Genomic DNA, 144,179 nt, shown 5'->3' on the forward strand with positions numbered 1-144,179 from the left:
TAGCTTTGACTAGATGGACCTTTGTTGGCAAAGTAATGTCTCTGCTTATTAATATGCTGTCTAGGTTGGTCATAGGTTTTCTTCCAAGGAGCAAGTGTTTTTCAATTTCATAGCTGCAATCATCATCTGCAGTGATTCTGGAACCCCCAAAACTAAAGTCTGTCACTGTGTCCACTGTTTCCCCATCTATTTGCAACAAAGTGATGGGACCTGATGCCAAGACCTTAGTTTTCTGAATGTTGAGTTTTAATCCAATTTTTACTCTCCTCTTTCACTTTAATCAAGAGGCTCTTTTGTTCTTCTTCACTTCTTCACATACGGGTGGTGTCATCTGCATACCTGAGGTTACTGATATTTCGCCCGGCAATCTTGATTTCAGCTTGTGTTTCTCATGATGTATTCTGCATAGAAGTTAAATAAGCAGGGTGACAATATACAGCCTTGATGTACTCTTTCCCAATTTGGAACCAGTCTGTTGTTCCATGTCTAGTTCTAACTGTTGCTTCTTGACCTGCAAACAGATTTCTCAGGATGCAGGTCAGGTGGTCTGGTATTCCCTTGTCTTTCAGAATTTTCCACAGTTTGTTGTAATCCACACAGTCAAAGGATTTGGCAGTCAATAAAGCAGAAATAGATGTTTTTCTGGAACTCTCTTACTTTTTTGATGATCCAACGGATGTTGGCAATTTGATCTCTGGTCCTATGCCTTTTCTAAATCCATCTTGAACATCTAGAAGTTCACAATTCACATACTGTTGAAGCCTGGTTTGGAGAGTTTTGAGCATTACTTTGCTAGCATGTGAGAAGAGTGCAATTGTGCAGTAGTATGAGCATTCTTTGGCATTGACTTTCTTTGGGATTGGGATGAAAACTGACCTTTTCCAGTCCTGTGGCTACTGCTGAGTTTTCCAAATTTGCTGGCATATTGGGTGCAGCACTTTCACAGCATCATCTTTTAGGATTTGAAATAGCTCACCTGGAATTCCATCATCTCCACTAGCTTTGTTCATAGTGATGCTTCCTAAGGTCCACTTGACTTTGCATTCCATGGTGTCTGCTCTAGATGAGTGATCACACCATCATGATTATCTGGGTCATGAAGATCTTTTTTGTATACTTCTGTGTATTCTTGCCTCCTCTTCTTAATATCTTCTGCTTCTGTTAGGTCCATACCATTTCTGTCCTTTGTTTGGCCCATCTTTGCATGAAATGTTCCCTTGGTATCTCTAATTTTCTTGAAGAGATCTCTAGTCTTTCCCATTCTATTGTTTGCTTCTATTTCTTTGCATTGATCACTGAGGAAGGCTTTCTTATCTCTCCTTGCTATTCTTTAGAACCCTGCATTCAGATGTTTATATCTTTCCTTTTCTCCTTTGCCTTTAGTTTCTCTTCTTTTCTCAACTATTTGTAAGGCCTCCTTAGACAACCATTTTGCCTTTTTGCATTTCTTTTTCTTGAGGATGATCTTGATCTCTGTCTCCTATACAATGTCACGAATCTCCATCCATAGAACTTCAGGCACTCTATCTGATCTAATCCCTTGAATCTACTTGTCACTTCCACTGTATCATCATAAGGGATTTGATTTAGGTCATATCTGAATGGTCCAGTGCTTTTGCCTACTTTCTTCAATTTAAGTCTGAATTTGGCAATAAGGAGTTCATGATCTGAGCCACAGTCAGCTCCCAGTCTTGTTTTTGCTGACCATATAGAGCTTCTCCATCTCTGGCTGCAAAGAATATAATCAATCTGATTTTCAGTATTGACCATCTGGTGATGTCCATGTGTAGAGTCTTCTCTTGTATTGTTGGTAGAGTACGCTATGACCAGTGTGTTCTCTTGGCAAAATTCTATTAGCCTTTGCCCTGCTTCATTCTGTACTCCAAGGCCAAATTTGCCTGTTACTCCAGATATTTCTTGACTTACTTCTTTTACATTCCAGTCCCCTATAATGAAAAGGACATCTTTTTGTGGTGTTAGTTCTAGAAAGTCTTGTAGATTTTCATAGAACCATTCAACTTCAGCTTCTTCAGCATTTTTGGTTGAGGCATAGACTTGGATTACTGTGATATTGAATGGCTTGCCTTGGAAATGAACAGAAATCATTCTGTCACTTTTGAGATTTCATCCAAGTACTCCATTTCGGACTCTTTTGTTGACCATGATGGCTACTCCATTTCTTCTGAGGGATTCCTGCCCACAGTAGTAGATATACAGTGTCAGACTTTATTTTGGGGGGCTCCAAAATCATTGCAGCCATGAAATTAAAAAACGCTTACTCCTTGGAAGAAAAGTTATGACCAACCTAGACAGCATATTCAAAAGCAGAGACATTACTATGCCAACAAAGGTCCATCTAGTCAAGGCTATGGTTTTTCCTGTGGTCATGTATGGATGTGAGAGTTGGACTGTGAAGAAAGCACAGTGCCGAAGAATTGATGCTTTTGAACTGTGGTGTTGGGGAAGACTCTTGAGAGTCCCTTGGACTGCAAGGAGATCCAACCAGTGTATTCTGAAGGAGATCAGCCCTGGGATTTCTTTGGAAGGAATGATGCTGAAGCTGAAACTCCAGTACCCTGGCCACCTCATGTGAAGAGATGCCTCATTGGAAAAGGCTCTAATGCTGGGAGGGATTGGGGGCAGGAGGACAAGGGGACAACCGAGGATGACATGGCTGGATGTCATCACCGACTTGATGGACATGAGTTTGACTGAACTCCAGGAGCTGGTGATGGACAGGGAGGCCTGGTGTGCTGTGATTCATGGGGTCACAAAGAGTCGGACACGACTGAGTGACTGAACTGACTGACTGAACTGACCCACTCCAGTATTCTGGTCTGGAGAATTCCATGGTCTGTATAGGCCATGGGGATCGCAAAGAGTCGGACATGACTGAGAAACTTTCACTTCATTTCACTACCGATGACTACCAAGGCTGCAAGACACACAAAAGCACTTTCCATCCAATTTCTCAGCTCACCCCACTCCCCACCTTTGCCATTATTTGAGCAGGATATGACCAGCCTGGCTGGTCTTTAGTGATTAAGGGACTCGAGTTGTCCCCACTGTTAGGAAGAAATTAAAAGAATATTTAGCAACATTTCTCCCTAAGGGTTTGGGACCCAGAGGCCTCTCGTGAGTTTCTAAAGCCATTCTACTTCCACCAAAGAGATTTTGTATTTTTTAAATGATCTCAGAAGAACAACGTAGCTCTTATATTTTCATGAAAGGGAAAAGGCAGAGCAAATCTATGCAATTGGTCCTTCCAAGGGTCCTCCTTGATAGCAAGACAGAGCATTTCTGTGGACAGCATAAAGTAACACACAATACAGAGAATCATCTTCCCGTGGCAATCTAAATAAAACCTGGGATAATTTCATAATTTCCTCATTATGCTCAATTCATGGAGCTTGGGTAAGATTTACATGCCATTTTCAAAACAAAAGCTCTAAGCTATCTAAGTAAATATTCCAGACAGCAAACATGTCTGTTTTAAAGCAAAAATAAATCTGTAGGACCTTTCCCATTTGAAAATAAAATATGTTCATTATGTATATTCAAAAATTTGATATTTCTAAAAAAGAAAGTAAATAAAACTCAAAATTTCAACGCCCAAAAGTATCAGTGCTATTTTTTGAAGAAACTGCAAGCCAAGCTGAGTTTTATTGTTTCTCCAATCATGAATTCTCTTAAGCCTTCCCACATGCAGAACTTTTTGTCCGAAAGACTCTTCTCATCCCTTCAAATCCTTGCCTTTAGCCTCCTTCCCCTATCCTAGGCTAGACATTATTACTGACTACAATTAATTATTAAGTAATGATGTCATTGATAATGTGATACCATGCAATAAAATTCAGTAAAGCACACTGCAGCACAATACAATATAATAACTATTGGACATAATTTCCACCAGAACCCCCCCCTCCCCCGCACACACACCCGACTCCCCAGGGCCAGGGTGGTTGGTCTTGCCTTGTACTCTCAAAGCACCAATCACAGAACTGTTCATCCTGTCATAAGGCGATTACTGCTGATTCCTCTCTTTCTCCCACCAGCCTGTAAGCGTCGTGAGAGTGGGGGTCAGTTCCATATGGTTCACTGCTGTCATAAGTACCCAGCATCATCCATTGTCTCTGTAGGTGAAGGGTAACTCTGCATATTGTTCTATAAACTGCCTTGTTGCTCAATGATAGATGGTGAACAGACTTCTGTGTCAATCAAGATAGAGCTATATTGTTACTCTAAATGACACGTACCATTGCATGGAAAGCATAATTTCTTCAACCAAGCTTGTACTGACTGCTCCTGTAACATTCAATGAGACCGGAGGATCATTTCTTATAGAACTGGGGGGTTCAACAGGGATCACTGGGCTGTGAGTAAGAATCTAGGGATTCTGATACAATGAAATTTGACACAAGAGTATTCTTACACCTTCCACCTGACCCAAAGTTCTTTTGCTGCTTACTTCCTGTGCATAGCTGCATTTGATGGTTGGTTGTCTCCAGGTTCATGACCTTCAGCTAAATGACGCAACAATGTTTTAAAATGTGCAGCATTTTCTAAGTATCTGTAAACTGCTATTTAGTAATGTCAGCCTAGGGAAAAGATGCCATTCTGAGAAAAATACTTTACCTAGAAGAGACCATGAGATAGATAACCCACAATGACAAAGTAAAACTGATCTTTTTTGTACATTACCTTAAAAACTTCTAAGAATTGAGCATATTCCAGCCCTAGAGATGAAACAGTCCACCTACTCCCTATTAAGTTGGACTCACAGAGCTCCTGTTATAAACCCAGGACCATGCTAGGTACTATGGAAAGGATAAGTCAGATCTTTTTGCTCTGGAAAAGCTTAGAGTCTTTTTAAAGGATAAGATGTTTACATCAAAAGCTTTGGACCCCCAACATTCAATTCAGAGCCCCACAAATGTACAAACACACTTGCATTCATGAACAAACGTAACCCACCTTCTCCTGGAAAAGCAGGTGAGTCAAAAAGGCTTTCAAAATAATTCAAGGACTTAGGGGGAAATGACTCATTCACATTAAGAAAGGAGTCTTTAGTGCGCTGCTGAACCAAGGCAAGAGGAAGCTGAGCAAGGCTGTAGGGCATCATTTTTCTATCTAAACATAAATATTATCACTTTTTGCCATGTGAAGATGTAGACACACAGCTGAGTAATGACCGGAGCTTCTTGCATCAATGCCATCATACATCATGGGAATGACACCAAACATTTACATATTTCCTGCCCTCAAGGTGTTGGAGGCTCTTTACAAACTTTTTAAATTTTATTTTTAATTGGAGGATAATTGCTTTATAATATTGTGTGGGTTTCTGCCATACTACAACATGAATCAACCATAAGTTTACATATGTCCATCCCTCCTGAACCTCCCTCCCACCCCCACCCCATCCCACCCCTCTAGGTTGTCACAGAGCATCGGGTTGAGCTCACTATGTACTGACAAATTTTTTTAAGATAAAACAATCTTATAGATACCAGAGAAGACATCTCCTTCTGCTGGACCTGAAGCGAGGCATGCCTGGGGACACTGGGCAGGAATTTCTGCCTATGGGAGTGGCCAACAGAGGAAGATAATGGATAAAATGGAAGATGATGGATAAAGATTGGGATTGACGTATATACTCTATTACATTGGAGAAGGGCATGGCAACCCACTCCAGTATTCTTTCCTGGAGGATCCCGTGGACAGAGGAGCTTGGCTGGCTACAGTCCATGGGGTGGCAAAAAGTTGAACACGACTGAGCAACAAGCGCACACACATAGACTGGTGATTAAATTCACGGAGGTCTATATACAAGTTAATGGACTACTCTTTACATTAACAAATGGATGCAACGCAAATTCCTTGTACTGCAGGCAGATTCTTTACCACTGAGCCACCAAGGAAGCCCTCTTTAGTCCAGCAAGACTGGAAGCAGAAGCTGGTCACGCAATCAACACACGTGATTGGGTCCAGCACTCTTTTCTTCCTCTGAATTATCTCTCTACTTCTGATCCAGTTGCCTGCTATGGGAAAGACTGTTATTAATCGTTCTCATCAAATTCTCCAAATGCCCCCCAGTACTTCCCAGACGCCCTTAGAGTTAGATCAGGGCCTGCTGACTAGTTCTGGTCAACAGACAATGAACGGAAGTGAAGTGTGTCACTTCCGGTTTGGGAGTTAAAATCAATGCCTTTGCTTGTCACTCTCCCCTGCTGCAGCAACTTGGGAGGCTACATGGTGAGAAGGTGGCCTCACAAGATGAAGGCCTCACGAGACGGAGGATTGTGGGAGCAAGGAACCAACTCGCCAGATGGAGAACTCCATCTAAGCTGAGCCCAACTGTGGTTGTGAAGGAAACTTTCATTGGACTAAACTGGGGAGACACCAGGTTTACCTGTCACACAGCACAGCCTACCCTCTCTTGCCCCAGTTCCCAGTGGGCAGGGGGGTATATTGTTTCACTCTGATTGACCACAGGCTCAGAGCAAGTGATGCCTCTCCAGCCTAAGGGGTCATGAAAGGATCTCAGCCAATAGCAATGGTTTTATTTGCCTTGCCAGAGCTTGATTAACACTTGCACCTGTGATTCTACTCTGGACAAGGGATTAAAAGGGAAACCTCCTGGGGAAATTCTGGGAATAACTTTATTTACTTTTAAAAAGAAATTGGAGAAGTCGTCTCTGTTATGTCTCAAGATGCAACTCATGCAGAAGTGATGCTTGGCACCACTGCGGCCATCTTACAACCATGAGGTTGAGGCAAAAGCCAACATGAGAAAAACAACAGAGGGAAAAAAAATGTGAACGTAGCCTGAATTCTTGGAATAATTGAGCCATAAATTAACCAACTCTGTAGCCACTCTGATCTTTTTATTATTTGAGATGTGAAAAATACTGGCCATTCAAGTTAGCAAATCTCAACCCTTGCTGCACATTAGGAAAAGCTGGGGAACATCTGAATGCCAGTGCTCCGGTTCCCCTCACCAGAGGTTCTGGTTTATCAGACAGCAGTGCAGCCCAGACACAGCTCTCTTAAGCTCTCAGCTAATTCTAATACACAGTCAGAATGACAGATCACCACAGGAATTCAAGCTTCCTGAGGATACAAACTACATCCTTCGATATTTGATGCCTCTGTGAGCACCGAACTTAGAGCCTAGTGTGTAGACAGTCTCCTCCATAATTGAAAAACAATAACTTACAATGCAGGTAATCTGGGCTCATCTCTCTGGAGGTATATTTTCTTGCACAGGAACCAAGCTGTGTCTTAGAAGGAGATTAGTCGTGACTGGTACCAGGGTCCCAGGAAGCAGGATGAGAAGCACCTCTCTGCTAGATGCGTGAGGTCTTGGGCACACAGGGTGCCCTTCACTGCCTGACGCCCGACTTGCTTCTCTGTGCCTTCAGTACTCAACCGCTCATGTTTCTCAGGCCTGTAGGATTTTCTGGTCATGTCTGGGAAGATCTTTCTCACTGCATCTGCTGAAACCTGGAAGAGTGAGGTTCACCAATATTGCCACAAACTAACAGAATAAACATCAATCTGGTGTTCCTTTACTTTGAAGCATCCAAGTCCATAAAAATAAATGATTTCTCTACTTTCTGCTCAAATTCTGCACAGCCAGTGAAGCATAGCCGGGGTCTCAGAGAGCAAACAGCGTGGACCCGGAAATAGCCCCCATCCCCACTCCCCTGCCCACCGGGAACTGGGGCAGACTTCCTTTCAAAGATAAGAGCTACCTCTCTCTCTCCTCCTCCTGTTTTTCTAGAACCAGAAGAAAAGGCCCTGAAAACCCTCCACCCACCTATTCACATTTCCTCTCCTTCCCAGAGGAACAAAGAGACTGAAGTTCTCTACAGCTCTTCCAAAACAACCTGAGCCTGACTGTAAATCCTCCATATGAATAATGACTGATCTCTGTTACCACTTACTCTGCACAAGGCACTGGGCTGGGAGCTTCAAGCATTGCTACAAGGGAACAATTTTATACCCATTTTTCAGTCAAAGGAACAGGGACCAAAAAACCAAGCAACATGTCTGTGATTACTTCCCTAACATATCGGTTAGATATTGCAGAGTCACAAAACTTCCTGAAAATTCAAGCCTGGCTCAGGTATGCATTTTCCCCCTTCTTGGCTACGAGCCTTCTGCTTTTGAGTAGGTGCATGCTCAGTCACTCAGTCATGCCTGACTGTTTGTGACCCCATGACCTGTAGACTGCCGGGCTCCTCTGTCCATGGGATTTTCCAGGCAAGAATACTGGAGTGGGTTGCCATTTATTTCTCCAGGGGAGCTTACCAGGTCAGGGATCAAACCCGTGTCTCCTGAGTCTCCTGCATTGCCAGGCCAATTCTTTACCACTGAACCACCTGGAAAACCTCTCTTCTTTTGTCCTCACCTGCAGACTGATGTTTTTCCATGTTTCTGGGATTCCTGATTCTGGCTGCTGACTAAGGCACCCCTGTTGTCTGCCACGTGGCCCTTCCTGCTCTAGCAGGTTAGCTCTGGCCTGTGCACGGGGCCGCAGCAGTGTTCCAAGTAAAAGTGAAGTATGTAACAACTCTTAACCTAAGGCATAGCCTTGGAGTTGAGCCAGTATCATTTTCCCTGCGTTCCGTTCACTGGAGCTGGTCACAAGGCTACCTGAGATTTACAGAATAGGCAAACAGAATCTATCCATTAATGGGAGGAGCAAAGAGACTGCAAAGGGCATGGATTTGAGGAAGCTATTAATCTTCCACAGTTAAAACTGATGAAACTAGATTGGTACCTGAGCAGCATGGATTCAGGTCCTAAACTCACTCGCTACACGCTCTAGTAACTGCTCACGCTCCCAGATACCCAGATACCCTAGTTATGGTTTGAGCTCCCACGTGTACTCCTTCCAAGTTGAACTTCCTGGATGTTATGCAAACATAAGTTCAGTGCCAGCTCCATAAGCAATAATTTATACCTTAGTCAGCCGTTCCAAAAACTGGAGTTAACAGAAGGCGGAAATATGTAAATCTTTTTAAAGCCAATCTCAATTCTACCCAACTAAACATTGCCACTGTTGAAACCTCAGGCACCAACGACATCATAAACAACATCCACAGGATTATGTGCTATGATAAAACTAAGTGCTCAGAAATAGAGAGTCCATTTACATAGAACTGCAAGAGAAGTCATCAACTAGTGAAGGGTTTTCAGAATAGCAGCTTCCCTCTCATTGAGAGTAGAGAGTTCACCTGAAATGAAGAACTCAGTCCCTGGATGGACAGCTCAGGACCCAGACTGCAATTTCCAAGTGAGCTATTACCCAAAACTCCATCATGTAAGGACAGTTTGATGTCCTTGAACTCCCAGTCCAAGCACACTTCATTTTTCTTCAAATTACCTCCAAACAATTACATTTGTATTGCACTCATGTCCTGTAATCCAAACTCTTATTCCTCCAAATTGTCTGCAATAGGAAACATGACTAACTCCTTCCCAGCGAGAATTTTTTTTTAACAGGGGGGCAGGGGGATGTGTGTGTTGACATCTTTTAAGCGAAGTCTTAGGAACTGAACTTGTTACACAGTCTGTCAGTCTACTTGGAATGTGTGAGGAAAGCTTACTGCCTGGGGCTCACTGAGGAGCCCTGCACCCACCCTCATGGCCCCAGGAGGTCCAGATGGGGGTGATGCTCTTTGCTGAGTGGCTCCGAGACTTATCCACATCTTCAAGGTAGAGGGAAATTGTGCCTGGAGCGAAAACATCAGGATCATCTTTCTCATATCTTCCTTCTCTTTCTCCCAAATAAAAATATTGAGAAGATACCAGGAGATTTGTCTCATCGAGAGAGAGACTGAAAATGAGAACCCCTCTTGGCAACCAAAAGAATTCAAATGGATTTCGGTAATAAGGGATTTGAGCTTTCTGGTGCCACAGGCATTGTGCCTGATCTAAATACTCTCTCCAGAGAGTAAAGACAAATATTGTATATTAATGCATATGTACAGAGTCTAGAAAGATAGTGCTGACGATCCTACTTGCAGGGCAGCAGAGGACACAGGCATTTTGGGCACAGTGAGGGAAGGAGAGGGTAGGATAATATGATGGAATAGCATTAAAACATATATGTTACCATATATAAAATAGATTGCCAGTGGGCATTCGATGTATGATGCAGGGAGCCCAAAGCCAGTGCTCTGGGACCACCTAGAGGGGTGGGATGAGAGGAAGGTGGAAGAAGGGTTTAAGAGGGAGGGGACATGTGTGTACCTAATGCCAATTCATGCTGATGCATGGCAAAAGCCATCACAATATTATAAAGTAACTATTCTCTAATTTAAAAAAAAGAGAGAAAAAAATGATTGATTAAATTATAAAACAGTAACAAAAGCAATGACATTAAAGGAAAATAAATAAATAAATGCTCTCTTCATTCCTTCTCTGTTTCAGGCCGGTGTGCGTTCCCTGTTCCACAGACCCGCCTCGCCTTTTTGCAGACTGCTGGCCCACCCCATTTAGACTGCCCCACACATCTACCCCCCTGACCCTTCAATATTTGACACTCCCCGAGGTTTGCTGGGTGAGCTGCCCCGAGGACCAGCTGAGGGCTCCACGCTCACCTATGGCTCAGGTGAGTGCCTCCCAAATGCAGAGCATCATCACCAGTCCCGAGGGAGCCCCTCTCAAGTTTCACATTCCGGTCCTGACCCGTCAGATTCCCCATGGGAGAGAGCTGGGCATGTCTACTTCGAGAAGGTTCTTCTCAGGACTTCCCAGTTGGTCCAGGGGTTAAGACTCTGAGCTTCCACTGCAGAGGGCATGGGTTCAATTCAACTGGGGAACAAAGATCCCACATGCTGTGCAGTGTGACCAAAAAACAAACAGAAGGCTCTCCTCATCATTTTGATGATCAGCCAGGTTTAGAAACAACCAGAAATTCTTTGAGGAACCAGATATTGCTAAAAGGACACAAAATAGAGACTCTGATTTGGAAGGGCTCTGGGGGCCACGTCACGTACCCAGACTTCATCAGGAGGATCCTGTGTGTGTGTATGTGTGCATGTGTGTGTTGTGGGCAGGGGGGATATCAGGAGAAGCCTCCCTAAGGAAATGATGGTTGGGCTGAGATATGCAGGATGCATAGGAGTTCACTGGAGCAAGAGAAGTGAAAAGTATATTCATGGCAAAGGAAAGAAGGCAAAGGTCATGGAAGCAGGAGATGATACATACAAGGGGCTGAGATGTGGACAGAGGAAATAAGGATGGCATCAGAAGAGGCTGCAGAGGGACTTTCCTCATGTCAGTGCCTAAGACTCTGAGCTCCCAATGCAGGGGGCCCAGGTTCAATACTTGGTCAGGAAACTAATCCCTACATGTAGCAACAAAAGATCCCACATACGGCAGTCAAATAAATGAATATTTTTTAAAAAAAGAAGAAGAGGCTGGAGAGGAGATGTATTGGCTTAGGGAATGTTCACAGGGTGAATCCTTCTCTTAACAACAATGGGAAATCATTCAAGTCTTTTAAACTGGAGCTGGGGATGATTGAGACCTCTCCTTGTCCAATGGCTCCCAACCTGGTTCACACATAAGGAAAACACTGGGGGAGACCTTTAAAGATAAACATCTTCAGGCCCCACCCCAGATCAAATGAATCAGAATTTCTAGGGGTGTTTCCCAGAGATCAGTCATTTTTTATAAGGTTGAGGAACAGTGCTTTAAACTGTCACAAACCCCACATTCCTGTATAGCTCTATAATCCATCGCTTAGTTTATTAATATATGCCTGAGGATGACTAAAGATGAAGTTACCCAGAGGCATCTAGTACCTTCCGTGGATGGAGAAGCAATTCCAGGCTAAGTTTTAGGGTCAGGAAGATGGCTTCATTAGCAGAGGACCTTGCTGTAGTTTACCAGCCTATGGTAGGTACAATTCTAATTCTTGTCTTTACAAAACCGCTAACAGCATTACAGCCTCTAGAATAGAGTTAATCCCATGAGTTTGGAAATCTGCAAATGCCAAGGAGCTGCTGTATTTAGAAGATGCAAATATTGAGGTAGAAATCAGATTCACATGATGCAGGAAAGCAATGGTTAAAGTGGGAAAAAGGAAAGTTGAAGTGAACAGCAGACTTGCTGATTATGCGGAGAGACGTTAGGTTCTTAAGTAATTTCAATGGGAGTAGGGATGGAAATCGTTTCTGAAGCTTGGACTTTCAATGTTGCCTGGAATTACAAATAATTTATGAAGTTACGAGAGATCCTTTAATTGAGTGCGCCCAGGCAAAGGGAGTGGTCTTTCCGCTGACTTACCCCCTTAGGGTACAAAGTAGGCACTAAACCACAGTGAACGTGACAGAGATCATTTCACATCACAGTAAAACCTATTCTGAGCACCAACAATAAATAGGCTGTATTTTGAGCTAATAAAGGCAAGCAGAGACATGGGAAGGTTTTCAGCACAACGTATTAGACCCAAGAGTACAGCTAACTCAATTAAACAAAACTCCTTCCATGAGGTCAGCTTTATCCCAGCAGATCATTCATTTGCTTCAGTTCACCAGGCACACAGAACACGGAGTATTAGAGACACCTGGGACTACAGCACGTCCCGGTGGAGTTCATGACCTTGAGCCCTGGTCAAGGCCACTGGCTAAATGAGTAGGAGGTGACCTATAATTCCTTTTTGTTGTTGTTCAGTCACTCAGTCGTGTCTGACTCTTCGTGACCCCATGGACTGTAGCACACCAGGCTTCCCTGTCCTTCATCATCTCCCAGAGCTTGTTCAAATTCACGTCCATTGAGTTGGTGATGCCACCCAATCATCTCGTCCTTTGTGGTCCCCTTGTCCTCCTGCCCGCAGTCTTCCCCAGCATCAGGGTCCAAATTGCTTTGTTGTGGCTTATATAAGGATGGTGGGAGAGGGGCAAAAGCAATCAATGCATCTAGCTTCTTGGGTCAAACTCAGGCCCAAGTACCTCCAGCTTGTAACACAAGAGTCCACAATAGACTGAGAATCTTCTCAGAAGCTTCCAACTGGGGATGCTTTCAAAGTATGATGCTTAGCTAATAGTCTATGATTCTACGACAACAAATATCTGAGATTAAGGGAAATCTTAAAGCAGTTTGCAGAGACACAGACATAGACAACAGGCTTGTGGACACAGCAGAGGAAGGAGAGGGTGGGACGAACTGAGAGAGTATCATTGACATGTATACACTTTCCATGTGTAAAACAGATGGCCAGTGGGAAGCTGCCCGCTAGGATAGGAAGCTCAGCCCAGGGCTCTACGGTGACCTAGAGGGGTGGGAGGGGGTCAGGGTGGGCAGGTGGCTCGAGAGGAAGGGGATATATGTGTACATATGGCTGGTTCATGTCGTTGTACATCAGAAACTAACACAACATTGTAAAGCAGTTATTCTCCAATTAAAAATAAAACGGTAACAGAGCAAAGGAGAGAACACAGGCAACAAAGATACTAAGAAACTGGAACATTTTGACCAAAAGAGAGGCTGATTCTTGGTTTTTCATTCCGATTGTTTGCAAAATAAAACAGTGGGAACCCTGGGAGCCCTTTAGTAACCCACTGATCTATACCCTTACAAGCCAGATTCCTCTCATGATATAAATTTCACTACCCATCACAACCCATCTTTTTTTTTTCCCAACAACACACATGAAAGTTAAAAAGGGTCAAATCACGATCAGGATCACAAACTATGATATCACATATTAAACAGAATTTTCTCCAGACAAGGGAAAAATAATACGTATTTCACAAGAATTGCTTTTTTATTATCTTTTTATCAATCAATTGATTAATCAAGTGAGCCATACATAAGGGGCTTCTCTGGTGGCTCAAACAGTTAAGAATCTGCCTGCAATGCCGGAAACCAGGATTCAATCCCTGAGTCGGGAAGATGTCCTGGCGGAGGGCATGGCAACCCACTTCAGTATTCTTGCCTGGAGAATCCCCATAGACTGTAGCCTGTCAGGCTCCAGAGTTGTAAAGAATCACACGTGAGAGCAACTAACACTTCCACACTTTCACGCTTCTCATACACAAGGAAGTTTGGATTTATAAGATGAATTGTGACTTCAAGCATTAATGAAAACTCCATTTAATTATGGATTTCTGTAGGATGTATATTTGTACTTTTGCTTTACCTTTAATACATGCTCCTCTCAAGTGAAGGATAAATGCAGATGACATTTACAGAAGGCACACACTATAATTTCCAGACAATGAAGCATTTTGCCTTTTTTGATTAAATTTATAGCTCCATCAGAAAATGACTAGGTGCTAGGGTCTTTTTGTTTACATTTTGTTTACCAGCTGAATGAATCAGGTAACAGGTGATGTTCCTGGAAGGAACCCCATTTCCAACCAAAAAGGCCAATATCCCTTGTATTTGGGCAAGTTTTTACTTTGGATGAGAAACAATTACCCCAAACAAACAGCAAATCAAGTGGATAAACTTCAAGCCCATATACTCTGTATGTATTTCTTAACCAAGCAACTTAACTTTTTAAAGGTTTGGTTCTTTGTATATATACAGTTTCATTATTTGAGAAATGTCCTAATACATCAGAAAGAAAGCGAAGTGAATGCCTGACATGCCAGGCTGAGGAGTGGAGAATCAGAGAGCACCCGGGACCGGCTGTACTTTCATCTTCCTCTTCGTCTGGAGGCCCAGATCTACTGTCAATCACACCATCGACAAACTGCAACTAACTGATTTCCTAAGACCCACTGAGAAATGACAGGAAGCTATGAGATTATTCCCACCTTACCTTACAACTGTATTTCCATGCACTCCTTAAACAGTGACTAAAACTCTACTGTTTAAGGTCTGTTCTTTCCCTGGCACCATTCTAGGAACTAAGGAAACAAAATCAACTCATCTTCATCAGATCTGGTCTAATTGTGGGTTTGCAGACATAAATAAGGACACGCAAAGGCATTTCCTTCCTAGGGTGGGGTTTGCTCAGGATATCTTAGGGCTTCATAGTAGAGGAAACATTTATTGATGGCTTTCCAGGTGCCAGGAACTTTACATGGATTATTTCATTTAACCCAGAAATGAGCAGGGCATGTATAATCTCCACATTTTAAAGAGGGAGAAACTGAGATCTAGAGAGTTTCAGAAAGCTACTCTTGGTTACACAGAGAATAAACGATGACCCCAACGTGCGGACTGGAATTATCTGCCTCCAAACCCTCTTCTCTTGATTTCCCTGCAACAGAATCCTGCAAAGCGGAAGTGGTAAGTCTCATCTTGAATAGGGTCTGAAAGAAGGAAGCAGGAAAGTCTTCATGGAGGAGGTGACTCTTGAGCCAAGTCTAAAAGATGAGGGTGTACACTGGTAAGTGGACCCAGGAGGGGGCAGCATGAATAAGACAGAGGTGCAAACATCTTAGCCCTCAGGGAAGTTTCAGGGCAAGGACTGGAGAGGTGGCAAGCACTGGAGACACCCACAGGGCCCAACACGGGGTGGAGAACATTAAATCCCTGCTAAGGAGCACAGACTTGGCCCACAAGCAGTGGGAAGCCATCCAGGGGTTTTAGGCAGGTACATTAACGTGGTCATATCAGCATTTTAGAATTATCTGGTGACACAGTGGAAGATGCATTAGAGGGATATCAGATGGAAGGCAAGAAGATCAGGGAAGAAATCATCACAGTAGCATGGGATAAAATCACTAATACAGCAGCCCTGGGGATAGAGAAGAGAGGATAAATTCAATAAATAAGAGTTGCTGTGAAGAGGCATGTGATTGACTAGCCCTAGGAAGAGAGAGAGGGAGGTGGTTTGGAAGCCACTCAGATTTCCAACCCAGGGAACTGAATGATGCCATTTACCAGGTCAGAAACAGTAAGAGACTCAGCTGGTGATGTAGAGCGCGAGGTAATGAGCTCATTTGGGGATATTTTAAATTCCAGACTTCCATGGACCTTCTAAGCAGAGACATATCCAGTAGACTGATGGATATGGGGTCAGAATGCCTTACAACAAGCACACATCAAAACAATAAGGGTAATACGCACTGGAAAAGGACCCTGTGGGTTCCCTAGAGGACCAGTATGGATGGTGGGGTGCCCTACAGAACTCTGATAGCTCAGAGGGAGCGTTCTCTGTCTTCACCACAGGAGGGCAGCACTGAGTCCCCACCTCCCTGGAGACCAGTCGCTCTTGTGCCTCTTGACTGCATTCAGGCCCTAACAGTTGACCCAGGACACCAGTGTTCCACCTAAATAAAGATGGCTCCCAAGGAAGCCCTGTCCATTTGCCCTTCCCACCTTGAGCAGGGAGGCAGGCTGGACAAGCAGTTTTCCTTTCAATATGTTAGTCCTGACCTCCTGAGCCCTGATGACAGGCAGGCAAGGTGAACGAACTCCTCCTCTGTCCAAACACACCACCTAAAGTGTTCCAGAGGTGAAGTTTATGGAGGTTTCCTGTGGGTGTTCGGCCATCAATAACTGCACACGCCCCTGTCATCAATAATTCCACATGCCCCTGAAGAGTTTTCCCTTAAAGCACTTTACAGTTTGTGGTTGCATCTGAATGTGGTCATTTGATTAACATCTAGCTACCATTTCTGCCAGGGTCTCCCTTACTATTTATGTCACCCGCTGTGTCCTCCTAGTTAACATTTACCCTTCAAGAAAGATTAAATCCTACCGTGTACCAAGGGATTAGTTGCTGAGACGCAGTTCCTAACATAAAGTTGTTTAGTCACTCAATTTGCATATTAAAAAGCAGAGACATTCCTTTGCCAACAAAGGTCTGTCTAGTCAAAGCTATGGTTTTTCCAGTGGTCATGTATGGATGTGGGAGTTGGACTGTGAAGAAAGCTGAGCGCCAAAGAACTGATGCTTTTGAACTGTGGTGTTGAAGAAGACTCTTGAGAGTCCCTTGGACTGCAAGGAGATCCAACCAGTCCATCCTAAAGGAGATCAGTCCTTAATATTCATTGGAAGGACTGATGATGAAGCTGAAACTCCAATCCTTTGGCCACCTGATGCGAAGAACTAACTCACTGGAAAAGACCCTGATGCTGGGAAGGATTGAAGGCAGGAGGAGAAGGGGATGACAGAGGATGAGATGGCTGGATAGCATCACCGACTCAGTGGACATGAGTTTGGGTGATCTCCGGGAGCTGGTGATGGACAGGGAAGCCTGGCGTGCTGCAGTCCATGGGGTCGCAAAGAGTCGGACATGACTGAGTGACTGATCTGAACTGTATCCAACTCTTCACGACCCTGTGGCCTGTAGCCTGCCAGCCTCCTCTGTCTGTGGGATTTCCCAGACAGGAATACTGGAGTGGGTTGCCATTTCCTTCTCCCTGCCAACCGTGGCTCCAGCATTGTCCTTTTGGTCAGCTAAGCACATTGACTCTGACTCTGTTGAAGAGAAGCCCCCTCTGGTGCCCTGGCACTAGCCTCCAAAGTGCCCCTCTAGGTCCGATCCTGACACTAAAACCACGCCAGCAGAGCCCAGGGAGAAAGGCGCCCCCATAAGTCATCACACTAGAGATTAATAAAACACTTTGAATTTCTCTTATAAATGATAACATTGTTGATGCTTAAGTGGGAGATAAATTGGCCTTTAAGAGTCTCATTTGTCCTCTTTCATTCTGAGCTGTGATATGCCTCCCCAGTTCTTCATAAACAAAAGGCTCTGTCTGTTTCTCACAGCAGACACAGCCTCATGGACCGACCCATCAAAGTTAAGATTTACATATTTGTTCTTGAAACTGAGGATTTTAATCTTGCTGCTCAATGACAAGAATTGTCATGAATTAATATAAAGAATTACAGACCTAACACATGATCAGACGTGATTAGCTTGAGAGAAACAAAAGGACATTGTACCATTATCATTTATGAAGTAACTTAACACTGAATTTTTTTCTTCAGCTAACTTCTACAGTCATTTCTCTATATAGATAAATAGACACACGCGTGCTAAGTCACTTGAGTCATGTCCAACTCTTTGTGACCCTATGGACCACAGCCCTCCAGGCTCCTCTGTCCATGGGATTCTCCAGGCAAGAATACTGGAGTGTGTAGCCATTCCCTTCTCCAGGAGATCTTTCTAACCCAGGGATGGAACCTGCATCACTTATATCTCCTGCATTGGCAGGTGAGTTCTTTACCACTAGCACCACCTGGGGAGACCAGAGTGAGAGATGCATGCCCTTTTATATAAAGAGAGATACAGATCCATTTTGTTGAGATATAATTTACATACCATACAGTTCACTCATTTAAAATATGCAATTCAACCATCACCACTAACTAATTTCAGAATGTTTCCATCACCCTCAAAGAAACCCCATCTATAAAGCAGTCACTCCCCATTCCCCCCAGCCACTGGAAACCACTAATCTACTTTTTGTCCCTGAGGATTTGCTTATTCTGGAAATTTTATAGAAATAAAATTATGATGTGTGGTCTTTTTGACTAGCTTCTTTCACTTAGCATATTTTTAAGGTTCATCCCTGTTGTACCATCTATCAGTACTTTGGTCCTTTTTAATGCTAAGTAATATTCTGTTGTATGGATAGACCATTCATAGCTGATGGACACGTGGATCGTTTTCACTTCTTTATGGTTACGAGTAAGTTGCTGTGAACATTCATGGTCGAGTATTAATATCTGCATGGATATGTCTTCATTTCTCTTTAATGTACACCTAGGAGTGGAATTTCTTGGCCACATAGTAACTCTGTGTTTAACATACTGAGGAACAAAAGGCTATTTTCCAAATCACTGCACCATTTTAAATTCCCACCAGAAGTCTGAGAGATCTACTTTCTCCACCTCTTTGCCCACACTTATTACCATCATCTTTCAGATTATGACCATCCTAGTGAGTGTCAAGTGTGATTCCACGGTTTTGATTTGCGTTTTCCAAATGACTAATGACAGACTTTCCAGGTTGATCAGCTGTAAAGAATCCGCCTGCAATGCAAGAGACCTGGGTTTGATCCCTGGGTCGGGAAGATCCCCTGGAGGAAGGCATGGCAACCCACTCCAGTATTCTTGCGTGGAGAATCCCCATGGACAGAGGAGTCTGGGGGGCTACAGTCATGGGGTCACAAAGAGTCGGACACAACTGAAGCAACTGAGCACACACACACGCAATGACTAATGATGTCTGTAATAATTCTGGAATATGAATTAGACCTTTTCCCTCCACATTGACATGAAAAGCTATCTTCTGAAAACATAAGCAGCCATATAAGGCCCTGGGCTCTATAACACCCTTAGAACATCAGTAGAAGCAGGGAGTGCCATCAATGATTTTGGGGAGCAGAGGGAAGATGCAGTGAAGTTGCAGGTAGACAGTGTTCCTGTTCCTGGGCTTCCAGAGAGAGGAGACGAAGAATCCACCAGCCTCCAACCACCAGAGGGGGTGAGGCTCCATCTGAGGCTGCACTGAGCAACATCACCTCTATCTGCTACAACCGTGTCCTCCGTGCATGATCGAATGAGGCAAAAGTCAGACCCCGGTAAGAGGAGTGGGGATTGGGGGCAGAACAGCATGTGGTCTTGCTGACTGGCTTCAGGGAAGACCTGGCTTGGAGTTTGGGAGAGGTTTGTACAAAACTCTTCAGGACCTAGTTTCGATCCTGTAGACCAATGACAGGATCATAAGATAGTCCAGGGTTGTAAAATCCGAAGTGGGGGTGGACTGAACCTTTCAGTCAGAAACTTCTTAAACTGGCAAACCAGCTGTCACCACAGCTGTGATCAAGGCCAGCATGAAACAAACTAGACGTGCGCCCACCCACCTCCCCACCCCTCTCCTGTCTGGTGTCCGTGCCACAGGCTGGCAAGGCTCCTCTGTCCCTGAGCTTTGTGTGAATCAGCTTGTGTTACAGGAAACTGTGAGAGCCACTGGACTGGGCATCAGAAGACTTAGAAGAGATGCAAAGAACTGGACTCCCTTTAAGAAGCTCACACATCAAAAACAAAAGGAAAGTGGGGGAGGGAGAGAGAGGGAAAGAAAAGAAAGGAAGGGGGAGGGAAGGATGGAGAAGGGAGGAAGAGAAGAAGGAAAAGAAAGATGCTTTATGCTCACCTCTGTGATTTCGTGTGGCATTTAGCAGTAATCTATAACTATTTTTTTTAATCAAAAGTCACCAGTTAGGATGTGACTCTCAAAGAAATCAAATGCTAGCCCAAGTTTATGACAGAAAGGGAAATTTGGGGGCAGGAATTGTTTGTGTGGAGCCCACATGACCAGCAAGCTTGTGGTTGTAGATCACTGTTCAACATGGAGCAGAAAAGACCAAGTTGCCCACGTGAATCCATCAGACCCCCATGAGGCTTCTCTCCTCTTCCTGCCATGTGGGACAGATGAGCCTGATCTAAACCCCCAGTAAAGGGAAAGCATAGAACCTAGGACTGGCCAGTGAGAGAACAACTGGGGGCCTTAGCTGGAACCAGTGACAAAGAGAAGGCATCTCTTTCTACTGGACTTGAAGCGAGACACCCTTGGGGACCATTCTCTGGGAAAATCTGCCTATGAGAGTGGCCAACAGAAGACAGTGATGTCAAAAGACAAAGAGACACAAAGCACTACTGACATTTGAACTTTTGGTTACCCCCGTGCCGGAAATGAATTACCTCTGGAATTTTCCATTAAGGGAATGAATGACCCTCCCCATCCACATATATACACACGTTTGTTTGGTTTCTGTTTTTATTTTTCAATTAAATCAGTTTAAATTGAGTTTCTGTTACTTGCCAACAAAGGTCCCAATGAACACCCAACTCAGAATTGTTTTTATGTTCAGCAGTCACCATGTAGACCTTCTTTAGCACCAGGGCCTCTGTTTGGACCCACCTGCTTGTCCCTGGACCACACTCTCTTTCCATACAGACTAGGCAAATCCCTGTCTTCACCACCAGCTTGCCCGTAGTGACGCCCCCTCCCCTGTCCTGTGACAGTCTGTAAGCTGACCCACCCACAGCAAGGACCCACTCCACTCACCCCCGTGCAGCTCTGACACCATCTGCTCAAATGCATCCTCAGCTCCGAGACAACAAGCCTGACACATGGTTCATGCCTTGGCAGCATCTCAAAGGCTTTCCCAGCTAAGCAGTGCCCTGGGGTCGGGCTCATCCCTTGCACCGCTCCTCCTTGCTTTTCCTCTTTCCAGTCCACATGTAAATGAAGGGATCTTTAACTGCAATCTGCTCATTATCAGATGCAATAAGCATTCTAAATGATGCTGTCACTTGTTGCCTACTTGCTAATCTGTAGGGAATAAAGCCAGGCACAGTGAGAATCCTCACACCACCATCCAACCCAAGTCCCTGTGATCCCACTGGAGTTTTCTGTAAAACTTCACAGAGAACTTTACCTAAACCCTCGCAGTGGAGAAGACATATGTATACAGATGTCCCGAATCCCACTCGGTGTCCTCTTGCATGTCACCTCCCCCTCCCCCGCTGCTTCTATTCACTCCCCAACATTCCAAAACCTTTCAAACAGGCAGGAACATGGACAAAAGGAAGTGGCTGATCACGCACCCTGGATGGCTCTTTATCCCTATGCTGGCGTATCTTGGTTCCCAGTCAGAACGGCATTGTTCCAAAAGCATCCTTTAATTTTTATTATACTGTGATTTCACCTAAAAATCCTATCTCCCTGGTTTTTGAGCAAGCTGTCATTTAGTCTCTAAATCATGTCCAACTCTTTTGTAACTCCATGGACTGTGGCCCACCAGGCCCCTCTGTCCATGGGATTCTCCCAGCAAGAATACTGGAGTGGGTCGTCATTTCCTTCTCCAGGGGATCTTCCCAACCCAGGGCGTCAGCCGGCGGATTCTTTACCACTGAGCCACCTGGGAAGTGTTTGGATAGACTGAGGCCTGCTGTTCAGGAAATGGAGAGACACGTGCACACAGATCCAGCACAGTGGTTAACAGTGTGGTCTCTGGAATCGGGTTGTCTGAGTTTAAATCCCAGGTCAACCATTTGGACACACTACCCAACTTTCTTCTTTAATGGAGATAATGATAGAAGCCACGCCATTAGGTTGCTGGGAAGGTCAACAGTGATAATGCACACAAAGAATGCAGCACAGCACGCAGCCTAGAGAAAGCGTCGGAAGGACATTCACTACGGAGGTGCTGACCCTCCAGTTGATGAAGGAGCTTGGGGGGTCCTAGAGCTCACAATGTCCAATGCTCTCCATGTCCAGTTGTCTCCACATGTGTGCCTGTAGCTCTCAAGCAGAAGTACTGTCTAGAGCGGTAGTTCTCAATCCCAGTCAATTTCACCACCACAGGTCAACTGACAGTATCTGGAGACATTTTAAATTTTACCAGTTGGGAGAGGTGTTTCCACCAGCATCTAGTGGTAGATGCCAAAGATGAAGTTGACTACAGGACAGACCTCCCCCAACTAAGAATCACCAGCCTGAATGTCAACAGTACCAAGATTACATAACTCTGGTCTATGGTTACATTTCTTGAAGTTTGGTTCTCTGGTGACCTGCATCAGAATTAGCTTCTACAGGCCAGAAATGCATATTTTAGAGACTTCCTTGGTGGTTCAGTGGCTAAGACTCTGTGCTCCCAATGCAGGGGGCCCAGGCCCCATCACTGGTTGGGAAACTAGATCCCACATGCTGCAACTAAGAGCTAAGAGTTCACATTAAGTGTTAAGAGCTAAGAGTTCACGTGAAGATTTTGGGCTCCAAAGTCACTGCAGATGATGACTGCAGCCATGAAATCAAAAGACACTTGCTCCTTGGAAGAAAAGCTATGACCAACCTAAACAGCATATTAAAAAGCAGAGACATGACTTTGCCAACAAAGGTCCTTCTAGTCAAAGCTATGGTTTTTCCAGTAGTCATGTATGGTTGTGAGAGTTGGACTATAAAGAAAGCTAAGAACCAGAGAATTGATGCCTTTGAACTGTGGTGTTGGAGAAGACTCTTGAGAGTCCCTTGGACTGCAAGGAGATCAAACCAGTCAGTCCAGCAGAAATCAGTCTTGAATATTCATTGGAAGGACTAATGCTAAAGCTGAAATTCCAATCCTTTGGCCACTTGATGCAAAGAACTGACTCATTGGAAAAGACCCTGATGCTGGGAAAGATTGAAGGTGGGAGGAGAAAGGGACAACAGAGGATGAGATGGTTGGATGCCATCACCAAATCAAAGGACATGAGTTTGAGCAAGCTCCAGGAGTTGGTGATGGACGGGGAAGCCTGGCGTGCTGCAGTCCATGGGGTCTCTAGGAGATGGACACGACTCAGTGACTGAACTGAAGAGTTCATGTGCTGCAACTAAAGATGCCGCATGCACAGCAAAGGCCGAGGCTCACACGTGCCGCAGCCAAGGCCCAGCGCAGCCAAATAAGTAAGTATTGTTTTAAAAGAATGAAAGAAAGAAATGCACGTTTTGAAGCTGACCCCCAGACCTACTTGGTTAGACCCTCTGGGGCTCCCTGCCGATTCCCAGGAGGACCACAGTTTCATGGGACTCCTTCCATGCATCATGCCAGCCTTCACAGACACCCCCAGACCCATAAGCCTGCTTCTGTCCTGCTGTTCCCTGACTAATTGAGGACGACTGCAGAGGATCAACACTGGGGGCTGCTGTAGGTACTGACTGTAGGTACTGACACATCGCTCTTCCGGGTTCCAAAACACACTGGGGTTGGTGAGTCAGGGAAGGAGACTATGAAAGCCGGAAAGCATGAGTGAGATCACCAAAAAACCCCTTCTTTTTGCAAAGAAGGAAACTGACATCATTAAGAGAAAAAAAAAAAAGAAAAATCCATACTTGGTCAAATTCCAGAGTAGGTCACTGTTGGGTTTTTTCCTATTTTTTCCCATCTTAATCAAAATTGTATAAAAAGGAAGTGGAGGAGGAAAAGCCTCCTGGCAGGAGGTAGAAAGAGAAGGGCTTGGTAGTTGGAAAGGTGAGAATAATGTGTTCTTGCAGTAACGGAAGAGGAGGCAGCAGGGGCAGAGACAGTCGGCCCAAACTCCCAGCTAATAACCGTTGAGTCCTCCACCCTTCCCCTATCATCTCAGAGTAGCTCTGGCCCCTGCAGGGTCTGTGGGCCTGAGGCAACTCCGGCTGACAAGGCCGTCAGCTATGAACAATCAGGGAAACATCACTGGCCATAGTTTCCTATCTTTCCTTTTGGAAAGGAAAAGCAGGAGTATTATCAGTCTTGGATTATAACATAAAAAGGCAGACATCTTTCACATGCTTTTTATTCAGCAAGATCACCATTCAGGGGAAAACTTTATGTTCTACACACAAGCACACACACACATACACACACATGCATAACAGTGACATATATACACAGACAGATAAATATACACCTGCACATATATATACATATATGCACAGAGATACACATATGTATACACCCATGCACACACATATACAACATACACAGAGATACAATCACACACATACACATGCATGCACTGAGAGTCACAAATACATACACACAGACACACAGCACACACAGACACAACAGTTATACATACACACATACATATACATACATATACAGCGATACACATACACCCAAATACACACGAATACACATATACACGTAAGGTACACGCGGAGACACATGCTGTCACAAACACACACACACACACACACACACAGAGTCTTGGGAAAGACAGCACATGGATGCCACACCTACATTTCCCATCCTTCAAGCCTGTCTGTTCAAGCTTCTGTCTACTTTCAGAAATGGCATCTCTAAAGCTCTCCAAAAGGCTTGGAGAAGTAGAAACCACACTTCCTGCCCTCAAGGGATTTTAATCTGGGAAGAGGACACACCCCCTCATGAACACAGACAAAGCCGCAGGAAGCAAAGTCAGCTACGATGTTAGTGAGGTCAGGTGTGTGCGTTAGAGGGACCACCTACATCTGTGCCCACCCCTCCCTGCCTGTAGCAGCCTCCCTGCCCCCAGTCTGAACTTTAGGCCAGTCCCTGAGCCTCCTACCCCAAGGACAGTAAGGAGACACTGACCTGTTATAAATCTCGAGGCCTTAAGGATTCCCACATCCTTGACCTCCGCTCCCCACATTCTCCGCCCCAAATCATTCCAACGGGATCCTTCTTTCCATGCCATGGCTGGAGTCAGGATTACCCTGGGATCCTCCCCATGGAAGGGAACATTTGGTTCCCCTGCGGAGGAAGAAGGTCCATCTCACTCCATAGGAGCACCCTGCCCAAGTGCAACGGGCTGAGGGGGAAGGGATTTCCCCATCTCTGAAGGTTGACTGTGTAGCAGGAGGGCCTATGATGGAAGTGTTCACCCAGTACTCAGACTGCAAGGGGAAAAACATAGGCACTGGGGTCAGGTAGAATCTAGTTCCAATCCTCTCTCTGCCACTTCAGAACTGTAAAAGAAACTATGCCCATTGCTGAAATGTACTGAAGCAGGTGCCCGCTTTCTTGATTCCTTGGTTGACCTATACATGGGCTCTTTCTTTTGCTCCAGGTAATAGAACCATGATTTTCCTCTATGGAGAAGGTATCTGACTACCCCATCCCTAGCTCCAGAGCTGGGCACTGTAGCCCAAGAGGTCAGTCAGTATATTCCAACCCCTCAGTCACATGGATCAATTAATCAGCATAAACCATGACCCAAGTTGACCAAGGAGATGCAATTCTGGGATGTGGAACTGGGACCTCTGAGAAGGAAATCTCCCTTTTTACTATATTTGAAACAAAGAAGTCATAAAGCCCACCAACACAGAAGAAAGTAGAGGCAAGACCATGAACTGGAGCCCTGACGACGTCATGAAGACCTTGGATCCAACTGTACCTGAAGCCTCGGAATTTCTACTTACATGAATAAAGTCCTCTCTGTTTGCCTCACACCAAATGAAACTGGATTCTTAACATGTGCAAACATGAGTCCTTGGTAATATATCCTCCAAGCCTGTATTTCTTCATATTATAATTTATATTTGTTTTTCATCTCATATGGTTGTGGTGAAGTTTAATCAAGATGTAGCAATAAATAGAAAGTGTTTTCATGCCAGTTTCTCTTAAGGAAGAAACTCAACTAGATTAGATCAGAGGTTGTGGCACAAATAATCACATTCTTCAAACATGCCATGTCTCACCCTGTATTTCACAGCCACCAACAGACAGTACGGCCATATGACCAGTCCTGTCCAACAAGCTGTGACCAACATTGCAGAGCTGGTGTGCTACCCTCCATCTCTCTCATCTTTCACCCCAGGGACCAAGAAGCTTCATGAAGAGCTGATGGCATCATATCAAAGCAGCCAGAATCACTGAGCTATGGCCCAAAGGACAGCTGCCCTGAGTGTTGCTGGACCGATACCTGCTGTGTGAAGCCACTGGGATTTAGACCGTATTTGTTACCACAGCATAGCTTATCTCCTATTGTGGGTCTTAGCTGTGGCATGTGGGATCTAGCTCCCTGACCAGGGATCAAACCCAGGGCCCCTGCCTTGGGAGCACAGTGTCTTAGCCACTAGACCATCAGGGAAGCCCCACTTAATCCCAATTTACTAACAGAGCTCTCTTCTGAAGCAAGACTTCCACAGCCAGATGGGTGACTGTAGTAAACGTTAGAGCCTGCTCAAAGAGCGACTCGTCCAAGGAGGTGGGTGCCACCCCCAAGATCAACTTCAGGCCCTTGTGCAGAAGGTCCACCCCTCCCAACTTCCGAGACTCTACCTGAAATCTGTCAAGTGCAAATAGGGTAGGCCAGGTTTAGATGTCAACCAGGGGGAATCCATAGCCAGGAGGAGGGCAGAGGTTGACAATGTTTTGCCAATGCTCTGAGGATTAAACATGCAATGCTAATTCGTCACTATGACTCAGAAAACCCATGATGACTCAGAAAACCCCTTACTCCATGCTGCGACTCATGTGTGGCCCCCTCAGTCATGACACCCCCACCTCATTGACCTTCCAACAATTTCTGGAATGTCTGAGTCTCATTACTTCCTCAAGGCTTGTGCTATTGCCTCTGTTCAAATGCTCTTCACATGGTTGGTTCCCTTTCATTTTTCAGGTCTGAACTGTTGCGGCATGCCCTTCGATGGGTCTTCTCAATTTCTCTTTTGGAAGCAAGTCCCCTCAATGCTGTCCCTCTCAGCATCCTTCCTGATTTCTCCTCCTCCCCCTCCCCCTCCCCACACCTTCCTCTTCCTCTTCATCAGCATAACTAACACTGATTGGTTGTTTCCTATGCATTGGGTGGGGCTCTAATCTGTCTACATGGAGTATCCTGTTGAATCTAGCAAACAATCCTAGGTACCAACCAGGAATCTTAATTTCACCAATAGACATGACTCATTTGAAAAGACTCTGATGCTGGGAAAGATTGAAGGCAGGAGGAGAAGGGGATGACAGAGGATGAGATGGTTGGATGGCATCACCAACTTGACGGACATGAGTTTGAATAAGCTCTGGGAGTTGGTGATGGACAGGGAGGCCTGGCGTGCTGCGGTTCATGGGGTCGCAAAGAGTCAGACATGAAGATTATTTAGGACAAAAGTACATGTATTGGAGGGGTATTTGGTAACTCAAAAAATAAGTAGGATGCCTAGAACCAAGCAGGACTGGATGGTCAGAGTCCCAGCCCCAAACCATAGGTAGAAACTGTCTAAGAACAGCTGCCACCAATGCCGGACATGGGCCACCAAGGTTGTCGAGGCCACACCCAGATCTCGATACACTTGCTGCCTTGATCAGTTCTAACTGCGCTTGCACCCCGGAGGCACTTCCTTGCTTGAGTCAAAGTCTTAAGCAGGTGTATCCAATTTTCTAAGCTAAGACCAAGGCCCTTCCCTGGGGCAGGATAACATCGGGCAATGTCAGCCCACATGGATGGCAGTAGGGCTGCCTGGTGAGATGCATGGTGGGAGATTCCCAAAGCAGAAGGAGCTTCAGATGCTGCCCAGCTCTAAAAGTGGTAAATGCTCACTCACCTTGAAGCAGACAGAACATTAAGGTCCCAGTTTTTAAAAACTCCTTTCCAATACCAATGACACCCCTACTAAGAAAAATATAAGCAAATATTTAAAGACTACCCATTTGAAAAGGAGGTCAGATTTTTAGCCTGACAAGGGCACCCACACTTTCCAGTCTCATTCTACTGATGAGGACGGGCAGAGAGGTTTTCCAGGTGGATGTGTGCAACCTGAGTTTCTCGTGTTCGTGTGGCTTCTGATGGAGGTAGAGCCAGACAGGTGAGCCTTCTAGGTCCTGCTGTACAACCTGTGATCCTGGAACCAGCAGCAGTGTCGCCTGGGAGCCTGTTAGACATGCATCTTCTCAGGTCCCACTATAGCCTACTGAATCCATATCCACATTTCAGCAAAATCCTCAGTGATTCATGAACAGTTTGGAATGTACTGTGGTAGCCCAGTGATTCTCAACCTCACCCATGTGTCAGAATCACAGAAGCAATTTGTACAAATTACAAATGCTGAAGGGGCTTCCCGGGTGACTCAGTGGTAAATAACACTCCTGTCAGTGCAGGAGACATGGGTTGGATCCCTGGGTCAGGAAGATCTCTTGGAGGAGGAAACAGAAACCCACTCCAGTATTCTTGCCTGGAAAATTCCATAGACAGAGGAGCCTGGTGGGCTATAGTCTATGGGGTCGAAAAGAGACTTGACTGAACACACATCGATGCTGAAACTTCAGGAAGGCCCATGCAATGCTGAGATTCCACTCTGACTGTTGGGAGGTGTGGCCTGGTGTGGAGTATTTTGAATACTCCACAGATAACTCTAATGAAAATCCAAGTCAAGAACTGCTTAGAAAGACATGATTCCGTCCAATCTAGAGTACCCTTGGATTAAAAAAATAAATAAATAACATTCTTAGGAAAATTGTGTCAACCCAGGAAGTCACTTTTCAACAATCCCCTCCTAAAGGCTCCCTGAGCATCTAGAGGTCCATTCCTGGACACACAATTCTGAAAATCAAAGAGCACTGATGAGTTTCTGCCACTCTGAACTAATTATTCTAGACTTCAGTGCCTTAATTTATTTTTTCCTACAAGTGTCCAAGTTTAATAAACCCTAGAGGTCACAGGATCTAACCCTCTCATTTTACAGATGAGAAAACTGAGGCACAGAGAAAGGAAATGAGTTTTCAAGCAAAACCGAGGATCTGAACTCCAACTTTCCAATCTCCCAGGCAGCTCCTTTCCACCATGCACACTCCTTCTCCAGCGACAGGCACTTATGAGGAAGGATGTTTGATGAGCACATGGTCAAAAGTTCATCACCGAAACGTTTATTATTAATAATAAGGTTAAAAGCTTCAAAGCCAATCCAGTGCCGGTGGCTCCCATGAAAGCCATTTTTCAGTTTGTTCTCATCTAATTACTGGTAGGTACAGTAATTGGAAACAGGCTATATCCGATGGACAGAGTTTCAGGAAATGGAAATCTCTAATACAATTCTGCCTGGGAAGGGTCAGCTGCCACCATCACGCGCAGCTGGGACTCTCACAAGGTCTGCCCTGGAGAGAGGAAAAGAGAGCGCATTCCAGGAGAAGCGGGGAAACAGACATAAAAGACAAGATGGCTGAGGCTGGGGAGAATTATGGTCCCACCAGGAAAGCAAGCGCCAAGGGCACTCTGGGTCGTCCAGTGCTCCAGGGGCCATTACTGTGTCCACGTTATAGAAGCCCCTCCATGAGTGTGGTTGGTGGTGGTCTTGAAGTCACACTTACTAAGTAGGTGGTGCTGGTACAAAGTGGCAGGTACTGAACTAAGGACTCTGTTGCCATTACCCCCCATTTAATCCTTGTTCCCATTCTGTGAGATGGCACTGTGCTCAGTCGTGTCTTGACTCTTTGCAACCCCATGGACTGCAGCCTGCCAGGCTCTTCTGTCCATGGAATTTTCCAGACAAGAATACAGGAGTGGGTTGCCATTTCCTTCTCCAAGGAGATACCCTCTTTGGCAGGGGAGGGAATTGAGGCTTCAAATGGCTTAAGTCACTTTGCCATAGTCCTGCAGATGGGGGTGGAGCCAGGATGGGGACCCAGAGCTCCGTATCCACTGTGCTCCACTGTCCACCCTTCCTGGATGCAACAGTTTCAGCCTGAGGGTTGCAGGTGGAGGTGAACAGAACCCACTGGGTTCCATCGGAGCCAAAGGGCAGAGGCCGGGCAGAGGAACGGAAGAGAAAAGAAGGAAAGGGCACTCACAGAGCGAACAGATGCGACTCTCAAATGCTCAGAAGATGCCAGCGATGTGAGCTCAGCTGACCCGAGAGCTGCCAATCCCAGCATCTGCCACGGTGCGTGTTGGGACCGTGAGACCACCACTGCCACTGGCGCCATCTGGCCTTCCAGGGGCAGAGATTCGCCCTGTTTGCAGCTGAGCGTGCTCTGAGCTGGTCTCCAGCAGCTACCGTTTAACAAGTTCATGGCTCAGTGGTTCCCGCGATGGATTACTGGAAGCCCCATGCTTGGGTGCTGATTTTCTGCAAAGCTGGCTGCAGGTGGTTTCCTCGGGTTGCCATCAGCCTTGTTAACAGGCCCTGATCTGTAGATCATCGCTTTTCCATCTGGTGCCCACCAGCTGGGCTGCTGGTGGCTGGGGGATTGATTTTTCAATCTCTCTCTCTCCTTCCCCCTCCCTCTCTCTCCCATCCTCCCTCCCACCCTCCCTCTTTGCATTTTTATTCCAAACTGACTTTTCTCAGCACTTCAAAACCCCATACCTCATTTCAACCCCTTTGGCCCTTATTTTCCACCTCAAATTTGCATCACCTAGGTGAACATATTCCTTCTGGTCTGATCAACCTGGTGATGTAACATCAGCTAATTCAAATCCACCCTCCTTCCAGAGATCACACAGGAGATTCAGGAAGGCCAATGCAATGCTGAGGTTTGGTGGGGGAGGGAGGAGAAAGGCTGTCTGGATGTGGTCATCAGCTGCCCCTGCAGGTCACAGCAGAGTCATCTGGTCCCCACCCCAGGGGCCACCTTCGGCCTCATGACTCCCAAGAATTGTCCACTGCTCGCTTTTCATTTTAGGTTGAGGAGACACTGAAGCTGTCAGTACGCTGCTTATCAAAACCCCTCAGAGAACCATTTCTCCCCCTAGTCCAGTGGCCTCAGACAGGGCTCTCTTCTGCCCTCGGCTCCCACAGACACATCTGTGTGGCTGCTTCTCTGCAGCTCAGCCAAGCTCCTCCGAGGATCTCTGTGTCTACACTGGGCCTCCTTCCCCTCCAAGTCTCCTCCCTGCGTCTTCTGGGCAGAGACAGGGATAGATAAGGGCTTCTTTTCACATGCTTTGTTTCCTCCAAAATATTTCCCCTCTGATCTGAGCCCTTTCTGGTCCCCAAAGTGTCTAGGCTATTAAAACGCGAGTAAGAGGGCTCCTTTTCCTTCTCCTTTCTGCTGTCACAGGAAGGGATATGGGGAAAGAGAAGATGCACCAACCAATGAGTGGAGGGTCCAAGAAGGAAAAGGAAAAATACAAGTTAACATTTTCAAAGTGTGACACTGTCACCAGTTAACAGACAGTCTCTGAGACATGAGGTATGTTGCCCAAAGACACAGAACACATGATTGTGGAGGGATTTGAACTGGAAATTAGCCTCAAGAGGATGAAACATGAAAATTCAGACACCTTTAATCCAATGGGTCCAGCTGTGAGCCAGAATCACCTGGTCTCACATGGAGTCTGACTTTAACAAGAGCCACTGAAAATTTTCTATGGTAATTCTGCACTCTTTGGAAATCATTTTCCAGATGAAGACACTAAGGCCCAGAGAGAGCAGGCTCTGATAGTTAGTTTGCTGTTGTTTATAACCTACCTCTGTCCAAAAAGAGTGGAGGCCATTCATAACAAGTTCAGGGCATCACGGCTAAACCGTGAGGCTCAGGATTCCTTCTTCCAGAAGGCCAACCTGTTTCTCCTCCATCCTGTTCACTCCTGGCAAGGGAAAATTTTATTCCTCTTTTATGATTTGTAGCCAATGTATTCCCCAAAATTATCCAGGAGGCCAATAGAGTTAGAAGAGAAATGGAAAAGCTTGTGCCCATGTGCAACTGCCATGAGAAAGAAGTGATGTAAGTACACAGTCAGAAGTCATCTGTCTACCAGAGGGCATGTACACGTGTTTGGGGCGAGCAGGCTAAAGATAGGGCTTCCTCAACAGCTGTGGATAAAGAATCCATCCACCTGCAATGCAGGCGACACAGGAGACGTGGGTTCCATCCCTGGGTTGGGAAGATCCCCTGAAGTAGGAAATGGCAATCCACTCCAGGATTCTTGCCTGGGAAACCCCATGGACAGGGGAGCCTGGCGGGCTATAGTCCATGGGGTCACAAAGAGTCAGACACATCTGAGCACACACACACACACATACACAGGCTAAGGATAATCCCCAAACACTGATATGACCAGTAATCAATTACTTGATTAGTCCTAGGAAACTACTGAACAATGTCACTGAATCCTCCTACGTGCTCACCCCCACACTCAGACTGGGGATACAGGTATATATGTCTATAACACCTCTGTGCTCCAGAAATTTACATTTTTATGGGAAAACAGATCAAAAATAAAATTAAACAGGAAAATATACACATTGATTTTTATATGTGAGAAATGACATCAAGAAAGCAAGCAAGAGAATTCCCTGGTGGTCCAGTGGTTAAGACTCTAGTACAAGGGGCACAAGTTTGATTCCTAGTTGGGGAACCAAGATCCCACATGGGATCTATACAGCATGGCCAAAATAAAAGAGCAACTATACTCCAATAAAAATGAATAAAGAGAATGCAAGCAAGCAAAAGGCTGAGCTAGAAGAGGAGACAGCAAGCTTTCTAAAAGCGGCCAGATGGTAAACATTTTAGGCTTTGTGGGCCATATGGTCTGTGTCCCAGCTACTTGGTTCCACACTTGTAACCCCATCCCAGCCAAAGTCAACAGGTGAAGGGGTGGCCAGGGGCTATGAACCAATAAGCGCTGTTTACAAAACCAAGCTGCAGTCACATTGGGCCCACAGAGTTTGGTGACCCCTGAGTTCATGCGTGGGGACGTCTCTAAGGAGGTGACATTTCAACTGAGACTTGCAGGCTCTTCAGGAAAAGCAGCCACGGGAATTGAAGGGACAGTCTCAGGGGACATCAGAGGACCCCAGGTCAGGCAAGCCTGGGCAGCGAGACAGCGGATGGAGGCTGGTGAGGAGCAGCAGGGCTGGAAGCCTCGCCAAGGACCCTATCTGTGGGCTGTGGAAGTGGTGGAAATTTTTACTCCAAGTGCAACAGAAAATCATGGACATTTTCAAGTAACGAACTGACAGAATCTGAGCGACTTTGATCCTAAAAGCATCCCCCCTTTGCAAGCTGCTCTCGAGACACAGACGGTATGGGAGACACGAGTGGCCACACACACCAGGGAAGGGCTTCTGGGCAAGATGATGGTGGGGCCCTGGTGATGGACAGGGGAGTGGCATTAGAGACGTGGTCAGAGATAAAACCACAGCTCTGGGGGTGGATTGCATGTGGAAGGGAGGAAAGGACAGACTCGACGATGATTGCCAGGTCTCCGACCTGAGCAGGTGCAGGGGATGGACCACACCATCCCCTTCGCTCTGAGATGCTGTATTTCTATACATGAGGGAGGCCATGATGACACAGTGGATGGGTTAGTCACCAAAAGGAAAAAAAAATCATCTCAACTGCAACTTCAGTTCAGTCGCTTATCGTATCCGACTGTCTGCGACCCCATGGACCACAGCACTCCAGGCTTCCCTGTCCCTCACCAACTCCCAGAGTTTGCTCAAACTCATGTCTATTGAGTCGGTGATGCCCTCCAACCATCTCATCCTCTGTCGTCCCCTTCTCCGGCCTTCAATCTTTGCCAGCATCAGGGTCTTTTCCAATGAGTCAGTTCTTCGCATCAGGTGACCAAAGGATTGGAGTTTCAGCTTCAGCATCAGTCCTTCCGATGAACACCCAGGACTGATTTCCTTCAGGAGTGATTACAAGTACTCAAGGCTATTCATCACCTCAGTCAATCTTAATTAAGCACTCACTGTGTGCCCGGCACCAAGCAGGATGTTTTGGCTCCACATGGATGGAGTGGGCAGTTTACTGAGAAATCAGGATGGGAACCAGGGACCGCAGGCCTCCTCTGGCCCCGCCGCACCACCCTCTCCACCCCCCTTTGTCTCAGGTTCCCAGACATCAGACAATCAGAAGGGCAATGGAGACAAAGGAGGGGCTGCAGAAGGGCAGAGGGGCCTATCAGCATTGGCTACACTGGTGGGAAAGCTAGGGAGTTTTTAAAAGTCTAACTTTTAAACGAAACAAAACTGCCACCTTTATTATCTTTAAGTAAAAGCTAGGCCTGATTGAGTGCTTTAAATGCCAGCCCTGCAGAGAGCCTCTGGAGGGGTTCTCTGCTTCATTTCTGATGTGTTTTGTGTGTGTTTTTTTTTAAGAGGAAAGAAAGGCCTTGGGGAGGACATACCTGCTGAGGGAGCCCTGGGTTCCAGGCCCACACTGCCCACCAGAGAAGACACCCAAGTTTGATGCTTATCTAGCCACGGGCCCTCATAGGACCTTGGACCATCTGCCAACTTGGAGAGGGAGCAGGCATGCTCCGAGGCCCTGGAGTCTGGCCTGCGCCGTAAATCTCTTCTATCGGGTGATGTAATTGCCCACAGTCATTTGGCCCAAATGGTCTGAGGCTCACGTAAATCATGCCCTCTCTTGGGGACCCATGAATCACAGCCCAGAGAGCCGAAAGGCCTTTCCCGTAAACTCAGGGCATGCAGAGCCAACTTCTGTCCATCTGGCAGAGAAGGCCGGCACAGGCATGAACCTCCCCGAGTTTAGGATGAGACCCAGGACTGGCACAGACCCGCCTTCATCACCATCTTCCCTGGGGGCTGTGGACTGCATTGTCTGAGTCATTTCTGACCACCCCCCCAAACCCACAGACCTCTCCTCCTCCTCGCCATGTCCCACTGACCCTGATCTGACCCTCCATACAGCCTCATCCCATGAAATATTGCCACTTGCACTTGTTGGCTTCATTTCTTCATCTGATGTTTATGAAGCCCCTACAACGTGCCAGACACACAGTACACAAAGCTGGAGATCCGGGACCAAGAAGACAGACACACATGCCCACCAGGAGCCCACAGTCTGCTCAGGGAGCCGCACTGAAGTCTGTTTAATCAGTTCTGATGAGATGGATGAAACTGGAGCCGATTATACAGAGTGAAGTAAGCCAGAAAGAAAAACACCAATACAGTATACTAACACATATATATGGAATTTAGGAAGATGGCAATGATGACCCTGTATGCAAGACAGGGAAAGAGACACAGATGTGTATAATGGACTTTTGGACTCAGAGGGAGAGGGAGAGGGTGGGATGATTTGGGAGAATGACATTCTAACATGTATACTATCATGTGAATTGAATCGCCAGTCTATGTCTGACGCAGGATGCAGCATGCTTGGGGCTGGTGCATGGGGATGACCCAGAAAGATGTTCTGGGGAGGGAGGTGGGAGGGGGGTTCATGTTTGGGAATGCATGTAAGAATTAAAGATTTTAAAATTTAAAAAATAAAAAACTAAAAATTAAAAAAAAAATAAAATAAAATAAAATAAAATGACCGCTTGTTCAAAGGTGCTATGATGGAAGTTCAGACAGAATGAGATGTGAGAGACAGACAGGGGGACCGGGAAACAGCAGGTGTGAGAGGAGCACAGGCCCGGGAGACAGGACAAATGGGGCCAGGGGACGCCCGGCTGGCGGGACATGCCAGTGGTTCGAGGTTTTGATCCAGGTGCAGTCTTGTTTTACTTTAAACTATCCATCTTGGCTGTGCTGAGTCTTCACTGCTGCACAGGCTCCTATTGCAGCAGGTTCTCCTGTTGCACAGCGCAGGCTCTGCTTCCGTAACCGTGGTTCCCGAGCTCCCGGGCGTGAGGAGGTCAGTAGTCGTGACATGCTGGTTTTGTTCTTCCATGGAATGTGGGATCTTCCCGGATCAGGGATCAAGCCTGCATATTCTGCATTGGTGGGTGGATTCTTTACCACTGAGCCCCAGGGAAGCCTTATCAATACCATTCTGAAAGCCATTTATGAAGGGTGATTGGTTTCCTAGGGCAGCTTAAACTACAAAAATGTATTCTCTCACAGTTCCAGAGGGTGAAATCCAAAACCCAGGTGTTGGCAGGGCCGTGCTCCCTCTGAAGGCTCTAGGGAAGAACGCTTCCTGCTCCCTCCCAGCTTCTCTGAGCTGCTGGTGGTCCTTGACTTTCCCTGGCTTGCAGGCATTAATGCAGTCCACCACGGCCTTCATGTGGCTTTCTTCTCTCGGTGTCTCTCATGCCCTCTTCTCATTAGGACACCAGTCACTGGGTTTAAGGCCCACATTAACCTAGTATAACCCCATTTTAGTTACAAGTATCTTATTTCTAAGGAAGGTCACATTTTGAAGTTCCAGATAGGCATGAGTTTGCAGGGAGGGGGTGGTGGGTAGGGGGGAGTGCTCTTCAACTCTACAGGATTTTCGGTAGAGAAGTATGATGGGATTTATGCTACAAAAATATGACTCTGGCTGCAGTGTGAGAATGGATTAGAATGAGGAAAACAGAAGTCTGGAGTTGGTGGGAAGCGGTGGGGATTTGATGGAGAGAACGGGACCAATCTAAAATCTGTTTGGGGGACTTCCCTGGCAGTCCAGTGGTTAGAACTCTTCGCTTTCACTGCTGAGGGCCTGTGTTCAATCCCTGATCTGGGAACTAAGATCCCACAAGTGCCCAGCCCAGCCAGAAAGTAAAACCTGATTTAAGGGTTGAGCTGACATAGTTGACCAGGGATTGGATGTGAGGGACAAACACGAGGGGTTGAGAGCGCCTCCCTGTTCTTGGACACTGGTCATCAACTGGCTATAGTACCATAGGCACGTTGAGGACACAAGGTGGCCCTTTCTCCCCAGCACCACTTAGGGCTCAGGAAATGCCCTTAGGTAGATGGATGTTCCCAGAGCAAGCATTTCTCTTGCCAGGACAGGCATCCCTTGGAAGCTGAGCACAAGGCCTCTTTCTCCACTTTGCAGCTAACACCTCCAGTCTCCGTCTCCAGCTAGGATGGTGGTTTTCACCCAGTAGGAGGGGTGGAGAACAGATGTGAGCTCCCTGCCCTGGCCCCTGTTTCCGGGGCAGCCCCAGGGACCTCTGGCTGAGCGTTTGGGCAGTTGCTGTCGCTGCAGTTTCCATATCTGTCTGCCCATCAGCCCAAGGGGCCTCCGAGGTTAGAAGCAGAGGTGCACGTCTAACTTCTCCACTTTGGCAGAGAACTGGTCCCAAGAGGTAGGAAGGAGCAGGAAGAGAATGCTAGGTCCTCAGACCCTGTAGGGTCCCTGACCGGAGAGACCCTGAGTCAAAACATGGGCAACAGAAGGAGGCGGGGAAAGAAACTGGGCGTAGACATCAAAATAAACTCTGTCTCCACTGAAGGTTTCTCCGAGGCAGCTTTCCAGGGGACTGGCTTGGAGAAAGTGTTGCTGTTCAGTCACTCAGCTGTGTCTGACTCCTTGTGACCCCATGCCAGCACGCCAGGCTTCCCTGTCCTTCACTATCTCCCAGAGTTTGCTCAAATTCATGTCCACTGAGTCCGTGATGCAATCCAACCATCCCATCCTCTGCCGCTCCCTTCTCTTCCTGCCCTCAACCTTTCCCAACATCAGGGTCTTTTCCAATGAGTCAGTTCTTCACATCAGGTGGCCAAAGGATTGGAGTTTCAGCTTCAGCATCAGTTCTTCCAATGACTATTTAGGATTGATTTCCTTTAGGATGGACTGATTTGATCTCCTTGCAGTCCAAGGGACTCTCAAGAGTCTTCTCCAACACCACAGTTCAAAAGCATCGATTCTTCAGTACTCAGCCTTCTTTATAGTCCAACTCTCACAACCATACATGACCACAGGAAAAACCTTTGTCAGCAGAGTGATGTCTCTGATTTTTAATATGCTGTCTAGGGAGAAAGGGTACAGCTTGCATTTGTTCCTTGACAAGCAACCTTGAAGCAATTTTGTAACCTTGAAAGGAACCTGTGTCCATGGAACAACAGTGGCTCCTGGGAGGTGGCCAAAGGCAGGAGAGGATAGCCCACATGCACAGGTGTGTTCACACGCACGGGCATTCACACACACCACGCATTGCTCAGCAGGCTGTCTTTTAATCTTGTGCATTGACAATGCTGGTGCTATGAAAATTGAACCTAAATTGCTTGAAGCCACCAGATCGAAGTTCCAGGTGACAAGAAATACAGGGGGCAGAGGAACAGGCTGTAAGGGACCCTGAAGACACCAACAGCCAGAGCCAGGTGGAGGGAACCACAGAGTAACTGACCAGACTGCTTCAATAAGGAAGTTGCAGGGGGAAAGAGAGAGGAAGAGAGAGAAGACAGCTCAAGAGAAACTGAAAAGATTTTGCTGCCATGTGTGGCTCTTACTTGGATGCTCACCAACTGTTAAAAAAGAAAAATTGAGGCAATTGAAGATGGACTCGAGTGAGTCCTGATGTTTTCAGGTGTGATAATGACATTATGCTTATGGTTTTAAAACAGAGCCATTATCCTTTAGAGCTGTCTGCCAAAATACTTACGGATGAAATGATACAACATCAGGGATTTGCTCTGAAATAATCCATAGATGGTGGAGCAGAGAGGATACAGATGGAGCAGAACTGGCCCTGGGTTGGCAGCTGTTGAATGGAGGTGATGGAAGCGTGGGGCTTGTTACACTATTGTCTCCACTTGTATGTGTGAAATTTTCTATGATGAACAGGAGTTTTTCTAAAAGATCCTTGACCTGCAGACTCCCAGCTCTCCACTGCCCAGCAGCAGCCCCCTGGCTGCCCCTGGCTCTCCAGGAGTCCCAGCCCCTTCTGGGGAGGGACTCCTGCCTTGCTGGATGGAGTCTACTTAGGACTCCGTGACTACCACCTTACTTCTGTTATTTATTTGTTTGCTAGTGTTTATTCTCTTTGGGGATATTCTCAACAGGGCATCAAATTATTGGGTTGGCCAAAAAGTTCATTTGGATTTTTCCATTACACCTATGGAAAAACCCTAACAAATTTTTGGTCAACCCAATACTAGATTTTTTTCTTTCTTTCAACTACCTTTCACTTCCTCCAAGAAGACTTGCTTGATACCCCATTCAACCAAGGTGAGTCCCTCCTCTGAGTCACCCTGACACCTGGCCTGGGCTCCCCACCACCCATATGTTATAATGGCCTATTGACTTGTCTGCATTCACTGTTAGCTGTCCTGGCCAACTCACATACAGTGAGCTCTCTGTAAAGATAATCTAATCGACTGAATAAAATGAACTCTGGGCTGCCCACCCTTCTGTGGCCTATTTTGTAGAAAGAACTTTGAAGATCGGGATGCAGAAATCTGCCTCCCCAGCCTTGCTGTGTCTCCACTTTACTGTGTGACCCTGGGCAAGAATCTCAACCTCTCCGAGCCTCTCTGCCTCTATAGTCACACTTGCAGTCACACTGCCGCACAGAGAGGATGGAAAGCTGGCCACCACCCACTGCTTCTGGTTTCCTCCTGGAAGCTGCATTCATAACATGACCCCTCTGTCATCCTCACCTTCAGAGGCATCACCATCTCCAACCTACCTGCCCTCTCCTTCACTGGACCCCTTCATGTTCCACGTGGGCTCTGCATGAGTCCTCAGGCTCTGGACAGTTGCCCTCGCGAAGACTCTCATGGTGGAAATCGTCTGCCAATGACTTTTTAAATTAACATTTCAGACAAGCCCATTACACAACTAACCCAATGAGGGATTATTTTCAGCCTAGAGAAAAGGGTACTGCTGCTGCTGCTGCTGCTGCCAAGTCGGGTCAGTCGTGTCCGACTCTGTGCGACCCCATAGACGGCAGCCCACCAGGCTCCCCCATCCTTGGGATTCTCCAGGCAAGAACACTGGAGTGGGTTGCCATTTCCTTCTCCAAAGTGTGAAAGTGAAAAGTGAAAATGAATTCGCTCAGTCATGTCCGACCCTTAGTGACCCCATGGACTGCAGCCTACCAGGCTCCTCTGTCCATGGGATTTTCCAGGCAAGAGTACTGGAGTGGGGTGCCAGTGCTGGAGACCAGCAAATAAGCAGGGACCTGCAGCTGCAGAGCAGAAGCTCGAAGGAGAAAGTGCAGCCTGACCAACGTGCCTACAACCCACGTTACCAAAGGCAAGAAACCCTCTCAAAATCATAATGGAGCATCTTGATCCCCAGGTCCTGTGATGCTCAGAGATGCTGGTGGCAAGAACCACACCAACTGACACCCCTGCAGACGTGACCCCTGTATCTGCAGCTCTCGGGGCCTCTGTGGACCCCATGGAGATCCTCCAGAGAGCTCGGCCCCTGTGGTTGAAGGCCAGGGAAAAATAAGGAAGACATTCCTCCTTGGTTGCCTAGCACAGAGCAGCCTGGAGGTTAGAAGCTCTAGAAGCTGAGGGAAGAGCCAGTTTCATGAGTTAGTTTCCTGGGTCTCAAACAGCAGCAGCCAAGGTGCCCAGTGGTCCAAACCCTCTCTGGATGTAGGTTCCCCCTCCCACCCACCCCAGGCTGTCTGAAACCTCACCACACTTCCAGGAGCAGCTCACTGCCCTCCCCTGCCTCCTCCTCCTCCTTTTCTTCCTCTTCCCCTTCCTCTTCTTCCTGCTCCCCCCCCCCACCACTGGGCATCCCCAGCCTTTCGGCTGCTTCTGAACCTCATCCTGCACAACCAAAGCCTTCTCACTGGCTTCCAAGGTGCTGCCACCACCCTAGCCAGCTGCCTGCTAGAAGCCAAGCCCAGGAGGCACTGGGCCCCCTGTGGATTTGATGAGCTCCTACTGATTGCAGGATCCAGCCAGGCCCTGAAGGGCAGAGGAACAGGAAACAAATATTCCAAGACAGGTTCTCTTTCCCAGGAAACTCACCCCTCAGGGAGGAGCCCATAGGCACTTGCGGGCTCCTGGGCAGGCAGACCCGACTATGCACACTGGGGCCAGTGCAGGGAGCCCCTCTGATGATCATCACAGCAGCCCAAATCTCCCACCTGTACCTGTACCTGGCCAGGGGTCCCCATTCCCCAGGGCTCATACTGGCAATGGTGGGGCCAGAGCTGGTCTATGAGATGCCCAAGGAAACAGCAGCCACATGTGAGCAGCAAAGAGACAGAGGGGGCGAAGGGGATACAAGGCAGGAGTTTCAGGCAGAATGGAATTTCTGAGGGCCCTGAGACACCCAAACCTATCAGTGGCCTTTGAAGCTACACCAGCAACTGCAGGGTGCTGGCGCCCTCTAGTGGATGGAGGGGCCAGGATTCACCTGGACCTTCTTCCCTTAACATTCCCAGAGAGGTGCCAGCCCAGGGCAAAACTGCGACCAGCCTTCCAGCCTCAGCATCACTGCCCTGGCCCTTCCTCAGCATCTCCCCATCTTCCCACCAGTCCCAGATGCGGTTCCCATTCCCCCTACAGCCCTTCCCAGCTTGCTCTGTGGATCTCAGTGTTCCTAAGGTACAGGCTTGACGCTGTAAGACTGACTGTGACAGCCTTGTCAGAAGGAAGACAGTTTAGAGCTGGCAAAGTCTTTGCTAAGAGTGAAGTCCCGGTATGACTCAGGCATCCAGGAGGCATTTCTGGGAGACATGGGAGGCCCCATTCTCCTCTTTTGCAGGGCAAGCTGAATTCTAGGGCTCCTGAAACCATCACCACCCCACCTTCCAGAAGTAAAGAAGTACGCAGGTAGACCATTAAAGGGGAGGAAGCTGAACTGGGGTTCACTGCTTAGCAGCCACCAAAAGGACCAAGAAGACTTCGAGTCCTGGGCACAGAGGCAGGGAGAAAAGTGATGGCCTGACCTCTGCAGCCACCACCAGCATCCTCAGTGCCCCCAAGACAATCGCCAGTGGCAGGCAGTAAAAGGGGCCCTGCTTTGGTCCCCAGGGCACCCATATCTCCAACAATATCAAATCTTTACATTTATTCTGCCAAAGGGAGGCCACCTAGGAGATGCTTTCTACAGTCACAATGCATCCAGTGCGCTTCCTGCCCTCAGGGAGCTTTGAGTCCATCAATCAAATGTCAGATCCATCACCCATGCTACAGCGCCCCTTGTACCTCCCTAGATGGGGGGTGCTCGATCACGTGACTCTGCCCCTCCCTCACAGAGCCCTGGAGGCAGTGACCTCTCCACAGCCCCAACCCCCCCCCCCCCCCCCCCGGAGTCGGTATTCAACTTGACACTCAGTCCCAGGTCTTCGTCACAGGGCAGATCTAGAACATCCCCACCCCCACCCAGTCCCAGCTGCCATCCTCTCTCTGCATACCAGTTTCATTTCCTCCCCTTCCCCCAGGCCACATGCACAGAGAAGCAACTATACTCTCTAAAGAGCACCAATCCTGATGCTCCACTTCAGCGGCTTCCCTGCCTCATGCTCTGGCAGCCTCCGGACTCAGGGGCTGCCCAGCCTCTTCCAGCCCTAAGCCTTTTTTGCAAAACTGGCTCTTTCTCAGCCTCAAGACTCTCAGCTTCGATGTCGACTTGCTCAGAGGAGACTCCCTGAACACACACCTCACAATTACCCTCTCCCACAGCGCCCAATAGTTTTATTTACTGCACTCACTACAATCTGTTTACCCCTTTTCAGGGCTTCCCTGGTGGCTCAGATGGTAAAGAATTGGCCTGCAACACAGGAGGCCTGGGTTTGATCCCTGGGTTGGGAAGATCCCCTGGAGAAGGAATCTTGGCAATACTGGCAACCCACTTCAGTATTCTTGCCTGGAGACTTCCATAGACAGAGGAGTCTAGTGGGCTACAGTCCATGGGTTGCAAAGAGTCAGACACGACTGAGTGACTAACACTGACTGACTTACTCCTTTTAGAGCTCTCGGCAACTAGAATGTAAGCTCCAGAGGACAGGGATCTCAGCACTGTTCTCCTCTGCACCCCCAGCATCTTGCTGTGTACAGTAGGTGCTCCATGAATACTGGAATGGCTGAGTGAAAGGGTCCAGTGCCATAGGAGAGATGCAATCAGGGTTCAGAAGAAGGAACAATCAGCTCCAGGTGGCCCAAGGGGAAGAAAATAAGATTTAAATATGCAGAAGGGATGACAAAGAAACTCAGAAGCAAAGGCGTGGAGGAGGGAAAGCAGTGGTGGGGTTTGACTGCACGGAAGCGTGAGGGCAAAGGAGAGGTGGACCTGACGGGCTCTGAAGGTCTTCACAGAGGAGCAGAAAGGCGAAAGGAAGATGCACCGCAAGGCAGAGGTGGGCAGGGGACCGGAGAGAGTGACAAAGTGACCAGAGCCTGGACTAGCACAGCGCAAGCTGCAGGAACGAGCCCACAGACAATCCAACCCGGGGCTGCAGGAACCACTCCCGCTGCAGCCCCCAATACCTTTCTTTCCCTTTCCTCCACTTAGGGGATTCAACCCGGAGCCTCATCTGTAACAATCGGTGAGACGCTCTATTGCTGAGGCGCACCCAAAGGCCCACCAGGAAGCACAAACTCCAGGCCCAGAGTCTGCGTGGCTGCGCCCTCCTTTCAGTCCCACATTAGATGCCCGAGATGAAGTTCCAGCGCCACCGCGTGGACCAAGCTGGAACCGCGGCCACATCCTGCCTCCCGGTGGGGCCAGATTCAAGCAAAGCGCAAGTCGCTCCGTCGTGCCCGACTTTGCGACCCCATGGACGCATGGATTTCTCCAGGCAAGAACACTGGAGTGGGTAGCCTTTCCCTTCGCCAGGGGATCTTCCCAACCCAACCCAGGGACTGAACCCAGGTCTCCCGCATTGCAGGCAGATTCTTTACCAGATGAGCCACAAGGGAAGCAGATACAAGCAAAGTTGCCCCTGAAACTCCACGGCCTCAGGAAGGCTGAGGAGGTGGGGGAAGCACAAAGCTCTAAGGTTAGGACCACGCGGTGACGTGCCCAGCGACTTGCCGGAATATTCTGGGAACTGCTGGCTGAGAGAGCGAGAGGGTAGGTGGAAGGAGAAAAAGCAGAGGGTCCCAAGGAAAATTTTCTGAGTCATCAAAAAAGAGAAGACCTTTAACAGAGCTAACAGTTATGAAGCATTTACTACGTATGTGCCTGGCTTGGTATTAAACGATTCGTGAACATTCAGTACTTCCGTGTACACTCGATTAAGCGGAGGCAATTTATCAGGAAACAGGCTCTAGCCACAAGTACTAAGCCAGTGCTCTAGAGCCGGGGAGCTGGCAACTCCTGAAGCCCCTACACTACAGAGCCAGAGCTCCGCAACAAGAAAAGCCGCTGCAAGTGAAAAGTCCGCGCACCACAGCTGGAGAGTAGCCTCTGCTCGCCACAGCTGGAGAAAATCCTGTGCAGCAGTGAGAACATAGCCGAGCCAAGAAATTAAGAAGAAAGGAGAGAGGCACCAGCATGGGGCTGGTGAGCGCCTAACTGGGATTCGAAGCCACCGGGCTTTAGCCAGATCCTAGACACAGAATCACAAAGCGATAAACGCTTTGGCTACAGTCACATCGCAAAGATAACCCGGAAGCCCCCAGACTACCACACGGGACGTTACCTGTTCAATACTAGTTTGGTGGTAGATGGGGGCTCTGTACCCCCAAGAAAGCTGAAAGATGGACTCCCTGTGACTTCTGTTCATCACCCAGATTGTCCACACCTGGGACGGCCCCCCCCCATCACGCTCAATGCCAGCCCTCCCCTCCCCTCCTGGAACACCTGTGGCCTCTTTGTCCTTGATTGGGCGGGTTTAATGCTGGAGGAATATGAGGAAGATGTGTTTGTCCTAGGAGGCAGGCTTTAAACTATGGGGGGAAATCATAAAGCCCCACATCATCACTCTTTTCCTTCCCACCCTCATCCCTATCCCACCCCTACATGTGGTCACAGAGGGGACCTAACCACACCCAGATCTAGAAATCCAAACAGTAAGAAGTTCAAGATCAAGGAAACTCCAGGTGCCATAGAAAGAACAGGGGTTTGTGCAGCAGGCTGGCCAATGTTCCCTTAAGAAACCTGAAGTGCTTCCCAAGACTTCTCAAGGCTCCACCTCCCAGTCAGTAAAATGGGGAGAAGCTAGTCATACCTGCAAAGCTGTTGGGCGCAGAGACTGGCAGATGGTTTCATGCTCAATAGGTATTACTTTTTTCTCCTCAACTGCATGCTCAAAGGTCTTTCTTTCTCCACTTAAAATAAACATGTACATTTAGAGACATTGTTGTTTGCGTTGGAAAAATAAAACTGTGTAAACCCATTGACTCAATGCGCATGCCCCTTGTAAATAACCTCGCCCCATTGTTAATCCATTGTTCCAAGTTGAGGGCAGACCCAGAGCTTCCAGATCCGAGTTTTAACGAAAGCTTCAATTTAGCTACAATTCTAAACTTCAGAAAAATCAGCTGTCTTGAACTTTGACTCCATTCATTTATTTCTGAATTACAAAATGAGGTAAGTCTGCAGGCTGAATTACACCCATGTACACCGGTCTTGCACATGAGCCTTAGTTTTATTAGGTGAGATTTTGAAAGAATTCTTCTTCACACTGTCTGGGTCTTTTCCTTCCTTCCAGGCCCAATTAAAGACTGACTCTGCCAAGTGCCCCCTCAGTCACCACCCTCAGCAGGTTCTGTATTTTCCTGGACCAACTACAATATTATTAAGTAACCTTTCTTGGGTAACATCCTGGTCCCCAAGGAGACAGGCACTGCTCCCAGGTGAGCACGTGCTTTACAGTTGGCATCCTGTCCGCTGCCTACCTCTCATGCTGGTGCATGCTCATTTGCACAGTCTTGTCCGACTCTCTGCCATCCCATGAGCCGTAGCCCACCAGGCTCCCTGTCCATGGGATTCCCCAGGCAAGAATACTGGAGTGGGTTGCCATTTCCTTTTCCAATGGGTCTTCCTGACCCAGGGATCGAACTTGCATCTCCTGCATTGGCAGGTGGATTCTTTACCACTGAGCCACCTGGGAAGCCCCCTGCCTACCTCCAGACTCTGTTATTCCTGGTTACTGATAACAGTCACACTCCCCGAATCTTTACCACCCTGAGTTCTAATCCCTCTAACCACCATGTGGATCTTTCTCACTGGCAATCAGCAAAGGGGGCAGGACGGTGTTTACAGATCCAGTCCTCATCACCATCTCCAAACACAGGTGTCACTTTGGGAATCAGAGGTGTCGTGTTCTCTCTGTCTCTACTTATTCTGTGTCGACAATGCATTGGTGAGTCCAGCTTAACAGTCTTTGAACAGTCTTTGGAAGCACTAGCTCTCGATATCTCTTTCTGCTCAGCATCCAGTGAAAAATCATGAGGACTGTCTCAGTCTGAATTCCCCCCAGAAGAGCTCCTGAGACCTTGATGTGTGAGCTGAGGTCGCGGAGCACAGGTAAGGGACAGGCAAGGTTAGACATGGGAGGGGAAGAAAGATTATTATGCCCCAAGAAAAGGAAATAATGAATGGATCACCGCTGTGGCCAACTGGACTTTAACCCCACTGGGGACCCTCTGAATTGTTCCAGTGGGGGGCTTTTTATCTTGTAGTTCCCAACCCTATCTGGTAGGGTCACTCCCAGGGTGTTGACCCCCACCAGCAACTACAGTAGGCTCTGTGTGCTCCCCATGCCCCCAAATCAGGGGCTGCCCTCAGCAGGGAGATCCAGGCAGACAAGGTGCAGGAATGTGCAGGTGGCCTCTAGGTGGCCACAGGCATACAGGCAGTTTCCTACAGAAGCCTCTGCCAGAACTCCACCTCAGGAAAACCCAGCACCTCACAGAAGCCTGTCTTTACATTTAGAGAATAAAGACACTTTCCAAGCACCATCCCCTGGCTCAGGTGGCTTTTCAACTCTCCTGTGATAGACGTGGTACAGTGGGATGTTAATCTTTGCCCTAATTTACAGCTGGGAGAAAGTCACATAACCAGTTATAACTCTAATTTGCAGACCTGATGAACTTCATATAACTAAAGATCTTTAAATTGTATGTTCAGTTTACCGTTATGATTGGAAAAAGAATATTTTAAGCAGAAATGTTTTTTTGCTTTCAGTGAGTGATATTTTCTATATTTAGAGCAATAAATATTTGTGGGATGCACTAAAGCTTAGACAGGGGTTAGAGAAACACTGAGCTTCCCTGGTAGCTCAACTGCTAAAGAATCTGCCTGAAAATCCACAAGCATGAGACTCGGGTTCGATTCCTGGGTCGGGAAGATCCCCTGGAGAAGGGCTAGGCTACCCACACTCCAGTATTCTTGGGCTTCCCTGGTGGCTCAGATGGTAAAGAATCCGCCTGCAATGCAGAAGACCTAAGTCCAGTCCCTGGGCTGGGATGATCCCCTGGAGGAGGGCATGGCAACCCACTCTAGTATTCTTGCCTGGAGAATCCCCATGGACCAAGGAGCCTGGTGGGCAAAGAGTCAGACACAACTGAATGACTAAGCATAGCACAGGGTGTTACTTTAAATAGCAAAGCATGTAAGACTTCAAAATTATGTTGTAATTTTTAAAACTGATTTCCTAACAGCTTGTTGGAAATTCATCTGGTTCTTGGCATCGTCTGTCTTGGTGTGCTCGTGTGGTGGGCTTTGCTGCGGTGACACCCACGTAGAGGATCTGCCACTTTCTGGCCCCTCACGGGATCCTAAGACCCAAATGCCATCTCTGACAATTACTTTTCCAACCTCTGTACTTTACCTTTATTTATGTAAAATTATTTTCTGGGCCCTGACAAGATTTTATCGTTGATAAAATTGACTTAAAACAGGAACCAGGGATATACCATGTAAACCTACCGTCTTGGCTCAACAGATTAGAGAAACAATGTTCATCAAGAAGGAGCTAAATGCAGGTGGCTGGCAATGAAAATGAAGTTTGATCCTGATCAGAGACAATGACTGTGTTTCATCACCCATTTTAGCACGCTTCTCAAATTAATTTGATTGCTTTATGCCTGCATTGAGCCAACAAAAGAATGTTACCATCTGGCTTTATAAGGATTAATTCACTAGCCACTGCCACTGCTGACCTTTAACACATTCTGAAAGGTGATCAGGCCAAAGATCAGAAATGAGGCACTCTGGGAAAACAGACAGAACAGGCCTTCAGAGAGTTAGATATTTCCAGGGGAAATTTTTATGAACGTAATTTCTTGCACCTTCTCATACTTAGACAAGCGCTAAAATCATTAAGTGAGATGCCCGTTTTCTTACAACTAGCAGCAACCTTCTACGGTGATTTGTGCCTGGTTGCACGCACCCCTTCTCCAAAATCACACTCAGGCCAACCTCCTCCCTGCTTCTTTGGGGCAGTTCCTCAGAGCTACGCAAGAGACCGTCTCCCAAGATATCATCGTTAGGAAGTCCCCAAATAAACTGAAATTCACCGCTCTCACACTGTGTGTTGTCATTTCAGTCGACTATTAGGAGGAAAAGTTTTCCATGGGGGAAAGTGAATGAGGCTGCAAGGCTCCAACGAAAGAGATTTTGTAAAAATTCCCAGTTCAGAGATGGAAGCAAACTTTATGTAAAACCTGACTTGCAGTTTAGAGCCTTACAACATTACAAACGTGTGGGCCTGCCACCACCATTACTGTCTCAGGATTGCAGATTTAGCAGTGATTCATGCAGTGTCCTGGAGGGAGGGGACAGCTCCTGACTCCAGGTGGAGGGACCAGGACTGAGTCTGCAATGAGCGAGGCCAGGCTGGAACTGCCTCTTCCTCTTTCTGCACAACAGGTAGAGATTTTCCAACTCAGCGAACATAGTTGAAGACTTCAGAGCAAGCCCAGCCAGTCTGTCCTGTGTTCGAAACCCCTGTCAAAGAAATGCCATCTCCAGATCCTGTTCCAATATTATTTATTCTCTCTTCTGGACATGGACCCTCAGAGAAGCCTGAGTGCCTCTACACTTGTACAACACAGTTTTGAAGATCAAGTTTGGAAACCAGCCCCACAGCCTGCCAGCAACATGACCTCGAGAAACTGCTTACATTCACTTTCCTCTTAGGGTCTCTAGGATCTCTCCTACATGATCAGCATGGTACCCGGCCCACATGATCATAAAAATACTATCACACTGTTGGTTTGCAAACTGGGCCCCGTACACAGAGAGCAAGGAGAGAACAGGGGAAGGAGCAGACCGCCAATCGGTAGGTGGCAGGCTCAGCAAGCAAGAGAACTTATCTATGAAGATTGTCACGGGCAGCACAAGATGAGAGGATCTCCACCCCCATGGGCCAGAATCTTAAGTTACATTAGAGGCTTTAACTGGGTTCAGTCACGTATTCACTCAGTTCAGTTGGTCTTGACAGCATCTTACTCTCTGGAGGTCACATCCTTGTCACAGCTGCCAGCATGGGAATAGTAAGCAGCATGGACATTCCAAGGAAAAGGGGGGGAGAGGGGGGGTGAGGAACCTCCTATTGCTGAGATATAGCTCTGCAACCAACCAATGATCTCCTCTCCGTGATCCCCTCGGAACCATTGCTGAATTTTGGCTCTGCATCGTGACAAATTCACAGCAAATGGTCACAAATTCTAGCCATCTTTTCAACCTCAGAAACTCTCCTCCTGCTTAACTCTGGGCAAATGAGAGCTTCTGAGAAATCCTTTGAGCTGGACACATCATCCGAGTGATGTGGTTGCTCTCTGAACTGTACAGGGACACCCTCACGATGGACTTTTAAAGATGAAATTAGGTGGGATGAAGGAAGAGAATCCTTACATTCTTTCCCCCCAACCCGGATGGACATTCTGCTTTCTGCCTTATTCCTCTGAGCCTGTCATTTGTTCCAGGACAAGGGCAGAATTTACAAACCCAGGAAAACCTGTGTCACTATGATGGGGAACAAATCTGAACTCTGCCTTGTCAGAGCCTTCAGCAAACTGCCTCACCCTGAGCCTCAGTTTCATCTGTGGTAAGATGGAGCTAATTAATGGTACCAACCCTAGAGGATCAAGATGATACATAGAAAGTGCTGAGCATCAGGCCCAACTCTGTACCCACAAGTAAGTCCCAGGTACCAGCATGCCCAACACATTGTTTTGCGGGAGCCAATTAACTTCCTTCCATTTTCACGTCCTTATGTAATTTGCCAAGTTCCACACCAAACACAAGGATTGTCCTGCTTCACTGGATGGGACTTGATCATTTTATTTTCTTGTGCTTTTTCATTTGGTTGGTGGTTATAGGACTGAAGTGTCAAACAATGCTGCTTCTGTTCTAGATTCTGTCGTCACTTACTACGTGAGCACCAGTGGTATTCTCTTCTGTAAAACATGAGTGCCGAATACTAGGTGACTTCCAAGTTCCCTTTCAGAGCTAAATTTTCTTTCCTAAATATGAAATGAAAATGAAGGTGAAAGTGTTAGTCACTTAGTCTTAGCTGACTCTTTGCGACCCCATGGAATGTAGCCTGCCAGGCTCCTCTGTCCATGGGATTCTCCAGGTAGGAACACTGGAGTGGGTTGCCATGCTCTCCTCCAGGGGATGTTCCCCACCCAGGGATTGAATCCAGGTCTCCTGCTTTGCAGATCAATTCTTCACCATCTGACCCACCAGGGAAACCCTAAATACGAACGGGAGAAAACAAATACCACACAGTTGCAACACTTTTAAGTTTACAAAACACTTCTGCATTCATTCCACCTCACTTCATCAAAATCCAGGTGTCCCCATACAACACAGAGGACACCCAAATTCACTGGGGCGAGGTGACTAGCTCGGAGGCTTCCAGCATGTGCCAAGAGAGCCAGAGTCAATCCTTTAAGTTCTGTTCCCCAGGCCCCGTGCTCTTTCTGCTGTATTCCTTTTCTTTAAAAAGAATAAAAACTGATTTGAAAGGCCATATAAAACCCACACACAGAACACAACTTTGACAAGTCTTCCTTTTCCTAGATTGAGGGCTGAGAACCATCCAGATGCCAAGCTTTCTGGTACAAGTCACAAAGTGCAGGAGCTCTGCTGGCATCTACAGAGATGGCTAATAATGGCCATCCTGTGGACAGCACAGGTGCTGTGGACAACATAATGCTTTGTATTTGGAGGTTAGAATTTTACTAGCTATGTGTGTACCAGACAGACGGTAAGGTATTTTAAAAGGGAATAAACAGGACTAAAATCAGTGAATACAGGACTAAACATGAAAAGACCAGGCTTCAAAATTAATATCCAGTTAAAAACAACAAGTGGCTGTAAAAGGAGGCATTTTGCTTTGATCAAGTGAAGGCCATATTTGGCAGCAAAAAGAAAGTTGCTAATGCAAAGGAAAGAACAAGTACACCCAAGGGTGAGGGCAAAGTCATGGCAACAACACCCCAGAGGAGACCAAAGGGGCCAAAGTACAAAGTTCAGACAGAGGGGCTGGCACAGAACAGATGGGATGGCCCTGGGTGTTGCTCGGGTTCACAGCTCCATCATGTGCTGTCGTGCACCCCAAGGGCATGGATGGTGTCGCCAGGCACCCACTGAACACCCTTTCCAGGGGGCACACTGTCGACAGAAGGCTGCATCTGAGCAATCCAAAGCATCCACTGAAAACAGCGCTCCAATAAAGAACTTGTCCTATTTGTCAAAAAAGTAAACTATTTTGAGCAACTATTATGAACTAGTGGGAAAAACTTCATACTTTTATAAACTTAAACATATTAGAAGGACAGAAGCACCATGTTTAAAGGAATAGTCACAGAAACCCAAAGAATATTTCTGTGATGTGAATATTTACTGAGAAGGGCAGTAGCTAAGCTGTAGATATTTACAAACCCAAATGCTTGATCAAATTCGAAGAGCTCTGGCTCAATAATAAACTCATGCACTGCAGGTTCACAAATTTATTTAAGATTGTTTCCTATAAGCATTTTAATCATGGTCTATGTGAAGTGAAACAAGAAGTGTTTGTATAACGAATTATGTAGGGAACTTTTAACGACAGATACAAAACATGAAGAATATATTCACTTTTTGGTTTATTAAAACAAAGCTACACCTCTGTGCTTCTTACAATATATTAACAGGCGTAAAATTCAATCCACATTTCCAAATCAGTTCATTCACAGCATCACACCATGCTATTTTATGGTACTTCATAATCAACCTTTTTACAACAATCTAACATTTCTTTGTACAACAGGCAAACAGTTTAACACCTTCCATCAAGGCATCTCAGAACTTTAGATGTTTAGAAATAAAGTCAAAAGTTTCTTTCAAATGCCATCATTTTTGTATTAAACTGAAATGCCAGATGCCAAGTCTCAAGTTCCTAAAAAGAGTGGTTTAAAAAACATTTACATCCAAATTAAGTCTTATAAACCTCAGTGGTGGGTCCTATCATTTCTAAACACTAGAACTATTTGTGGATAAAAAGCTGCATTTGATTGTGCAAAATCTTCTGCTTAGGTCTGACTTAAAATCTTAATTTTTTTACCCTAATTAATCCTAGTGTTAATTTTGCTCCTTTCAGTTAAAAACCCAGACACATTGAGGGCTGATCTTTCATCAAAGAGCTCTGACCACCTATACGATAGTTTTCTGTCTCCAGGGGAGGACGTATACATCCATTAAACACAATGTTTGAGCATACGAAATCCATGCAGACATGCCTCTGTGCCACCAGGCAGTTACTGCCTTGTCCTCTTACAGAAATACATAACATAGTGTTTCCCAAAATGTTTTCTGTGAACCTCCGGAGAGGTCCATAGGGGTGTTCCAAAGGGGAAAAAGGCTCTGGGGTCTCGCAGATTGGGAAATGCTGGGTTAATACAGGCTTGGTACCGGCAGGCCCTGAGCCCTTACTGTGCTAAAGCGCACTGTGAGTTTCTAGGAATGAGGCTTCATGTGCAAATTAATTTTACCAGCAACACTTTTTCTATAAAACACCTAAGAACATCTCACAGAGCACTCATACACACGCAGAACTCTGGGAAATGGTTTGCTCCTCAGACTGGAAATTCCACAATCGGAGTTTACATTCACTGCGGTCCCTGATGCGTTTTCCCCACTCGCCCTGTGACTTCATGAGGCTGTGCAGACTCGTAGCCCTTTCTCTGTCACGAGTTCTACACACCTCATGCTACTTCCTTCCTTTTCTCTTAGGAGCGAAAGTGCCTTCTTCTCTTTTGAATTTCTTAGGACTTTCTCATTTTGAAAGAGTGTAGCTCCATATTGCTTATTATTGGGGCTTTTGGTTTGCTTTTAAACTCAACTCACAGTCTGTCTTCCCCTGGAGGGCATGCATTTCAGTATTATAGAAATGCAGGAAACGGTAATAAATTATTTACAAGCACCTAGTTCGTTTAATCTTACGTGAAAGCCATTCACTTTCGGAAAACAAGGAGAATAAATCTTTTAGCAAAACAGTGGTATCTGGAAGCCTTATCGGGATGATGGATATTTGTTCAGTAACGAGGCACGAAAGAATGAGCTGTGCTAAAATTAACTCGAGGGTGAGCTTGTCTGGATGAGCAGAACTTTGGTTGAGATTTGTCTTCCTTAAAAAAGGTTTTCAAAGCACCAGTTAATTACAGAAAGCATGCATATTTATTCTCACAGTGAGTTAAGTGGTGAGAGAGCTAGCAAATCATACATTGCATTCCCCAAAGCATCTGAGTAGATTTCTAGAAAACAAATCAACTGAAAGGGCAAATAGAGCCAGAGAAGCCATTGCTCCCTGCTCAGGCTGGCAAAGCAGCAGCTCTTAGCGGAAGTCACAGGCGGGACAGCAGAGTCCACAGAGAGGTCAGTCCCAACCTTGACTTAGACAGTCTGAGTGACCCTTGGTCTATAATGTCATGGACGAGTAGAAAAGACTAGTGAAACGTTTGCTTACCTAGACAAGGAACACACAAGGGGATAAATAAGCTTCCCTGGCTATTCCCCAAAACACAGACAGAGCTCAGTCCTACTTAGGACGTAAAATGGAATGTTAACACAGTGAAGGTGCCCCTCCACATCAGAGCCGCTGCAACACTGACAACAGCTTAATGGGATGTGAGCTCCTATAAAGAAAACGTGTTCTAAATGCGGAATTTGAGAAGAATGGAAGAAAATCACAACAGCGTGGCATTATTGCTCCGAGTTCCAAAAATTTCATACAATGTGAAATACCAATCAGTATTTTTCCCTCTCCCAACACACACAGAATACTCACAAGACATTATTAGTGTTTAAAATCCAAGCTGATAAAAGTACAAACTTTAATTCTCAGTACCTTTCTATTAAATTCAAAGGTTACCTGCAGTATTTGTCAGGAAAAATTCCTAATTCCATAAAACCACAGAGAGAAGAAACAGCTGTTAGAAAACGTTTTCTATCACATGATCTTTAAGAAATCACCATCATTACCACAATTAGCGAACAATTATGATCCCTGCTCACAAAAAAGGCACCTACCTGTTATCAACAATTTTTCATAATTATTTGCCACTATATGGCATCAGGGTTTAGGAAAATAACCCACGTATATTTTTAAAGAACCATGGTTTTCTTTTTCTCAAAGCTAAAAAAAATCTACAAATGCCAGTCTGCAGGGCCATCACATATGTGATGTACAACCCACTCTGCCCAACTTGAGAGGGTACCAGCCACTCAAAAGCGTACAACCAGTCTTACAGGATTTATGGGCCATGAGGCTGCAGCCAGGGCGCTTCACACTAACACAGGCGATCAGGCCAAGCTAATAGGTTAGGACAGTTGCTACCTCCAAGACACAACCGTACCTGAGAGGCAGGTGCTGCCTGAGGCAGCAGGTCGGGGGAGGGGTGGCAGGGAAGGGACACAGACATAAAACAGGAGTTGCTCCTAAATACTTGCCCGTCATTTAAAACTCAATGGCACTTTTTCACATGAGCAAACATTTTCAAAGTCAATTTTCCGGCCTAGTTTATCTTGAATTTCACCAGCCAAATTTATTTCCTGGTACGAGCTGACTGGTCAGATTATCTCTATTCCTGACCTAAATTAAGATTGTGTTTTCATTTAGCTCTTAAAACACTTTCTATACCTGACTACAACAGACAGCACAGTGACACCTATGTGTGAACAGCCCATTCATTTGTAAAGCACTTGTGAGGAAAAAAATGTTCCCATTTAACAGTTAGATACAATGGACATAGATAACATAGAGTGGGGCGGGGGGGGGGGGGGGGGGAACAGTGAATGGATGACTCAGTTATTTTTCAAGGAAGCATTAATCAGAACATATACCAACAAATTACCTGACTGCATTAAGTGTACTAAACAAGATTCAGTTTCAGAATTAACTACATTTGTGTGTCCATCACAGTAATAAGCCCCTAACTGTTATATTTAAAATGTAAATCTTTAATAAACTCCAAAATTTCATTTTGCAATCTACTGATCATGAACTGCAAATGGAGGCCGGGGCCCCCATGGTGTGATCTGTAGGCGGCTGTGTCACGCCAGTGTCCAGCGATCACAGATCACGGAGGAGAGAAGGCACTTGTCTTCCAGGAGGTCTCGTCAGGACGGGTCAGGCCCGACCACACGACGGCACCGTCCACTCTCGTGCCACAGGCAGAGCCTACGAGGAACTGGTCCCACGCCTGTCACTTGCCAGAGGTGCCCGAAGTTACCTACAGCACCACAAAATGCAGAATATATTCCAGGAGTTTTTGCCGGTTGCATTGAGGTAGAAAAGTGCTGCTGAGTTCTAAAACAGACACTCTCTTTTGTTTGGTCTCTTTGAAAACCTAGAGAGAAAGTTTAGATTAAATTAAAGACAAACGAAAAAGGGTAAGTGGGCGGGGAGACATTTCTGTCACCAACCCTTACTTGATGGGCAGTAAGGTACATAAAGCCATATCCAGGCTTTAAGAAAATGTACGTGTAGGGTGTGTGTGAGCACGGGGTAGGAAGGTTATGGGGGTGGGAGATTATGGGGGCAGGTGTGGGGTTTACTAGTGTACTAGATTTTAAATTTTATGTTAGAATAAAGTCACAGAAGAGTTCCTCACAAAGACCACTAGTACCTCCATGGAACTCATGTCCCAAGTAATTTGTGAAGATAAAGGATAGCTTAGGATACTTTTAGCAATACTGGTAAAAACACAAGAAAATAACTGAAAATCATATGGCATAATTAACATCCCCACCAAAACTGCAGTAGAATCTTGAAACACATGGACACCTTCATTTAGGATGAAGAGGAAAACCAGGACAATTTTGGAACATGCAAATAAATCTGTACGGAGGGGCCTCACCTTCAACATGCCCCTCCTCCTCCCAATCCCCAGAAATGCCTGCATGATTAATCCTGCAGAAACTGCTTTCTCTCAGGGTCCAGCCCAACACAAAGGTGACTCAGACAGATTAGATCTAAACAAAAAGGACAGACGTGAACACATGCTCTTGTACCATAAGTGGTGGACACTCACCCCGATATCCTTAAACATTTTCACAGCATTCTTCACAAGACAGTAAGTGGCACTCTCAGCTGTGGAGAAAGAATCAGGCCCTGTCAAATGTTTAGGCCCAGGGACAATGAAAACCCCAGTATCCACGGGAAGAGAGGGTAGAAGGCTGGGAGGAGGTCAGAGCAAGTCTGGGGACCGCGCCAAGCTCCCTTTTCTACCAGTCACTTGTGAGGCCACGAAGGGTCTGCTCTTTCTTCAAATTTACTCTGTCATCTTTTGGGGGTGCGTGGGGGAGATGGAGACAGGGGTAGGGAGAGAAAGAGAAAAACGGAGGGAGGAAGGGGAGGAGGCAGGAAAGGACAGAGAGAAGAGGAAGGGAAAGAGAAATACCCAAAATATCCATCTTGAAGGGTTTTTGTGAGACTCAAATGAGCCAGAATGTAGTTCTTTTAAACTGTGCAGGAATGCATAGATGACTCCTACTGCAGTGGAACCAGAAAAAGCGCAAGCCCAGAAGTCAGAAAAAAGGAATTCTAATCCCAGGTTGCCCTTTAACTAGCTGCACGATCTGGAATAGTGTCTTCATCTCTAAAGTGAGGTGATTCTAGGTCTTGATCTCAATCTAGAGATACAGCTATAGACGTAGCTATACATCTCTCTATATGCCACTCTGTAGAGTTCTAGCTTTCTCTGGAGAAGGCAATGGCACCCCACTCCAGTACTCTTGCCTGGAAAATCCCATGGATGGAGGAGCCTGGTGGGCTGCAGTCCATGGGGTCGCTATGAGTCGGACGCGACTGAGTGGCTTCACTTTCACTTTTCGCTTTCACGCAATGGAGAAGGAAATGGCAACCCACTTCAGTGTTCTTGCCTGGAGAATCTCAGGGATGGCAGAGCCTGGTGGGCTGCCATCTATGGGACTGCACAGAGTCAGACACGACTGACGCAACTTAGCAGCAGCAGCAGCAGCAGCTATCTCTAGATAAATATCTAGTGATTATCTCTAGATCCATCATGGCTTTAAAAATTATTGAGTCAAAGCAGCTGCAGTCCTAAAGCATAACTGTAGAGAATGCTGCTCCCACTCCAATCACACCTTTTCCACAAGAGACAGAACCAGGTGCCGGGCGGGGGCGGGGGGCAACAGCGGTGCACACTGCTGCTGGGAGTTCCTGGATTTAGCACTCAGGAACTGTTGGACCACACCTACTAACTCCAAACACACCACACCCTGCGAACAGGCAATTCTCCTGTACAGGCCTACATAAATAAGTCCATTTGTTTACCCAAGGACACACTCAAACATGTTCACGGCAGCACTATTCAGAGGAGCGCTGAAGTGCAAAGCCCAAATATCCATCAGTGATGGATAGGAATCAATGAAATGTGGTAAATATTTACACAGTGGAATACTACAACACAAGAATAAACTACATGCAACAGCATGTATGAATCTCGCTTACAATGTTAGCAGAAAACTGCCAGACATGAGTGTATCATCTGTGTAGTTCAATTTATACAACACACCCAAAGAAGCAGTAGGAGCAATCCATGGAGTGAGAGGTCAGGATAATTTTGCATTCTTTTTTTTCCAACTATCTGCAATGTGCAGATTCCTGTAATCAAAAACAACATAGCTTTCAAAAGAAGCCGAGAGAGGGGCACACATACCGTACACGGCAACCCTCCTCTCCGTTCTCGTGATCAGGTATTTGTGCAGCTTCTGCAGGAATTCAGGCTCGGGAACGGGACCGCCGAAGTTGTGAATGAAGATAGCGGCAGAGCTGTAGGCCTCCAGCAGAGGCCCGAGGAGCCTCTGTAGGAAGGTGATGAACTGCTGGTGCTCCTTGGACTGGCTCACCTGGGAGGGCGAGAGTGGAGACCCAGTCGTGGCGGGGACAGAAGGCGGTCCCTCGCTGCCCCACACAGAAGCAGCCTACCACTCCGTGGGCTCAGAATCGCCCCTGGAGATGACCACGGGTTGTGAAATGTGTTCTTTATTGTCATCAGTGACTTTCATGGTATTTGAGGTTTATGTTCATTGAACAGCTGCCTAGAAAAAACGGTTGTACTTGAATGACGTAATTATGACATACTGTCATCACTGAAAATGGCTGGTACCCAGGCTGGACCTCTCCAGGCTTTGAAGCCTGGCTCAGCAGTCCCTCAAGTGCACAGAAGGCCACATGCCTCGACCCCTGACGTCATCTCGGTCCCTCCCGGCCCTCATGGCCAACACGCCCACGTGGTCTCTGGCCCAGCCCAGTACCACAGGAAAAGGTGGTGGTGGTGATGGGGTGCTCTGCGCAGTGGGGGCTCGCAGTGGCCCCCCAGAAACATGCACGTTCAGATAAGCCTCCCTGGGGCAAGATTACTGCCCCATTTTGAAACTAGTAATACCTAAAAGGGAAAAACCCCAAAAGTCACTTGGACTCTGAGTCTGTATGCCTGTGTATGTCTGTGTATGCCTGCGCACGCACACGTGTGTGTGTGTGTGTGTGTGTGTGTGTGTGTGTTATCCCACTGCAAAGAAAGCAATCCACTTAGGGTATTCAGAAAAGTAGGGTCATTCTTACTGATTGCTAAAATTACAAATTAGACAAGATCGCTTTTTCTAAAGCAAGGACCATCAATCTTTTAAAAATCAAATCTTCTGACAGGATTTGTTTAAATGAAGGCAAAGAGCCTGATGCATGAAATTCTGGGAGCGATGGCAAGACGGAACACGACTCAAGCAGAGCAACTGGGCCAGCGGCAGCGGAACGTGAACTCCTCCTCTCCCTCAGCTGGCACAGCGCCGCCTTGTTCAGTGATGCCTGAACAGAACCTCTGCCTCTTCAGCAGTGAGTGCAGGGAGGGCTACCGGTCTGCACCTGTGCATTCTGGAGAGAGGGTCACAAAAGGTATCATCTATGACGTTCATCTTCCTGAGAGCTGAGACTCTTGTCTCTTCTTCCATTTATCTATACCCCAGACTGAATCGTTTCAGCGATTAAGTCAATTCAGTTTCAGTGTCTTAACTGAGCAGAAAGTGCCACGGCCAGTTTGTGAGTGCTTTGAGTACATCGCCGGAGTCCCAGTTTTTAAGCACCCTGTCAATCTGTGGCAACATGAGCCTCAACTCAACACTGTGGTGTCCACCCAGACTCTTCACCCAAGTACCTTCAGGTAGCAATCTCGTTGCTCCTCACCAAAATCGCTGTCTTCATCTTCTTCATCACTTCTCCAAGACAAAGGTTCCGGAAGCTTCTTGTCCCACTGCTGCTCGGCAAGACCAGGACTGATATCTTCCTGATCATCTTGCTATGCCAGGGAGATGACCAACAGTTGATAAATGTGCTCAGGCACACAAACGCCTGCCCGGCTGGACCCCAAAGTCGCCCTCTCTCATGCCCTCCCCTCCTCTTTCTGTCCAGCCAGGCATGAGATCAGTCCACCACCCTCTCCAAACCCAAAATCACTCAGGAGACAGCAGGGGAGGAAAGAAGAAAAGAAAGAGTGAGGATAAAAGCTACCAGCCACGTCAATTAAAGTACCATCAGCTCTGCTAAACTGGCATCTACTTTCCCAGGCCACACCCTTTATACAGAAGCTGCCAAAATTAAAACAAAACCTCAAAAAAGAAAAATGTACACATGAAAGCTACAAGCACATGGATATACAGAAGATCTGGTCTTGGAACACAGGCTTCTGGATGCCATGGAACCAAGTCAAGATATGCTTTATGCAACACCAGTTACATAAAAGGAACCAAAATAATATTAAACCATTCCGAAAGACATTTACTCTCTCCATTCCTATTTTTCTCATCTCATCTTGGACATGACTCTCTCTCTCACTCTCTCTCTCTCTCTCTCTCTCTCTATCTATCTATCTATCTATCTATCTATCTATATATATATATATATATATACATACACACACACACACACACACACACACATCAAATGGAATCATTGGTAAAGCGGGTGGTAGAAAAGATAATAAAGAACAAGAAACTAAAGGCAAACAAAAGCAAGCTAGCCTTCTTACCTCTGCCACTATAAGAATGCCATACTGGATAAACCTGCCCACTGTTTCGTGGCAAGTTTGGTAAAAGGTCTGGCAGGGCTGCAAAGAAAAGGCATTTCAGTGTAAATCTCATGGTCTTCCACTTATTTTTTTTAAAGACAGAAGACAGTGTACAAAGTGGCTGCCAAATACTTCCATGGTATCACCTGCCTCACTCCACTAGTCAAGCACTAAGCTTTCTGACGCCACCCTCTTGACAAGCTCACACTGTGGACAAAGTCCGAGAAGAGGCCTTGTCACCTGACTGGCAGAGCGCCCAGTGAGGCACCATCTGCAGACGGAGCTCCTAAGCTGAGTTCCCCCAGCCCCACCCCTCCAGTAGAGCGCGGCCTCAGAAGGGCTACGTGACCGGCCCCTACACCTATTTTTTTCCTTTATAAGACAATTTCCCTGCAAAATCTATCTTACAGTAAATGCTGTACACAAGGTGGTGGATGAGGAAATACAATATGTATTCAAGTAATTAAAAAAAAACCCAAGTGAAAGACAACGTCAACCTTGAGAGCCTTATCTACCCTTTTCTCTCCCATCCTGCCCCCCAGATTCATGTGAAACAGATTCCACAACAGGACACAAATATAACATACACAGACAATGCTGTGGAGGAGGGCTGTACTCCCAACACCTGTACTCAGAAATGTCCCAGGACACATTCCCATAAGTGGAAAACAACAGACTTTAAAATAAGAATTTTATTCATTGATGACTTTGAGGGGAAAAAAAAACTCTACTGCTTAATATGTATGCCTCATTATAAATGTCTAGAAGTGTTCAAATATAACATAAATGCTCGTTAGTTCTGCTGGGCCTTAGTTCCCCCACTTGGAGGAGGGGCTGAGCAGATGAGTTTTAAGACTGTCTCTGACTCTCCTCGTCTAGGTTTCTCTCATCCATGGGCGGGCATGTTAATCATTTACAAACCCCTGACCCAGTGGCTTATGCATGATAAGAGGTTCTGTGCCTCTGGATCTGAGTGATGGAGAACGCTGAGCCCTTGCAGCCATCAGAGCACAGGACGGGTTCTCTGGAGCAGCGACCCCGAGGGCAAACCGAGACAGTAACAACACAATGGTCTGGCGGTCACTGAGACCCAGGCGGAGGATGTAAAGCTTCAGTAATAGACCAAAAATTCTCTAAGAGGAAAGCATTTTATGTTTTCATTAAGATGCTCAAGAATAAGAGAAGAGGAGACACTAAAGAGCCTTCACTTACGAGAGAGATGGTGCCTTCATTGGAGAGCAGATAGCACAGGCTGGCGGCCTTGCGTACCAGCTGCTCCTGGCTGACCAAGCTGGGAGACGCGGGCCCTCCTGGGCCCCTCTTCTTCAGAACTGCGTAAAGGCTGCAGGCTGAGAAAGTAAAAGCATCAGCGAAGCTGCAGCCTTATATCTCCAAGAAAAACCTTGGAGAGGCTCAGACTGGCTGGACTACCACAAAAGATCGTTGATACATCCAAAATAATTGTCTGCGTTCATGGAAATTCAAGTAAATTCCTTCAGAATTTACTTCTGATTCCATGTGCTTCCAACCCTGTCAGACCTCCTTCAGAGGCTTCCATCCCCTCTGCCCTCCGTCTCCTCTGTTCCCCCGACTCACTCCACTGCCACAAGTATGTCTCATCTCAACTAGATTTCCAGATCCTGGGCAGCAAGACATCTGACCTCTCCTACTTGGTAAATCATGTGATACTATGTATACAGCAGTTCAGTTACTCCTCATTGAATAGCAAATATAAAAATAAGCTATAATCAGTGAAACAGCAGATGACACTTTTCTTTCAAAACTAAAACTATAGCAACACATTCCCTGAAACCAGGGACTGTCATCCAAACTGAAGTAGATACCATCACGTGCTTTTGGCCACTTGATTTGCCGTGAAAATCCTTCAGGGCCTGACATACCTATGATGGCCTCCATGATAAAGACGTGGAGCACCCCATTGCTGTAGAAGTTGAGTTCAAAGACTGATGGGATAGTTGTGCTAGGAGTAATAAAAAACTCATCGTTCTTGCTGGTGTGGGTGATTGTGATACAATTTCCCAGCAGCTGTATGGCATGCATGACCACATCTTCTGAATTTCCTGAGAAACCCAAGTCAAAATCACGAGCCAGGACCTCCTCCTTCATCACAAAGAAGTCTTCCACCAACGTGGAGAGGTTAATTCCCTATAAAAACAGACAGAAGTGGTCTCATGAGAACACAAAACCCACTTCTCAAAAGATGGAGAGACTGCCCCAAGGATTTTTTTTTCCCCCTTGCCTTGGCTTTCCTGAAGTTTGCTGTCAGGAAAAAAAAAAAAGCCAGAACACCAGTGTAAAGAAAGTTAGAAAACTGGTTAAAAAGCTGTCCAGCAGGAATGTCAAGAGATTTCATGTCCAGAGCATATTCTAGCCACAAAACATGATGTAGCATGTAAGGTCTCAAAGGGAAAATGCCACCTTCTGGAAAGAAGCAGTGCTTATATTTTAGCAAGAATTTCTCAAATTTCTGGGCTGGTATTTATATATTGGCACTACATTTGATGTTCAGAACATGACTGCGACCGAGACAGACAGTCTTTCCCATTACAGGGCTTAGGCAAGTGTATTGTAGGAAAGCAGAGTGCAAGTCCTAAATACAAGTCAAACAGCTTGGAAACCATTACAATCAGAAGACTTTTTATCTGTCAAAAGACATGCCTTATTTCCATTAACTGTATTCTTCCAAGAATGCCTTACTGTCAGATAAAACAGTCCCTGAGGCTTTTTTCATATAGATGTCTTCCTCCATTGGGTTGTAAGCCCCTGTGGGCAGAGTCCTCAAATTGTTTTACTGTTCACCTCACAGGACTGTGCTTCCCTGGTGGCTCAGATGGTAAAGAATCTGCTTGCAATGCGGGAGACCTGGGTTCGATCCCTGGGTTGGGAAGATTCCCCTGGAAAAAGGAACGGCTACCCACCCCAGTATTCTTGCCTGGAGAATTCCATGGACAGAGAAGCCTGGCAGTCCATGGGGTCGCAAAGAGTCGGACACGACTGAGTGACTTTCACTCACAGGACTAGCTGGAAGGGAGCCAAATCTATCAGTGGACAAGCATCTGAAAAGCTGACAAAGCATTTCCCTGCTTTCTGCTGAACTCCAGCGAGACTGCAGACGTACCTGCCGGTGTCTATAGAGGAGCAGACAGGCCACGATGTGTGTCGACATAATAGCGCAGGACTTGCTAGCAGCTGGAAGGCAAACACACACCTTTTAGTTGTGCTTTTTTAAATATAGCTGAAACTTTTTACAAAGTACCTAAATCTTAAAAAAAAAAAATAGTATCTTAATTAGGAACATTGAAAACTATAAAAGTCTTCTACTGTATTTATTATACCTGATTCACCAAAGGGAAACCACAATTTGCTCTGGACCAGTGGAAGCTCATTAGAGATCATTGCTCATATAATAGAATTCAGTCTAAGATAGGTCTACCCTCAACCCAGAAATCGATTTTAACTTCCTCTTTTCAACCTGGACCAGAGGCAGGTCAGAGGTAGGAAGGAAGGGGACAGACAGACATCTGAGAATGACTATAGTCCATAACTCAATATTCCAAATTTGTAGAAATTTATAATCACATAAATCAAGTATGAGAACATCTATGGAATAATCTAAGATAATGACACCATTTGTGGGTTTTCTGAGATGATAATGAATTCACGAATACTTCATTCATAATTAATGTTACCTCGAGTATTTAAGAAACAAAAAAGTTCCCAGTACCACATATATTTGGCCTTTAAAAAGTATATTTAAAAAGCTTTCATAATACTTGTTTTATAAATGGAAAACAGCACAAAACTGCAAAAAAAAAATTTTTTTTTATAGACTAGACAGCAACCCATCTGGTCATCTGGGTAGTGGGTTTTATCTTTACTTTCCAGTTTTTCAACATTTAAGGATGTATTATTTTCAGCATCCAGGATTTAAGCAGAGACTCCAACAGACATCCTCAGAAAAGAGGATCTTGGTCCAGCATAAAGCAATAGCAGCAGCGGCTAGACAGAAAGGAGCAAGATGAGGTGAGGATGCCTCCACACGGACAGCAAGCATGGAGGGCCTAACCTGATGGGGAGGAGGCACAGGGAAGGGCGAAGAAATCCCAAGCTATGGCTGCTTCCGACCTTAAAGCAGCCTCTACAACATAATACAATGCTGCCATTTGCAACTTAAGGATGGCTAATTCTGCACGTAACTCGCTCCACTCTGATTCACTCCCACAGCATTATTAGTGTACAACCATCCCACTGAGAAGAGCAGAACCTCTTTAGGTACAGAGCCAATGACTCAATGTGTAGTCCCCACAGCGAGAATAAAGCTTTACATGCAAAAGACACACAATATTTACCAAATAAAAAGGATCACGAGGTCACAGGGGAAAGGGACGTGCAACCATAAACCTAGAAGCTGTACCACAAATGGGTTCAAAGAGACTAATTCATGAGCACCTACTAATTATCTGGCACTGTGTGAGATGTTTCATCCAGTTATCTCAAATCCTCTCAGCATGATATTCCTTCTAATAACTTACTTAGTATCCCCTGCATGTTAGTTCTAGAGCCAGAAGTAGAATCTAACTTTGGCAGATTCCAAAACCTGCATGGTTCACACTGCATCACACTGAATCTGAATTACGGAATGAAAGAGTGGAATTCTACTTACTGAAGAGAATGTGCTCAGCCAGATGTGCAATCAGTCTTCTTCGGTGGGATTCATCTGTTGCATTTCTGGACTCGTTAATGGACATGTCTGTACCTTCATCAGCAGCATCACTGGGTCTAAAATGTTTTTTGGTTTTTTTTAATTAGACCTCTATAACCCCAATCTTTCCCAAAGCAAATGACATGAGATACAAATGTATTAGATACTTCACTACATATTCTAAATTTAAACCACAAATAGATTATTTCTATGAGTTGTTTTCCTCCAAAATATACTTCATTATATTTCCCTGGTGGCTCAGATGGTAAAGATTCTGCCTGCAATGCAGGAGATGTGGGTTCGATCCCTGGGTCAGGAAGATCCCCGGGAGAAGGGAACGGCTACCCACTCCAGTATTCTTGCCTGGAGAATTTCATGGACAGAGGAGCCTGGTGGGCTACAGCCCATGGGGTCGCAAAGAGTTGGACACAACTGAGTAACTAACACATACCTACCTCATTATATTTAAGACACTCTCCTGAACACAACATGTTATTTATTTATGACTAAGTAATCTGTTGGTACATCACTTTCAGAACTCACTGGCAGAAAATAATGCATAAAACAAGATGCTCCATTTTAAAATAGTTTCAAAAGTTCTATATTTAAACATATTTTTTAAAAGGCTTAATATTTCTCTCAGTGACCATTTGATTTGAATTCTGGAAAATTCACATAAGAAACTCTTTTACATGTTACATGAATGTGCAATATGCATAAGCTAAACTACTACCAAAAAGAACATTTCAAGTATTCAAAAACAGAAATCAAATAAGAACTCATATATGAGTCACAAAATCAAAAGGATTTTAAGATCCAAATAATCAAAAACCTTCCAACTAATACACAAAAACATTACTTCAAGATCCTTTACTAGACCAAATTACTAGAAAAATTACTCAAGTGAGGAAGTAAAAACGAGAATATAAACATCCTTAACAAAGGTAACCAATTTTTTCCATGCAATGTAAGAAATCTGTGTGTGCTGAGTCACTCCAGTCATGTCCGACCTCTTTGCAACCCTATGGACTTTGTAGCCTGCCAGGCTCCTCCATCCATGGGATTCTCCAGGCAAGAATACAGGAGTGGGTCGCCGTGCCCTTTTCCAGGGGATTTTCCTGACCCAGGGATCGAACCAGTATCTCTTATGTCTCCTGCACTGGCAGGCAGTCCTTACTACTGGCACCACCTGAGAAGTCCAATATAAGAAATAACAGATATTCAGTATAAAGAACTTCCATAAATCTTCAGTTCAGTTCAATTCAGTCAGTAAGTCACATCTGATTCTTTGAGACCCCATGGACTGCAGTGTGCCAGGCCTCCCTGTCCATCACCAACTCAGGGAGTTTACTCAAACTCATGTCCATTGGGTCAGTGATGCCATCCAACCATCTCATCCTCTGTCGTCCCCTTCTCCTCCCACCTTCAATCTTTCCCAGCATCAGGGTCTTATCAAATGAGTCAGTTCTTCGCATCAGGTGACCAAAGCAATGGAGTTTCAGCTTCAACATCAGTCCTTCCAATGACTGATCTCCTTTAGGATGGATTGGTTGGATCTCTTTGCAGTCCAAGGGACTCTCAAGAGTCTTCTCCAACACCACAGTTCAAAAGCATCAATTCTTCGGCATTCAACTTTCTTTATAGTCCAACTCTCACATCCACTGGAAAAAGCATAGTCTTGACTAGATGGACCTTTCCTGGCAAAGTAATGTCTCTGCTTTTTAATATGCTATCTAGGTTGGTCATAACTTTTCTTTCAAGGAGTAAGCGTCTTTTCATTTCACGGCTGCAATCACCATCTGCAGTGATTTTGGAGCCCCCAAAAATAAAATCTGCCACTGTTTCCACTGTTTCCCCATCTATTTGCCATGAAGTGATGGAGACCAAATGCCATGATCTTAGTATTCTGAATGCTGAGTTTAAGCCAACTTTTTCACTCTCCTCTTTCACTTTCATCAAGAGGCTCTTTAGTTCTTCTTCACTTTCTGCCATAAGGGTGGTGTCATCTGCATATTTGAGCTTATTGATATTTCTCACTGCAATCTTGATTCCAGCTTGTGTTTCTTCCAGTCCAGTATTTCTCATGATGTACTCTGCATATAAGTTAAATAAGCAGGGGGACAATACAAAGCCTTGACATACTCCTTTCCCTATTTGGAACCAGTCTGTTGTTCCATGTCCAGTTCTAACTGTTGCATCCTGACCTGCATACAGATTTCTCAAGAGGCAGGTCAGGTGGTCTGGTATTCCCATCTCTTTCAGAATTTTCCACAGTTTGGGGTGATCTACAGAGTCAAAGGCTTTGGCATAGTCAATAAAGCAGAAATAGATGTTTTTCTGGAACTCTCTTGCTTTTTCGATGATCCAGCGGTTGTTGGCAATTTGATCTCTGGTTCCTCTGCCTTTTCCAAATCCAGCTTGTACATGTGGAAGTTCACAGTTTATGTACTGTTGAAGCCTGGCTTGGAGAATTTTGAGCATTACTTTACTAGCGTGTGAGATGAGTGCAATTGTGCGGCAGTTTGAGCATTCTTTGACATTGCCTTTCTTGGGGATTGGAATGAAAACTGACCTTTTCCAGTCCTGTGGCCACTGCTGAGTTTTCCAAATTTGCTGGCATATTGCGTGCAGCACTTTCACAGCATCATCTTTTAGGATTTGAAATAGCTCAACTGGAATTCCATCACCTCCAGTAGCTTTGTTCATAGTGATGCTTCCTAAGGCCCACTTGACTTCACATTCCAGAATATCTGGCTCTAGGTGAGTGATCACACCATCATGATTATCTGGGTCATGAAGATCTTTTTTGTATAGTTCTTCTGTGTATTTTTGCCACTTCTTCTTAATATCTTCTGCTTCTGTTAGGTCCCTACCATTTCTGTCCTTTACTGTGCCAATCTTTGCATGAAATGTTCCCTTGGTATCTCTAATTTTCTTGAAGAGATCTCTAGTCTTTCCCATTCTGTTGTTTTCCTCTATTTCTTTGCATTGATCACTAAGGAAGGCTTTCTTATCTCTCCTTGCTATTCTTTGGAACTCTGCATTCAAATGGGTATATCTTTCCTTTTCTCCTTTGCTTTTCACTTCTCTCCTTTGCACAGCTATTTGTAAGCCCTCCTCAGACAGCCATTTTGCTTTTTTGCACTTCTCTTTCTTGGGAATGGTCTTGATCCTTGTGTCCTCTACAATTTCACGAACCTCCGTCCATAGTTTATCAGGCACTCTGTCTATCAGATCTAATCCCTTGAATCTATTTCTCACTTCCACTTTATCATCGTAAGGGATTTGATTTAGGTCATACCTGAATGGTCTAGTGGTTTTCCCTACTTTCTTTAAGTCTGAATTTGGCAATAAGGAATTCATGATCTGAGCCACAGTCAGTTCCCAGTCTTGTTTTTGCTGACTGTATAGAGCTTCTCCATCTTTAGCTGCAAAGAATATAATCAATCTGATTTTGGTATTGACCATCTGGTGATAAATCTTACCTTGAGGGAAGTATAGCTGGCAACAATGCTTGCTCCAAAGAAAGTGGAGCAGAAACAGGTTTCTGACTTTGGCTTTCTAAATATTCCTGGAAAAATAAAACACTGTCTGACTTCCATAAACATATATAAAATATAATTACATCCTCAAAAAGTTAAAAGTGAGTTGTTAATAAAATGAGCCATACTATTGATATATAACATGAGAAATACTTTCTATTAGCCTAAACTATCTTCAGAAGTGCAGAATGACTCATAGAATGTTGTTTAGCATGAAATCAAAGAACTGAAGCTCCAAAGACAGGGTGATGCTTAAGCAAAATCATTTAAAAATTAAGGGCAAAATTTAACTTTTCTCACATCTTCATGAAATTAGTTGGCATTCCCAATATTATTAACAGTGATAATTGACCAACCATACCCTTTTAAAGGAAATCTGACAATCTGAAGGTCATATTATATTCAAAAGAATCTCAATTCAAAAGCAAAAACAAGAGAAGCTCTGCAGCATTTAAAAAAAAAAAAAAAGTGGTAAGAAATGACAAGGTCCTTAACCAAAAAGCATATAGCACAGCAGTTAGACTTCCTTAAAATAAAACCAAGAAGTGGAACAGGAGGAGAGGCAGGACCTCTGTGCCTTATCTTTGGGTTCCCAACTCCCCATCCTTCTTTCTCCTTTACCAATTTGAAAATCTTAAGAATTTAAAACTGCAGGACCTCAGAGATTCACCAGCCCCAGGCTTCTCCATGAGGATGGCACTCTTCCTCTGAATATGTGGGTACTAGACTCCACTGAGTAGAACAGAGCATCACCCTGGACCATCCTTGTTACCCAGCTGTGAGACCTGTTTTTAAAAATGTCTCCTAAAGGCAATTTTAAAACATAACATATAAAATATTGATTTATGTAAAGCAATATGCATAATTCTCATGAATTATAAAAGACAGCAAAAAACTATCAAACTGGTGTTTCCCAAAGACAGACATTTAGTCTCCTTTGTCAACAGGCATATCGATGGAAAAATTCAGGAAATAACTACTCTTGTCAGAGTCTTGTTCTACAAGAGAAGAAACTGAGGCCCTAACTCACATGGAGAAAAGGCATCAGAGGCTGGTCTGGTGCCCAGATCTTCCGACACTGAGCTAGACCGATGCTTCCACACAGCTTCAGCTCAACAGACACTTACCTTTAAGGAAAATGGTTGTGCAAAATCCACTCTGACACATCCGTAGTTTTTTCGTAACATTCTGATAACGCCTCTTGCTATGCTCCAGAGGCTCTCATTCTTCTTGGGTTTTCCCTAGTTTGCAATTTTGAAAGAATAGTATGGTAAGCAACAAAGCTTATTATATATTATTATCCAAAGATAAAGTTTATGAATTTTTTTTATGGAACCTGAAGGTTTATCTGGAAAAATAATGAATCAAGGAGGAAAATACCTATCCATTTGCTGAGACCGGTCAGGAAATGTTGAGCACTCAAAGATGCTAAAAGATGTAATGATATCATTGGAAAGGCAATTTGACCAATGAAAAAGGAAACATTTAACACAACTTCTTTTAATGCATTGTTTACATCATTCACAAAAATACAACTGCAAACTGCTGAAGGATAAAGATGACACACTGGCCTGAAAATCTGTTCTGTGGTTCTCAGATAAAATCAAAGAGACCACCTTATTGTGAGCTGATGATCATGATGGTCCAAATTCACAACATTAAGCAACCAAACACCAAATTCAGCCCCAGAGTGGCCTGTAAGCCAACTGTTCATCCAGTGAGTGTTTCCTGAATATTTAACAAGCATAAGGCACAGTGACAGCTGTAGAAAGGACACAGGACTCAGATATGACATCATGAGACCCCATCAGGGTGAGGGAGCAGACGTTCAGGCTGCACACAAGAAGCGGGTCTCACAAGAGAGAGACAGATAACCATCCAGGTCTATCACTTTATTCTTTATTAGGAGTCCTTGAGTTTTTAGTATGTTTTGAGCAATAAGCTTGACATAAGTATCATGACCAGGACTTTCACACTAAATAAGAACAAAACTAAATCCCTCTGGAACTTGCAAACTGCTGGGAGTAACAGTAAGTTGGTAAAACCATTCTGGAAAACTGTTTGGCAGCATCTACAAAACTGAATGTACCTATGCTTTATGAGCTATCAATTCCACTCCTAGATACATACTCCACAAAATGCATACATATGGTCATCAAGAGAAAGGTTTAAGAATGATCACAGCCCAAACCAGGAAGCCAAACTTGTTTTTCAACAGTAGAATAGACAAACTGTATATTCATACACTGTAACAAGTTGTTGCTTAAGCAAAAGAAACCAGAAACATAAAGTCCACACACTATATAATTCCATTTATATAATGATCAAAAACAGGCAAGTCAATCTATTCTGTAAGAAGTAAAGATAACCGGCTACCCATGAGGGGACAGCAATGAGAGAAGGGATAAGGGGGGTTGTTTCTAGAGTCCTCAACCTCAGTGCGATTACGTAGGTGTGTTCACGTTGTGCTAATTCAAGCTACACGCATATGACGGATGCATTCTTTCATAACTGTTCAATAGAAAGTTCATGAAAAAATTGCTGCCACTTTTCAAATTAACTTGTAGCTGCTTTGCCAACATGATCCCACCAACTCTTCAGGTTTAACTTAAAATTAACACATAGCAATAAGCTCTGACTAAACCAAGCCACACATACCCTTCCCAGGGCAAAGATGGTAACTCAGTATCAAGTATTCTTTCATTTCCCAACTCTATGACTAAGGCTGGTGTTGATTAATCTAATCATGGCAATTCCTCCAAATGCAGGAAAGACATGTTAGCACTACCAATCAGGCTGTGATAGGAGATGAAAGCCCAGCCTACCATGTGTTATAAAATTAGACAGTACCAAGAATATTCTCAACTAATTCTAAAAGCACTTATCTAAAAGCAAAAGGCTAAAGAAGCAAAGATGACTTTTGTGCAGGCGGTCTTCTTACCAGCTGTTCGCCATTGTAATGACCCTCAATAATACGATCGTAGGAGATCCCGACAGGTATTATCAAGATGTCTGGGATGGTATTGGTAGACAGAGTATCTACCACAACTGACAAAAGTCCTGCCCGAGCACAGGAGATTTTTCCACTTCTTGAGCGTGTGCCTTCCAGAAAAATCTCTAAGAACTGCTGCTGTCGAAGTAGTTCAACTATATGCTGGCATATAAGAAGAAAGGAAAAGATGAACTCAGAACAAGCTCAGCAAAGTTAAATCTTAAAAACAAAAACCCTTAAAACTTCACTACAGACAAAATATTTTACACAAATAATAGCAAAGGAGCATCTCCAATGTTATATTTTTATGATAACAAAAAGTAATCAGCAAACTCATACCCAAGCAATAATCACTGAAATAACTACTCAGACAATTGCTTTTTAAAAATCTCAATCAAGGTTCTCTTTCTTCTACTCTAATCGCTACCATAACAACTTTAAGGGTAATTAGAGATCACACATACCCCATGGAGTAAAGCTCTGTAGAGAATATCTTTCCGTCCATCTGGCGTCTCATCTAGCCTCCGTCGTATGAAAAAGCCTCCAAGCTTATGGATCAAAGTACTATAAATTTAAGAATGCATTAATTTTTTAAAAATGTAAAAAGAAGACTCAAATAAGCCACAGGTGGTGTTTGAGCCGCTGATTATGAAAATCTGGACATTACCCATACAGTTGACACATTTCTATCATTTACATTATGCATTGGCTTTCAGAATGTCACTGTGTATAATGAAGCTCTGTTACATCTGTTATACGCCAAAAGGAGTTTCCATGATACATTACCGTGCAAAGGTGCTGGTACAGATTTTAAGAAGATTATAAAACAGTGCTCAATTTTAAAACCCTGTCCAGGGTCTCAAGACACTGATCTTTAGACATCCCCAAATTTTCCTATGGCACATTTACTTCAAGATAAATGTGATATTTAAAAAGCTCCTTCGGGGAAATTTTCTCAAATAAGTTATTTCTTAGAGAGTATTCCAGTGAGATAAGGATAAGTTTATCAAACTGGAATCAAGCATAGCCATCCTCCCAAAGCATGAAATAAAAATTTGCTTCATTTATGCACACATAGAACAAACAATTCTCACAACCCCATGTCTCTGCCTACAAAACTGATGAATTATTTTGATAGGAGGTAGAAATTTTCCAATACTTATCAACCTTTCCAATCTCGGCACCTCCTCCTCTGTTCAAACAGTGTAATATTAATATAAATATTAATACACAGTTTTGGCACCTTCTATAGTCAGCATAAGGAGGACAGTAAGATATCCCTGGAACTTAATGTCTTTGAAAGTTAACTTAACTCTCTGAAAGTTAAACTTTGCAGAACAAATTCTTAAGGAGATGCTGCTGCTGCTGCTGCTAAGTCGCTTCAGTCGTGTCTGACTCTGTGTGACCCCAGAGACGGCAGCCCACCAGGCTCCCCTGTCCCTGGGATTCTCCAGGCAAGAACACTGGAGTGGGTTGCCATTTAAACATCCACAAAAATAACCCATCTTGAAAAGTGGTTTGTGACTTGTACAGACTGACATGCAACAAAAGAACACTGCAAATAAATAGGTCAGATTATTTAGAATCTGTCATAGCTGAAGGAATGATAAGCTACCTGGCATAGAGGTCATGAAAAGGGAAGAAATTATCAGTGTCTATTAGGCAATTTCCAGAGATCCACCTCGAGAACCAATCCAACATACAGGGAATGAGTACATAAATTGTTCTCACTATAGAGGAGGCAAACTGTTACGGGCAAGGCTTCTCTAGAGCCCAGGTGAAACAGCCCTCTTCATGCTCAGTCTATGCCTAAACACTGCTTAAAAAAAGTGAAAGTCGCTCAATCATGTCCAGCTCTTTGTAACCCCATGGACTATACAGTCCATGGAACTTTCTAGGCCAGAATACTGGAGTGGGTAGCCTTTCCTTTCTCCAGGAGATGTTCCCAACCCAGGGATCGAACCCAGGTCTCCTGCATTGCAGGCGGATTCTTGACCAGCTGAGCCACAAGGGAAGCCCAAGAATACCAGAGTGGGTAGTCCATCCACTCTCCAGCGGATTTTCCCAACCCAGGAATCGAACTGGGGTCTCCTGCATTGCAAGCGGATTCTTTACCAACTGAGTTATCAGGGAAGCTCCCTTTCAAAAGAGAAACATTTTTTTTTTTTGATGAGTTTCTAATTCAACTTTCCAGGTTCCTTGATACTGGGAAGAGGTACCCATGAGAAAAAGCATAGACATTCTGATCCTTGAAAAAGCATGATACTTGGAAAAGTCTGTAGCATCATATCATAGTGGAGTAGAGTTAGCTGTTTGTCTATATCCCCCACTGTTTTATATCAACTATTTGAAAGCAAGGACTATGTGTCTTGTTCACCCTTGCCTGGAGCACATGTGGGCAAGTATCGGCTGACTGCATGTATGAAAGGCTTCTCTTCACTCACGTGAGCCAGATCAGCTACAAAACTCTGAACCAAGGGATCAGGAAGGAACTCCTTGGACTGACGCTGAGTATCAGACTCCCTGGCATGCAAAGCAGTGACCGCCCCCTTCTGAGGCCCTGCCTGCACGACCCGCCAGCCTGCTCCCCTCGGGTCACTATCCACACTTATCCTCCTCTCGCTCTCTATTCCTCACACAGCTGACCTGAGCGATGATTTGTGCTCCGAAGTTTGAGACTAAACAGTTCTCAAATCTATGACCACTTCTCTGAGAGAACTATTATACCTTTCTTTAAGACTTCATCATCTTTTGTCTGAACTAACACAGTCAGAATTGATCTGTGAGTTGCTCAGTCTTTTTCGTACATTCCAAATTTTCCACAATAAACATGCATTCTTTTAAAACAAAGCTAAAAATCCTAATGTCCTCATTACAATAAAATGTATCTAAAGTTATAATAGAAAAATAAAAACTCAAAACGCAATCTTCATATCTTAACTTTCAAAATAAGGTGATCTTACCTGAAGATGGGGATGTTGAGATTATTGCCTGAAGCAATGTACGGCGCTTTGATGTTATGGCAGAAGAGAATGAAAGTGAGCAGGAGATAGTCAATGTGTGATCTATGAACTGGCAGAAATATAAGCGGCAAATTCATCTAGCAAAAGGAAAAATGCCAAATTTAAAATTCAAATGGAAAGTTGAATTACAGTTCAAACACTTGGTTAGAATCATTCAAATACTAGCTAAATAGTGACTCATTCTGTAAAAACATTTTTCAGTAAATAAGAATGGCAATTAATATCTCAATTATATATTATCTAGCTAAAAACAACTGCAGCAATGAAAAATAATCAGGGAAGGAAGAAAGCAATCAAGAATTCAAGGTGACTCCATCATATATCTTCTGAGAGGAAGCCCTAATTATATAAAAAGAATGTAGGTTTTGGACACAAGGTTGGTTTGGTTTGAAATTCTAGAGAAATGACTTATTGGCCATTACTTGGGACAGTTTCTTAATCTGTATGTGCCTTTATTTCCTCATTCATAAAATAAGGATCATTCTATCTGATTTTCAGAATTATTGCAAGGTAACCTACAGAAGGAATCCTGCATATTGCTGATAGGTCCTTCTTTACACCACTTTTCCCCCCAAATACAAAGCTGCTGTAGTTATCTCACATGGGGGAAAACCTGCAAATGTGTGGGACCGCACAAGGGTATACAAAAACACATTCCCCCAAAATTCCAAAATCACTCTGCAAAATGTGGAGAAAAAAGAATGATAGATTCACATAATTCTTGCCTCAGTTGCAGCTTTAACCATTTCAAGTTGACCCTTGTGAATCTGAATATTCCAAAAGAAGCTGTTGAACAGTTTCAGCAGCACCCATCCAGTCAGTCTGAAAGGAAGTTTAAAAAGTTTTTAAATGTATACGCATATTTATATATATACACAGACATAGTTTGACAGCTATCTACCTAAACTTCTGAACCTAAAACCTAAGAGTGATTGTAACTGACTTCATGTTATGAGCACATGTGTGTGTATACTTGTGAAAGTGTACATCTGAATTATGGACTTAAAGAACTGATTTTACATATGTACTACTCATAGAAGCATCCATTTATCCTGTACTACAATCTTATATTTTACTCTACTTGCATACTTTATACTTCAGAAGCTATAGTCAAGCAAACAGTTAAGTGAGCAGAGTGATCCCATTACTGAATACAAATCACTCCCTTTAAGACATAAGCATGTGCAGATTCATCAAGAAAAAAACAGCATGGGCTCAAATAAATAAAATTAGAAATGAAAAAGGAGAAGTTACAATCAACACTACAGAAATACAAAGGTCATATGAGATCACTACAATTATATCCAAATACTGATAAAATGGACAACCTAGAAGAAATGGACAAACTCCTAGAAATGTACAATCTCCCAAGACTGAACCAGGCAGAATAGAAAATATGAACAGACCAACTACCAGTAATGAAACATAGTCAGTAATAAAAAAAAAATTCCAGCAAACCAAAGTCCAGGACCCGGTGGCTTCACAGGTGAATTCTGCCAAACATTTGTAGAAGAGTTAACACAAATCTTTCTCAAACCATGCCAAAAACGTGCAGAGGAAGGAGCACTTCTGATTCTACCCATCCTAAGAGGACAGCATCACCCTGATAGCAACACCAAAGACATCACAGAAAAAGAAAATCACAGGCCAGTATCACTGATGAACTAGATGCAAAAATCCACCACAAAATATTAGCAAACCAATTCAACAATACAGTACATTAAAAGCATCATATACCATGAAGAACAGAATTTATCCCCAGATGCAAGAATGATTCAACATCTGTAAAATTAATGTGATACATCACATTAACAAATTGAAAATTTAAAAAAAATATATGATCATCTAAACAGATGCAAAAAAAGCTCCTGACAAAATCCAACATGCATTTATAATTAAAAACTTTCAACAAAGTGAATACAGAGGGAACATACCTAAACATAAGAAAGACCATGAATGACAAGCCCACGGCTTACATCAGACTCAATGGTGAAAAGCTGAAAGCATTTTCTATAAGGTCAGGAACATAACAAGAATGCACTTTCCCGCCACTTTAATTCAACACAGTATTGAAAGTCCTGGCCATAGCAACCAGAAAAGAGAAAGGTCTGAAAGAAATCCAAAGTGATGAGAGACTCTTGATGAAGGTGGAAAAAGAGAGTGAAAAAGCTGGCTTAAAACTCAACAATCAAAAAACAAAGATCACAGCATCGGGTCCCATCACTTCATGGCAAATAGATGGGAAAACAATCAAAACAGTGACAGACTTAATTTTCTTGGGCTCCAAAATCACTGCAGATGTTGACTGCAGCCATGAAATTAAAAGATGCTTGCTCCTTGGAAGAAAAGCTATGACCAGCATAGACAGCATATTAAAAAGAAGAAACATCACTTTGCTGACAAAGGTCCATCTAGCCAATGAACAGTATCAAAAGGCAAAAAGATATGACACTGAAAGATGAATTCCCCAGCTAAGTAGGTGCCCAATATGCTACAGGAGAAGAGTGGAGAAATAGCTGCAGAAAGAATGAAGAGGTTGAGCCAAGGCAAAAACAACACCCACCTGTGAGTGTGACTGGTGGTGGAAGTAAAGTCTGATGCTGTAAAGAAAACACTCCATAGGAACCTGGAATGTTAGGTCCATGAGTCGAGGTAAATAGGAAGAGGTCAAACAGGAGATGGCAAGAGTGAACATCGACGTTTTAGTAATCAGTTAACTAGACCAGGAGCTGACTGTGGCTCAGATCATGAACTCCTTATTGCTAAATTCAGACTTAAATTGAAGAAAGCAGGAAAACCACTAGACCATTCAGGTATCAAATCCCTTACGATGATACAGTGGAAGTGAGATATAGATTTAAGGGATTAAATCTGATAGACAAGACTGTCTGAAGAACTAAGGGTGGAGGCTCATGACATCGTGCAGGAGTTAGTGATCAAGACCATCCTCAAGAAAAAGAAATGCAAAAAGGCAAAATGGTTGTCTGATGAGCCCTTACAAATAGCTGTGAAAAGAAGAGAAGCTAAAGGCAAAGGAGAAAAGGAAAGATATACTCATCTGAATGCAGAGTTCAAAATAGCAAGGAGAGATGAGAAAGCCTTCCTAAGTGATCAATGCAAAGAAAGAAATAGAGGAAAACAACAGAATGGGAAAGACTACAGACCTCTTCAAGAAAATTAGAGATACCAAGGGAACATTTCATGCAAAGATGGGCTCAATAAAGGACAGAAATGGTATGGACCTAACGGAAGCATAAGATATTAAGAAGTGGTGGCAAGAATACATAGAAGAACTATACAAAAATGATCTTCATGACCCAGATAACCACAATGGTGTGATCTCTCACCTAGAGCCAGACATCCTGGAATGCAAAGTCAAGTGGGCCTTAGGAAGCATCACTATGAACAAAGCTACTGGAGGTGATGGAATTCCAGCTGAGCTATTTCAAATCCTGAAAGATGATGCTGTGAAATTGCTGAATCCAATATGCCAGCAAATTTGGAAAACTCAGCCGTGGCCCCAGGACTGGAAAAGGTCAGTTTTCATTCCAATCCCAAAGAAAGGCAATGCCAAAGAATGCTCAAACTACCACACAATTGCACTCATCTCACATGCTAGTAAAGTAACGCTCAAAATCCTCCAAGCCAGGCTTCAACAGTATGTGAACCGAGAACTTTCAGATGTTCAAGCTGGATGTAGAAAAGGCAGAGGAAAGTGAAAGTCACTCAGTCATGTCTGACTCTTTGTGACCCCATGGACTGTAGCCCGACAAGGACCTCTGTCCATGGAATTCTCCAGGCAGGAATACTGGAGTGGATGGCCATTCCCTTCTCCCGGTGATCTTCCTGACCCAGGGATTGTACCTCAGTCTCCTGCACTGCAGGTGGATTCTTTACCATCTGAGCTACCAGGGAAGCCCAGAGGCAGAGGAAACAGAGATCAAATTGCCAACATCCACTGTATCACAGAAAAAGTAAGAGAATTCCAGAAAAATATCTACTTCTGCTTCATTGACTACATTAATCCTCTGACTGTGTGGATCACAACAAACTGTGGAAAATTCTTAAAGAGATGGGAATACCAGACCACCTTACCTACCTCCTGAGAAATCTGTATGCAGGTGAAGAAGCAACAGTTAGAACGGACATGAACAACTGACTGATTCCAAATTGGGAAAGGATTACATCAAGGCTGTATACTGTCACCTTGCTTATTTAATTTATATGCAGAGTACATCATGTGAAATGTCAGGCTGGATGAAGCACAAGCTGGAATCAAGATTGCCAGGAGAAATATCAATAACCTCAAGATATGCAGATGATACCATCCTTATGGCAGAAAGGGAAGAGGAATTAAAGAGCCTCTTGATGATAGTGAAAGAAAGTGAAAAGGCTGGATTAAAACTCAACAATCAAAAAACAAAGCTCATGGTATCTGGTCCCAACACTTCATGGCAAATAAACGGGGAAACAATGGAAACAGTGACAGACTTAATTTTCTTGGGCTCCAAAATCACTGCAGATGGTGACTACAGCCATGAAATTAAAAGATGCTTGCTGCTTGGAAGAAAGGCTATGACCAACCTAGACATCATATTAAAAAGCAGAGACATTACTTTGCCGGCTAAGATCCATATAGTCAAAGATATGGTTTTTCCAGTAGTCATGTATGGATGTGAGAGTTGGACCATAAAGAAGGCTGAGTGGTAAACAACTGATGCTTTCAAACTGTGATGCTGGAGAAGATTTTTGAGAGTCCCTTGGACTGCAAGGAGATCAAACCTGTCAACCCTAAAGGAAATCAACCCTGAATATTCATTGGAAGGACTGATGCTGAAGCTGAAGCTCCAATACTTTGGCCACCTGATGTGAAGAGCCAACTCTATGGTAAAAGCCCTGATGCTGGGAAAGATCGAGTGCAGGAGCAGAAGGGGTGAGAGAGGATGAGATGGTTGCATGGCATCATGGGCCCAACAGACAGTTTGAACAAACTCTGGGAGATAGTGAAGGACAGGGAAGCCTGCATGCTCTAGTCACGGGGTCACGAAAAGTCAAATAAGACTGAGCAAGTGAATAACAACAAAAAGTGAAAAGGAAGAAGTGAAACCATCACTGTATGCAGATGACAAGACACTAGGGAAATCCTAAAGCCATCCAAAGACTACCAGACTCTTCGATGAATTTGGTAAAGCTGCAGAATACAACATTAATATACAGAAATCAGGTGCATTTCTGTACACTAACAACAGACTATCTGAATGGAAATTAAGAAAACAATTTCATTCACAAATGCATCAGAAAGAATACAATACCTAGAAATAAATCTAACTAAACAAGTAAACTACCATACTTGGAAATATGTAAGACACTCATGAGAAAAACTGAATATGACACAAGTAGATGGAAAGATAAACTGTGTTCATGGATTGAAAGAACGATATTGTTAACATGACCCTATATCCAAGGCAATCTAGAGATTCAATGCAATCCTTATCAAAATGCCAAAGGCATTTTTCACACAACTAGAATAAATAATTCTAAAATTTGTATGGAAACACATCTGAAATAGCCAAAACAATCTTAGGAAAAACGAAAGTGGAGGCATCACACTCCCTGATTTCAAACTATCCCCCAAAGTTACGGTAATCAAGACAGACTGCATGTTCTGGCACAAAAACAGATGCACAGATCAATAGAACAGAGAACCCAGAAACAGACTCACACTTATATGGGCAACCAATCTGTGACAATGGAGGCAAGCATGTACAATGGGGAAGAGTCTCTATAGTGAATGGTGCTGGGAAAACTGGACAACTACATGCAAAAAATCAAACTGGACTACTCTCTCACATCACGCTCAAAAATAAATTCAAAATGGATTAAAGACTGAAATGTAGAAACCTAACTCACAACTCGTATAGAAGGCAGCAGCAGTAATACAATGGCTGCTATCAACTGACAGAGACTGAGGTACCTTGAAGAATCCCAAGCGCTACTTCTCCTGAGAGTTAAATAAGAATATAAGGAGGAGTCAGTTTTTAACATCAGAATATGTTAAAAACCTCTTTTGGACCAAGAGCATTATATTAGGAAGGTTCAGTGGTTCAGTCCTGTCTGCTCAAAACCAGATGACCCCTGATTAAAGGTTTTTGCTTTGCCTTTTAATACCTGATCATTGCCGGTGAAACGGTGGCAACCATTTCTTGAAGGATCTTTCTGGCTTTCTTTTTCACTTTATTCACAGCTTTTGATTGCTGCTGAGCAGAACCATCAGGGTTTAACTCACCAGCCACTTCTGCAATTGCCTCTTGTACTCTGATTTCAAAATGGAAAGACAGACAACGTAACTGGCTCTATGCTATAGTCTGTATTATTTTCTAAACTACAGATACAAATCACAAAGCAAAATACACTTTCTCTTTTAAATGTGATAACACAGAAGAATAAACTCAAGTTAGAAGTGCTTTCTTCGGCTGTTTATTAAACATTATGTATATTATATTCCTAAATCAATGACTCCCTGAGGAAGCTGTAAGGCAGATTTAAAATTTTAATTCAAATTCACTGGGTAACAACTATGTGAATTTGAATGTTCCAGTTATGTTGTAAGGGACGCAAAGTTACACTCTGGCAGAAGGGAAGAAAAGAAAGATTATCCTTCTAGATATGTAATTCAGAGGTACCCCAAACCCACTGCCAAAGTAATATGATTTTTTTCTTTTACTTATTATTCATTTACATCGTGACTATGAGTGGGATATCTGTAAAACTCTCTAGGAGGGATTGAAGGTGGACATAAATAGTCACAAGCGTTTTCCAAATCACGTCAGTAATTTTAAAAGGCACAGCTTTAGATTTAAACAGCACAGACCAGTAAGCTATAAGGTAAAAGGGAAGATTTAACCCAGTCTTGTAAATCTCCCACATAACTTAGGGAAGAATGCATGAGGTTTAAACCTCCTAAAAATAACTTCTAACATCCTAGTTACAATTCAAACTATCTGGATGAAATGAAACACACTTGATGGGCATTACCTAGAAAACAGAATATAGAAATATCCAAAGGAGTTTCTCAAACAATTGTTTTTTTTTCCTCTCACTGCTGCTGATTTTCGAATAATATACAGCAAAACTCCCCATCATTCATTACTACAAAAAGACCAATTCCACAGGACGCTGAAACACCATCCCTACGCCCATCCTTGAACAGCATTTATATCAGTACGGCATTTATATCAGAATTTCACAAGTAATTCACGTAGTTATTACACCACCATGATCAACTATTCACTTATGCATCCAGTAAATATGTACATGCCACTACTGCTCAGCCCTTAACAACTGTACCACTGGGCTTGCATTTCTAAGCATTTTTCAATCCACTCCGGTCTCCAGCTCCCCAAATCCAGATAGGTATCTAACATGGGCCACAACAATGCGGTGGAATAGAGATCAACCTTCACCCAAACTCCCACAGTTTAATGGCTTAACTTTGTAATGATTTCCCCACTCCATCAGAGTTCAAGTAGGTCTCTCCAACTTTTAATCAAGGTCCTCTGAGGGCAAGGACAATTACTTTATTCTCTTAAAATTTCTAATAATGACTTTCTAATAAAAGAATTTGTGCCTAGGTGCTTAACAATTATTTGACAGAAATATGAAATGAGCTCCTCTTCTGGCTGTAAAGTAGGAAATGCATCATCCCCAATATTCACATTACAAAACACTTAACAGAGAATTCTGGAAATATTTGCCTATCTGAACTCCAGCTCACCTTTCATATTAGAACCCCATTCCATTATTCATGCATAAAATAAGGCTGCTCTTCCCACATGGCACCGAAACCATCTGTTCTCTTCCCTTTCCTTGCTTTCTTCTGGAGCTTGAACATTTAATGGTTGGAAACACAAACTCCTCTTGGGACAGAGTCCCAGAGAAACTAAAGGCTAATAAAGGAAATTACTTCCCCACTCCCACTACCCATCCCTGCCTTTCCCCTTTACAACAGTATCCCACCCTTACCGACTGCTGTTCAGCACGTTTTCAGTTACGTTGGTGGCAAACATGCCTTTATGGACATCTCGCTCTTGAATGAAAAGCATGTAAGAAAGACGTCTTGCCAGCCACCCTCGGTGCCTGCAACACGAAAACGATTTAGCAGAGAAGCACTCTAGGAATACCTATTATTCAGAGGCTTCCCTCTTGTAAAAACAAATCCTCATTTCACCTGTTCCAGAGATTTAGGGTTTTCCTGTAGCAAATTCTCCTTAGTAAGTAGTTCAGGATACTATGAAGACAGTTTTATTTCTTTTCTTTCATGTACTCTCAGCTAAAATTTAAACTTGGAATTCGTGTATCAATGCTTGAATAGCATTGCTCTGCAAACTAATAATCCAAATATAAAAACAAAAGAAATGTAAGCATCTTACTTTATTAATACCACTTAAAAAAAACAAATATGTTGAATGCTTTATATACAAGCTTATATAGCTTATAGCTACAGCTACAGGCTATAGAAAGTAATCCAGGAATCTTTTCCTACCACAAAGGGCTAATTTTCTTTTAGTTGTCATTACAGTAATTCTTCTAAGGTGACCACTGACTCTCAAATTGAATTGATAAGGCTGATCAGCTGACAGAATTCAAGGCTAACTAGACAACAGTCTGAATACTTGTACTCTGGATTTATGAAGCCGGAAGCTCTTACCGAGTTTTCTTGCTATGTTTTTGGTTTTGGCTTTTTTATAAAACACATTCAACATACATAAGAAACAGGACAAACTTCCAGCAGTGACAATGACTATGTGTTTATCTGAATGGGGGTTAAAGACATGGATCTCAGAACAAGAATGCTATAAGATTTCATTTTGCAATGATTTGAAACTATTTGTAATGATTACATAATGCCTCATTATCATTTCCTCCATAAAGATATCCAGAGAGACAGGAGAAGATTTCAATTACAAATTAATTCTGAAAATATACAAAAAGTCTTTGATCAAGAAAAAGTAATTTGGGGGAGAACTGTTTATGAATCACATGTTCCTCCAACTCTCCTTCCTGGCATTCTTTTTCTTCCTCCTTTCCTTTCTCTCAGTTCTCTGAACAATTTGGCCCAATATGTTAAGTGTTTAATTCTAAAATCTTTCAGTGAACAGTTATTACTGGAATGTACAAAGTCCACACTCTTGAGGAAATCCCTTTGCCACAGACTGAAAGCAGTGTGTGTGTGTGTGCATAAAACTGTTCAGGCTTTGCTCCCTGCAACACAGAGAAGGGCTAAATAGCCAAGTCACCTGTACAGGAAGCTAATCACACTGAATAGTTTCATTGCCTAGTCAATATAACATGCTAAAAAGTGTGTGTTTATCTCACATGTTTTTTTTTTCTTAACTGCCTCCAAGTGAAGACAACAAATGAACTCCTCAGTTTTGTATGTAAAATATCTTACTTACATAAGGAAGAGAATGAATGGGATTCTTTTGCTTAGGATTTTAATCATGTCAACCAGAGGGGGGAAAAAATTGCTCTTTTCTTTTAACTTAAGAAAACAAGAGAGAGAGGAAAGGAAGGGTAGCATAGAAATTAGCAAAACCACATCTCTTGATTTTAGTTTTATTTAAAAAAAAAAAAACAAAAACAAAAAATTTAGCTAACATATATGCAAGTATATGCTCATTTATTAAAAAAATCATTAAAATATGAGCAGTAACATCAGAAACCCTTAAAATTTAAGTATCTGACTTCTTGTACCAGTTTTTTTCATGAGATTTCATGTATTTCTCATCTCCTGGGCCTCCAGGCATTTACTCTTGGAACTACAAGGACTGGTAGTGGTTTTGGCTCCCGTTCTGCTCTTGTGTTACAGACATTCACCCTCCTTCCTCATCCCCCAGCCTAAATCCACTGAGAAGAAAGCCTCTTTTTCTCTCACTCTGATGCCTGGAATTTGGAAGTAAGAATTCTAAGAAAAGACTTAAGCCAGTAATAAATCAAAGAATATTCACTCTATAGATCAGGCAGATTTCAGAAAGTTATACTTTAAGTATAAAATAATAATATATCATAAGGCATTCAAACCTACACCTCTCCTCCGAAAAATTTCTGTCACATTTTGGCACATTTCAGCAGCAACATCAATATATGAATAAGTTAAAGAAACCTATAAGTAATATCTACAGTCTCATGAAAATATTATATAATACAGCAGTAGAATAGTAATAGGTCTCTAGGTTCCAATTTTTAGATAAAGTATATGTTAGAAGTTAATACCCTATTAACTCTTCAAAAAAACCATAAAGAGATTCATCTTAAAGTGCATTGGTTGGTTATTATGTAGTCTTTCTCTTGACATGCATTAGAAATATAAGAAATTTATTTTTACCTTGTGTGTGTTTCATTGATATAAATAACATTCCGCAAACCCAAAGACGGGATACTGGGGTTGAAAAATTTATCCTATATAAAACAAAATAAATATAGACATAAATATACAACTGGATTGTTGATGAAGGACTCAAATTACTAGTTCTTGAGGACTTTCAAAAATCTGAGATGAAGAAAAATGTTTTATTGAAAAGTAATTTTTAGCTTTCAAAGGTCACAAACTCAAAACTACTCCTCAGCACCTTGCAAAGGAAGTATCACCTCCCCCTTGGCTGAGCCCCCCACCCTCAATCAGAAAGAGTTAAAGTCACGATGGCTTGTCACTGAAAGGAATACTGGAAATTTCATTGTTTTCAAAATACAAAAATACTATGCTAAGTAGTAGTAGTGAAAGTCGCTCAGTCTATGCTAAGTACCATGTATTATTTTGAGATTACTAAATCTTCCAATAATCCTCACACATAAGAATTATTATCCTCATTTTATTTTTTATTTTTTTGCCTTTCTCAGTTTAATAGTATTTTAATATTAAGAGACATTAGAAGTCTCTTTTTAGGAACTCTCTTTGCAGCCAATTTTGGTTTTAATTCACTCACTTTAAGAGCTGAGTGGATAATAATGTATTCTAAATCAACATCTTATCTGTGGCCGTCAGAGAAATGACTTCTGCTCATAATTGCTAACATATTCTTAAGTTTATTTGGAGATTAAGAGGAGCATGATTTTGAAACTTTTCTTAATGTAGTAAATGGCTTTATGAAGTACATGAAAAAGTACAGTTGGAAGAATGGAAAAATCCTAAGTAAATTTCTTCACATTCCATCATAATCAGACTAGCAGTAGAGAAGGGAGACAAATCCCAACTATGCCACTGATCAGCTATATGACTTTGAGCAAGCTTTTCCTCAATTCTCTCATCTGAATAAGGAGAATTATAATAAGAGGACTTTTGTGAATATAAGAACACGTTTTATTTTTAATGTTACTTGTCTGTTTTTATATATATGTTTCTTTGGGCTTCCAGGTGGTTCTAGTGGTAAAAAGTCCACCTGTCAACACAGGAGATGTAAGAGATGCAGGCTCAATCTCTGGGTCAGGAAGATCCCCTGGAGCAGGCATGGCAGCCCACTCCAGTATTCTTGCTGAGAGAATCTCATGCACAGGGGAGCCTGGCAGGCTACAGTCCATGAGGTCGCAAACAGTTGGACAGGAGTGAAGCAACTCAGCATGCTCTCACATATATTTCTTTTATATATTAAATGACTTGGCAAGGACAAATCATTCACTCTAATAATAGTAATTCTTGAAGACTATAACATACATTATCTCATTCATCCTCAGGGTAACCCATATCCCCATTTTATAGGAGGAAAATTGAGGCTGGCAGAAGCTTAGTAGTCAACCCCAGATCTTGCTTCAAAGTATGGGGTCTTTCTAGTCCCCTAAAATGATTGTCTACTTAATGAGAAAATGTACGACTAAAGGTCACCCTTTTTGTGAGTAATCTTGGAAGATAATCCAGAAATAGTTCTGCTAAAAAGATAAAGTCCATAACTTTAATAATGTAGGCAAAAAAGGTAAACCTTCTACAAATAAATGCTGAGAAAGCATAATGTACCCACAAAAGAAAATATCAAAATACTTAAGTGCTATCTCTTTAGAGAAATAGGACTTCAGAGAAAAAGTAGCAGAAAATCACTGTAAAAATACTGTTAAAAATTATTTTATATAAACAGGCCATGGAAAAACTTAAGATCAAATTCAGTACCATCAGGTACTACATTTAAGCAAAAATCATTTATCTATTATGCTACTCATCTCTCCCCACCCCAAACCATTACCACCACCAAATAATTTCTGACTAAAGAACACATTAAAAGTATTGTTTTGATCTTTTAACCATTCAAAATTAGAATTAGATGAGATGCCCGACCTAAAAAGAAAAGCCACATGACCATCTACTTAAATCTTTATTTCTACTGGCCTATTAATCACAACTGGCATTACTCCTAGACTAGAAATTTCCATGATCCTTCACGTCCACCAAACTATTTCAACAAGATATGTGTGATTTAAGAGGAACACTATTTCTATCGTGATGTTCTTGAGCAGACCTGAATATTTAACATAAACTGCTTGTTAAATAAATCTCTCCCAGATTAATAAACTCCTTATGCTAGGCTAGAAATTCTACTTCCTGCCCAGCCAACCCTGAGTGGAAAACTCACACAGCACCAGTAGTTATTCACACAGGTTATAAGCAACCTCAATAAATGGCAGGGTTAATAAACAGCACTTAAACATTCTAATAACTAGCCCATCCCAGAGAGAGTTTACCATCCAGGTGACTACTGCCTGAGATCACAGCCATATTAGAGTCTACATTCCTATACTAGCTCATACTTCTTGGCAAAATGCCCTCAGATGCATACTTATCCAATCAACTCAGATACTATACTGTAATGTGGAAGATTTTGCATGACTTTTTTCCACCGAAATACAAACAACAAACCCATCACATCCTTTCTTAAATCTTCATGCTAACATTTTAGTGACCATCCTTCACTATCCCAGAGTCAAAAGAAACCTCCTCGCACTCCCCTCCACAGTGGGAACAGACTCTTGGCAAAAGGGTAAGGCCACAGTTTTACTTTTTCTGTCCCACTCACACTCACATGAGTGTGTATGTGCATATGTGTATGCACGCTCTCTTTCTTTCTCTCTTTCTCGTTCATCTTGCTAGCATTTTAAAGTTCAGTGCTAAATTTCAATGTCTTGAAGTTACATGAAGGATCCCACTAACTCTTTGGAAGAGTTATCTGAAAGTAAGACCTACTCTCCCACTAAAGTCATACTAAGACAAAAACAAAACAAAACAAAATATTGCCTGGCACCAACTATTAGACCAATATTCACTGAATAAATGAATAGAAAGAAAAATTAAATCAACATTTTTACTTGGGATATTTGGTTCATAAACATGGACCTAAGTTCTAAAAATGCATTAAGTCCATTAAGACTAAGCAAAAATAAAGTTTACACAAAGTTGGAAATCCATGTCACATATTTCACTCTGTTTTGGGGGGCTTCCCTGGTGGCTCAGATGGTAAAGAATCTGCCTCCAGTGCATCCCTGGGTTGGGAAGATACCTTGGAGAAGGGAACGGCAACCCACTTCAGTATTCTCGCCTGGAGAATTCCATGGACAGACTCTGTTTATTAAAGGTCAACAAAGGTATTAAAGGTAACATTCTTACCCAGCTCTGAGGAGTGCAGGAATAACAACATCTTCCCACAAAGGGCCTCTTCCGGCTCATTAGGCTTTCTTTCCACTTCAAGGTTGCAGATCTGAAGACAGTAGGCCTGAAACCACACTCACCCTAATAAATATTAAGGAAAAATAGTGTATGAATGGCAAGAAAATTCTACTTGTCTACTTGATCTCAAAACTCTAAAATCTCTTAAAATTAAGCTGTTTGAGACAGAAGAGAAATTTCTGACACATTTCCTTTTGGGAGCCCACGTTTCCGTCCATGACCGGCACCTGGGACAGAGCTTGGACCATAAGCAAAGGCTGAGCACCTAAGAATAGCAATAGCTGGCTCAAAGCAGCATTCAAAGGCTTAAACATTAAGTTGTGAAAGGTCAGACAGCCTTTTGACAGTAGCAAGAGGAATAATGTCAGACCCCTGGAGCCCTATGCTAACAGTTCATCTCCCTCCCTCTTAAATCACACACTCCTACAAAAGAACTACAAAGCCCTTACTTAAGAGTAAGCAAGTTGTTATACTATAGCTTAAAATAATTCACTTTAAATGAAATACAAGGTCAACTTATATAACATTCCTTTATCCTAACAAGTGAGTTTAAAGTCTAGAATTGAAATTATAGCCATACTATCCAATTAGGGTCAAATTATGCCTTTCTGTCTAAATAATTTTCTCTTAACTTTGAATTCATCAGTTGCTCAAATCCCAGTGATATAACATTCTCAAAAAGAAACCCAAAGACCACCCAAAACTCCAACCCCTCCCAAAAGAGTTTTGTTTGGTTTCTAATCTAAAGCAGACTGAAGAAATATTGAAAACATGCCATGTTATGCTGACATAGAAAAAACAATACAAGAACAACAACAAAAAAAAACCGCCAAAAAGATGCCTTTTGGATTGGCATTCATACTAAAATTTCCTATTTTCAATTATTTAAATAAACTTTATTTCCACTACAAAATTCACACTTCTGAAATGTAATTACGGAAAACAGATACAGAATTTTAAAAAAAAAAAAAATTCTGGTTAAATTACACCACCCAAAAGAACAAACAGGCTTTTTTTCCCCCCTCTGCAAAAGTATTTTGCTTTTTAACATAATCACCATCCTTACACTTCTTATCCATTTTTTTTTCTTCCCAATAACATAATACCATAAGAATTTTTAAATATTAGACTTCATAAACTAACCTTCAAACAGCTGGAGGCAGTTTCTGTAGCTATTAATGTCTATTTGAATTTATGCTTCCAGTACATCCACCTTCATTAACACTGAGAAGAACATCTTTAGGCTGAATGCTTTTAACCCGTATCTTAAACTTACCCATTCCTCGGTGGCATGCTTACACCGACCAATGCTGTATTCAGAAGAATTTGGCAAATAAGATACATCTATCGTGCCAAGGGTCAATGCAGATTCATCCATGTCACACAGCGTAACTCCCGAATCATGAGCTGTAAAAAATGTATACCGTTAAAGTTAATGAGGGATCCAGAGAGTAAATAGCAGAACTCAAAAAAAAAATCTGATTTCTGTTATTTTGCTTCAGGGTAGGATGTCAAATGAACTAAGGAGGACTTCTTAGTCATTGTATAAAACTGGACTTTGATGTATATATATGAACTCAGTTAGGTCATCCGGATTTTTAAAAACATTTGTATCTTTAGACTTCATCAACAAAACAGCTATGAATTCACGAGAGTAATTACTACCCTATTTCAGGTATGTGACAGATAATTATTTTATTTGTGTTAAGTGAATAGTTCCTGGAAGGATGGAAATATGCTTTTATTAACTTAAAGTTACATGTATGCACACAAGTAGATAATTTTTGAAAAATTATGTGCTGGGAATTTTTGGTCATACATACCATGCAAAGTAAAATGGATAGAGGTAATGAGTGCACCTCTAACGTTTCCCACTTAAACTGAATTAAGCTTCTGATTTTCTCGTGCTGCCTTAAATGAAATGGTATTTGCACTTTTAATACATCTACAAAGCTCTAAAACAAGAAAACACTGTTCTAAAATACCGATTTATAAGTTTTCATATCTTTGCAATAAGCCTTTTCCCACCCTCAGAAAAAAACGTTCACTAACAGTGAACTGCTAAAAAAAAAAAATTAAAATATAAGAATTTTCTAACCTAATCCTCAAATTATTTCAGCTTTTGATTATTTCTCTTCTGGCCTTAAATCACTTCTTTAAAACCTTAAAAACTCATGTTCAGGTTAACAGAGTTCCTTGGAGGGCAGATTCCCATTTCTTTACAATCCCCATATGGATTTATAGCGGTAACTGTAATTCTCAGGATAACTATACACATTCTTAACAATTTTACCTAAGTAACAATCTAACAAATAGGCTAGGGGAAGGAAGAGTAAACCAATGCACTTGGCATGAACGCTCTTCTGTATTATAAAATAAAACTCAGCTATCAGTTTCAGGTGCAGAATGTAGCTACGACAGGGGGAGCCGGTGGCTGCCTGGGAAAATGAAGACTTGGCTGGCCCCAGTGATGAGGGGAGGATGAGAGGGCGAAACAGTCCTGTGCCAATAAGAAGCCCACGCTTCGTTCCTCCCTCCACACGTTTGTCCAAGGTTGAAAAGTGCCTCGAACCTACTCTACCCAAAAAGAAAAGCCAGCCTATGCGCTGAGGGGAGCCAACCGTGGGTTTTGAAATAGAGAGTGACATGAGGGCCGACTCTGAAGCCAAATACATCCAAGTTCGAATCCCCCTCTGTTTACCATCTGCGGTCAGCAACCAAGATGGGTTAACAACAACTTAGACAAGATGGTTAATTCCCATGCCTTGGTTTCCCCATCTGGCAAATGGGCATGATATGATAAATCTTACCTCCTGGGTTGCGGGAGTTCTGCACAATACCCCTAGGGCGCCTGGCACTGTGTCTGACGCCCAGTGAGTGCTCAGCTCAATCAGTGGTCATCTGTCATGGGACTGTCCCCTGCACCAGCTGCTTTCAGCGTACCCCTGCAGCCTCAAAGCCAAAGTCAATGCCTCCACGTCCCCTTCGGGTGTGCGCGGGGACTGAGCCCAGAGGAACTTCACTCCCGCCCGGGGGAAGCCCTGCCGCAACCCGGAGTCCCTGGGAGAGAATGAGCTCGATCCCCACGCCGGCACGAGCCGGGCCCACAGCTCAGGGGGAAACCCGGAGGGAGCTCGAGAGAGAGAGCAAGCGCCGAGGCGAGCGAACCGCCGGGCAGCTGGCGGGAGCTGCGCTGGGTCCGGCGAGCGGGCGACCACGCACCTGTCCCGGCGCTCCCGGCCCCAGCAGCCTCCCGCAGCCGGTTCCCGCCCTGGCCGCTCGCACCCGCAGCTCCGCCGGCTATAGCTCTGCAGCTGCCAGCATTTCAAGCCTCAGCCGGCGCTGCGGCGGCGTCGCGCCCTAATGACGCAACGTGGGGGGGGACGAGAGTGACGGGCTCAGCCCACAGCCGGCCAGTTCCGGGCGGGCAAGGGCTGGGGACCCACGCTGCGGGTGACTCGGGCGTCGTGCACCGCAGGGGGTGGAATCTGAGGGTAGCAGGTGTGCTCTCAAGTGTGTCGGTGTGGTGTGTGGCCAGGCGTGTGCTGCCTAGTCGCGCGGCGATTCTGCCTGAGCGCGGAGTCACGTGAGTGTGTGTGCTCCTGTCTATGTCGTGTGAACGCTGCCCTTCTGAAAGTTTGCATCTCCGCCCGGCTCTCCCGAGAGCACGCACGTGGGCCGTCTGAGTTTACTTGTATAGGTGTGGGACGTCTTTTTTGTGAGATGTGTAAGACTGCAGAACTTACTGGGCATGAGAGAGGTGGGGACTGGAATGGCCCTGTTGTGTAATTTTCCTAACAGGGACTTAGTGCCTTTTCCCTGAAGAAAGAAAATGAGGAATTCAAATAGAAACAAATAAGGCTTGGAAGAACCTGAGTCCAAATTTCCCGGCCTTGAGTCCTTGAAACAAAATAGCAAGGAGCATGAAGAGTTTTTTTTCACAATATTTGTCTTGCCATTGACAAGGCCAGTGGTTATAAAGAGATTAATAATTTATTGATAGAAGGTAAAAGATAACCTTTTACCTGCACTTCAGCAACAGGCATGAAGTATGAACTAGCAGATGGGGAGGGGTGATGGGCTTCCCTGGTGGCTCACACGTAAAGAATCCGCCTACAATGCAGGACACATGGGTTCAATCCCTGGGTCAGGAAGATCCCCTGGAGTAGGGAATAGAAACCCACTCCGGTATTCTTGCCTGGAAAAATCTCATGAACAGAGGAGCCTGGTGAGCGATGTAGCAAAAGAGTGGGACTGAACTGAGTACCCGCATAGACAGCAGATGGAGATACAAAGATGATTAAGGCATAATCCCTGTCCTGGCGCCTCTGCCACCAGTCCTTACCTCTTCTGCACACATGAACGCTGTCTGCCAGGCAATCTCTGTCTCTCTCCACCGATCGAAAACCATCCAGAGCTCCCCACAGTCCAAATGCCTAAGCCTAGCATCTAAGACTTTCACAGAGAAGCCTCTTTTTTCCCCACCATTCTCCATCAGGAGCCCGTTCCTTTAGCCTCTCTGATTTTCCCTCATCAAGCCCTGGGCACTGGTACTCCTAACTGTGCTCACACCACTCTCCCCTGAATTTGACAGTTCTTTGCTAAACTGGGTCTCCAAGCCTTCCCTCATCTTGTCCACCCTCTATACTTACACTGTCAAGTGAAATCTCACAGATTTCCCGTGGTACCACACCTTGGGTCTTTATCAGTTTGTGTCATTCCTCCACTAGATTATGAACTCATCATCAGTGCCTGTTTCTCGGGTAACATACAGTGTATTCTTAGAGGAAACACTCAGTAAATACTTGTTGAAGCTGAGGAACAAGAAGTGAAAGAAGCATTACTTACCTTGCACTTTCTACTGTTTATAAATCCATCCCCAAAGAATTCAAAACAGCAGGAGTGCTTATTCATTTTTTAAAAGATTTTGAGCTTCTTGAAGTCAAGGACCCTGTTTTTATTCAACCCCTCTCCACACAAACACACACACACACATACACACACACCTTCGCCCCAAGCGAGTACACACCTAGGTATTCAAGGCCAATGTTGACTAGAATAAGATGAATTCTCATCCCCAAATATTGTGAAATTTGTGTACAGATTATTGGCCCCTGACATGAAGGAAAGAAAAGGAGGGAAGAAAATAGAGGAAAGTCACAGGATTTGAAGTCACTGTTAAAGAGAAAGTAATGAGAAATGAAGTAGAGCATCACAGGAATGAAAATGTAAGCTAGAGGGGAAAATTAGTTGTCTTACATAGACTTCATTTGTATGCAACTCTTCTGTAACACCCGTTACACAAGAGTTTACTGCACCCAAAGGAGATGTGGATTGTGAAGCACAGATTAATGAGGATTGTTTTGGAAACAAGTGACAACCTTGGCAGTCTCTCATCAACAGAACAGCAATAATTCATAGTAATCCAGATCCAGTCTAGCCAGCCATGGCAGAGCAACAAGAACTAAATCCGCTCTCCTGCTAACACAACAGCAGAAGCGAAACTAGCAAAATATATTTAAAAGGCAGCTGTGCAGGACAGTGCTCCATAAGGGAAGGGAAATGAGCAAGGCTGAGCACTATTATTGCCTCAGCTACCTGCCTAGAAAGAGTTGCCAGGCTATAGTGCAAACAGAGTAATCCAGGAAGAGCTAGGCAGACTTTCTGAGCTGAGGAGTTAGAACCAGGAAACCAGGAAGACCAAAACAGCTGGAGTTGGGAGAAGAGTACCAGAGAGGTGTTCTTGTTCCCATAACGCCGAGGGAAAAGATGCCCAGTGAACCTACAGGACCAGGAATATAGGGCTTGATCCTGGCCCCTAGACTGGAAAATCTCATAATTTGCAACTCAGAAAGTCCCTCAGTGCTCAGTTGCATCTGACTCTTTATGACCCCATGGACTGTAGCCCACCAGGCTCCTCTGTCCATGGAATTTTCCAGGCAAGAATACTAGAGTGGGTTGCCATGCCCTCCTCCAGGGGATCTTCCTGACCCAGGGATCAAACCCGTGTCTCCTGCATCTCCTACATTGGCAGGCGGATTCTTTACCACTGAGCCACCTGGGAAACCCCTTGCCTCAGTAGTGGGGTAAAATTAATCCTAGAATAAACACTGCTGTGGTCCTACCTAACAAATAAAAGGCAGTCCCCAGAGGATCAAACTTTCCAAAGACAGGATGTCCCAAAACAAAGCACAAGAATACTTATAGGAAGTCAGAAATATTTAGCATCCAACAAGGTAAAATTCACAATGTTGTCCTTCCAATCAAAAGTCATCAGGCAAGCAAAATGAAGCATGAAGCAATGAACCACAGTAAGCAGAAAAGTTAATTAATTGAAAGAATCCCAGAAATGACAGAGGTGTTAGAGTTGGTAAATACACCCCACTTAAGACACTTTTGGTCACCAAGAAAGTTTTTTCCAACACCAACTTAAATAGGCAGCCTATCTCCACCTTGTAGCTACTCCGTTTAGAACACAAAGCCTCCAGGGTCACTGTGGCATATATAAAAAAATACTTATAACTATATTCTGTAAGTCCAAAAAAGTAGAGGAAATATTAAGCATATTAAGTAGATCTGGAAAACCTAAAAAGACCCAAGCGAACTTTGTGGCCAACCCAACTCTTGAAGGTAAACTGTGGTAAGTTAAAGATGTATACTACAACTGCCATAAAAGCAAAATAAAGAGTTGTAGCTAGTATATCAATGAAGAAAACAAAGCAGAGTCATTTTTAACAAGTCACTCAATGAATCCAAAAGAAGGCAGTAAGTGAGTAGAAAGGGGGAAAAATGGATTGATAAAGAGAAAACACATAGCAAGATGGCAGATTTAAATTCATGCATGTAAGTAATCACCTCAGTCAAAAGGCAAAGATTGTCAGACTGGAGAAGAAAGAACCAGCTATATGTCATCTGTTAAAATCACTTTAGATGTAAAGAAAAATCGGTTAAACAATTGAAAAATAAGCCTCCAATTAAAATAAATAAAATTATATTCAAAAAGAAAAACAATGACCATGCTAATGCTAATCAAAAGAAATATGGGTAGCTATATTCAGTTCAGTTCAGTTGTTCAGTCATGTCTGACTCTTTGCGACCCCATGAATCGCAGCACGCCAGGCCTCCCTGTCCATCACCAACTCCCGGAGTTCACTCAGACTCACATCCATCGAGTCCGTGTTGCCATCCAGCCATATCATCCTCAGTCGTCCCCTTCTCCTCCTGCCCCCAATCCCTCCCAGCATCAGAGTCTTTTCCAATGAGTCAACTCTTCGCATGAGGTGGCCAAAGTACTGGAGCTTCAGCTTTAGCATCATTCCTTCCAAAGAAATCCCAAGGTTGATCTCCTTCAGAATGGATTGGTTGGATCTCCTTGCAGTCCAAAGGACTCTCAAGAGTCTTCTCCAACACCACAGTTCAAAAGCATCAATTCTTTGGTGCTCACCTTTCTTCACAGTCCAACTCTCATATCCATACATGACCACTGGAAAAACCATAGCCTTGACTAGACGGACCTTTGTTGGCAATGTATAGATATGTATAGAACTCCTACTGCCTGCCAGGCGGCATAGAATGAGACCCTCTAGAAGACAAACTCCTGTTTGATCACTGTGTCCCAAAAGATTCAAAAATCAGCATCAAGTTCAGTAGACTGTGGCCTCTAGAACTCTGTTGATTTGGAACAAACACTGAGACCTCTCTGTCTGCTATCCATTCCTTGCAGGTTCCTGGCTATCAGAAGCCTGATTTTATTCAGGGTGATCTTTTGTCCAGCCCTGAGAAAATAGTGAATCAAAGTATCTGAGTTAATGATGATAATCTTGCTTTTTACTATTCTAACTGTTCCTGCAGCTAAGATGGTCTTATGATCCAGTTCTGGGCAATGACACCTAAGAGAAAATCAAACTTGAGGATTTCTGGAAAAGCTTTTCTTTCCTGGTAAAAGGTAACCGATACATTTGGCATGTTTCTTTTTCAATCTTTTCCCTATGTGCTCTGCAACTTATTATCCAAACCCCACACTACCAATCACACAAGACTGGTTTTTAAGCCACTTAAATCTTGTTTTCTGTTTCTTGCATGTCCTGTCACTCGGTCATGTCTTAACTCTTTGTGACCCCATGGACTGTCACCCACCAGGCTCCTCTGTCCCTGGGATTTTCCAGGCAAGAATACCAGAGTGGGTTGCCATTTCCCACTCCAGGGTATCTTCCCAACAAATTGCATTCCTGACTCATCTTTAATTTTTAAGCACAGTCCTGGCTGCTAGAATAACTCAGGTGTATGGAGGGGAAAGAGTGTTGAGAAATAGTCCCTGCTAGTGTATCACCCTGGGGAATGGCAATGGATGTGACCTTGGAGCCTGCCATTTAGAAAGTAACGTAGGCCAGGAGAGAATGGGACCTCCCCCCGCTTCCCTGATTCACATTTACCACATTTATGACAGAACCGGTACTTCAATTTGACTGAAAATGGCTTCACAATAGACTAATCTAAAAACTTCAAATAATCCAGGCAGGAGGCAGTCTAGCTTCTGGGAGAGTTGCCTTGGCATCTTCCTTCAAGCTTGGCAGAACTTGACAGAGCTGATAGCCCACCCTGACCCCAGGAAGGAAGGTGGGCAGCAGGCTTTTGGTCACTAGCAAGGCCTCAGGCCCTGATGGCTCAGCGGGTAAAGAATCTTCCTGCAGTGCAGGAGACACAGGAGATACAGGTTGGATCTTCGGGTTGAGAAGATCTCCTGCAGTGCAGGAAACACAGGAGATGCGAGTGGGATCCCTGGGTTGGGAAGATCTCCTGGAGTAGGAAATGGCTACCCACTCCACTCCAGTATTCTTGCCTGAAAAATCCTATGGACAGAGGAGACCAGTGGGCTACAGTCCAAAGGGTTGCAAAGAGTCAGACATGACTAAGTGACAGGACATGCCTCAGGGCAGGACACCGGCTCGAGAGTTGGAGGTGGGACACTGGATCAGTAACTGCTAGAGCTGGGTAATTAAGGAATTAGCTCCCCAGTGAGTTGTTGGTTTTTTTTCCCCCAGTTTATAACTGTTAGCTCATTCTTAAGAAAGGAAAATTATTTCTCCTTCTTCTAGGGGTGTAGCCAGGCTCTGTGGTTTAAGTCCCAAGGTTCTGTTGAAGGAGCCTAAGTCAGTGCCATTAGCAGTCTTTTTGTTCCTAAAAGAAGACAAAATCTGAAGGGACCTTTGCTTTCCCTGTGCAATCAAGCTAGATTGGATGAGAGGGAGAGGTTATCTTGAGTAGGAGAGGTGGGGTGGGGAGAGTCCACGAGGCAGGGACACTGCAATGAAACTCCAACAGCACCTGGTCACCTGTGACTAATATTAGATAAAGTAATGGGAAGGGCCTCTCCAAGTGAGGAGCAGCTACGCTGAGGTGAGGATGTGAGAAGGATGAGAAAGAAGACCAGAAAAGATCTTTCCAAGAAGAGGGGACTATACTTGCCAAAACCCCGAAGGAAGACAGAGCTTGGCAGAGGGAACTGGACAAAGGCCAGTGCGGGTTAGAGGGAGTGAGGGGGAAGGTGGTGGAAGGAGGGGTTGGGAAGACAGAAGGGGCCAGATAGAGCAGGGCTTTTTAAGCTGCAGTAAGAAGTTTGGAAAATTAGAAAGAAAGTGATGACGTGTCACAAATGTTGAGGAGGAATCCACATGCCCTTTACCCTATAAAGATTAGAGAAGAATGCATCGAAACAAACCCAGGTCTCTGGACTCAGACAGCCTGGAGAGAGAAATGAGCCTTGATTCAGGAGCTTTGGGGTAAGCAGAGGCCTGCCTGGTGCAAATTGGCCTCAGAACATCTAGGTAAGAGGTAAGTCAGTACATTTTGTAAGCTGCCACTCACTAGGCAATTATTACAGGCCAAGCACAGTTCTTAGTACTTCATAGGCATGATCGCAAGCAATTCTTTGTATTAGTCACAGTGCAGTATGGAAAAGAGCCCGTGCCAGACAGCCACTGAAAGTGAAAATGAAGTCACTCAGTCGTGTCCGACTCTTTGCGACGCCATGGACTGTAGCCTACCAAGCTCCTCTGTCCATGGGGTTTTCCAGGCAATAGTACTGGAGTGGATTACCATTTCCTTCTCCAGAGGATCTTCCTGACCCAGGGATCAAACCCAGGTCTCCTGCATTGTAGACAGACGCTTTACCATCTAAGCCACCAGGGAAGTCTCTAGCTAACTTGAATAGAGTTCTACTCAGAAAGTTCTTAGAACTGAAAGGACCAAAGGGGACAGTGAGGCAGCCCTTAGCAATAGAAGATCACTACCTGCCCTGGGGCTGGAGTCACAAAGTCAGGTGCTAACAGAGCCAGGAACCAGAACCAACTAGGCAACAGCTGGGACCAAGGAGAGACAGGCCACCTAAGAGGAGCCGAAATCACACTAGAGATGTCCCTAGAGAAAGAGGGGGCCGCCCTCCCTGGCTTTTACCCCTTTCTGGCCTCCCATCACCTGCCAGTGCTCCTACTGGCTTAAGTAAACTGCAAGGGAGTCCAAGGAATGGAGGTGCAGGGGCCACCTCCCCCACTCACTCCCCAGCCCCTCCCCAGACAAGGAGTCGAGTCGAGAAGGGTGGCGACTGGATCTGAAAGCAAACAGGCAAATAAGGTGCCTGTCCTCCAGGCAGCCCCGTGAGCTAGGTACTATAAATCCCCACTTTGGGGCCAAAGAACTAAACAGATATTTCTCCAAAGAAGGCACACAGATGGCTAACAAACACATGAAAAGATGCTCAACATCACTCATTATCAGAGAAATGCAAATCAAAACCACAATGAGGTACCATTTCACACCAGTCAGAATGGCTGCTATCCAACAATCTATAAGTAATAAATGCTGGAGAGGGTGTGGAGAAAAGGGAACGCTCTTACACTGTTGGTGGGAATGCAAACTAGTACAGCCACTATGGAGAACAGTGTGGAGATTCCTTAAGAAACTGGAAATAGAACTGCCTTATGACCCAGCAATCCCACTGCTGGGCATACACACCAAGGAAACCAGAATTGAAAGAGACACATGTACCCCAATGTTCATCACAGCACTGTTTATAATAGCCAGGACATGGAAGCAACCTAGATGTCCATCAGCAGATGAATGGATAAGAAAGCTGTGATACATATACACAATGGCCATTAAAAAGAATACATCTGAATCAGCTCTAATGAGGTGGATGAAACTGGAGCCGATTATACAGAGTGAAGTAAGCCAGAGAGAAAAACACCAATACAGTATACTAATGCATATACATGGAATTTAGAAAGATGGTAACAATAACCCTGTATACGAGACAGCAAAAGAGACACAGATGTATAGAACAGTCTTTTGGACTCTGTGGGAGAGGGTGAGGGTGGGATGATTTGGGAGAATGGCATTGAAACATGTATAATATCATATATGAAATGAATCGCCAGTCCAGGTTTGATGCAGGATACAGGACTCTTGGGGCTGGTGCACTAGGATGACCCAGAGGGATGGTATGAGGAGGGAGGAGGGAGTGGGGTTCAGGATGGGGAACACGTGTACACCCGTGGCAGATTCATGCTGATGTATGGCAAAACCAATACAATATTGTAAAGTAATTAGCCTCCAATTAAATAAATCTAAATTTTTTTAATTTAAAAAATGAATAAATCCCCATTTTCCATATGGGAGAACTGAGGCATGGGGAGAGATAAATCTGGTATGTGGAAGAACCCCAATTTGAAATCAGATGCCTCCAATTCTAGAGCTCAAATGTATGACTGATATGTTATTTAGTCAGTGTAGATGAGAGCTTGAGAGTTAGGACTGGGCCACCAGATCCCAGGTCTGAAAAGCATATCTTCATGTTAAACCCCACTCCATGAAGGAGCTGAGGAGTGATACTCAGAGATGGTTGGCTTAAAAACTGAGCTGCTGCCAGTCGGGCTATCAGTGGGCTAAGCCCGAGTCCTTCCAGCAGAATGTCTGAGAGTCATGCCAGGACTTTGAAGACAGACCACCTAGGTTCCAGTCATGAAAGTGAAGTGAAAGTCGCTCAGTCCTGTCCAACTGTTTGGAACCCCATGGACTGTACAGTCCCTGGGATTCTCCAGGCCAGGATACTGCAGTGGATAGCCTTTCCCTTCTCCAGGGGGTCTTCCCAACCCAGGGATCGAACCCAGGTCTCCCACACTGCAGGCTGATTCTTTACCAGCTAAGCCACAAGGGAAGCCCAAGAATACTGGAATGGGTAGCCTATCCCTTCTTCTGCGGATCTTCCCGACCCAGGAATCAACCCGGGGTCTCCTGCATTGCAGGTGGATTCTTTACCAACTCAGCTACTAGGTTCCAGTCAGAATTCTGCCATTTACCAGCCACGTGACCCTGGGAAAGTTATTTAACCTCTCTGAGTCCCTATTCTCTCATTTAAAAAGGGGATTTACTACATATGTACACCTATGGCTAATTCATGTTGATGCATGGCAGAAATGAAACCAATATTGTAAAGCAATTATCCTTCAATTCAAAATAAAATTAAAAAAAAATTAACTAACATTAGATTTGCTAACTAACATTGGATTTGCTAACATTCCCTTACTCACTCGGTTACTTTGAGGTAAAATGAAATAATGTATACAGATAATTAGCATATTGCCTGCCAAGTGGTGAGATTTACTAGATAGATAGTAACTATTATTATGATTCTCCTCTTGCATAGACTCCAGAGACAAAAGAGATATCCTATTCCTTTGAGCTGAAATCCTGGCAAAGTATTTGTCCTGAAACCTTCCAAACTCATTTGAGCCATTAAGGTTACTTTGTTCTGGGGAGAATGTCATGGTATTGGTCAGGATGGGCTAGGTTGCAATTCAGTAACAAATGTCTCAGAGTCTTGCAACAAAGATTATCTGCCTACGCTACATGGAAACTGTGGGTTATTACAGGGGCTTTTAAGGCCATTGAGGGAGGCTCCAACTTGACATGCGCTTCCTCAGTTGCTGAGGCTGGGACCAGAGAGTGTAGAGAACCATGCACTAGGTCTTAATTCACATCATTTCTGTTCCCATTTCATCAGACAAAGCATCATATGTAAGCAAGACAGTGAAGAAGTGTAATCCCACCATGTGCCCAAAACAAGTTAACTAAACATTTATGACAAACCCTAGTGACTATCAGAACCACCTCAGTGAATCTTTCGATTGGGCTAGATAAAACAAAGGCCCCAGTCTGGAATGAAAAGATTCAGGAGCCTCTAACAGGCCAGAACTACCCTATATGACATTATAAAATTTTATCTTTTTTGAGAAATGTTTTTATTGTGGTAAAAGTCACACAACATAAAACTATTTTAACCATATTTAACACTACATTTCAGGGGCACTGAGTACATTCACAATGTTGTACAACTCTCACCATCATCCCTCTCCCAAATTTTTCACCTTCCTAAACTGAAACTCTGTCCCCATTAAACACAAAGTCCCCTTTCCCCCTTCCCATCCCCACTCCCCCACGCCAGTCCCTGGCATCTACCAATGTACTTTCTGACTTCATGAATTTGACCATTCTAGGTACCTCATATAAGTGGAATCAAACAATATTTGTCTGTACCTACTGTGTATTAGAATGCAGTTTTTAGGTTGACTTAATGTATGCCCTACAGTTCCCCCCCTCTGCCACACAGTAGGTTCTCATTAGAAATCTATTTTATGCATAGCCATGTGTACATGTTTATCCCAGCCTCCCAATTTATCCCCCTTCTTTTCCCTATTGGTGTCCATGCATTCTTTCTCTATATCTGTGTCTCTATTTCTGCTTTGCAAGTAAGCTCACCTCTACTATTTTTTCTAAAAGTTTGTCTTTGTTGTGCCTAGAATTGCACCTCTGAAGACATTACGTCTTTTATGAAAACCTTTTCTTCCTAAATGTTGCTCAAGTCCACTTCTCTGAAAACCGCTGTCGGTTGTTGGAACATATGATCCAAGATAGTTTGTGGAGCTGAGTTGCTGACTGAAAACAAAGCATCTCGTCTTCTGAAAGAGGGATCCTAATGTGGGCTAAATTGTGCTTGCCCAGACTTATCCAGGACCTTCCTACTGTTGCATAACCTGCTGCCAGATTATTGAATAGTGATGGCTTATTGAGCAAGCTCAGGCTCTGGGTGTAAGACTTTTCTCAGCTTTCACAATCAACCCCATGTCCTGCTGGATTGCTTTCTACCTACCTGAATATTTTTTCTTGGCATCTTTTACTAGCTCAAGGCCCTCCTTCATTCTCATTCCACACTCCGTCCTTAGCAGACCAGGAACCTAGGAACCTAGTTGTTCTTAACTTCTTCCCACATTCGGTCCAATAGTAACGTCTGACAATTTCACCCCAGCTTTCAAACTCATCTCCTTTTATCGTCCTCTCTACCTGAACTATGTTATTTGAGGACCTCACCATCTTCCCTGGAAGCATAACAGCTAACAACTAGAATGCCTCATGTCTGCTTCCTACCCATCACCCTCCCAAACATGGCACACATCAGCCAGGATGAACATTTGAAAGTACAACACAGACAATGTCAAACACCTCCATTTCTCTGCCTGACCCCCACTCCAACTGATGAAAAATCTTTTCAGTTATTCCTTTAGAACTGCCAGTGCCTGGCACATTCCATCCTTGTTAATCTCACCACCCCCATCTCCTTCCACTTGCCCTCTTTTTCTCTGACTTCAGTCACCACGGCTTTCTTTCAGTTCCTAAGAAAAAGGGACTCTGGCCTCCCTCTGCACAAGCTACCCTCTCTGCCAGCAGTGGTCTCCCCCACAGCCCTCTTTTTCCACCCACTCATGCTTCATAACATAATTCAAATCTCACTCCTCATGAAAAGCTTTTTGACCCTCAGACTAAGGCAGGTCCCCTGTCATACGCTTCTTTTCCAGGGAATGTATCACAATTATAATGAACATTAATTAATTGTAGAATTAGCCATATGTAATTAGCCATCATCTCTCCCTCTTAAATGTCTATCTTAATATCTCCCATCCCCTTCCTTTGTATCCCTAGCACCTAATAGTGCCTTGTGCAAAACAGATGCTTAAGATCTATTTGTTAAATGCCTAAATACAAGACACAACTAATTAACACTTAATAAAGGAGGCAGAAACATTACTTTGCCAACAAAGGTCCGTCTAGTCAAGGCTATGGTTTTTCCAGTGGTCATGTATGGATATGAGAGTTGGACTGTGAAGAAAGGTGAGCACCAAAGAATTGATGCTTTTGAACTGTGGTGTTGGAGAAGACTCTTGAGAGTCCTTTGGACTGCAAAGAGATCCAACCAGTCCATTCTAAAAGAGATCAACCCTGGGTGTTCTTTGGAAGGAATGATGCTAAAGCTGAAACTCCAGTACTTTGGCCACCTCATGTGAAGAGCTGACTCATTGGAAAAGACTCTGATGCTGGGAGGGATTGGGGGCAGGAGGAGAAGGGGACGACAGAGGATGAGATGGCTGGATGGCATCACCAACTCGATGGACATGAGTTTGAGTGAACTCCAGGAGTTGGTGATGGACAGGGAGGCCTGGTGTGCTGCGATTCATGGGGTCACAAAGAGTCAGACACGACTGAGCAACTGAACTGAACTGAACTGAAAGGAGGTGTGAATGGCTATTACACCTGTCAAGAGTCCTGGACACAGATAGCTCCAGGGACAGAAATATTCAAGGAGAAATATATGAACCTAGAGTTTTGGGAGCTCAGGACTCACATGTCTTGGGGAAGGCATGTACCCAATCTGATAGGAAGGTAGGAAGCAGATTTCCCATTCCTCTCCCACACCCACTTCCTGAGCCATAGTAGTGGGAACAACATAATGCAAGGGAGAACAGGAGCCCAGCTCCTCAGTGGTAACCAGCAACACAGTGGGAGGTGGTCCACCATGGATAAGAACGCTGCAATCAAGAGCAAGGCAAAGTGCACAAGTGCCGAATACACTTGAAGGAAGGAATTGGAAAACACTTGAAAGGGAAAGCTAGACATGGCTGGAGACAGACATATTTTTATTTTTCTTCTCCTAGAATCAGTCTTTGTCAAAAAGGAAAAAAAAAAAATTCATGAAGAGGACAAGGAGAAACAAAACTACTGTACATTTATTCTTTTTTTCTAATGAGTTAAAAGTCAGCTAGAAACTTACTTATTAAGTCTAATTAGAGGAAAGATCAATTGCAGTTCAACTAAGGCTCATTTTTAGAACACTTTTCAATACATTTACTTTCATTACTTTTGGGGACATAAACATTCTAAGATTTTCTTTTGGGAAAGTTATTCTGCTGGGTATTCTAAACACACTCCTTAAAACTGTCTCTTTTAACTTACAGTTTTCCCAAAAGAAAATCTGTCCAAAGTAAACAGTGTTATCAACCCAGTTTCCAGTGATCTAAATTACCTGATATAAAGTGAAACCCCAGTAAACGTATTACAATTGACTGTTGCTGCTGCTGCTGCTAAGTTGCTTCAGTCGTGCCCGACTCCGTGTGACCCCATAGACAGCAGCCCACCAGGCTCCCCCGTCCCTGGGATTCTCCAGGCAAGAACATTGGAATGGGACTGTGGCTTTAACCAAATATTTTCTGCTGGTCATCATCATATTCCTCCATAAAATATTTGAAATTTGTTGCAAGGATGACCTTCAACATGAAGTAAGGTATTAAATGACAGGCTTTCCGTAATTGAGGGTCATGGGTTGAAATCCTCTCTCCTAGGCCCACTTTGTCGTTCTGCTGGCTTGGTGTGGGATTAAGTCTGACCCTTCACTCAATTAAGATAATTTATACATCACCTGTTCCTGTTGCATATTCAATTTTGCTTAGAAGATGGCAAAACATTTCCCCCTTTATGAAATTATGTCAAGTGTTTTTTTTCCCAGAGGGTCTCTGTTCTAGCCCTGTGTTCCTATTTTACCTCTGTATGTAAATTTAGCCCACATACATGAATTGTAGAATTCCTAGTAGCCACTAGAGGATACAGGTGGGATTAAATAAACCTTAATATACACAATGTTGGTTTTCCTATAGATTATTTATAAGTGATTTTCTTAGTGAAATGGCCATCTAAATTTCTAGGTCACTTGCTCATTATTTGTTGAATAAATATAATCTAGGCAAAGGGTGAATTATATCTAAAGTCCCATCAACTAATCAACTCCTGGAATGAAAGAACTTTAGCCTCCCAAAGATAAGGTTTAGCTATCTTTAAGCTCTACAGGGCGATAGTATGCCTTATGTACACAGCAGAAATTTCTTAGTGATAATAATAGCTACAATAATAAAATTATCTACTTGGTCAGTCACCACACTTCATAAACCATTGTGATTCAGCTAAATTCAAATTAAGTAGTCAGCTGGCTCTCCTCTTCACATGACCTGCAATCTGCTTTTATTTATGAAACCAGAGCTGCCACCTTTAAACATCCTGTCATTAATGAATTCTGGGCTTCATGGTTACAACATGACCACTATTCGGACACATCCAAAATGATAATTATTCTGAACTATTAATTACAGCTGGACAAACTATATTATCCAGAACAACGAAGGGTCTTAGATGCTGAATATAAAACTTAATGTATGGTTTTAATCTGTGCATGCTCCATTCCCCTCATCTGTAAAACGAGACTAATAATTGTGCAGACTTTATAAGTTACTCTGAGGAATAAGAGTTAAAATCCATAAGGCTCTAGGACGATGTCTGTGAGAACTATATAATGTTTGCAGTCATGATAAGAATTCCCAGGAAAATGTGCAGGTCCTCTAAAAGGAAGGCTGCATTTGATCCAATTATCAACCCCACTTGCTTTCACAGATCATGCTTGATAAATGTGATTTTGAGAATCACCGGCTTCCCCAGCTTCAACTCAACAAATTTTCCTTTTCCACTTAGAAAAGTTCTAGAATTTTCCTTTGAAACTCACACTGCAGATTGAGTCAGTAGAGTCTTTAAAGCAATAGTTTGTAACTTCTCGGAATCAGGGAACACTTTGAGAGTCTAATGAAACTCTAGACTTTCTCCTTTTAAGAAAATGTATATGTAAATGGTTTCTATTCCATTTCAGGGGGCTCATGACCCCCATCCATGATCATTTATGGACCCCAGATTTTAAGAATCAGTGTTTGAAAGCATGGCTTGGAAGACAGCCACCTTCATATCTTGCTCTTTTAACAATGTCTGAAACAAAATGAGACAGAAACACATACTTGCACATTATAAAGCAAGTATTAATTACTGTTAGCCAGGAGAGAAGGGGGTCAATAAATAAAGGGTTTTGATGAGGATAAAATGATGAAGGAGGAGGAAAATGAAGAAGAGAACACGAGAGCGAGGAGGAGTCATCCCAAGTGAATCAAGGTTGATAACTAAACGCACATTTTTACGTGTAAGTGAGCCACATATGTAGCAGGGCTTTGAACTGGCAAATACTGTATAACTGTTATTATTGGCAACTCAAAGCAGTTTATCTGATTGTATCACAGCTTTCTTTTCAACCTCAAAGAGGTACACTATTATCACTAGGGTTCTTCACCCCTGTTCCTTGGCTCACATACAAAAGAAATGCTAATTGTGGGAACTGAGCTATGAATTTTGAGTGACCCTAGGGACCAAATGATTATCTGGTTGTCTTAAGTTGTGGGAAATTTGTTAGGGGGTTTTAAAATTACATTAACTGTTTTTTTTACCTTAAGTGCTCCCCCTGGAGAAGCATTCAAGTCTCCTGATAAAGAATGATTTCCAAGAGGTAAAAGCATCGGCCAGAAGACCTTTGGGGTGAGTCAAAGGTACTGTAAGGAGAAAAGCCCAAGCAAGGTGGGTGTGCCCAGCTAGGGTGGTGTGATGGGTTTGCCACTCCGATTCCAGCTCACTAGGGCCCCTACTCTCCTCCTGTTTCTAACAGTGATGAATGCCAGAAGCCAAAAAGGAAGAATAATATATTTACAACAAAGGTCACCAAATGAGGCCAAGGACTCGGTTACATTTCTGCCCCATTACAATCTTAGATTGCATCCATGCCTCTAAAAGCCGTCTTCCCAGGGTCTCCAAGCAATGACATATTCTTACCTGTGCTGACCTCTGCTCCTTCATCTTCTACCATCATCGCCCCCTGCTTACTGTGCCCCAGTCCCGAAGGCCATCACTTTGTTCTTGGACCATCTCAAGCTCACCTCTGGCTCAGGGCTTCTGATTTATTGTCTCGGCCAGGAACATTCCTTCTCTAGCTATTTGCATGGCTGACTCATTCTTATGTTTAAGTCTCAGCTCAGGTAGCAACTGAGCTGACTCTGTCCCCTGCCTTGTCACCTTCCTTCCTACTATCCTGTTTTATTTATAGCACTCGTCACCAGCTGGAAATAACCTCTTGATTTGTTTTCTTCATATTGTCTGTCTTCCCCATTAGAATGTAAGCTCCATGAGAGTGGGGATCATCTATGCCTCGGTCACAGCTGCAGCACCCGAAGCTCAGTGCAGAGAAAGCACTAAGACATGTATTTGTTAGCTAAAGGAATGAATGATCATCATAATAGCTACATTTATTGAGCTCTTTCTCTGTGCCAGGCACAGAGTTGCAACTTTTTATAAACACGATCTCACTGAATTCTCACAGCTACTCTCCAAGGTGAGTCTTTCTTATCCCCATGGTACAGATTAGGTATCAGAGAGGTGATGAGGCTTTTCCAATATCAAAGCGAGTGAGTAACTAAGACCTGATTTGAACCAAGGTGTTTTTAACTCCAACGCACACACTCTAAATTAGGAATCAGTAGGCTTTTTTTTTTTTCTATAAAGGGTCAGATCATAAATATTTAAGGCTTTGCAGGGTCTCTGTCACAACTACTGGACTCTGTTGTAGAAACCAACCATGACAAGACACGAACAAAGCGATGTGGCAGCGTGCCAGCACAACTCTGTTTACAAGCGGGGGAAGGGTTTGGCCTGTAATTTACAGATCCCTCCTTTAAGTCATAATTCTAGCTATGCTTTCCTAGAAGGGGATTAAACAAAGGAGGAGGGGAGTAAAAGAAAAACATCCCAATGCGTGCTCATCAAATAAGAAAGACAGCAAGTGAATTAACTAGGTTTAAAAAGGCAAAATAGACAATGAAATTCTGGTGGGAGTTATGACTCTACTAATTCAACTTTTCAACTGAATTATAACCATCACTGAAGATAACAGGAGAGTTTGATGCAGACAGGGAAGCCTGGTGTGCTGCAGTCTGTGGGGTCGCAGAGTCAGACGTGACTGAGCAACTGAACAACAAGGTATTCTGTTTGAACCACGGTCCCATTCACATTGTAATGACAGGTTTTCTCACCTGCCAACATGCGAACAGACCCACATAACCTTCATCCCAGCAGGCCCAAGGTAGGCAAGATTGAAGGACAAAGTAAGCCAAGGCATTCTGATTGCTAAAACTCTTCCTCTCTCCACCACTGAGCCTGAAAAGTTCAGTCTTTTCTTCCCAAGCAAATGTCTGAGTTCACTGGCAAGAGGTGAAAGATGTGAATCACAGGTCGGAGCCAACCCAGAGACATCTCCTGAAGCCTCGCTGAGGAAGTGAGCATACGGGGTGCCCAGCTGTTTAATCAGAGTGGCTCTCGAGCCTGAATATCAGCATTAAAGCAAAAGATCAACTCTCCAGAATCTTGAGCCTGGATTGAAAGGTAAGAGCTGAACTTTGGGAAGGTGGGAAGCAGGAACAAAGGTGGTTTCTGTAGTGCTTAGCTGGTATGTGAGCAAAGGCTGGTGTGGGCTGGAGCCGTGGAGGACAAGGCCTCCTCACTGCATAGATTTTTTCTCGGGCAGCCCTAAGGCATTAAAAACACGGTAGATAAAAATTCTTATTTCTCTCTTACCCTGAAGAAAGAATCCCTCTGGAAACAACATATGATTCTTATCTTAGACCAGTAGGTGAATTTTCCTCAGTCTGTATGTAATTTTCTAAATATGGGCTTTAAATGTTTGAAGAATGACAAAGATTCAAACCTTAGTCACAGTCCTTAACCTTCTCTTCTCCGAGGCCTGCGTGTGTGATTTCTTGTAAAATCCAATTCTCATAAGAATGCTGCTGAGTCAGTTTAACCAGAGTCCCCACCTTTGACCTCTGATTAGGTTCCTCTGCCATCCCCCCAAGGTGACACCTTAGACTTTCGGCAAAGAATCCTGTGAGGTCAGTCCACCCAGAATCCCCCTCATCCATGATGTTTCCTCTTGGCAATTTTCTACCCACTGACCCCCAACCTACTCCTTAGCTATAAATCCCCACTTGTCCAGGCTGTACTTGGAATTAAGCCCCCTCTCTCTCCCCTTCTGCAAAATCCCATTACAGTAGTCCCTATGTTTATCACAGTGGTCTTGAGTAAAGCCTGCTTTGCCGTCTTGAACAAGTGTTGCTGAGTACTTTTTTTCCTTCTAACACAGAAAGGCAGCTCCAGCATGGTAGAACCAGCATCTGAAGGGGAATCTAGAGATGCGAGATCTGCGTTAACAAGCAATGATGTCCTGGGCACCTCTTCCCACTCTTTCTTTTTCTGAGCCTATTTTCTTATCGGTAACATAGCAAGTCAATTTCATACCTCTTCATCCATCTTTTTGTTGTCTGTTTAACATCTACTATATGTATTGTTTTTAAAGTCATATTTAATTTCCTTTCTACTATTATAAAAATTGATTTCTATCGAATACTTGGTATTTACCAGAATTGTGCCATATGCTTTCCATATGTTCTTATAGTTAATTCTCACAACATCCCTATGAGGACGAACCCTTCTGATTGCAGACTCACCAGTATGACAGCTCAGGTTCAGGAAAGTAACATAAATTGCCCAAGATCAACTGGAGAGTCAGTGGCAGAGTTGGAATTTGAGCGTGAACCTTTTCCCTTTGAGAACTGCACTGTCTTCATGAGCCCTGGCGCCCCGGTCAGGGTCTAAATGGAGAGGAAAATTGCAGATTCAAACTCTCTTACCTAACTTTTTATTATTACACCACCATTTCTCTCACTGGGTCAGTCTACAAAAGACCAGGGTGTTTTTCCTGGAGGAGATAGTGCTGGACCTGCCAGGGATGTTCAGTGCATGGGCTTTGCCCTTTGAGACACTTAAAACCCAGGAGAGATGATAAGACCCATGACTTTATCCATGCCCCAGGAGTCCTGATAACCCACAAAGTGAGGGTTCTGTCATCCTCAATTCCTTACAGTCATTTTTGTGCTAAACCAACAGCAAACAATGGCATCTGCAAATCTCTGGTTATTGGAGAATCTTTTCTCTTTGCTAAGGAGAGGCAGTCCCTTTATGGATGGACCAAGTCAACTTGAGTCTAGTGAGACAAGCCCTCCTTGAAACTAACAGTTAGAGATTTATTTTTTGAAATGACATATCCCTATTGGCTTGACAGGGAGGAGTTGCAGGCACGTGGTAGGATAAGAGCAGATTCCCAGAAACAGAAGAGCAAGGCTGGCAAAGTTACTGCTTTGTGCAGAGCTGGCGCTTGGGGTGGGGGAGAGAGAAGAGGAATTATTTTAATTATTGAATGTCTACTATGATCTATGTGCTTTTATATACACCAAGCATTAGGTCCTCACATACAGATGAGGCTAGCAAGATAGACAACGGGAATTTGCTGTATGACTCAGGGAACTCAAACAGGGGCTGTATAACAACCTAGAGGGGAGGGATGGGGAGGGAGATGGGAGGGGGGTTCAAGAGGGAGGGGACATATGTATATCTATGGCTGATTCATATTGATGTTTGGCAGAGACCAACAAAATTCTATAGAGCAATTATCTTTCACTTAAAAAATAAATACATTTTTAAAAAAGAACATTGTTTCAATAAAAACTAAAAAAAAACAAAAACCCAAATAGGACTTCTGGTTCTTTTTTTTTTTTTTTTCCAATCTTTACCTCAGTGCCTGTGTAGACACCTTCCTACTCTAATTCAGATTTTCATGAAGCAAATGGCACTGGAATACCAGTATATTCAGGCTGTAAAAACTAATCCAGTACAGAACATACAGTCGGAACTCAATAAAATAGGATGAATTAACAACTCCTAATATGGTTTCAGACTTTATTTTTTGGGCTCCAAAATCACTGCAGATGGTGACTGCAGCCATGAAATTAAAAGACGCTTACTCCTTGGAAGAAAAGTTATGACCAACCTAGAGAACATATTGAAAAGCAGAGACATTACTTTGCCAACAAAGGTCCATCTAGTCAAGGCTATGGTTTTTCCAGTGGTCATGTATGGATGTGAGAGTTGGACTGTGAAGAAAGCTGAGTGCCAAAGAATTGATGCTTTTGAACTGTGGTGTTGGAGAAGACTCTTGAGAGTCCCTTGGACTGCAAGGAGATCCAACTAGTCCATCCTAAAGGAGATCAACCCTGAGTGTTCTTTGGAAGGAATGATGCTAAAGCTGAAACTCCAGTACTTTGGCCACCTCATGTGAAGAGTTGACCATTGGAAAAGACTTTGATGCTGGGAGGGATTGGGGGCAGGAGGAAAAGGAGACGACCGAGGATGAGATGGCTGGATGGCATCACCGACTCAATGGACGTGAGTTTGAGTGAACTCTGGGAGTTGGTGATGGACAGGGAGGCCTGGCGTGCTGCAGTTCATGGGGTTGCAAAGAGTTGGACATGACTGAGCGACTGAACTGAACTGAACTGAATGTGGTTTCTCAAACTTAGATGTCATCTGATCCAATAGTTCCCCACTGGGGATATTTGGAAATATCTGGAGACACTTCTTGTTGTCACACTAGAGTGGAGGTATACCACTGGTATCCAGTGACTAGGATGCTGCTAGCATCCTGTAATGCACAGGACAGGTCCACAAAAAAAATTATGACCCTTAATCTTAATGTCAATAGTGCCGAGGTTGAGACATTCTAATCCAACCAAACGTGTTTCACTAGGAAACCACGACCCAGAGAGATGATGAGACTTGTCCAGGGCCTTATATCAACAGCTGGTTGATGACATCCCCTGGAACCTTCTACAATTGTTTCTTGCCAGACCTCAAGGCTAACCAGCCAGAAGGCTGCCTATGGTAAGAGAGACGGGTTCAGTGGGAAGGAAAGGTCATGTTGGCATGATGACCCAGGTAAACCAAACATAATCACACCAGTTCAAAAGGACCACAACTCTTCAGTCTGGGCCATCCCCTGAATAAGCAGCAAGGAAGGTTCTGGAACTAGGGGACCAGAACTCAGAACACAGAGTGTTCACCTAGAAGTCTTTACTGCCCACCAGCTTCGTCTTTCCACTCCTTCCTTTCCTTAGGGTTGCAAACTAAACACAACCATCAAGTCAAAATATTTTTTTTCTTTTAATAATTAAATAGGCAAGTTAAAAATATTAATGATTAAGTGGTCATATTAAGTCAAGTAGAAATTGCCAAAAACTGAGTCTCTCTAAAACATATTAGTCATTTGCATTGTCTTTGTCACCAATCTACAATTTTTTGACCTCTTATGTCTCAAGAGACATGCTGGGACCCAGGGGAGAGATGGGCAGAAGGAGAAGAGGGTCTCCACCAGAAACACACAGAAGTTATATTCTTGACCCGAAAAAGCACTGAGTCCAAATGTGAGGGTCTCCTTTGCGATTGCCAGCACAGAGCAAAGCCCGCATTGCAAAACAGGTCAAACAAAGCACTCCTTACAGCTAACTAGCTAAACCTTGTATGAGTCACTCATTTTAAACACCTTTTAACACAAACATTCAACTTTAGCCCAAGAATTTGGACTTTACCACCTTGTATAATATTACTGGGATTTGGTTTGCCTGGTGGACATTTTCTTCTATCCATCAAGCTTCAGGGGGGCGATTTTCAATGCCCTAGATAATACCTGGAATGGCAGGGTAACCAAGTGCAATATGAGACTTCATCTAACCAGAGCAGATGCTTGGACCCCAAGGCCCTCTAACCTAAGAGTGTAGACAGAGGGGCCCCCAAAAGGCAACTGTGAGCTAGAGTACCAGCATCTTTTCCAGTAAGTCTCTAAGCTGCATCTCAGTGGAAGATGGGGATCTCAGTTAACACAATTCTGCAAGATCAACTTTTATCTTGAAATTTTAATGAAAAATTAAACATCCTGATAACAGTGAGTACTAATGGCTTTTATTTCCATTCCAACTGCTTTCTGAGATGGATAATTCCCTTTTAGATTTTCATGAGTTTGACCCAGAAATTGGATATTCAAGGCATTAAACATACAGGAGCCTGGGCCGCCAAGAAAACAGTAGAGTCTATTTAAGGATTGGGCTGCCACAGGCAGCTAAGTGTCTTGGGGAAGTAAGTGGAATTTGAATACAGCAGCTCTGCCACTCTGCTGCAGACTGGAAAACCAGATACTAAGACAGATGCCCTAGGGGCTCCTGCTTGGGTTTGGACATAGGTGCTACTTTCAGTGATGAGCAGCTTTTTCCCAAGCCTTGAACTATTGCTTTTTTATTCAGCCCAGTCAAAATATTCAAATTCAACTCAGTAGAAATTGACAGTCTACAAACATCATCATGTAATGAAAGAAAAGAATGTTTTAACAGCCCAACAAGCAGGACCGACAGCTTCTCAGAACAATGGGAAATTTCTCAAATTGAATATCCATGGCCATCTTAAAGAGCTGCTACTTTGTCCTCAGTTCTTATGTCATCATAGACTAGAAAAAACCTCATAGACCAGCACCTATTTGCAGTCTGGAGTCTGGGTATTGTGAGCAGCCACTGGAGTTGTGTGAAGAATTAGGCTTGAGACTCAGCTTAAACAGAGAAGATATTCCAAGGCAAGGATAGGCAGGAGTGGGGGTGAAAACGGGGGGACAGCAGTTTCCCTGAGAATAAGCTGCTCTGCTCTAGGGCTACACTGTGCACACTGTAAGGCCATAGTACGTTGCTTGCTTAATTACCCATCTCTTCCATTGGGCTTTGAGTTCCTTGAGAGCAGTGTCTGCACCTTGTTGCCCTGAGTCACAGAGCTAATTAGATGTGGTTGTGTGGCAAGGGGGCACTGGAAGGAGCAATGGCAAAGCACAAGGGACACACAGTGCTGCTCCAAGGACCCATATGATCTGAGCATGTGGAGGGCACATTTTCTATTATCTAATCATGCATGCAGTTTCTGCCTGCTGGAGTGAAGGGGGCTCCACCTCCATCCTACCTGGCAGACTCATCCTGAGTATCAGCCCACAAGATAATTAAAATGTGCCCAGGAAGAGCTTGGCAGGGGTCAGGATTGCTGCTGCTTGGGCCAGATGCCAGGGGCCCACTGAGCGATGGCTCAGGTCAGATCCCTTGGTCCCTGAAGCTGTTTGGGCAGGATCAGGGCTACAAGCGGGAGCAGCCAGCCTCCTGCCCACTTGCTGCTCGAGCCTCCTGTTGTTGCCCTATGCCAAGACTGAGAAGGGTTCTCAGTTCCAAGGTTTACACTTTTCCCAGGCCCTTGTTCCTCATAGTCACATTCTGGAACTGACTCAAAGGAAAACATCATTGACACTGTTACCAGGAGCTCCCAGGGTTAAGCTCCACAACAAGCTCCCCTTCCCTGCAGAGAAAGTCCAGCCCACAGGAAAATGGATGTTGCTTTCTTTCAAGACTCATTTTGGGTGTTTCTTTTTCTTTTTTTTTTTTTTTTGGTCAACCTGATTTCTGGCAGGACACTGAAGCCCAATAGACAGAGCCAACCTCAGCTGAACTTCCTGCCAGCCCCACCGGCCACTGGATGGAAGCCAGATGCAAAGCTCACCCAGCAAATGCGCTGAGAGAAGGGGAGGGGAGGGGAGGGAGACAACACAGGAGCCCAGGAGTGATGACCGGGCGTTTTCATTAGCTGACTCAGTGTGACAACCAGGAGCCCCGTTAAACATCTGAAATATTGCTCAGAGGCTGAAGAACTAGGTTCCACGTTGATGGGATTAGCAAGGGTGTGGGTTCTGATAACTGAATGGTGAAGGTGAGTTTCCCATTGCAAATATCCTGCCATTTTCCTCTTTTGACCTGTTGGGGAGAATTGACCTCAGGGTACCACTCGCTATTTAAAGTCTTATTGGAAATGGTCTTGTCTCCTGTGTTATTTACGGCATGGCATCTCTTTTCCTTTCTCAACATCCAGTCTTCGTGACTGTCCCACCAAACAGGGTCTGAAATTCTGAATCCAGGTGAGGACAGTTACGTGCCTTAAGCTATCAGTCCTGCTGCCTGCTACCTACTGCCAAGCCTGCTCGCTTCAGTCATCACTGGCTAAAACGCTGATGGCCCTGGGAGGTCCTACGAAGCCTTGTTGTGACCAGCAAGCAACAGGTGGGAGTTGGGCTAGCAGACATGAAAGCAAAAGAATGAAGCCCCAGCTAAGGAAGAGGGGGTGGAGGGAGAACTGATTCGTTTCTGAAGGGCATGGGCACAAGGTCCCCAGTGGGAAGGTGGAGAAGAACTGAAGATGTTGACCCTGTTCTTTCAGGAACCTGAGACTGACCATTTCCTTTCATCACTCTCTGCAGGCTCAGGGTTCCCGTCACCTCCCGGAACTTCTAGCTTTGTCTGGAAAAAATGCTAACCAGCTCCTTACAAGAGCTGTCACTGAAGCCCCAGCCAGAGGGCTCACAAAAGCCACTGTGTGCAGTGGGAAAGGAACATGGTGCTCCTGGGAGGCTGAGTGGGTGGGGAAGCGGGGCAGTCTTGAGCGCACTGCTGGGCAGCCAGAGAAGATGATGTGCCTGCCCCGAAATACTCGCCCCGCCCTCACCACTCTCCTCTCAGCCTGTCCGTGCTTGGAATTTCACCTCCAGAGATGACCGCCCCAGGTGGGTTAATCATCCAGGATGGAGGTTTAGGAACCTGGGGGAGAAAGACACAGAGAACCTGTTTTCTGCACCCCCGGTCACCCCTGCCATCCCTGGGAAGGGGTTAGGGATTTTCAGCTGATAGAAACAATCCCAGGGGAGAGAGGATACTGGACTCCAGGGACTGGCCAGCTCCTCCTCTGTCCTCCTGGAGTTTGGGCCCTCCTCTCTCCAGCAGTGGAGGCAGCCAGGTGGAAGAGCACTGGACAGGGAGTCAGGAGGCCCCTGTTTCGTCTGCCTCAATCCTGCTGCAGGTCAAGGATTCGTCAAACACCAGTCAGCAGCAACTCAGTCTTAGCAATCACTCAGCTCATCAAAGAGGACTTTCTCAACTAGCTCTCCACCCCCATCCGAATCAAGTCCTTTGTTCTTTTTTCTCATCACAGACAGGGACGACCTATTTATTTGTGTGATTGTCTTGTTCCTTTGTTTACCACCTCTCATCCCCCACCCTGTTGAACTGTAACCTCCCTGAGGGCAGGGAGCTTTCTCTGCCTCATTCTCCACTACATCCCAGCACCCCTCACACAGCAGGCACACACCGCTATTCATTGAAAGCAGATTCTTTATTACCAAGGTAACAGTTGGCGATGGACACGGAGGCCTGGCGAGCTGCGATTCATGGTGTTGCAAAGAGTCGGACACGACTGAGCGACTGAACTGAACTGAACCCCATGAAAGAAGTCTTAGAACCCTCTTACAGATGAGTAAACAGAGACTTAGACAATTTAAATAGTAAGTGGAAAAGGCAAACGTCAGCTGTGGATCTGAATGGCCCTTCCCCCATGCTCTACTACCTTTGTAACAAAAATTACCAGATGACCAGATAAGGGAGATACCCTTAACTGTGGGCATTGGCTTAGATTTTCAGGCTGTGATGCTGTAGGACCAGACGCCCAAGATGGCTGGAAAAGAGGAGGCGGGAGGAGGGAGACGGGTCTCTTGAGAACAGAGAGCAGCTCAAAGCCAGTGTCCCCAGGTAGGTGCCTAGTCTTACCACGTCAAGTGCTAGATCAGGATCAGGAACTATAACTCTGTGCACTGGGCTCACCCTCTACCTCTTCACATTTCCCTGAAAATTATGAAGCGGAAGCAGGATTCACTTTGATGAACTTCTCAGACCAATGACTCTGAAGAGTCTCAAGAAATCCAGCAGGCTCAGTAGAGAAAACTCCCTGGGAACCACCCGGTATCAGCAGGAAGAACAATCTCCCATCCTGTGGGGCAGCCTTGTGGGACCAAGCCCTGATATCCTCCCACAACAACTAACAGAGCAGGGACAACCTGGATACCAAGGCTTGAGAACTAAGACAACACAGATGGAAACGTTTGGAGATTAAGACAGCCACCGAGACAGGAGAAGGGCAATGCACTCGGCAGGGCTATTTCTTCATCTAAAGTGCATAGGGAAAAATCAGTTTTAAGAGTAACCATTTACCATTTGTCATTTAGTTGCTAAGACATATTCAACTCTTTTGTGACCCCATGGACTGTAGCCAGCCAGGCTTCTCTGTTCATGGGATTTCCCAGGCAAGAAGAATACTGGAATAGGTTGCCATTTCCTTCCCCAGGAGGTCTTCCTGATCCCATATCAGGATCAAACCCATATCTCCTGCATTGCAGGCAGATTCATTACCACTGAGCCACCTACCATAAAAGGCTTCTTTTCCACTTAATACCAAAATAAAATTGTTTTGTTTTGTTTTGTTTTGTTTTGCATCATATCCTCCCTCCTCAGCCACCTCCAGGTAAACGTAACAATTAGACAAAATAGAATCCATCCTTTCACCTCTCTTTCATCTTCACTCCGAGTGGTTGGTTAAGTCCCTGCTCACACCGCAAGGAGCCTTGCTTTCATCTGTAGCAAGGAAGTTCTTTGACATCAAGCTCTGTCTGCCTATCTCAAGCTCGAAACACACCACTGAGGTGGGACTATGATGAGGACAAGAATGGACAAAGCACACCAAACACAGATCCCAGACAAAGTGGGAAACAAATTCTCCTAAACAAGGAACTCAGCCCACTCTTCCTTATCTGATGCCAACATCACAAGGATCGGTACCACGGAGAAACACTTCTGAAGATCAGATGTGACAATGTTTCCAGCTGAAGCAAATGGATTTCTCAGCAAGTGTGCAAAACCCTCTCAGTAGTGAGCCAGGGAGGAGGATGACAACGAGGCCAAGAGAGCAGCTAGACCTGGAAGGATTTCATGGGGACAGAAGCACGCAGACCTAATGGCGAATTACCTACCATTGCGCTCACACCTCTCCAGGAGCAAACGTCTCAGGCCTTGGCTCTGCCTTTCCATAGAATCCCGAGACTCTGACATCTCTTTCTTTCTACTTCCTTCCTCCACGTCCTCTGCCTTTCCCGGGCAGTTCTCCACCCCAGCCCTGCCCCAGCCCTCCCACCCCAGCCCCATTTCCTAAGGAATCAGAATCCCCTCCCACTCCCAATTTTTTTTTGTTTAAATACCTGTATCCTTGACTCTGTGCTGCTTGAGGAATTATTTCCAAACAGCTGATAAGCAAAGCCGATGGAGACTCTGAAGAAGACTGCCCCAGTCTGAGTGGGGGATGAAAGAAAATCTCCTCTGGGTGCTTGTTTGTATGGCCAGAAATGGAAGGACTTTGGGTGCTCGGTAGTAACCTTGGGAAAAAAAAAAAAAAAATCCCCAGGCAGCAACAAACTCTCCCAACACAGTTTTGAAACACCACTGGAGGAGGAAGCCCTCTTTGATCAAATAATAACCAGCCAGAGATAAGGCCTGCTAGGCCGAGCCCAGCCGGCCAATCACATACTTCCTTCCCACTGCAAGGACAAACAGACCCAGGCTTCTCACTCACCCAGGAGTGAGTTTCAGGGCTTGTTATAATTTAATGATGCTGCCACTGGTGTCTTTTTGACTTCGCCTGGCAGGGCTTTCTGACTAGGAAGTGAAGCTCGCAACTCAGGAACCTCACACTCAGTGGAGGCACCCGGCCAAGGGCCTGCAGCTGAGGACCCTGCGTGATCACACGACACCCAGCTTCCCATGCTGGTGCTCCCACCTCACCCGAGAGAATCCTCACTGCAGTTGGGGAGCAACTGGGGTCAGCAGGGGGTGAGCACATTTGACTCGTTAACTGTGACCCAAAGAGGTGGCGGAGACCCCTATGACTCACCCTCATGTGTTGGAGATGCTTCACGGGCATTTCTTAGGGGTCCTTTGAAAGCAGTGACTTTGAGCTCTTCTCTATCCTCCAGCCTTCCCAGTCACCCTCCGCTTCCAATGCTATCACTGCTCCCTTAGGCCACAGAGGTATATATAGAGAGAGGGTGGGTTCTGGAAACTTAACAGGCCTTAGAGTGACTAATGGCCCTCCAGCTCTTTTCCAGGTCATTGTGAAGCTCTTACTGGCCCTGAGGAGGTGTATACAAACCTTTCAGTAGTACTGTTATATTAGAGGTTAATATCTAAAGGAACCCAAGGAGCACCCTCTTTGGCTTTTCTCTGTTTTCATTTTTTGATGTGGACCAGTTTTTAAAAGTTTTTATTGAATTTGTTACAGTATTGTTTCTGTTGTATGTTTTGGTTTTTTGACCTCAAGGGATGTTGGATCTTAGCTCCTCCACCAGAGATTGAACCTCCTGCATTGGAAGGCAAAGTCCTAACCACTGGACCATCAGGGAAGTCCCAAGAACCCTTTTGTTAGTAAGGAACACTTAGCATCGATTTTAGGACATTTCATCACTCCCAATAGCAACCCCTTTCCACTAGCAGTCATTCCCCCTCCCCCAACCTCCCATCAGGCATTCACTCAACAATATTTATTCAGCATCTATCACTGGAGGAGTGCCAGGGGTGCGTTCTCCACCCTCATGAAACAATGCTCTAGCACAGGAGGCAGGAGTTTAATAGAGTCCTCAGTGCATGGAGCCAACAGCAGAGCAATAAAGGGGGCTTGTCACAGAGGATCTGCTCCCGTCCCAGGGCAATAAGGGAGAAACCAACAATGGTGCAAGGGACATGGACTCAAGTCAGAGAGCTCGGTGCAGCCAAATCCTCCCCAAGGGAACTTCCTGCAGATATCAGACTAGGGGGGAAAAGAGGAAAAGCAAAATTGTATCTTCTCTCCTTTAAAAAAAAAAAAAGTCTCTTTTATATACATTGGGCTTCCCTGGTGGCTCAGACAGGAAAGAATTCACCTGCAACGCAAGAGACCTGGGTTCAGTCCCTGGGTTGAGATGATCCCATGGAGGAGGACATGGCAACCCACTCCAGTGTTTCTACCTGGAGCATCCCCACAGACAGAGGAGCCTGGCGGGCTACTGTCCATGGGGTCACAAAGGGTCAGACACAACTGAAGTGACTAAGCACAGCATATCTATACAGTCTTATGAAGAATAATTCCCATACGATGCTATTCTCCCATTTAAAGTATATCATTCAACAATTTCTAGTATATTCACACAGCTATACAGAATCAGTATTAGAACATTTCATCACACCCCCTCCCGACCAAAGAAATTTTTTCTCATTAGCAGTCATTCCCCATTCCTGCCCTCCATTCCCACCTCTGCCAGCTCTTGGCAACCCCCAATCCTCTTTGTCTCCCACGGATTTGCCTATTTGGGACGTTTTACATAAATGGAATTATACACTATGTGGCTCTTGTGACTGGCTTCTTTCTCTTGCCTCGATGTTTTCAAGGTTCACTTCATTGCTTTTTATTACTAAATAATGTTCCATTGTAAGAATATATGACAATTTGTCTTTCTATTCATCCATTGATGGACACTTGGATTGTTTCCACTTTTTTTGCTGTTACAAATAATGCTGCTATGGACATTCATGCTCACGTCTCCACTCCCTTTTTTTCCTCCGATTCACATAGCAGGGGAATAAGAAGGAAACAAAGCAAGTGAGAGAACTCGCTTTTGAAAGACATCTCTCTAACTGGAAGGTGGAATAGCACAACCGCGGCTGAGCCTCTATCTGTGCACATTTTCACAACATGTAAAGCACTATCATATATTCTCTTTTGTGTAATCCTCTCTTCAACCCCAGGGATGAGGGAGGTTTCATTTTTATTGCCATTTTAAAGATACGATCATAAAGAATAAGAAAATTGAGTAACTTGCCGAAAGTCACCCAGTAAATAACTGAGCCAGAATTGAGGTCTCTGTACTTTTACTCCAGCTCTTCACACACAAAACAGGCTTTATTCTTCTTTTATTTACTCAGACTTGGCTTCCAAGATGCATAGCTCAAGGGCGTAGGGGTACAGAGGAAGAAGAGAAATGAAAGAAAAAGAGATTTGGCATTATTTATGGAAAAAGTGGAAATTAGGCCAACAAATAGTTGTCATTGCACTTAAAACACTTGTACTTAAGGCTCAGGAAGATTAAATATCTTATCTAAAGACACAGAACTAGTGAGCCAGCCATTGCTGATTTAAAGGCAGCTACATGATTTCCAAACACAGGCTAGATTAGCTTGTTTTCTTCCTAACATCTAACCAAGAGTGGTAGAGCTCTTGGTTATTCAGGTGGAAGGATTAACTTTGGAAAGAGCACTGCAGGTGAGGATGGGCCTGGGTGATAAAGAGGCCATACACAGTAGGGAGTGCAGAAGGGGATAAAAGAACATGAGAGTCTGAAGATGCAGAGAAAAGACAACTATGGAGGGAAGAGCAGAAAAGCAAAACAGAAAGAATGTGGAGCAAGCCCAGTTGAAAGGCTGGCCAGGTTCCCAGCTTGTCTCATGGCCAGGAATGTTTCATCCAAACCCTTGCGGTCACTTGATAAACAATATGAACAGATGTTCTGGGTGCAACAGTGTGGGAAAAATATCAACCAGGGACAGAGCTAGAGAATCCATCCATCTTCTCATCCCCTGTCCAGTCCCAATCAAAGAGCCCAGCCCTGCCCCACCCAAGAGGGATTTCCCCAGAAGCAGGTGGGCAAAGATCTCTATGGGGGAGAGATGAGGTCAAACAGACCAGGTGAGCACAGGTGATGGCTGGACACAGCTTACCTCCCTCTGAGGTGGAGATTCCAGAGCAAAGTGCTTCTCACCTGGGAGTAGGGATGACAGCGTGAACAGCAGGGGTGTGGAAATGCCAGCGGTCTGGAACCAACAAGGCATCTCACGGCTCTGGCTCTTGACTCATTGCACCACGACCATGCCAACTGTACTGGGTTTCCTTAGGCCTATTATCTGCATAGTTCAGTACACAGCAGGCAAACCCCTGCCAGGAAAAGTGGGTTAGAAAATCTCTTTAAGGTTGTGCAGCAGACCTAAACTAGTCCAAGGCCCCTTAAAGTTATGAGCCGTCTACAAGATCCACTTCTGGAAAACGATGGGCTATCTTCGGAAAGTCTGCATCACGAGCCAGGTCCCAACAGACGCTTTCCCTGTCACATTTTCTCTTTACAAAAACCTATAGGGTAGAAATGGGCTTCCAAGGTGACTCAGTGGTAAAGAATCCACCTGCCAAAGTAGGCAATGCAGTCCCTGCATTAGGAAGATTCCCCTGGAGAAGGAGATGGCAACTCCCTCCAGTATTCTTGCCTGGAAAATCCCACAGAGAAACCTGGCAGGCTACAGTCCATGGAGTCGCAAAGAGTCAGACACAGCTTAATGACTCAGCCTACACGCATGCATAAGGTAGGAATATTTATACCCATTTCACAGAATAAAGGGTTGCTCTGGTGGTTCAGATGGTAAAGAATCTGCCTGCAATGAAGGAGACCCGGGTTCGATCCCTGAGTCGGGAAGATCCGCTGGAGAATGGAATGGCGACCCACTCCAATATTTTCCATGGACAGTCCATGTGGTCACAAAGAGTCAGATACAACTGAGGGACAAACACTTTCACAGGATGAAAAAGTAGAGCTCAGAGAGATTAATTAGTTCACTTGAGGTCACACACTTAATGGGTGGCAGAACGGGAACTTCAGCTTAAGGCCATCTGACTCCAAAGCCCATAATCTTTCTATTTCTTGTTTTCACTCTTTTCTTAGATTCATTTTTTTCTGTCTCTGACAAGCTGCCACTTATTCCCATTCTTCCTTCAGTGATTTTTCTAGCACTCCCCAAATCATGTGTGTGCATATGAAATATAACACATGCATCTAAATTCATACTCACACGTATCTGTGAGAATATATATCTGTGTACACATATTCACATATATGCCCCTTGCTTTTAGCTATGTGTGTTCTGTTGCCTTCATAGAAGGGAATAAGTGCCTTTTCTTTTAACTTCCTTGAGGCTGTGGATAAGTCTGTCCCGAGATGCCTGAATGGATGTCAGCTGTTGGAAAAACCCTGATGCTGGGGAAGATTGAAGGCAGGAGAAGGGGATGGCAGAGGATGAGATGGCTGGATGGCATCACTGACTCAATGGGCATAAGTTTGAGCAAGCTCTGGGAGTTGGTGAAGGACAGGGAAGCCTGGCATGCTGCAGTCCATGGCGCTGCAAAGAGTCCCACGACTGAGCAACTGAACAACAGCAACACCGAGCAGAGAAACTGGCTCCTGTGAACAGGGCGATTTCCCTACTGCAGGCATCTTCTGAAGACCTGGTCCTGGGATGGGGTTTTCCTAAGGGTTTCTGAACCTGACACTCGGGCTTAAGATTCTCAAAGACAGAATTTTCAACAAACAAGGAAAGATCAGAGAATCCTGGCCCAAACCTAGAGCCAGCAAAAGGCAAACACTGGTCCACAGCGAAATGGTTCTGCTGCTGCTGCTGCTGCTGCTGCTGCTGCTGCTGCTGCTGCTGCTGCTGCTGCTGCTAAGTCGCTTCAGTCATGTCTGACTCTCTGTGACCCCATAGACGGCAGCCCACCAGGCTCCCCTGTCCCTGGGATTCTCCAAGCAAGAACACTGGAGTGGGTTGCCATTTCCTTCTCCAGTGCATGAAAGTGAAAAGTGAAAGTGAAAAGTGAAAGTGAAAAGTGAAAAGTGAAAAGTGAAAGTGAAAAGTGAAAGTGAAGTCGCTCAGTACTGTCTGACTCTCAGCAACCCCATGGACTGCAGCCCACCAGGCTCCCCCGTCCATGGGATTTTCCAGGCAAGAGTACTGGAGTGGGGTGCCATTGCTTTCTCCAGAAATGGTTCTACTAACCTCAGATACAGCACTCCTAACTTCTGTACCAAGCTATCTGATCTTGGGCAAGTTCTTAAGCACTCCACCTTTCCACTATCTTTATTTGTTTATTTAGTTTTTGGTTGCATGCTGCAGCTTTCAGAATCTTAGTTCCCCAACCAGGGATCGAACTCCGGCCCACAGCAGTGAAAACTCAGAGTGCTCACCACTAGACCACCAGGGAATTCCTTCATCTGCCTTAAAACAGAGGTGCTTCATAGGATTGCTGTAAGCATTGGCTGCGTTAAGATATGTAAGTTCTTAGAGGAGAGCACAGCATGTGCCAAGCTCACAATGAATGTTGACAACGTCCCCTCTCAGGTCCACTGGAGACTCCTGACAAATCTGTCCATGGAGCTTCAAGCTGTGGCTCTCCACTTCTCAAGCCAACCCATCTGGTAATAGTTGGGCCAGACAACTCCTTCTGAAAGCTTTTGCTCACAGAAGCAAGTTTGCACTCTGATTTTAGCCTCTTCTCATTTCAACAGTTGATGGAATAGTCTTGCCTTGAATATGAACTTTCAGTGCCTCTGCAGTGAGTCCATGCACTGGGATCAGTTCCCTGAAACCACAGACTCTGGAGACAGATGGTCAGTCTTCAAATCCCGTGTTGCCACTTATGTTACTACAGTCACACCACTCTACTTCTTTGTGCCTCAGCTTTCTCATCTGTAAAATGGGGATAATAATGGTGCTTAAAGTATCACTGTGAGGATCAAATGAGTTAACTTATGAAAAGTTCTAAAAACAGCTCCTAGCATATATTAAGGTCTATAATAGTATTATCATCATGACTCTTATTTTTACTGTAGAATTTAAAATATTTTAATTGTGGTAAAATAGTTATTGCATATCAGCATTATTTCTATTTTTAAAATTTTTATTGAAATATCATTGATGTACAGTATTATATAAGTTACAGGTATACAATATAGTAATTCACAATTTATTGTTATTATAAAATATTGGCTACATTCCCCATGTTGTATATCTTTATAGCTTACGTTAAATTTAATAGTTTATACTTCTTAATCCTCTTTGCCATGTGATGCAAAGAGCCGACTCATTGGAAAAGACCCTGATGCTGGCAAAGATTGAGGGCAAGAGGATAAGGGAGCCACAGAGGATGAGATGGTTGGATGGCATCACCGACTCGATGGACATGAGTTTGAGCAAGCTCCAGGAGATGGTGAAGGACTGGGAAGCCTGGCATGCTGCAGTTCATGGGCTCACAAAGAGTTGGACACAACTGACTGAACAGCAATTTCTTAATCTCCTATCCTTTCCTGGCCCCCCTTTCCCTCCATCGTCATCATTTTTAAGTGAGAGTTCAGTGGGATTAAGTATATTCGCATTATTGTGCAAACATTATCACATTCTCTCCACATGGAAACATTTTTCGTCTTACAAAACTGAAACTCTGTACCCATTAAACAGCAGCACCTCACCTCCCCTCCTCCCAGGCCCTAGAATTCATCATGCTATTGACTCTTTCTGCTTCTATGAGTCTGACTATTCTAGGGACCTCACAGAAGTGGAATCATACAGTATTTGTCCCTTTGCAGCCACTGTATTTTCCTTAGCATCTAAGTCTTCAGGGTTCATTTATGTGGTAGCATGTGTCAGAATTTCCATCTTAAGGCTGAACCATATTGTATGCATAGACCACATTGTGTTCATGTATTCATCCATCCATGGATTCTTGAATTGCTACCGTGTTTGGCTATTATGAATAATGCTACTGTGAACAGGGATGTATAATATCTCCCTGAGTCCCTGCTTTCAATTCTTTTGGGTTTATACCCAGAAGTGGAATTTCTGGATCATATCACAATTCTGTGTTTAATATTTCTGAGGAACTGCCATATTATTTTCCACAGTAGCTGTGCCATTTTACATTCCGAACCAACAGTGCTCAAGGGATCCAATTTCTCTACATTCTCCCCAATACTTGTTATTTTCTGGAGTTTTTGTTTGTTTTTATAGTATCCATCCTAATTAGTGAGAGATGGGATCTCATTGTGGTTTTGATTGGCATTGTCCTAGTGATTAGTGATGCTGGGCATCCATTCACGCACTTATTGGCCATTTGTATATCTTCTTTGGAGAAATGTCTATTCAAGCCCTGTACGCATTTTTAAATAAGGTTGTTTGCTTATTTGTTGTTTAGTTCTCATCACGATTCCTAAGCACTGACCCCTGTAATCTATATTATTTGGAGTTTGGTAGCATTCAGAAAGCAATGGCACCCCACTCCAGTACTCTTGCCTGGAAAATCCCATGGACGGAGGAGCCTGGTAGGCTGCAGTCTATGGGATCACTAAGAGACGGACACGACTGAGCAACTTCATTTTCACTTTTCACTTTCATGCATTGGAGAAGGAAATGGCAACCCACTCCAGTGTTCTTACCTGGAGAATCCCAGGGACGGGGGAGCCTGGTGGGCTGCCGTCTATGGGGTCGCACAGACTCGGACACGACTGAAGTGACTTAGCAGCAGCAGCAGCAGCAGCATTCAGAAAACAAAAACTGCTTGTTTTCTAAATAGCTTACAGGGAAAAAAACCAACTTCTTAAAATTGCTGACAGAAAATGAAAAGAAAGTCCAAGTTATTGAATTCAGTGCCTTTCCTTCTTTGTACTTGTATAAACTCTGAGACATCAGGGTATTAGCATGAAATAGTGTTTGCCACCAAAAGAAAAACACTTCCTGCTATTAAATAGATATCCAGGGAATTTTATACAAACGGCCAATACACTGAGGCAATTAATACACATCTTGAGACATAAGAATGTTAATAATAATATAAACTGAAAAGACTGACAAAATTCAACTCAAAAGGCCCATAATTGGAAGTAATAAAAGCTATCACCATTTCCAAATCTAAAGTGCAAAAAAAAGATGTAAGGTCTGTGTGTGTGCAAGACGGATTTTTTATGTTTGTGTGATGTTATGTATAGATTGTGCAAGAAAGAAAGACTGTATTGTGTACACGTTTAAACAATCAGATGATATAACTTAATTCTGGAATAATCGGGCAATTCAAGAATTGGTACTCTGTTTGGTCTTTTATCACCTAGTTATTTAAGCAAGCATTTCTCCCTTGAGATATTAATAGATTCTGAACATATGAAAATGTCACTGCATTTCATGGCAGAAAACCAAATGCACCAAACATCATTTCCTGTGTATTCTGTGAAAGCAGAAAGCACAACCAATGCATTTCTTATTTTTCTAGTTAGACTGGAAAGTACGGGGGCAGAAATCATGCTCTGGGGCTCTTTAATTTTCCTCCACATTGCCTAGCAGAGATCTCCCACATTATAATATGAACATGATTGCGGCTAGCTACTGGGCTAAGCACTCTATAAAACTCTAGCAGCCCTGCAGAATAGATATCATTATGCCCACTTGACAGATAAGAAAACTGGGGCTCAGGAAATTTAAATGTGTGATAGTATTGTGGATATGTTTTAAAAGAACAGTGTCCTTATTCTTCAGAGATTTCACCAGTGAAATTATAGGAGGTTAGGGTAGGAGGAGCCTGGTGGGCTGCAGTCCATGGGGTCGCTAAGAGTCGGACAGGACTGAGCAACTTCCCTTTCACTTTCATGCATTGGAGAAGGAAATGGCAACCCACTCCAGTGTTCTTGCCTGGAGAATCCCAGGGACGGGGGAGCCTGATGGGCTGCCATCTATGGGGTTGCACAGAGTCGGACACGACTGAAGCGACTTAGCAGCAACCGCAGCAGCAGGGATTTGCTCCAAAATAGTACAAGAAGGGGGAGCTGGATGAGGCTGAAGGTGAAACAGAATTTGCAGTGAGCTGATAATTGTTGAAGCTGTGTTATGAGTGCATTGATGGTCTATTATATGATCTGTTATTCTATTTTTTCATGTTTTTTTCTATGTAGTGTTTTCCTATTGTGTGTGTGTGTGACAAATGGAAGGGCAAGACTTTCCACTACTACCTCATGCTTCACAGAGCTCCTGAAATGAATAGCTTCGTCCATTGTTTGCACCCCGCCATAGGAGCCCCACACAGTCTCACATGCCTCTATAGGATTTTTTTTTAATGACTCATCAGTCTACAAGGCCCTTCAATATCGTAAGTTTGTTGATCCAAATTACTGTACCTGGCATGGAGCCTGGTAGTTGATAGGTATTGGGTGAATGTCAAATGGATGGAGGCAACACGTGGGCGTGGGGCAGGCTGAAATGACACAGAACACCTGGTACACACACTTATCATATTGCCTAATGGGAACATCCTAAGCTCTCCTCCAAGTACCCCTCTTTGAACCACGCACACATCACCCCCCATAATCTCACGGGGCTCCATTACTCTCCTTTTATTATTGCCTTGGCCATTATTTAATGCACATTCCCTCGCTGAGGTGTGCATGTTTGGTCCTCCCAGCTGGACAATGAGCTCCGAGGGATGGGAACCATGTTCCTCAGATCCCTGTAACCTCCAGGCTGAGCATGGACCGTGACACAGGGGCTACAGGCAAATACCGCACATCATGGTAGCCACAGACGTGCACAGCTCAGCTGCACCGTCAAGGGAACCTGCTGCAGGAGCGTGGTTGACTGACAGCCTCTAGGTGCCGCCCCTTTGGACCACGGCATGTTCCCGCCAGTGCCACACTTCTCGCTGGGCTGCTGCTGGCCAGTGGCTGGGGATGGCGGGGCCCTAGAGCCAGTCCCTTCCTGCTCGCTGTGACATTCTTTCACCAGCTCAGCAGAGATGTTCCAAAGCTGCTCTGTGGTCTGAGGCTCTTCCTACTGAATACCACCTTCCCCCTCTCCTGCCACAGGGCTCAGATCTGCATCCTGGTCCAAGGCTTGCCTACGTCTGCTCCTTCCCCTTTATCCTCCAGAAGCATCCCCCTAATAAATCTCTGGCATATCTACTCCTTTAGCATCTGTTTCTCCAAGGACCCAAAGAACCTGAGCTCTGATAACATCCAGGGACTTTCACAGTTCCATACATGTGTGAAAAATGCTATCAACCTCCCAGGGGACATCAGAACCAATGTAAATAAACTAAATAAATTGCACACTGCACCAAGCTGCTCTCTTCTATGCTGAAGTCACAAGCCGCAGTAGAGTGAATCAAGGTTCCCTATTCAGTTACATGTGACCATGGAGACCTTGAGCAGAGCACTTTACCTCGCGGTGCTTCAGTTTATTATTATTATTTAAGTGAGGCTAATAAGATCTTCCTTCTGTTGAAATAAATGCCTAGTCTCAAGATGGAGACACTCCTGTCCTGGATGCCACATCAGCAACCTGAATCTTAGGTAATATTAATTTCCCTGTAATGTTCCACTTGTATAATCACTCACCACTCCTCAGGCACCAAGCCACCTCTGGGCTCTATATTGCTTTTTTTCCTTTTTCCTTATTAAGGAAGGCCATCAGTGGGCAGAGGATGAGAGGGGAAGGAAAAGGGATTTGCAGAGCATAAGAAGTAGAACCCAGAGGTTGGAGAGGAGTGGGGAGCTGTTTCTCGTTGGAAACATAGAAGGAGGCTTGGAAGAGATGTGGGGAAGTTTTACAATGCCTGGCATCCAGGTTACACCCTAAATCCATATGACCCTGGGCACACCACTCACTTTCTTGAGCATCTCCATGTCAGAAAGGGCAATTGGTGGCCTAAATGACCTCCAAATCCATTTAAGTGCCAACATCTATGATCCTATCTACCCCAGCCAGCATCTTCTTCTTTTTTTTTTTTCGGTACATTTTATTTATTTATTTCTAATTTTATTTTACTTTACCAATACAGTATTGTAAAGCATCTTCCTCTTTTACTTCTTGTGGACCCTTTCCGGATGCCTCTGTAGGAAAAATGATTTAAGGTGTTAACATAATGTGGTCCTTGAAGAAAGGAGAGTCTTTTAAACATGAACTTTTACTTCTTAAAGAAAGTTAGTTTCGGGGATGAAGGAGCATAACAGAATTGATTTCTCGAGTCTATTCTTTTCAACTAATCCCTGAGCCCTCTCTCCTGCCCCATCCCCCTCTCTGGCACCTCTCCTTCCTGGAGCCCAGTCATTGCCTGTCCTTTTTCTTCTCTTGCTCAAGTGACTCACCTGACAGGCTGTGAGGTCAAAGCCCCTTCAGTTCCTACGGTCACCAAGTGGCCTTGGCTTTTAGCCCTCTGGCCTCCCACCAAGCGGAAGCTAAGATTATCCTCTCTAGAGATTTCTTCCTGGTTGTGCTGTTCCCCCTGGATGAAGAAGATGGATTGAGCCAGGCGAACGAGACATGAACTGAAGGCATTCACTGAACACTTGGCTCTCATCCTGCTGCTGCAAGTGGCCAGGCAGAGGTCAAGGTTCCCACCCCCAGCCCCAACCATTGCGCAATGACACGCCAAGGAGAACCACGTAGCAAGCACTTGGTGACTTTTGAAACCACAAACAGTTCAGGTCAATGTGATCTGAAGACTTATTGGGCAACCATAGTACCCTTTCCTCTTCTTTTTCTGCCTTGCCACGAGACTCCCTGAAGACCCACTATCTGCTCAGACAGGCAAGAACACCAGCTTCTCAATTATAAGAGACCACATCAGCAAGCATATAGTTCAACTAATTGACCACCTCCTGTTAGCAGACATGAGCAGAACCATAGCCTCCTCACTAACCATTTCCAGATCTTTTCAAACAAAACCTTTCTTTCAAAAGGTTAATCTTACCACTGGACTGAGATATGAGGTAATAACAATGGATGACAGGCAGCTGAAAATACCCTTTAAGTGAAAGAGTACTGTAGTATCATTTTGACCACTCTGCTTAACATTTTAAAAAACATCGTTCTGTGTTCATGCATTCTGTGAAGACCTCTAAATCAACAGTCTCAGAAATTCTATTTCAGACATTCTGTAACCAAGAGATCAGAGAGTTAAAATCAGACAATCAAACCACTAATTTATTGAGTATCTACACTTCATAAAGCACTGTGCTATGAGCTGATACACAGAAATATAAAGCTTAGCTCTTGATTTGAGGCTGGTGAGTTGGTCACTGAAGGAGGTTCAAAGATATAAAAATCACAAACCTACATAAAAATCATTGAGTGAAAATAGCCAGAGGTTATGAACTCCCACTGAAATGAACCTGTGAATAGGTACCTTCCTGGATTAAGCATATTATTGTGAACATGGCCCCACCAAGTTCAATAATAGAAAGAAAGTGAAGTCGCTCAGTGTCTTACTCCTTGCGACCCCATGGACTGTAGCCTACCAGGCTCCTCTGTCCATGGGATTCTCCAGGCGAGAGTACTGGAGTGGGCTACCATTTCCTTCTCCAGGGGATCTTCCCAACCCAGGGATCAAACCCGGTCTCCCGCATTGCAGGCGGACGCTTTACCATCTCAGCCACCAGGGAAACCAATAATGAGAGTTGGTAATTTTGCATGGAGCATGGAGAGATAAAGGACAGACTTATTTAATACTGAATTCTATATGAACCTCAAATCAGGAGTGCAATCATTAATAGTGGCTGAATAACTCACAATAAAGATTTAAACAAGTTCTCACTCAATAAGAATTCCAAAAGTAGACAGCTCAGAGCTGGAGACACTATCATGATATTTTATTAACAGTTTCTACTTTGCTTGTGGATTTATCCTATATTTTCAAAATGGCTGCTGCACTCTAGGCATCACACCCTCATTCAAAGAAGGAAAAAGAAAGGGTAGTGTAAACAGCGAAAGTTTTCTCTTTTTATTTTCTTTTTATTTGGGAAGAGAAGCCTTTCTCAGATATACGCTTTCATTCTCTTGAGCAGAAGAAATAACATGACCATACCCAGCAAGCTTCCCCTGTGACTCAGATGGTAAAGAATCCACCAGCAATGCAGGAGACCTGGGTTTGATCCCTGAGTTGGGAAGATCCCCTGGAGAAGGGAAAGGCTAACAACTCCAGTATTCTGGCTTGGAGAATTCCATGGACTGTATACTCCATGGGGTTGCAAACAGTCGGACATGACTGAGTGACTTTCACTTTCACATCCAGCAGCAAGGGAAACGGTACCTTTCATTTTCCAGGTTCCATAGTGGAGAAAAGCAAGGAAAAAGGTGATTTAAATAGGTTTCACTGGACCAATAGCATCTTCCATATTCTAGCACATAATAATCATGTTATGTATGAAACACACTGAATTTTAAGTGGTCATATTATAAGAGATTATTTCCCTGGCCTTACTAAATGTGCAACATGGCCCAATTTTTATTGGAATTTTTATTAAGAACAGCTTTTAGACATAATTATATTTTAGGAATATGTTTTTAAAGAATAGTTAGGTATATATTTTATAGTCATTATCTTTGAATTGTGAAATCATAGATTTTTAAAATTTCTTTGTGCTATCTGGGGTTTTTATTTCATTTTATTTTTTCTAGTTATCTTGTTATTGTTATTTTACAATAGGAAAACAAAATTTCTTAAATAAGAATACTTATGATGGTTTATGACATAGTCAAATGAAAAAGCAGTATATGACATGTTTCTAATTTTCATAAGCATATATGACAGAAGCAAATAATATGTATATGAGAGAAGTAAAAGCTTGGAGATTTCTCTGAGTGCTGGGAATATGGATTGTTTGAATTTTCTTCTTTCTGCTTTTTTGCATTTTCTAAAATAATCACAGTAAAAAATATTAGAAACAGCTATCTCAGGTTAAGCAGTTCTCTGCCTAGTCTTAAAGGAAAGACAGCCTTGCCTATCACTGAACAACAGGATTTGCGAATGAAATTACAGCAAAAAAAAAAAAAAAGAAAAAGAAAGAAAGAAAGAAAGAAAAGCATTCACCAGAGGAGCAAGCCTGATTTGTTGACACCAAAAAGGATACAGGAAAAAGCTTCCCTCACTCCACTTTTCCCTTCCCTAAAAGCATTTTCTGCTGAGAAATATTAAACCCTCTAAACATCTTCAGGGGATTCTCAAGTCCGAGGCTCAGAGCCCAACAGAGGGGTATCTGTTCCTTTCTGGTGCATTAGCTGTGAAACATGGCGGATTGTTTTTTAGCAAATATGGCCACTGGAAGGGAAAGTTTCCTAGCCTCCTTTCTTCCCAGGAGCGGGAGAAGCTGGGGAGCACAAAGATGGCTGATGGCTCCTTTGCCCTCCAGATGGCCCAGCCCATATGCAAATCCAACAGCCATTCCCTTCTCTCTCTGGTTCTCTCTCTCTCTTTACTGCTTTCTCCTGGAAAGCAAAAGGCCATCTACAATTCTCCTGAATGCCCAAGGGCAGAGGCTGTAATCCCAAAGGCCTGGGAAATTAACAGTCCTGCCCCCACTGGCTCCATCTCAGTGACGGACAGCCCATTCCTCAGGCATTCATTCATTCTTTCCGGTACGCACCCTTCCATCCAGCCATTCAACAACAGAGCCTGTTCTGGGGACACAGTAACAGCAAGACAAACAAAACATGGGACTTCATGTTTGCAGGGCAGAGGGGCGTGGGGGGCCAGACAATAAGAAAACAGGAAACACAGCAATACATACTTTCATAAGAAATATAAAGAACTACATTCATACCGTATAAGAATATGAAGCAAGGCAAGTTTCTAGAGAGTCGCAAAGGAGCAGGGTAGTCAGGAAAGGGTCTTACAGGAGATGATATTTGAATTGGACTTGAACAGTGGGAATGGGGGAGCCGTGAGAAGCTCAAGCATGAGAAGCTCAAGACAGGTTGCAGCGGGAGGTGAGATCAAAGCACTGTGAGCACGGGGTCTTTTAGGGAGGAGGACAAGCAGCCATCAACAGGGTAATGGAGAACAGAGCGAAGGGTTGCAAGCAGCCATCCAGCTCTCAGCGACTATTCTCCAGTCCTGCTGACTGGGAACACAGAAGACTTTTGATAAAAAGTTTCTTATTTCCTAGGAGCATCCAGTCTTGGGAGGCAGAAAGGACACCTAACACAACTACAGAAGAATTCAAGGCCAAATTGTGTGGCTCTGGTTCTACGCAAAGGCATCTGGAGATACGGAGGTCAATGTGGGCAGAAGCGGTCAGAGGATTTCATGCCTAGGGTGGGGAGTGGGCTGGATACAGGTGAGGGGAAGGTCAATCCCACGGTGAAGACTGTGCTGCACACATGCCCCTCCCCCCACTGCAAATGCCTGCACCCCTTCACTGCTCTCTTTTCTACTCACTGGGGTCTCCAAAGCCTTCTCAAACCAGCATTCAGGCAGATGCCTTCAGTTACTCAGAGTTAGCACAGGAGGAGAAATCGCAGCCTAAGCCAGAGACAGTGGGTCAGGGAGACTTGGGGGAGAAAATCCCTCCCAAATAGAGTGGTCTAAGGATCAGATGGGAGTTTTCCAAGTGCAGTTGGAAAAGATAGTGGTCCTAGCTAGAAGCAGGGCCCATGTGAGGACTAGGAGTTGGAAAGGGGGCAAATGATTCCATGTGGCTGAGTTTATAAAGCGCAGGGGGCAGAAGAGGCTGAAGACATGAACACAGAGGGCGGTGAAGGTCCTGGGAAGAACTGGAACTTGACAGGACAGCAGTGAATAGTCTGTGAAGGGCTTACACAGCGGAACATGGGGAGGTGGACAGTATCCTAGACTAACTCCAACCATCATTCTAACTGCTCTACAAACCAGGGAGGGGGCTGTTGCAGGATCCAGGGGGTGGGGTGGGGGGTTGGGCTAGAGCGGTGTCTAGGGAAATGGAGCCAAGTGGGTGACTTGGAGGAAATTTAGAACAGGGAATTGCTTAAAAACAGTGATTAGACGTGAGCAGAGAGAAGAGGGTTGAGGACAGAGTCCGGCTTCCTCACGTGAGTCCACAGGTCCTCCCACTGACAAGGGAGAACTGAGCTGGGTATTCAGATCGGCAACACCCCCAGGAAGCATCAGTGCCTGAAGTTTTTGCAAAAGCTGTCTACACCTCTACTGAGAACTTTACACACCAGACACGCAGCTGCTTCTCACTTCCACTTTAGGTCTCAGGCAAACTGTACACAAAGGCCTGTATGTCCCAGGCATCTCCTTGTATGGGCACCAAGCAGTAGCCCAGCCTTTGCAAACCACTTGATATTGTAATTTGCCAATGGATGATCTTCACAGAGGCTCATCCTAAGGCTCAGAAAGGGTAGAGATGTCATTCAAGGTCACACAGCAAGTTGGAGATGAGTAGAGAGTTAGAACAAACCAGTCCCAATTTATTAGACCGTTTGCTGCTCAGGCCCCTAACCAACCCAGCATCTTAAGTTATTATGCCTCTTCCTGCCTTAGCATGTTTAAGCAATAGTGCCACACGCAGGAGAAAATGACAACGCTCTCACCCTCTGTGCATTGTGTCAGCATCTCTACTAGACTCCCTTGTACATTATAAACACCCTTCAGGGTTTGCCCTGGAGTGATAGATGGGTGAGCAGGGATTCACATCATCTACGTGCATCCCAGTTCCTCCAGATTCTACGCCTTCCTTCTTTGATGAACTTTTAAAACCTGAAAGAAGGTGGAGCAGGGTGTGTTCAGATTCTGAAACATGGCACTGGAATGGGACCTCACTTCTGAGAGCGAGCTGTGAGCCGAGGTAACACCTCTGACTCCTCTTTTCTAGAGACTTCCCCAGCAGGCACATGAGCACCTTCTGTGGGCGGGGCTGCTGTCAGCACTGAGTACTTGCTACCCTTGCACTTCTGTTCAGGCCTCTGCACTTTATGCAGACAGGAAGAAACAAAAAAAGATTTTGTAAAGTTTGCCTTCTCCTGAACTCTAGGCCCCTTTTGACTGACCTCCTTGTGTGGGGCATGCAGAGTCAAAGGAGCTGAATTATAGTGTGAAGGGAAATGATGAGACATCTAAAGATCTGGAGGTGGAAAAGATGAGGGGTGGGGGGGGGGGCGGTCCTGGCATCTCAGAGGCTGGGAAATCCCCACTGGGGTTGAGCCCACAAAGTAGAGCATGAATATTGACAAGCCAGACAATATAGGCTTTCCCCATCCTCTACATCACTCATTCATTCAACAAATACTTTCACAACATCCTATAAAGCCTTCTGGATGCTGAAGCAATACTATCAAACTCAAAAGATTGAAATCTGTTCTCATGTAGCTGATATTATGGTGGGGAAGACAGATGATTAAGAACATCAGATGTTAGGTAATGATATGTGCTGGGGGCAAACCTAAGTCAAGGAAGGAGACAAATGGGGAGGGTAGTATGTGAGGAGTAGAGGGGTGGTGTGGAGGCACAGAATACAAGGGATTCTCCTACAGGTTTTAGAGGGAGCATGGCTGGCTGACATCTTTTTTTTTTTTTTTTTAACACAAAATCAAACAAGTAGGGTTTTTTTTTTTTTAATTTTTGAAGTATAGTTGATTTGCAATGTTGTGTTAATGTCTGCTGTACATCTGCAGACATCCTGATTTTTTTTTTAATTCTAGCCTCCAGAACTGTGAGACAATAAATTTGTGTTATTTTAAGACAAAAAGAAAGAAGTGAAGAAAAAGGAAAGGAAAAGAGAAAACTCGGAGGACAATGAACCATCGTCATTATTACCATCCTTCTGTAGATGAAGGTAAAGCAGCATCCTTCAGGCCCCAAGTCATTTAACTAAGATACCTCTGTTAAGAACAGGGCTCCTCATGGGCTAGAACTTTTACATAGTTCAGTAAAGCCTTGTCCCTGATCCTGACCTTGGCCAGAACAAGAGTGGTTCCCCCTAGTGATTTGCTCCTCTTGGTGCTTAACTTACACAGCCTCATATTGCAGCTGTTTCTTTACTTATCGCTTCATCTTCATGGTGAGTGCTTCAGAGTCATGCTGTATTTATCTTGAATGTTAAAAGCATACATCACATATTTAATAATTGGGGTAATATTAAGGAAATCAATCCTGAATATTCATTGGAAGGACTGATGCTAAAGCTGAAGCTCCAATACTTTGGCCACCTGACGCGAAGAACTGACATTAGAAAAGACCCTGATGCTGGGAAAGATTGAAGGCAGGAGGAGAAGAGGGAGGCAGAGGATGAGATGGTTGGATGGCATCATCGACTCAACAGACATGAGTTTGAGCAAACTCTGAGAGATGATAGCGAAGGACAGGGAAGCCTGGTATGCTGCAGTCCACGGGATCACAAAGAGTCGGACATGACCGAGCAACTGAACAACAATTGCATTGGATGATAAGTCTAAATGCATTCAGTATCAGACCATCTGTCCCACCCCAGCTGCTATCACTCTGGTCGAGCCCTAAGCCCCTGCAATGATCTGGCCCCTGGTACCAACCACTCTGACCTCATATCCTGTGACTTCTCCCTAAGGCTCTGACCCAGCCACATTGCCCTCTGTGCTAGTCCTCCATCTGCCAGGAAGGCTCTTGTCTCTAGAACTTGTGCTTCTTCTTCCTTCTGCATGGAGTAACTCCTCCCCAGTCACTGATGTGGCTCCTTCTCCAGCCTCCTACAAGGTTTTGTTCAAATGTCCCTTTCTCAGTGAGGCCTACTCTGAACTCCTCATCTCCCAAACTTCCTGTCACCTTCTCCTTATCACTACGAAATATTTTATTTATTCATTTATGATCATCTCCCTCCATTAGAAAGGTCTACAGCAGAGCTTGGCAAGAGTAAATATAGGTGCTTGACAAACATGTGCTGAATGAATAATCAGTGTGTCTCTTCCATAGCTCACTGTATCTATACTGCATTTCACTCCCTTGACCTGACTATCAGTTCCAAGTTTAACTCAGGCTCTGAGACCAGACAGCATCTTTCACAACTAATAATGTTCAAGCAGCAAAATGTAGTTGTAGAAAAGCATTCTTAGCTCGTGTGAATGCCAAGCGTCTTAGAGCCCACTTGACTCTGCTTGCCCAGACCCAGAAAGACAAGTCCTGGACATAAACACAACCCATCAAGTGTTGCCAATAATCATCTCAGCAACACTGAAAAGTCTAATAAGTTTTCAGTAATCTCTGAGCTTCTCCTTGAGTGATGCTCTCAAAAGAGGTTTTTCTCTCCAGATTCTTCTTCCCTAGTCAAACACACAGGCACACACAGGAGTATGGAATGGGTACGGGGAGGGAGGAGGGAGTGGGGTTCAGGATGGGGAACACATGTATACCTGTGGCGGATTCATGTTGATGTATGGCAAAACCAATACAATATTGTAAAGTAATTAATCTCCAATTAAAATAAATAAATTTATATTTTAAAAAAAAGGAAGTATGGAATGATGGAGCAAGGAAGCAAGGCAGGATTCAGGGTCCAGAGAGTTAAATTCTAGTCTAGCCTCTTATACTTTGTAGCCATGAGTTTGCACAAGTCCCCTGTAGTCTCTGAACTTCAACTTACAAAACAGCATCTAATCTTAATCATCTCCATATGCTCTGAAACTATTAATCTCCTGTGAAATATAAGTCTCTGTAATGAGGATGCCAGACAGATCCAGGATTGCATCTTCTCTCCTCTTCCACTTGACCTGTCTCTGCTCTCTGTCTCTTCCCTCTGAACAGACCATCTTCAGTCACATTCAAGGGCAATTTTGATTACAAGTTTCTTGAAAGGGTCTCCTGAGCTTCAGGTAGGTCATCTCTGAAATGCAATAAGCATACTGATCTCTTGGGATGAAACAAACTCATATACACAAAGCATCCCCCTCAGTGCATGACACAGAGCAAGCTCTTGGCAAACATTCATTCTCTCCCTTTCAGAGCCCCTCAAGATTGGTTTGGATGAGTCCAGGGAAAGAGAGAGTATACCAGATCATTAACTCTGGCCTCCATCTGATCTCTTTTCCATCTTCTCTTTAGAGATGACAGGCCAAGCCAGTTTGCCTTGGTCTGCACACTTCCTCCCGAGCTCAGTGAAATCATTATGACGTCAACAGGCATTTTTGTGGATCACTCACAATATTTATTTAACTTACATGCAGAGTATATCATGCAAAATGCTGGGCTGGTTGAAGCACAGGATGGAATCAAGATTGTTGTGAGAAATATCAATAACCTCAAATATGCAGATTTTATGGCAGAAAGTGAAGAGGAACTCAAGTGCCTCTTGATGAAGGTGAAAGAAGAGAGTGAAAAAGCTGGCTTAAAACTCAACATTCAAAAAACTAAGATAATGGCACCACTTCATGGCAAATAAATGAGGAAATGATGGAAACAGTGACAGACATTTATTTTTTTTTTTCCAAAATCAGTGCAGATGGTGACTGCAGCCATGAAGTTAAAAGATGCTTGCTCCTTGGACAAACCTAGACAGCATATTAAAAAGCAGAGACATCACTTTGCTGACAAAGGTCCATATAGTCAAAGCTATGGTTTTTCCAGTAGTCATGTATGGATGTGAGAGTTGGACTATAAAGAAAGCTGAGTGCCAAAGAATTGATTCTTTTGAACTGTGGGGTTGGAGAAGACTCTTGAGAGTCCCTTGGACTGCAAGGAGATCCAACCAGTCCATCCTAAAGGAAATCAGTCCTGAATATTCATTGGAAGGACTGATGCTGAAGCTGAAACTCCAATCCTTTGGCCACCTGATGCAAAGAACTGACTTCTTGTAAAAGACCCTGATTCTGGGAAAGATTGAAGGCAGAAGGAGAAAGGGACAGTAGAGGATGAGATGGTTGGATGGTATCACCTACTCAATGGGCATGAGTTTGAGCAAGCCCCGGGAGTTGGTGATGCACAGGGACGCCTGGCATAGTGCAGTCCACAGGGTTGCAAAGTCAGACACAACTGAGCAACTGAACAATAGCAACACAGTGGCTTGTTTTTTTGCAACAGGCAGTCATTTAATCTTCCCAACAGCTCTCTGTGAGACAGATATCATATCCCCATTTTAAAGATGAGGAAACTGAGGAATGGGATGTTAAGTAGCTATTCACAAGTTAGTGCGTGAAGACTGGGAATGAACTTCTAGTTGCCCTGTTCCTTCCTCCTTCCCAACACTGTCTGGTGAAATAGGTTGGAAGGAATGAGTGGCTGCCTGGGAAGCTGGGCAGACAGGGGCCAAGTCGAAGGTCACCCTGGCCCCTGACTTACTAAGGGGAGAAAACTAACATACCTTAACCTGCTAGGCAGCCACATGTCTACGGTATTACATCTTATTTCTAATTTTTCAAATGATCTTATAGGAAATAGGGGTTCAGAGAAATTAAGGAACTGGCCTGAGGACACCCACACAGTGACTGGTGGAGTCAGGATTCCCACCCAGGCCCCCTGGCTCCATGACACTCCCTATCACTCTGTAATTATTTCCAGGAATGTTGGATGCTGGGTCCTAGGGGTGAGGTCTAACAGCTGCATTATTTGAGCACTTAGCCTGTGTGAGCCCTGCTCTGAGTCTCATCATAGGAACCAACAGTGAGGATTTGACCTCGACTTCCCCTTCTCTCACCTGAGCCTCCCACTCACCAGGCCTTGAAATTGCTCTGTTTCAGTATCACTGTCCATACTTTCTCAGAGACAAAGGACACCTCGGGGCAGAGACTGTCTGGGGTTCATCTTTGCCCGCTCCATGACACCTGGCTTAAAGCCTCTTTCTTAAAGCTTGAGAATGAATGGCTTTCCTCTCAGTACCATGGGAACTGTAATGAGAAGCACATTTTACTTCATTACCAGATTGTTGTTGTCAATCCTGAGATGAAATGGGCTGTGAAATTCACAGTTAAGCAGTAAATACTCAGGTTAAGAGTGACTTGAGAGCTGAAACCATCTGATTCAAGGTTGAGCCCTTATCCATGACCTCAATGCACAAACTTTGGCAGGTCTAATGACCCTTTAAAAATGTCTGTAAATATTTTTGAGGATGTTCATTTGTCCACCACAAGCAAGAATTTATAGCTTTACTCAGATTCCCAGAGTGGATGAAGACCCCCCTCCCTAAGTACACAGTACATGCTCAGTCATCCTCCTAACCAATGCTGAATGAACGCTTCCTCAATAACGTTTTGCTACCTGGATTAATGGGCTTCCCAGGCGGCTCAGAGATAAAAGAACCTGTCTGCCAGTGCAGGAGATGCAGATTCTATCCCTGAGTTGGGAAGATCTGCTAGAGGAGGAAATGGCAACCCACTCCAGTATCCTTGCCTGGGAGACCCCATGGACAGAGGATCCTGGAGCGGCTATAAGTCCATGGAGGGATCACAAAGAGTTGGACATGACTAAGTAACTAAACAACGACAACCTGGATTAACAGCTAAATGAAGAGAAGTGTGCAAAGTACAGGCTATTTATTTCACTGGTCTTAGGTAAAGCCTTTGGGGTTCTCCTAGGTGACCAAATTCTTTTTCTCAGTCCAAGTATCATGTAAATCAACACTCACAGGCCAAATCTTAAAAGTGATAATGTTACACAGTTTTGGACTGGAAACCGGGAAACCTGAATTCTGATTAAAGTCGTTGCTTAATCAGTCAGAGTAGCCAAAGGTAAATCCTTGAAAGCAAGGTGATTAATGGCAGTTCTTAACCTGTATTCTGCCACAACCAAATGACAGATGACTTTCCCATTGGAAAACAGGCATTTGTGTGTTTTTTTAATGTACAGGAAAGTAAAATATGACAATAATTCCCACTCAATCTGCATGCATTAACACCATGTTCCAGAACAGTCTTTATGACACCACACACCTGCATCCTTCCAGGACTCTCTGCTTCTCACCCACTTCTGTCCTTCCTTTTGTTTCTATCCAAAAAAGCATATGAACAGGCAAGCAACAGAACTCCTTTCCAATTTAATTTAAAAGTTAATCGTTTCCAGATGCAAGTGCTCTGGTGAGTGTATGTTACAAACTCATGTGATATCTCTCCAGCAGACTGTGAGCATACAGAGCTAAAGAACCACAATGTCTGTAGGTGGAGAGACTGTGGCTTTATAGTCAGGTCACTAGGAGAGCACAGCTCAGCTTTGATGTTGGGCTGTGTGACTTCAGCAAGTTAAGTGACTTCTCTGTTTTTTTCACCTGAAAAATGGCAATGATGGCCCCTTACTCATAGGATTGTGAGGAATAACCAAGACTGGTGTGGAAAGGACCACACAGTCCTGTGCTCAGCCCATGGAAATGAATTTAGGTGCCTGTCTCCTCCTATTGCCCTCTCTGGACATCAGTTTCATGGTCATCAAGCAGAGAAAGTTAAATTAGATCCAGGTCCAGAGACATGTGCTGGACTTCCTTACCTCCTGCCTCTAGCGTGGCTCCCAGTTACTTTGGGAAGAGTCTTTCCTAAAATGAAGGAAAGAGACAGAAACCCTATCAGCAAAATGATGCAACAAAGATTTGCTACTTGAAAATGGGCCAATATTTTTAAGTGAATCTTCGTTGCAGCTATTTCTCCCTGAAGGATAGGAAAGGTCTGCCTTCACCTCTCTAGCACCCACAAAGGGAACACACTGTCAAGGCTTTCCACACCCTACAGATAGAATTAAGGAGCTACAAACCCTCATTTCTCAAATTAAGGGACCAGTATCCTTGCAGGAATATGGCAGGAGCTGAGGACACACAAAAGCACAGGGCAAGCAACTCATCCTCCTGAGACACCAGTTTTATTCTAATTTATTTTTCAACTTTAATTTTTCATGCTAAGTTTCTAAAGTGGCTATATAAAACCTAAGTCTTGCTTTTTTAAAAAACACAGAGAAATAATGCAGTGTCAAAAGTTTTTATGGCTGTTTAAGACCAGGGAGGAGGCATAATCCATGCACGTATTCCACTGTGAGGGAGAAAATTTGAGAAACATAGGATAGAACAGTCTCCCTCAAATCTCCTGTAGCCGCATATCTGTGTCAGGTCCAGGCCTGCCTCAGACCATCAGAGCTTCCTAAAAGCAAACATATTCATTAAAACATAAAGCTGGTGGTGGAGGTGGGGAGTGGGGGTGAGGGGAGATGCCTTTAGAATTAGCTCTAAAGGCAACCAAAGCAGGGACAGCTGGCACCAGGCTGTAGGATCCTGGAGGGATATTTCCATTCTGTGCCCTGGATGAAAGGCTTTCATGGACATCCCACAGCCTGCCTTTATGATGTTGAAGGCAGGTAGGGAATGGGTCCATCCTTCTTATAGTGTGTGAAAGGAAACCCAGAAGCTATAAATGTTGCCATGGAAAGAAAGCTCACAAGTCAACTAAGCATCAAGGATGACAGAAGTCTTACCATTTCTAGGCACTGCTTACATTTTGAATGCAATTCATTTTCTTATGTACAATTGGGAAGTATAGGAAAGCATAAACCAGAAGTAAAAGTCACCCATAATCCCTGTTTTAGTCAGTCTAAGCTGCTGTATCAGAATACCAAAGACTGTTGTTTAGTTGCTAAGTAGCGTCTGACTCTTTTGTGACCCCATGGACTGTAGCCCACCAGGCTTCTCTGTCCACGGGATTTTCCAGGCAAGAAAACTGGAGAGGGTTGCTGTTTCCTTCTCCAGAGGATCTTTCTGACCCGGAGATCAAACTCATGTCTCCTGCACTGGCAGGCTGATTCTTAACCACTGAACCTCCAGGGAGGTCCTACCAGAGACGGGTAGGTTACAACAATAGAAACTTATTTCTAACAGTTTGAGAGGCTGGGAAGTCCAAGATCAAGGCACTAGCAGATTTGATGTCAGGTGATGGGTGACTTCCTGGTTCATAGAAGGCTGTCTTCCTGCTGTGTCCCCATGTGGTGGAAGGGGAAAGAGTTCTCTGGGCACTGATTCCATTCATGAGGGTTGAACCCTCATGACCCAGTCTTCTCCCAAAGGGCCCACTT

General features: G+C 44.2%; 1 protein-coding gene across 5 annotated transcripts; it reads right to left on the reverse strand.

The window, feature by feature from the left end:
• Window positions 1-51,998: 51,998 nt before the first annotated feature.
• On the reverse strand, window positions 51,999-119,153 carry GPAM (glycerol-3-phosphate acyltransferase, mitochondrial). 5 transcript variants are annotated; one of them, XM_069567789.1, is made up of 21 exons: window positions 118,804-119,153; window positions 89,749-89,879; window positions 88,413-88,535; window positions 85,155-85,228; window positions 82,793-82,906; window positions 80,939-81,085; window positions 75,496-75,592; window positions 74,711-74,847; window positions 72,212-72,311; window positions 71,697-71,909; window positions 69,883-69,996; window positions 68,699-68,784; window positions 65,175-65,290; window positions 63,630-63,700; window positions 62,392-62,656; window positions 61,703-61,839; window positions 60,452-60,529; window positions 59,582-59,722; window positions 58,091-58,280; window positions 56,441-56,499; window positions 51,999-55,756 (listed from the first exon to the last, which is right to left on the reverse strand). In XM_069567789.1, the coding sequence occupies exons 2-21, from the start codon at window positions 89,848-89,850 to the stop codon at window positions 55,640-55,642; spliced, it is 2,481 nt and encodes an 826-aa protein (XP_069423890.1). In that variant the 5' UTR covers window positions 89,851-89,879; window positions 118,804-119,153; the 3' UTR covers window positions 51,999-55,639. The 5 variants fall into 5 exon arrangements, with proteins under 5 accessions (XP_069423890.1, XP_069423889.1, XP_069423893.1 ...); XM_069567788.1 differs by lacking the exon at window positions 118,804-119,153 and adding an exon at window positions 118,579-118,695; XM_069567792.1 differs by lacking the exon at window positions 118,804-119,153 and adding an exon at window positions 93,125-93,192.
• Between the last annotated feature and the right edge of the window lie 25,026 nt (window positions 119,154-144,179).

The sequence above is a fragment of the Ovis canadensis genome, chromosome 22, assembly GCF_042477335.2.
Source record: "Ovis canadensis isolate MfBH-ARS-UI-01 breed Bighorn chromosome 22, ARS-UI_OviCan_v2, whole genome shotgun sequence".
NCBI lineage: Eukaryota > Metazoa > Chordata > Mammalia > Artiodactyla > Bovidae > Ovis > Ovis canadensis.

Bases quoted from the DNA above. Each gene is read 5' to 3' on its own strand.
- GPAM (XM_069567788.1), bottom strand. From the start codon at position 118,657: ATGTCAGAGTCTCGGGATTCTATGGAAAGGCAGAGCCAAGGCCTGAGA. The intron at 85,229-88,412 runs GTAAGAATGTTA...TGTTTTATATAG, and splicing joins CCTGCACTCCTCAGAGCTGG to GATAAATTTTTCAACCCCAG. The intron at 65,291-68,698 runs GTAAGATTTATC...AAAACATTTTAG, and splicing joins CCAGCTATACTTCCCTCAAG to ACCCAGTGATGCTGCTGATG.